Source organism: Neodiprion lecontei, chromosome 4, assembly GCF_021901455.1.
Source record: "Neodiprion lecontei isolate iyNeoLeco1 chromosome 4, iyNeoLeco1.1, whole genome shotgun sequence".
NCBI classification, from domain to species: domain Eukaryota; kingdom Metazoa; phylum Arthropoda; class Insecta; order Hymenoptera; family Diprionidae; genus Neodiprion; species Neodiprion lecontei.
Window position 1 is genome coordinate 23,395,335 of NC_060263.1, and position 119,429 is coordinate 23,514,763.

The 119,429-nt window shown below is 40.6% G+C and overlaps 4 protein-coding genes across 12 annotated transcripts; 1 reads left to right on the forward strand and 3 right to left on the reverse strand.

Moving 5' to 3' along the window:
• Positions 1-349: 349 nt before the first annotated feature.
• LOC107221901 (homeobox protein dve-1) lies at positions 350-79,736 on the reverse strand. Of its 3 annotated transcripts, none has more exons than XM_046737251.1 (8): positions 79,705-79,736; positions 79,210-79,488; positions 42,079-42,337; positions 9,907-10,049; positions 9,237-9,539; positions 3,082-3,615; positions 1,815-2,192; positions 350-706 (listed from the first exon to the last, which is right to left on the reverse strand). In XM_046737251.1, exons 2-8 carry the CDS (start codon positions 79,300-79,302, stop codon positions 530-532), a joined length of 1,887 nt encoding a protein of 628 aa, XP_046593207.1. In that variant the 5' UTR covers positions 79,303-79,488; positions 79,705-79,736; the 3' UTR covers positions 350-529. The 3 variants fall into 3 exon arrangements, with proteins under 3 accessions (XP_046593207.1, XP_046593208.1, XP_015516558.1); XM_046737252.1 differs by lacking the exons at positions 79,210-79,488; positions 79,705-79,736 and adding exons at positions 56,518-56,580; positions 57,050-57,680; XM_015661072.2 differs by lacking the exons at positions 79,210-79,488; positions 79,705-79,736 and adding an exon at positions 56,518-57,680.
• Positions 79,737-82,185: 2,449 nt separating this feature from the next.
• Positions 82,186-87,463, forward strand: LOC107221903 (solute carrier organic anion transporter family member 2A1). Of its 2 annotated transcripts, none has more exons than XM_015661074.2 (9): positions 82,186-82,820; positions 82,911-83,120; positions 83,302-83,560; positions 83,759-83,900; positions 84,015-84,306; positions 84,485-84,674; positions 84,912-85,170; positions 85,254-85,686; positions 86,088-87,463. In XM_015661074.2, exons 1-9 carry the CDS (start codon positions 82,562-82,564, stop codon positions 87,209-87,211), a joined length of 3,168 nt encoding a protein of 1,055 aa, XP_015516560.2. In that variant the 5' UTR covers positions 82,186-82,561; the 3' UTR covers positions 87,212-87,463. The 2 variants fall into 2 exon arrangements, with proteins under 2 accessions (XP_015516560.2, XP_015516562.2); XM_015661076.2 differs by having other exon boundaries at positions 86,100-87,463.
• A 766-nt stretch (positions 87,464-88,229) lies between these two features.
• On the reverse strand, positions 88,230-93,858 carry LOC107221893 (solute carrier organic anion transporter family member 74D). Of its 2 annotated transcripts, none has more exons than XM_015661060.2 (6): positions 93,176-93,856; positions 92,982-93,091; positions 91,085-92,197; positions 90,237-90,624; positions 88,823-88,924; positions 88,230-88,696 (listed from the first exon to the last, which is right to left on the reverse strand). In XM_015661060.2, the coding sequence occupies exons 1-6, from the start codon at positions 93,498-93,500 to the stop codon at positions 88,560-88,562; spliced, it is 2,175 nt and encodes a 724-aa protein (XP_015516546.1). In that variant the 5' UTR covers positions 93,501-93,856; the 3' UTR covers positions 88,230-88,559. The 2 variants fall into 2 exon arrangements, with proteins under 2 accessions (XP_015516546.1, XP_046592751.1); XM_046736795.1 differs by having other exon boundaries at positions 88,557-88,696; positions 88,823-88,920; positions 93,176-93,858.
• Positions 93,859-93,871: 13 nt separating this feature from the next.
• Positions 93,872-109,937, reverse strand: LOC107221883 (solute carrier organic anion transporter family member 74D). Of its 5 annotated transcripts, XR_006903776.1 has the most exons (9): positions 109,782-109,937; positions 106,844-107,055; positions 104,362-104,787; positions 103,088-103,326; positions 102,708-102,987; positions 101,699-101,894; positions 101,011-101,615; positions 100,524-100,937; positions 93,872-93,887 (listed from the first exon to the last, which is right to left on the reverse strand). XR_006903776.1 is itself a non-coding variant. In XM_046736796.1 (8 exons), the coding sequence occupies exons 2-8, from the start codon at positions 107,028-107,030 to the stop codon at positions 100,738-100,740; spliced, it is 2,133 nt and encodes a 710-aa protein (XP_046592752.1). In that variant the 5' UTR covers positions 107,031-107,055; positions 109,782-109,937; the 3' UTR covers positions 100,514-100,737. The 5 variants fall into 5 exon arrangements, 4 of the variants coding, with proteins under 4 accessions (XP_046592752.1, XP_015516532.1, XP_046592753.1 ...); XM_046736796.1 differs by lacking the exon at positions 93,872-93,887 and having other exon boundaries at positions 100,514-100,937; XM_015661046.2 differs by lacking the exon at positions 93,872-93,887 and having other exon boundaries at positions 100,514-100,937; positions 106,844-107,064.
• Between the last annotated feature and the right edge of the window lie 9,492 nt (positions 109,938-119,429).

Consider the following 119,429-nt stretch of genomic DNA (forward strand, 5'->3'; position numbering starts at 1 on the left):
GTGTTGATCAAGAGAACGAGCCGCCACCTTCTTCTTCCATTCAACTACTTACGAATGATCTTCCCGATATTCGTATCACAATGTTCCGAAGATCCTGATATTCCCGTTTAACATCACGGCGAATGTTTACCACTAATTGCATACAACGCATTACAAATATTTCAGGGTGGAATGAGGTAAAGCTTTGGACGAACGCATCCGTGATTGGTATACAGTTTATTTTCTATTATTCTTTTCATCGCATTTGCGTTACGTAATAATAATAATTATAATTATATTAATTCACCGTTTATTTATTTTAATTTTTTTTTCGTTCTCTTTTTAATTACAACGAAGGTACGGTTTTTGGGAAATTTTCAGTTTCTTCTTTCCGTATCGATTAATCAACATTTACGAAATAACAAATGAATCAACAAAGTGTGTTGTTTTTTTTTTCTTTTTTTTTTTTTTGATATTGTTTTTCTTCTTGTTTTTTCATATTATATATAATATCGTAATATACAGTACACGATTAAAATGATCCAATTAACTAATCGGCGTGGTATGGATGCGGTTGCGGGGATTCACCCTCGAACAGAGCCATTTTCAACCGTTTACACTTGGCTCGGCGATTCTTGAACCAAAATTGTACATTCTTCGGCTCCAGACGGGGAAATTTCTGGCGGTACGGCATCCGGTTCAATTCTTCGGTGTATTTTAGTATCAGCTGAAAATTTCAAAAGCCGTTATTGAATCGCGGCGCTGAAAAATTAATAGCTCGAAAATTCTATGAAAGTAGGCAAAACGCGTGATCGACAAAGTTTTTCAGGGGAAAATTTATCGAGAGAAATACAAGTCTAAACAAATTTACCGGGAATGTGTGTTTAAAAAAATTAATCCGTACTTTATTCCGTAATTATATGAAGAATTTGGAAAAATTACAACGATCTTCTGTCTACACCGTGCGTTTTTTGGGTAAAATCTATCGTCAAAAAAAACCAATTGTTTAAGTATATTTTATTGATATTGTTGAGGCCACACTTCTCGCAGTAATGCAACGCGGGTAGTAGGAAGACAAGGGGCCTTCGGATACACGTGTGTTCGTCTAGAAGTTGTCGCAAACGAAATGAGAAAAATAAGAAGTCGACGAAAAAGAGAAATAACCGAAGAAAATTATTACAATAAAGAGGCCGAAAAAAAGGACGAAATTAAATCTATAAAATTATATCCCGACTTCGGAGATTGAAGAAAAATTTTTATCTTTTACTCATTCAATTGGGATTTGTTATTTGTTATAAAGACATTATTTCTATTATTGCATTTTTTATTGCTGATTGTTTTTTCGCACGTATTGAGAAACTCGGAATTTCGAAATGGAGAATAAAGTTGGGTAAACTTTGCCCTGATGCTTCGGGCGGCCATCACAATCCGTAGTAACGTAAATTAATTTATTTCGTGTCTATCGGATAAGATTTAATTTATTCCCCGCTTGATTCTGGACGTTTAAAAAATAACTCAAAGATAAAAATTGTATCTTTCCTTCTTTGGAAATGCATTTCAAAGTTATTTCTAAATGAAATTGTTGAACAAGTAAATAATAGAGACCAGAAAATTGAAAATTATCGATGCACTTGTATACCAACTAGATATTTTCTTTAATACGAAAGTTGTCATCGCCTCCCCTCAATTAAAAACCTAGAGAATATCGGCTGAATTATAAACCCGAAGAAGATGACGACGACGTGAAGTAGACGAGGCAGAGAATCGATCAGATCTTAAAAATTCGAAGCCAATCAATCCGCCATCGACTCTTTTTCATCGAGAAATCTGTTTACCGCGTGGCTGGGGTGAGTGTTGAGGGTGAACCACCCCTCCAGTCTTGGGACCTCGGTGACGGGATCGATGAAAGTCCTGTTTCGTTTCCTCCTCTCGTCGAGGAGGCTTGCGGGGCACCCGGTGGGACCCCGAGGAGGAAGGTAGTGCATGTACATTATGCTGTGCCCGAACATGGGGCTGGGGACAAGGGGGAAGCCGGAGGGGATGGGGCCCGTCGGGTGAGGCTCCTCGTCTTCGGACCCGGAGGAGGCCCTAGCGTCCTCCTGCTTCACCGAGGACGGCGTCGAAGATGGCGGCTGCTGGTCTTCCGGGCGCGTCGTCAAGGACAAAGGGCCGACCGGAGGGCTGGGTGGCGGGCAAGGCGACGGAGAAGTCGACTGGAACAGCCAAAGGCGAAGGACTCTTCGTAGCGGGTTACTAAACGTCGAGGCATTGTCGTACAAAACAGCTAAGCACACTGAGGGAGGGGATTTGGTGAAGCAACTGACCGCCTGCAGGCGGGAGAAAAAATCGACAATTTTTACGCGTGGCAGAAACGAATCGAGAATTAACCAAGAGCCAAACATACCTCCCGTTTCTTTTTGCGATTTTAGATCATACCTGCGCAAGCTCGTCATTTTTTGAATTCTCAATTGCTGGAGTTCGGTTGATGGTGAAGTTATACTTCAGCAGGACTTGCTATTGTTTTCTTTCGCGTGAAATAACGTTTGATATCCAAATGGGTTCGAAAACCAGTGTAGGGGTAAAATAAGGTGACAAGTGCCTGACGAATATCGTGGAAAACAATGTTACGCTAACAACTCGTTAATACGAACCACTTTTTACTTCCCAATTTTTACATATTCTGGTTCAGACGGTTCGGCCAATTCACCCTCAACAGTTTATTACGAGTAAAACAGTGTTACACGTGTCACCGCAATTACCAAATTGCCACTGTTACTTGCCTGCGAAATCTTTCGAATCATAGCTAAAATTCCTTGCTTTTCGAAAAGTTTACCACAATTCCAATTGAAAAGTTTATAACCACACGTGATTTCAGTAGCAAAACGATTCGAAAGCTCAGATTTTTTATGTCCAAGGGTTTCTGCTTGTTAACGAGCAACAGATCGTTACGTTCGAAAACGAAAAATTGAAACGTTTGCTCGGAACTTTTTCCTTCTCGGCAAAGCCATCTATAACTATGAAGTATAGATGAGAAGGAAAGAGGTGAATGAAATTTGTTCGAAGCATCCTTTCCCTCAGTGTGTTCGTCGCCTAGTGAATTACCTGATGTCTGGAGTCGTCCTCCTCGTCGCTGCAGTCCTCGCTGACCATGCTTGCACCCCTAGGACTGAGTCCCGGTGGACTGTAACCGTTGACGCTCCTGGTTTCGGCCCGTTTCTGAGCAGCCCTGGCGTTCTTGAACCAGTAGACGACGTTGTTGACGTCGAGGAGTTTCCGGCCTCTCCTCGACTCGAGAGAATTAAGCTCGGAGACGTAGTGCTGGATCTGCTGGCGAGAGGGGTGCTGATTCTCGCCGAACCAACGCTGAAGCCGAGGCAATTCAAGCTCGGGGTCAAAGCTCGTTCGCATTCGCGTTTTGTGGGAAAACGGCATCATCGCGGGATGCGGCGGACCGATCGGGCCCCCGGGGCCCAGGGGTCCGACTTCCGGTTGCGGACTCTGGGGGTGGTGGTTACCCGACGGCATCATGGGGTTCAAACCGAGGCCAAGCTGCTGCTGTTGAAGCCAAGACTCGAAGCTCCGCCTCGTTTCTTCGGAAAGATCGTTGCCGCCTCCGCAAAGGGATGAGAGCGTCATCTGTAAGCAAGTAATTTAGGGTAGATTTTTGTTTTTTGAAGGGGGACGGGGGGAGTTTGGTATCAGGGTGAGGGTTAAGAATGTGGAAAGAGCAGAGAATAGAACTGGCCAAATTGGCAAATTTTTAAAGACACGTGAATGTAGTTTACAGAATTTTAAAATGCAGGAAGTCGAAGTATACAAGAGTCAAAACGAACAAAAGGTAAGAACCGAAAGCCAGAACATAGAATCGTCAGAATTTTAGTATATTCTTGTTCATTCTAACGATTTTATATCTTTTGACTTTCCATACTTTGATCTTTGTGCATTTTGGCAAAGTCAATATTTTTACCCTTTTATTATGAGAGCATTCTACTTCCCCCAAAAACTCTTTCAGTTATGGCTACTATATCTTCCTTAACTACTTTCATTTTTCACAGCATAACCAAAAAAATACAACTTTGGGTACCAAATGAAAATGAGTTTTGTAGCTATCAATATAAAGTCTGGTATGTGTCAATATTATTTTTAATTATGGTTACTCATACTATATTTTCTTATAACTGTTGCAATAATTTGACGTTTGAGGAACAAAAAATTGATGCTAAGGCCATAATTTACTGAAAAAATGCTGTCAATTGAACAAACAGATGAAATGTTTCATTTGTCAAAACAATTATTATTAAGTAGCTATAATCACACTAAACAGTACAAATAAATTTATTACAAATACTTTCAACGATATTTGACACTATTATACAGATGTCACTGCATCTGTAACCTCCCTTAGTAACTGTAACAAATTAAATTTTTCTCAGTGAAGAGTTTGATTTGAATAAATTTGAAATTCTCATGTAAGTATGAATTTTAAGGGAACGGCTAGTCAATTTTTAATATAAAATTCGGGAGCCCTTTGTCATTGTGTTGCTTTGATGTAAAAATCGTTGAATTTCGTCGTCGTGACCACGTGACGACGTTTATATCTAGTTCAGTCGGTCGTTCGTCGCTGTAAGATTATGAGGAGTCGAATTGTCGAGTACGAGAGAGAAGACGAAGAAAAAAAAAGGAAAAATTAAAAATATGAAAAAAAAAAGAAAAATGTTTCAAGCCCGAAGAAGAATTTACACGCGTTATCTGTTTGATTTATAAGATAAATATAAGAGCATAGGATCACTCAAGACGCACTTAACGAGGTAATCCTCCGCAGGTTGGTAGCATTCTTCGCGCGTGATTTTACAACCCCGTACTTAATCACTCACCACACTGACAGCTACCAGATTTGAGAAATCGTTCCACAAACACGATGCGAAGACGACGACACGCGGTTATTAGACCTACCAACCAGCTTATCTGAGACACTCGTTAAGCCTAGTTTATACCCATTTATTCCGCAGAAATTGTGACGCAAGAATCAGCTGATCCAAAATACAGGACTGTAAATCACTCCCGTTTAAAATCCAGTTTAAACATTTTCAGGGCGTCTGTCAGCCGCTGCCTTCGGGGCATATTAAAAAATTAACAAATTAACGAGCGGAGTTAGCGGAGATATCAACCGTTGAAGGTCGACGAATGAAGGCTGCATGATCCCTTATCTCTTAAGATGACAGAACCGTTAAACACACCCAGCTACCTACAATCTACACGACACGTAACGTATTTGTTAACCCCAGAAGCTCTTGCTAATTACAATGAGAAGTCCTTCGCTGGGAAAAATTTTATTTTTCGTATATACACATTCTAGAAGAATTTCTAATGGAATGGATTGTATCGTTGGATTGACAAGAAAAGTTTCATAGAAATAATTTGTTGGTATGAGTCGTAATTGTCAAACGCTTTTACTACATGTACATTATTTAGATAAAATAAGGCCATAACGTCAATTCAGTGATGCGACAACAGCAAATCAGCGCAATTTATTGGCAAAAAAATAAAAATAAAAAATAACGTAACAAGAGAGACCAATAATCAAAGGGAATAGCAACACATGCTGGATTTCTCTCGACTAAATCATTCAGGCCATCTTCGAAAAAAAAGACCCGTGTTGCGTGCCGAATTTGTCATGCGGCTGTTGTACGCAAATGAATTCACGCTGAAAATACCTCATACTTTGTAAGCAACAACTCGGCGCAAGATTAAATCTTTCCGTTTATCAAACGGTCCTCGCTGCGGTTTTTTAACTCACAGTTTCCGTCCGTCAATCGTACAGACGCAGCCCGCTTTCATGAGGCTCGCCTCTTTATCATCTCACGAAATGTTATTTAATCACTTAACGTCCGGGTCGGTTTGCTACCGAAACGAACTATTATAAGGATCATATCTCATTTTTTCGCCAATTATAATCACTGAAGCCATCCACCATCGTACCTTGCAAAAATCGCCCAAACGTTCTCCTTCTCATTCCTTTAATTCTCATGCATGAATAAATACCATATTATACACAGGACTAGAAATTATTTTCTGTAGATTAACGTTTGATGAAAATTTTTTGTTGCATATGATATCAAACCGAATAAAATTGTTTTGAAAAATAGACTTTTAGATATAAGTACTTAGTTTGTTTTATGATGGGCTTCAGTGACGCTTGTTTAAGTCAATCAGCTTGCAAGCATTTTTAAAGTAAAACGAGAAAAAGGGAATTAATAAATTGTGTTAATATTATATAAAAGCAAAATTCTCTAACTTTGGCACGGTTAAAACAATCAATCATTTTGAAGGGTTATTTACTCAAGAAATTTGTAAAGTTAACGTAAATAAAAATCAACGGAACTTAAACGACTTAAAAATTTGTTAAAATAAGGAGTAATCAGTCTTGTGGGAAATGGTTTCAATTTCTTAAAATTGAATTGATTTCCGTCTTAACGTCTGCTTTCGTTGATTTCCAGTTGACAAAGATATTTACAATGATTTTCAATGATTTCCCAGCATTCTAGGTGATTTTTTATAATTCCATCCAATACGAAAATCACTATAAATCACCAAGAACGTTCAGAAATCGTTGCTAATCCGTGTTGAGACTGAAAACCAAGTAAAATTGAGAATAACGAATCGAAATAATTAATTTAATTTCCAACTTCGAGTGTTACATCGGCTCATTTTTGGACGTGTATAAATTTCATCAGTTGCAGCTCTAACGTATTTCGGATCTCCGCCATCTCCGTAAAGCCGAATCCCCCCCATCGTCGGTGGTCTTCCAGACGACGTCGAGTTTACCGATGAAATTTAAGCAGAGCGAATTTGTGAGGGGAAAATTGGTAATCATAGACTGCGGTAAGCGGCATTAGGGAGCGCAGGGAGTCGGGGGCCTTTCTACTAGACAGTCTTCAAAGAGGTGCACTTAGATAATGCCCGGCGTAACCCTCCTCCCATGTCGAAGGGACGTTTGATGAAGACTGCGAGTTCGGCTAAGCAGAGGGTAATCCTATCACACCGAGGCTCGACGGCGGCCTATAATTCTGGCTATTGGATCTCCCGACGGTTTATAGTTTTCGCCGTTTACCTCATATCCCCCGTAACTCGGACTCTTTGGGAATTTTCCAAGCATGTGCCATTCCACAAACACCCCCAAGGGCCCAAAACCGAGCGTTGAAGAGATATTTTAATTTATCAAATTATGATTAAAGAATGATTATATTCCTAGGCTATTCGAAGATATTTTTTTTACTCCGAAAACAAGAGATTGCACACTGGAATTAAGAACGATAGAAATAAATATCGATGCTTCGTTTCAAAAAGTTTGAAAATCTAGCAGATTGAATATTTAATTTTACGAAATTGCATTGCGATATTGATTGTGATCGGCAAAATAAAAAACTTGGATTTCGTTGAATTTTTAGCAAACAATCTTCCGAACGAAAATGCTTCACTATCGTACAGTGAAATCCAACGAATCTACTGTAGATTCAACAATTGTAAAACAATTTGAAACGAAGCATCGACATCTAAGCTTCTTCTCAAAATTTCAGTACAATGAATAAATAAACCTTTGTGGTTTGAGGAGTATAATAACTTGAAATATACTCAACTTACGATCCTCTCCTATCTCGGGATAAAATTACTGAAAGGCATCGATTCTCGGCAAAGCAACATCATCAACATAAATAAATAACGGGAGCACGGGTTTCGACTCGGGTATTTATTTAAAGAAAGGACTGGCAAACCGCGACTCAACGTCTCGAAAGATTAACTCGGTGGCCTCCATGCAGGGCAGAAAGGCGGTCCGGGATACCAAGGAGGACTTCTTAATGAGATTAGGCACGCCCGGAGAGCTCGCGAGCCGCGACGACGCACTCCGGTATCTAGATTTACATTTTATACATTTTTAAGTGTATTAAGCCGCCCGCCTTACAACCGTGCTAAACTTTAATCTTCTGCGGGCCCGCGGTCCTCCTTCTTCTCGTCCTCTTAACGAGCTGCTACTGTTTCAATTAATTTCACCCGGTTTACAAATCGTCCTTACGCATCCAGTTCGAGAAAAAACAAGCGTTTAATCCGCCCGACTTTGATGGGACAGCTTAGGAGCTTCACCCGGCTCGGATGCGTTCCGAGCTTGCAGCGAAAACGTTGTTGCATAAAACATACATACTAGCTTCAATTTTACTCGGGAAATGTCGAAGCGATCGTAATCCAAAATCGTGTCGATTAAGACCGAAAACATCGATATTCATTAATTCGTTCCGGGCATAATATCGTGGGATAAAAAATTCGTCGCACAAACCTAAAAACAAATGATTAATTTAGTGGAATGGAATCGAATCTACTTGAAGCAATAAACATTTACCGAATCCGAATGAATATCCTTTGATTTTAGCGTATATATACTACGACATAAAATTGACTAAATATTTCATTGACGGCCCATCATGAATTCATTTATTAGATCAATTGGAATTCTCTGTATCGAACGATGGAATTCGCCTTTTGATGGGTACGAGTAAGTATTATTTTCGTTGAATTAAAATTTTGTTAAAAATAAGTCGCTGCATTGAAACAAATGATTGCAAAGCAATTAATTATTTTGTTCTCGGTGTACAGACCTCGAAACACGGAGATCCTATTCACTCAAGAAAGTCACAAAATCAGTAATTAGTGATGAAATTGCAAAATCAAACGAACTTAAATGACTGAAATATTCTTTAAAATAACGAGAAGTCATTTGAGAAAGCTGAAATCCTTGCAAGTCACGTAAAATCACAAGACAGCGTTGATGAAATCTCGTAACAAGCGTTGCAATCATGAAAATCATTGCAAATCTTTATATAGAGACCAAATAGTTTTAACTCGTAAAAATTCTATTGAATTCTATTTTATCACGTGTTTTTGTTGATTCCCAGTGATTTTTTTTATGATATCCCCCGATTCTATCCGATCCGGAAATCGCTTGAATAGCCCAAAACTCTTGGAAATTATTGGAAATCAAAGGTAACATCGAAAGGCAATGGAAATCACTTTGTACACTGAAAATGAAAGAAGATCACGCGAGGAGATAAAAATCACTAATAATCATTAGAAATCAATGCTAACGAACTGCAATGGTTGTTTCGATTTTGGCGTCGATGACCCTCCACGTAAAACTCAGCTTTTCATCTACGTTGCTGTAACGATAAATATAACCGTCCCAATCACGATTCTTCGAAATTTCTCACCTCGTCCAAGGGGCAGCCGGCGGATATGAGAAGCGCGTGACTGTGAAGCAGCAAAAGCCTCAAGAGCTTGCTCCTGACTTCCGCCGCTGGGCTTGGGGGCGGCGGCCTGGAGCGATAGACTTGTATCCTGAGGGTGGCGACGGTCGTCAATTCGGCGAGGATGTCGCCGACAGTCAGCAGCGGTCCGTCGGCCACCTTTTCCAGGGGCAGTGGCTTCCAGTTCCTTATCACGATGCTCCCGCGGGCACTGGGCGTCAGATCAGCAGGATAACCCAATCTCACCAATGCCACGCCAACCAGATCCTGCGCATTAAAATCGAAACCTGCGCATCAGTCTAAACGGTCTTTCGAGTTCCTTCAAAGATTCTTCAAGGGGTTATACCTGGTCAGGATTTTTCAAAAATCGATTTTCTTCATTTCTTTGATTAAAATATTATGGTACAAGAATAAAAGCATCTATCTGAAGTAAGATTTCTTTCTACACACTTGCAAAAATGCAGTCTCACAAAAAGCACGTGAAAATGCTGCAATATTCGAATCAAATTAAAAAACGCAATAACAGGAAATTGATAACCAAGAAACGGTATCATTTTACAGTGTTCTTAACGTCACAGACGTCACATTAACTCGGTACTGAAGAAAAGATGGGCAAAAATGATATTCTTTTTACCTGAAAAGCTGTTGCCGCTGGAATGATTACGTAAGAGTCTGTCTCCACCTGAGGGCGTCGCCAATTTTCTCTTCCACTGCTGACGCGACTCTCGACGATGCTATGAATGGCTTCTACGACGCAGTGTACCGGAAGACTTTTGCCTGAAAACATAAAACGAAAAACGGATCTGTTATTTTGCGAGTGTTTTGTACAGTCCGAAAAATCACTCGCTTTTTCCAACGAACCATCGAGCTCATAGCTAACGATGGCCAAGTCAAAGACAATCGGTAACCAATAAACACGTGAAACGAACTGATTCGATTCCTTGCTTCCAATCAATTTGACTGTCTTCCAAAGTGAAAAATCAGCCGATAAATGACATGACGCCGTTTGAAATTGACGCGAAGTGATTTATTGTAAGAATTGGTAAGAAACGGTGACGGTCGAAAAAGGCGACTGGAGAATTTATTGAGAAGTCAGGGGGCCACTCGAATCACCCTTCGTCGAAGGAGAACATATTTCTGAGCCGAACGACACACCGGGTGACGGGCGAAGGAGGGAGGTGCGGGGAAATCTAACCCCTTGCTAAGCATATGCAGATCTACTCATCTATCCGCATCCGGAGGAAGAGACAATAGGCGCCACCCGGGGAGCACAATGGTGGCGATCCTTGTTTAACTCCAGCTTAAGTCTTGGCTCTCTCTATCCCTCTCCAGTATTTAATCCCAGACCTCTCCCAAACTGAGGGAATACCAACCCTCCGTAAAGAGCATTTCGAGCCACTTACGTCAAAAGCGTCTTAAAGGTACGCCGATGCGCGCACCTCGTACAATATACGTAACCAGACTGCAAATAAATTGCAATTCTCTCATCCCTCTTCGACATGTCACTGCGGTGTCCAAAGCCTCGGAATCTTTCAAGTTAGGCTCAATGGAAAATCCACCGTAGATCGTAAGAACGGAATTTACGGAAGACGATTTACGACATTGGAAGACCAGAACGATCATCGGGATCGTCTGAAAGGAAATGATCCCATCTCTTCGCATTGCACCTACAAACTTCTTCTTCTTCTTCTTCCAATGTTCACATGCGTTAAAATCACCGAAAACACAAAGCCGGACACCTTGAGGCTGGTTGAATAACTTAATATAATTACATTGTTTATCCTGAACCACATGAGTGCAGCAATTGAGGGCAACCTAGAAAACGGATGCTATTGCTTGATTCAAATGAGATGTCGACTCTGAGATATGGGTGGTTTTCTCGATGTGATTGGATCGATATGGTAACCGTTCGTAAAGTTGCGGTGGCGGATCTTTGGGCGCGTGTCAAAGACGGGTCATCGGTTAATCTCCTTAGAGCGTGGCGAGTCCAGCGAGCGTTGAAACTATACTAAGACTTAACTAAGATGGCCAACAAAGGACGATGCAGGGTAGATCAGAGGAGGAGCCATGATATTAGTTATTAATGCCTTAACTCCATCCAATATGCCGGTCTATGTACTGCATGTAAGACTCACATAGACTGACCGGTGGCTAACTTAATCCAGGGATGTATAGTTTTCATTAAGGGGGCTGCCACTCTTGGGGGCGCCTTTGTGCCGGGATCAGCTGGTCAAGTTCGGCGCTACCTGGGGCAGATTTCTGCGTCACTCCCTTAACGTTACTCTATAATCTTGGTCTATGATTTTAACCGCCGTTGTAGTTGGCTGGTACCAAATATCTTGCAATTAGTTCCAGTCACGGTTGGAGATTATATTGCGCTGATTCGAACCTGAACACCGAAAATAATTTCCAATCGTGACTATTTTCATTTCTTACGACAATCGAAAAATTCAGATCTGGGCAATAAATGAAAATATAATTTGTAGCTCTAAACGGACAATCTAGCATATTTTACTATTCTTTTTTTGATTGGGATAAAACTTGATGTTGGCGAAACAATAATTTGATTTTAAACGGCTTTGTTTGACAAAAAAAAAAAAATACAATCAACCAAACAAACAGTTTGAATTTACCAATTAACTAATAATGTAGTATCGAAGATTATAATCACCCGGCAGAGTTATCCTGTCCCATGTTTACTTGTAAAATTTTTGAATCTGTCATCATTCAAAATGATGCTTCCAACATTCGAAGACCGAAACTGCAAAACGCGGTCAGATTCGTCTAATTGTTTGTGCGATCTCTGACTTCGATCGTAATGTTCACCAATTATTTTTCATGGTGCAAAATAATACTTTCCTAAACTGAAAAAAAATCGTTGCTGAGAATTTCTAATGTGTCAAGAAATCCAAGATAATTTTCACAATAATATGTACCACTTGGTGTTATAAATAAGCTGCTAAATTTGCATTCCGATAACCGTTATTTAGGTTAGTCAAGATTACGTTTAATCTGATGATGTGCGTTTCTTGACACTCTGATTTATTACACTCGGGTGTTTTTATGCACAGACATGCCTGTTCAAATCTAATTTCGTCATTAAAACAAAGCGCATGTTCGAAAACATGGTAAAGATGAATTGAAAAAAAAGCATAAAATGAAGTATTCAAGGGGTTAACTTGTCTTTCGTAGTAGTTTCAGGAAATTAGTTACATAATATCAGAATAAAGTATTCTTTGTCAAAACAAACACAGCAGGTGTTAGTTAACTTTGCTATTATAATATTGTTTAATTTTTTTAATTTTCGCATTTTCGACGCCAACAGAGATATTAATCAACTGTCTTGAGCTGTGTTAGCATTCGGACTAATTATTACGGGTATAATTGTAAAAGAAATGGAGACTTCTTTTCTTTTGTTCGGTACTACGCAGCAGCGAATCTTGACATTTCGACGACGACGACGAAGTCAGGCTCTCGAAGGTCCAGAAGTGGTTGGTTGGGATTTCATAATTAATGCTTTTTTTTTTACTTCATGTTGTTCTCTCCTTTTTGCTGTTTTTTTTTCGCTCCTTTTTTTTTGTTTTTTTTTCTTTTTTTTCGTTACAGCGATAAGTCACGCGGAACGCAAGGCGCAGCCTCTGTTTTTCTCAACAGCGAGTCGCTTTATTATCGTGCTGAACCGGATGAAAAAGTTGGCACCGATAGCGAATTTGACTTCTTGGACGGGAATTCACACCCCTGATCGCGCAACGGATACGTCGACGAAGAAGAGAGCAGGAGAGAGAGAGAGAGAGAGAGATAGAGAGGGAAAGAGAGACGACGACAGTTCGCCCACCGGGGCAATTTAATCTTTAACCATAACTGCAAAGACATTTCTCATTTCTGGTCCAGGCGGCCGTATCGCTCTTTCACATCTCGAGGCGTCGTCTTTCTCTCTCTCTCTCTCTCTCTCTCTCTTTCGTATCTCTCGCCGAATTTTCCGTACGACGGAAGCGTCCCGAGCGCTTCTTTGACAGTCGTCGTCCGAAGATAAACTCCCCTGTTGTCAAAAGACAACCCCTGCCAAACAAGATAGCAACGAATTTTTTGACGCGCTTTTCTCCCTCTCTTTTCCCGCTCCTTTCTCTCCTCGGGTTGATTACTTTCCTCCGCGCGTCGATCCTTCTGAAAAATTCTCCGCTTGTGCGATATAGGAATATTTCTTGAAGACTCTGCAGCGTGCGAAAAGCAGCGCTTTCGCTTCCCCCCACCCACCCTCTTTCTCGCGGAGCTAATCGGACGGGTGTGAATTCTTGCACAATTAGCAAACAGCCCGGAAACCTGCGGCCAACTAGATGCATACGGTCTGATAAAAAGTTGGGACATATTTTTCGGGGCGTCAAAAGCCGGCCCTCTTATCTCATCCTCAATTCATTTTTTATTCCTTCTTAAAATTTTTTGCAATCTGTACCTACGCGCAAAACGAGGGACCATTTACTCAAGGTACCAAGTTATAAATCGAACAGTTGGGAATCGGGTTGTAAATCAAAGGAACTTGTGTGACTGAAATATTCTTTGGCGCAACGAGTAATCAATCGAGACAACTGTATAAGATCGTTGGAAATCATTACGGATCGCTTGAAATCACGTGATAGCGGTGAAAAAATCGTTGCAGGCCTTCCGATAGACCGCGAATGTAAATTCTTATCACGTGCTTTCGTTGATTTCTAATTCGCCAAGCGATTTGCATAGATTTCCAGTGATTCTATCCAACCTATAAACCGAAAATCGTCCAAAATTCTCGATAATCATTGAAGATCAAGGGTAAAATTTGGAATCAATGAAAACCACGTGATAAAGAACAAAAAATATCGATAGGAATAACTCGAAATCAATGCCGACGAATAGACACGATTCGTTTGATTTCCAAGCGAATGGCTTTTCGCCTCCAACTCGAAAGTTACCTGCAGCTTTTTACTTTCGCCACGCGTCTCTCAAGATCCAGATTTGGACTCTTGTTGGCCGTCGTGCGTTCGTGTGAGGCATCGATGTAAAACGACCGAAGGACAAGTTGAATATAAGACAAGTAGGCGCGAGGGATTTTAGCCGTAAGGTTTCTTCTTCTTAGTAATCCCGTAATCCAAGCCTACTTTGCCTAGCGTGTCTCTCTTAAGGTTGTGTATCACTCTTCGCGTCGTGAATTATCGTGAATACGTCGTGGCCACTGATACTTCCAAGTTCCCCCGATGTATGTGTGGCTGCCATTTTGCGCCTTCGGGAACTTCCGGGCCACGCGAATTGCTGGCAAAGATCGATTAACGATTGTTTCGTAAATTTCTCAATCGTGGAAATTATTCTTTTGCATCTTCTTCAAAATCATAGCAAGTGGATCAAAAAATTGACCTTCGGACTAGGTCGTGAATAATTTTTACTAAATAACGTCATTTTTGGTTCGAGTTACTGTGAAAATTGTACATTTTTTATTTTTTTATTTTTTTTTTAGCAATTGTTTCCGCGGACAAGTTGATTCAAAGGCAGATGAGATAAAATTCATGGCAATCAAAATTTAACATTTTTTGATTCTCCTACGGGTTTTCGAGAACTGAATTTTCATTTTTATCAATGAATAATTTAAAATCTGAAATGTGGCGTACGAAAACATAACGGATTAAAGAATGAACTCGTAGCAATGTTTCAGGATTTTGCAAGGATTCAAAAAGTAGTTTAACGAAACGTTTGTCACAACAAAACCACCAAAGTTACTCACGTCAAAAGCTATTGTCAAAATCTTCATATACTTGATGGGTAAAATTTTTTCGCACATTTTCCCCACGTTTATCGGAATTCAAATTACTTTACCTGCACGTGCGAAATTACAACAGAACCTATGGTTTCGTAATTTCGTACAATATTATAACATTTTCAAGATTGTAGATCGTAGGAGTCGCAAAACAGATCAAATCCCTTCATATAGAAAGCGCTGCCCTTTACGCATTTAGAAATCCTGAGTACATCGCAGTTCAAGAAGATAAAAAATCCTAAATGCGCCGGCGGCAGAGAAATAAGCCTAGCCTAATTATCGAGGCTCCTCCACAATTTCCGACAATTTTATCGAGTGTGGGGGAAATAAAAACAAAGAGTAAAAAAAATAATATATTTCGGAATCTCGAAACGCAACCGCAACGCGAACGTTCGCCGCCCACTTTGACGGAGCAGATCTCGATTAAGCGAGTAGGAAAGTGTGGGTGTTTAGTATCTGAGGCTGATCCGGCGGATGTAGCTGGCCTTTATGTACCGAAGATAAGGTTTCAACTCTTTCGAACTCTTTATCTCCACCCTCCGCCTTCCTTTCCGTTCCCTTCCGTTCCCCCGTGTCCGTTATACGCGTTATACGCCCGGGTCCAGCGACGTGCTGCTGTTGGCGCTGCTTTCCTCTCATTAGCAAGCCTTAGATATCTCGCCTTCTGGAATTACGATATTTACACTGAACGGACTACAGGCGAGTAACTTTCCGTATAATGGACGAGATTGAAGTCGGCAGCGTTAACCTGACGAAATATTGAAACAAAGATCATCGATTGATTCGAAAATTTAGAAGATACTTTGAAGGACCGAGGTTAGTTTACGAAATGAAACTGAATTAAGGCCGTTCACTTGGAAATCGAATAAGCGATTCCAATTCGTTGACATTGATTTCGAGTGACGACGAGTGATATTCGTTGATTTTCATTCCGCCCCTGATTTCCTATGATTTTCTGGCGTTCTGGACGATCTGCAGTGATTTCCGGATCGTATATAAAACATGTCAGTTTGCAAATAACCTGGGATGCTAAAAAATCATTAGCAATCGGTGGAAATCAACGAAAGATGAACATGATGAGATAGAAATCAACGGAACGTCAACGAAACGAAGGCCTGCACCGATTTTCATCATTTCCAACGTGTTCGTGTGATTTTAATTGATTCACATTAATTTCCAATGATTACCGTTATCTCAGTTATTTATTTCAAAGAATATTTCAGCCATCAAAGTTTCTCAGACGTTAATTTTCCGACTTCCTTGTAACTCTCGAGCGAATATCCTCTCGGATAAAAACAAGATAACAAGACAGGAACAAATATTTGAACAATGAGGATTGATTTCGACCGTATATGCAACGACGATGTTTTCTGGAAATCAGCGACACGTGAGCTTTATTGCAGAGAATTTAGGAAAGCGGAGAAATAAGAAGGAGGAGGGAATCGCTAAGAGACTTATATTAAGTTTTGCTGACAGGATTTTGCACCAGTCTTCGAGTCCCGGTGGCCTTATGCCGCGTGATTCTGAATCGATAGATTGTGACAGCCCCTCCGGTGTGTATCTTGCAGTGTTTTACGTAAATATACCAGACAATCCGAAGGATGGCGTGATCTGGTACGAAGACTCCGCGGCTGCCCGGCTAACGCTGGGATTTGGAAGGTTTCGTCGCGTGGCTGGTGATCTTGTAAGCTAGAAAGGTTATCTCATTATCCTATCTGTGCTTTCGCCTACTTATACGGCCACGCCGGCGGAAAGCTCGGACTGCACGCAAGCCTCATGCGCCCTCCACCCTCCTTACACCACTCCCACCCCCGCAAAAGAACGACGCGCGAGAAATATCAGTTGTACGATTTGCCCAGGTTTTCAAGGAATATGCGACCCAGGATTTCATTCAAATCGATCGAGCTTTGATTTCGTTCTCTTGTAATCACGTTTTGAGAAAAGATGACGTAGAAAATTGCCAGAAACTGTCGAAAATCAGGGCATAAGAATTTTGCTGGATTTTAATGAGCCTCGGTAGGATGAAAAACGTCTTCGAATGACTTCAACAAAAGACTTGAACTTGATTTTATAGGTGTCTTCAAAATTTACCCGTCAAATCAACACTTTGCCCAACTTTGTTAAGAAGGCATACATTTTCGATGATAAAACCTGTAAAAGTTAAACCTATCTTTTGTACATAAGATTTTATTAACGATTAAAAAAATACATCGTTCTGTATTGGAACTGGTTAAACTGCAGTTTCGGTCGTTTTACCGTTTTCGATCGCTCATACATTTGAATCCAGAAAGTTATCTCACCTTTTTATACTTAGGTTAACCAATTTGAACATATTGAATTGAACTAACGAATGCCAAATTTGGAATGAACGTTTTTCAACAGTACAAGTTTCAAATAATTAACGCTTGTAAGAATTTCATTTGTCGTAGTTACCGAAAAAAATGTAATAAAGTGTAATGATACGACAACGGTTCGAATATCGTTGGACTTGAAAGTAGTTTTGGAACAGAATTGATAATCTGATATGATTAAGGTTGAAATCTTTCAAGAATATTACAGTACAGCAAACGAAGCTAAAAAATGTCTCTCTGCGCAGGCTGATTCTCGAACGTGTCGCGCGAGTCGTACGAAAAAAGCGTAGAAAGGCGTGGAAATTTGTACCGTACAAAGCACCCACGTGCGTATTCCAACGTAGAGGAATTTACAAAGGTGAATGCATAGGAAGCATAATGTGCGGTAAGGTTCGTAAGGTATGAGGAAGAGTTAAAACTTAGGCTAAGACGCTTAGGGAGCGAGCCCTTATACAAGTCGGAGAATAAGACAGGGATGCTGGAAGTAAGGAGTGTGGAAACACGCGGCTTTATGAACCGGTAAATGTAGGAACCGGCCTCTCCTCGGTGCGCATCGCTACTTCCCGCGATCCGCGTATAGCCGCCGTTCTCTCTTCCTCCTTCCGGCCCTCCGGCTTTCCATCCCTCATCGTCCACCGCGGCGAACACCCTAGAGGAAGAGCTATGTGTGGAAGATTAAAATTACTTTGCCAAACTATGGGGGAATGTCTCGTAAATTTCTTGGCTAAGGAGCTTATTTTGGATTTTCGGTAACGAGTTGTTCTAAGCGCTAACTCATCGAAAGGCGGTTTAGGCTCTGTCAGTTTTGGCTCGAGTGCACCACCGCCTACCGATTGTATCCAACTACTTTGTACAACCGCGTTACCGCCTTTTTACCTATCATCGCCTTCGGCGAAAGTAGCTTTTTCTCGTTTCAACACTTGGATGAATAAATTTGAAACTTACAGGATTTTACAATCAAATGATGGCCGTGAGAAATTGTCATGTTCGGTTTACTTTGAACTTTCGGTTTTACCGGAAATAAATCGGCTTGTTACGCATCTTGTGGGTGTTGTTTTCAAATTAAATAGAAAAAAAAAGAAACAAGGAAATTCTTCACCATCGTTAGAACTTCATTTTTCATTTCAGAGAAGAATTTTAAACTCGAAGTCACTTTCAAGATGATTTGCAACACGTTCAGGTGACCTGCGAGGATCTTTTGAATTTCTGATGTGATACATGTATCCGGAAAAACGTGTTGCATATGTTCACAAATTCTGGATAAACCACCAATTCGATCGGTCGAATAAAAATTTAATGAAAAACGCAAGGCTGAACGTGAATATTGGTTACGGAAACGTTTCGGACTTTTATCATATTCAACTTGAACACACCGCACATTGATTTTCGAGTTCATTGCAGTGTTTGGTTGAAAAAATACTAATTCAATCACTGATAACATTACTTACTCCATCTCCATGACTCAATTTCACTGATATCATGTTTAATCACGCGTGCGATGGTCTCAAAGAAGCCAAAAATTGGGAACAATTGGAAATCAAATTGTAAATCAAAGGAACTTGAATGACTTGACTATTTTTGAAGTAACGAGGAATCGATCAAGGTAACCGAAATCATTGGAAATCATAAAAATCGATACAAGCCTTGGGATAAATTTCCGATTGGCCAAAGTTAAGACAGACGTCATACCGAATGGTCAAAACTCCGAACGTTATCAACCTTCACATATGCGGTGAGCACTTCATGGCAAATTGAAAGTTGATAACGTTCGGAATTTCGTCATTTGGAATTTCAACCATTCGGTGCTGGCAGATTTCGAGATTTACAGGATGTGCGATAAATCGATTAATCGAAGTTGCCTCGTAACAATTCCGCTTGTCAATGGTTATATGAATCAAGGCCGTCGATTGATCGAAAAAAGATTACCTAATCGAATAATCGCACGGCACCCATAGAACGTATACCATATGAGCAAGAGAGGATAACAGATCGAAAAGAGCACAACAAGTACACCTCGTAAGCCTTTCGATCTTGAAATGTCGCCGTAGAGACGCAAGACGCGAACCATTGGGATATACTCGAATGAGGGATAGAGGGGATAGGTATAATCCTCAGAAGGAAGATGGCTGATCCTTCCGGCGACCAGAGTTCTGTAGGATGACGTAGTAATCCTGAGGAAGGGAGCCGCAGCCTCAGCCTCAGCCTCAGTCTTGCGGCCTAAGCCGTTTGGGTTTGCATATACACCAAATCCCCGGTTTTAGCGGCGCTGACCCCTAGCCGTCTAGGGATACGTTGGGCTTAGATGCTGCACCAGTTCCTCCTTCAGCATCCCGCCTGCTCGCTGCCGGCTCTCGACGACTTTCTCAGCCTTGTCCGCTCGCTCTCTCGGGCATAAACCTCTGCGTCATAGTCGCGGGGAAATCCGAAGACCTTGCTGCATGCGCGAATTTGTACCTCGTCTTCGACGCAAGACGTCGGATACTCGTGAGGAATGAGAGAAACTTTTCTCCCCGATACTCGCAGTCTTTTTCAGGATTTCGTGCCAAATCAAACCTATCGATCATTGCTCGACACATTTTCAGAACCACCTAGAATGCTTCGAAAATCGTACCACGATTTTAATCCTCGTGACGAAGTCGTGCACAGAGAATTCTGAGTCTTTGAAAGCACGTGATCTTTTCTCGCTCCCCGAAGAATCTTCTTCGGTTAATTGAAGCAGTTATTGCGCATTGCTGCAAAGTGAAAACTTTGCAAAATAAAAAAAAAAAAGAAATAGTATAATAAACAATCCGATCAAGTCACATCTCGAACGATAAAGTGGAGACTTAGCAAGGATCCGGAGTTCCTAATCGCGAATGATATCCAGGATATCGTGCAGCCGACGAACCGAAAGGGAGGACACGTAATATCGAGTGGCCAAATGAGGCGAATCGACTTTTCGAGGGTTTGAGACGACCTTGAGATTTAGCCGGCCATCGGCAAGCCGAGTCTCCTTTCGGCTGCCGGGCGAAGCTCTCTATACGTACGACGCTTAGCAGGACTTTCCGTCATTTTTACAACGTCGGCATTTTAGTAACAGCGTTAAAGCACGTAATCTTCAGGGGCCACCGAGGAAAGGGAAAAGGAGTAGGGGGAGGGTTAAAGGGCTCCTTAGCGGAGATCTTAGGCAAATCCAGCGTGAAATCGCATCAGGGGCACAGCATCCCCTTACCAAAACCACCACTTACTCCTACCACCCTTGCCTTTCGCTCTCCTCCCCCACCTCGTCCTTTTCCTCCATCTTATACCCTCGCCGCGACTCGTTTTACCCTCCGTTAATAGAAAAAACTAGCATCATTTTCGCCGCGCGAATAGCGACGGGAGGAATTTGCATCGACGAATTGCCGCCCACTGTATTTATAGGAATGGACAACATATTAAGAAGACCACATTGACTGATACTTCGAATGGTCGAAAGTTGATAGCAACGGGATGGTTCGAAAATTATCAATTTCAAATTCTCTCTCTATTCCGTCACGTCATTTCCAAATTCCGCTGTTTCAGAAATGTATAAATAATTGACAGGATGAAACGAGGTTGAAAAAACTGGATTTGGTCGGTCGTTACGTAAAAACTGTACATTCTTCGACCGATTAACGATACATTTTACCTCTAATCCAGTTTTCAAACATATTCCCTGACTTTTCTCTTACGAAAGTTACACCTCCACGGATTTCCTAGTGATATTTTTACACATCCGTATAAGACAATTAGGCTTGCAGTCTTGTACTTTTTACGTGATCCTCGAGCGTGCAAAAAATCTTTATAGCCACTCGCGTGTTGAGGGAATGAAAAGACTGTCCTAGGGTCAGCCGAAGGCTTACGCCCTAACAAGATTAGCTTAATACTTAAGACGGCATACTCTGGGATTACGTCTTATGTATTCAGCATTAGTCGATATAGACCGCGTATACGTATATATATACCTGTGTTCTAGGAACATCTACCGGTAAACTTACAGTCCCTACACCTTATACCTGGATACAGTAAATTTTCCATGAGCTGCGTGGGAGTATCGTATTCTTTCCGCTACTCTACGATTATTTGTGACTCGACAATAATTTCCGATTCAACAATCGATGAAGGAATGCGTATTACGATGATAAAAAAAATTCAAGATTAGCCGCTTTTACGTTACAGTCCTACGTTTTTACCAACATTTTTATGAATCGTTTGAGCGATTCTCTTTGCAGAGGAAAATTCCGTGTAGAAAAGTAAAAGAATTAGAAGTGTCTTTTCATTGAGAGTGTGTGATTGAAGTGATCAAAAGTCGCAAGAGATACGCGTAAGATTTGTGACCGAAATGAAACAGTGAGTATAAAGTGAGGCGGAGTGAGAGACACGAAGCCGAAACTCGTCTCAGCGCGTGTTAATGTGTAACGTCATAATACAAGAAATACAATAATTACAAGTGCAGAGAGCGAAGGGAGTCTTATCACCCAGAGCTGCTCCGAAGAGTATAAAGATACAACAGCTTTACAGTTTTAATGTCTTTTGTCGCGGTTTGATTAAGAGTCGTTTCTCCCGGTCTCTCTTCCTCCACCCGTTCTCTCGCTCTCTCCTTCTCTCTTTCACCATCTCGCTCTAGCCGCGGAACATCAGAACGACCACGAGATACTGCGCTTTGAGTAATTGTCGGCTTACGCCTGTCAGATTGTCAGAAGCTGGTCGGGCGCGAGTGCCTGACTGCCTGCCTACTCCGGAGCTTCATGGACCAAAAATCGAGATAACGTCTGTTCGATAAGCGAAACAGATAATGGACTATTTAGCCCGAGCTCTTGGAAAACTGACACGCTGACGCGCGAAGGAAACCCTCCTTGCACGCTGTACGCTCTTCTTTCTCTTTATTACAGGTTTTATCTTGATCGCCTTCCGGCCATCTACGGCCTTGGACAAGGGCACTCAAAAATCACTACTCAATTAATTATCGTTACCCTCTAGTTGCCGCGGTGGTAAAGGGGTGAAAAAAATCCATGCATCCTTTCGCCGAATAAGCGAAGAAGACTCTCGTTCTGTAGCGTGTCAGGATACACGCCGTAACTCGAGTACAAAATTCGAGTCCCGTCATTTTTAACGCAAGAATCACAAACGCGACTTCGTTTTTCGGGAAAATTCAATTACCGGGTCAGTGATCACCTTATAATGTCAAGTTCCACGGTGTTTCCATTCAACTATAATAAGATTTCGAGAATTTTTGTGGTTGGAATGTTGGTATCTTTGGAAACCCCGATCTCGTTCTTAATTTATTCGAAGGGAAGATGAGAACAATAAACTTATACTATACACAAGTTTCTGCTCCTCCGGTTTACGTTGCAGCTGCACGTGCGATTGTAGCCGTGAATCTTCGTTGTGTCGAGTTTAAATAATAGGTAGTTGCAGTTAACACAAGGAAGTTATCGCCGTAAGGAAACTCCCGAAGAATCGGAGCGGTAACGAAGAAAATCCTATTCAAAATATCTACCTATCCTTTGTAAAAAGTAAAGTGAGGAGAGTTAGCATGCCAAATTACCAGCCCACGTATACCTTGCATAAAGACGAGCTTACGGCTGTCTTTATATATTCATTTAAGAGCCTTAGAACATTAAGCCACCGACCGAGCATTATGTATGCACAATAGAGGACTCTGACGGGGCTTCCTTCATTACCTCGTTAATAATTAAAAATCAAGACGTATTTAAGTAGGAATCTCTCCCGAGGTCATCATTATACGAAGCCCCAACATTGCAGCGATGCTGAATCACAAGCAATTCTTCATCACTCGCCGCACTCCCATCTCAAAGTAACCTAAGCTTTCTGTGAGAATTACAACCTGTCTGAGGCTGCAGTCGTGAAATTAAAGTCTTAAACTCGGCGAGTACGTATTACTCAGATATTACGCTAAAAAGGATTTTTCTGCCCGTTTCAATATAAATTTTAACCTGCACTTTGAAAATCTCCGAAATGCATCGATCCGTTAATTCATCCGAGCAATTGTATGTTTCATTATTTTGAATGAATCTGATTCGTGAGTCTTAAAATGGGACAAATTAATCGATTTCAAACAGATGATATACGGACCAGGGTTAAGTTCCGAACGATTTCTAGAGTTTTTAGTTACTGATGTAGGGGAATTGCAATAGCGACGAACTAATAATCCATACTTTCAGTTCGCATATTAATGCAATTTGCAAGTACAACCATGAAATAGAGCGTTACACAGTGCCCGGATTGTATTTTCCAGTCACGGTACGAACGAAAGAAAAAAAGTCGACAAAAGATAGCAAATTATGTATGAATTGAGAAAATTAAACCCGCGATACCCAAATTGCAACACTGGACATAGTATGTTCAATTAATCACAATCTGAACACCGTATTGTGGATCATTTATATTGTGTACTACATAGATGGAGTGTTAATTTTGCGAATGTATCACGGTTACAATATTATATTTTCGCAAAATGAGTTCAAACAAAGAAAAATACGGTCCACTTCATCCACTGACTCATTATTTGAAATATCTCTCAAATATTATTTTTAAGGGAATGAAGTTCACCAAGTTATTGAAAAGTCACATTTGTAACGAACATTTTAACTCTCGATTGAAATTCAGAACATTGTACAAGAAAGTAAGATACAAAAATTCCAAATAATTTTGCAATTATTCGTTCGCATTTAGGTTTGTAACTTGAACCTTTTCAATATTCAGGACATGTATTTTCGTTTACCCACCGCTGTAGAGAAATCATAAGCTTAGCCGCAAAAAGTGCCACCACCCGAATTACTAACTGCAAATTATACAAACACGACGTACGAACGCGACGAACAGATGCGAAACGGTAATGAAAAAATGTCACGAACCCGACCAAATAATAAAAAAAAAAAAAAAAAAAAGAAACTCAAACTCGAAGAAAACTGCAAAAAAATCAATTCATAAAAAAAAAAAAAAAGAAAAAAAATCTCTCGAAAATGAAATAACCGGGATATGCAAATCAGGGAATAGATATGGAAAAAATGGTCGTATATAAATTGCTCAACGCGTTGCGGAGCTGCGGAGGGAGAAACACCACGATCGACTATAGATTCGTTCGCCTAGTTTTAGGCGATAGGAACGTGCAGTGCAGCAGCATCAACTATACGCTTATTAACACAGGGAAAACCGGCACACCGATCGAGTTAATACCCACGCACACCGTTCCAACGCCGCGAGGATTATCCCCCGGGATATTTTTGATCGTGCAATAATCCCTAATACGATTTACACAGCTCGTTCAGGCAGGGCCGCCGCTTCGCTGATCGCGTTGAAAGTTCAAATGTTTTCCCCGCGACCGGTCCGTCCGCACTCTGTGTATCCACTAACTCGCAATTCCTGCCGACGACGCAGTCGTTCACCCGCGGATTCTGGTCTGGTATCAACTGTGAATGAAGATTTTTCTCGCTCGATAGGGAAAGGAAAAAAGCTTTATCCTACACCCGTGTGTGTGCGTGTGTGTGTATTTTGTACCTATGCAGGGATGAGTCCTTTAATTCTTCACCTCAGACAAATCCTGAGTCGTAATTTTCATATGACATAAATTATACATACCTACGGATTGAGAATTTTTTTAAATTCCTCAAGTTCAGAATTTTCAGTTTTTTGTTTTTTTTTATAGAATTTTCTACTTTGAGACGAGATTGGACTCTTGTGCATTCGAATATTTATTGCGATCTACTTACGGAAAAATCTGCTTACGAAAAAGTTTTGTGAAAAAGTTTAATCTACGTAGTACCTACGTTAAATCTGTTTTTTTAATAGGGTTTTGAAGATTCACTCGACGAGCATTTTCCCATCTTGGGATTATCTTTGAATTATTTCGATTGAAAGATCGAAACTTTTCGGCAAAGGTTATCCTATCGAAACATCATTGTCAGAAAAATGAAATGAAATACAAATACTCAATCGTATGAACTATTCAAAAATTTCAATTAGAATTGTTCAAAGGCATTACGTAACTCGGCGGAAATCCCACAGTCGTATACCCCATTCTGCAAATAACATTTTTTCAGGAACTTACACGTAGCGAAAGAATCTGTTGACTTTACCAGATATGGCAAAACGAATCTGGTTATAGACCCGAAGAAAAGTCATTTGATTCAACGGAAAACTCCGTTGAAAAGAGAAAGTGCAGATAGTAAAAATCAACCCCAAAACAGATACGATGTTCAAAAAAAAGTCTAGCAATTCTTCACGCGAAAAGTGCATATGGTCGAGGCATTTCTTTCTCCAACCGGTACTCAAATGTTGATAAAAAAAAAAAAAAAAAACTTGTTGAATCGTGAGGTTTGATTCCACGCGCAAAGCGACGCAAGTCACATACGCGTCAAGATTTTCATCTCCATCATCGGGCGGTGGGAATTCGGAGATCGATGTTAAATAAGCACGCTTAGACGTTTCATTGGTTCCGACCCTCTCTGATCGAAGGGGCCATTCGCCTCGGTCGGAATTAAGAGCAACATAGTGTCGAAGACCGGGAGCAAAGTAGGCAATGCGACTTGGACGGGAGAGAGAGTTGGAAGCCAGAGATAAAGATAATCAAAGACCCTTCTTCTGCAGCTCAAGATTAAGACCGTTTCGCTGTGACCCGTAGAGATAACTGCGATCTTCGTCATTCTCTCCTCTTATACGTTACATTATACACACATACATCGAACTTGCCGCCCATCCTCAGCTGCATCGCCTGTAAGCAATGAAATGTAGAGGTACGCGTATGCCTCTACAGGGTGATCCGTTTCGCGTGTTTTATTCAATGAGAACGTGTTGTTGACACGACTCGCGAAGCTAGGGGGATGTTTTCCAGATTCCACTTTGATCCGTGTGGCCGTTTCAAATTCGCCAAACCATTTTATTCCCAGGATTCGTCGCCGCAATCTTTTCACCGGCCTTCGTTTGTCGTATATGTTGGAAAAAGTTTTGGCGGAAATCAGGACGATTCAAGGATCACCGGATCTCGTCATTTTTAACTACAATATTTGGATCGATTTTGGAAATGAACGAAATTTCTGTCGTTGTTTTAATTTGTTTTTTTTTTTCTGCATAGTTCAACCGTTCCGGGTCTTGAATATCAGATTAGAAAAATTACTTCGAATTAGATTATTAAGGTGTAAAAGAGATGTCGTAAACAGAGAACGGACTCTGATGAACGATTAACCTCGAATTGATTAAGAAAACACAAAAGTTGGATTGTTTATTTTCTGCCAAAAGACAGACATAACAAACAAATTTGTTTTCTTGCACGAAATTTAATAGTTATTTAACGTATTAATTTCAAGTTTAACCAGTTTTAAACAAAATGTGGAATACTAAATTTAGATATATGAGCAAAATTACTCAGACACTTGTTCAAGGTATAAGTTATTGGTGAAAAAGGTGTATCCGTTTAAAACTATACCCCTCTAAATTGTCATTCCTTGTCAAAATCGTCTACCTCTGTATTTATTTATGGAAGTTTTCTTAACATTCCGACTTAGCTGTTATCTTTACATTATGCATGTCATCAGCGGACGGTGTTGATAGCACGACGATGTATCCGTTGCAACTTGACGAACTCCGATCGGAGGTTTCGGTGATCCATGGAACGATTTTCATCGTGTGCGTAGATCACCGATTTCCACTATCGATCTACTGCGAGGATCTTCGTTACTAACGATATTTCCCGAGATTTATATTAAATAGTTGGGCACATTGCCCACAGTTTTGCAGCACATTTAATTCAGAAGATATTCGGCACCTCGTGCTCCGTTGACGACTTGTCTGACAATGAGAAAGAGTCGCAAAGAGACCGGCTTTCCAAAACGACAGGTGTAATTGTGTCGAATTATACACAGTTCTTGTTTTGAGTTTCTGTAAGATCAAGGGATTAAATTTTGTGAGGAATAATAACGACGTGACGGAATTCGTACCTCATCTACAGGGAACTCGATCGAAAAATCGTAAAACAAGGATGTTAGAACGCAAGTCTGGCTTCAATCGGACAGCGGCAGATCTGATTGGCGTAACAGATCGGACCTGATAAGTGAATGCAATTGAAGCTTTTCGGGAAGAGAGGTTTAGATTTTTTCGACTATCGTAACATTCGTCGCGACGGCTGCAAGCAAGCAAACAAGCAAAGCAAGGGACGACGACTAGTAGGCATTTAATCCGTGGCATGAAAATCAATAGTCTTCCCCTTGAAATCACCCTTCGCATCTCCTTGGTACGAGTCCTATCTCACCCCAGTTAAATAAATCCAGGATCAAAGGATGAGTACTTTTTTTTATATATAATATATATATATATATATATATATATATATAAATATAAAACATTCCCCCCCCCCCCCTCCTCGCCTTCCTATACTTACACAGAGAAAAGTAAGAAGAGAGAAGAAAAAAAAAAAATATGTATTAAACTTCCCGACCCCAGCTATAGTCGCGGATTACCGTTAAGATCGTAAATTATGAATTTCGAATTCCGGCTGGGAAATTTTTAAGACGCGGCTAAGCAGGAAGATAGAGATTTGAGCCTGCAGCAGCTCGAGCTTAGGGTATTATAAGATCGGCTTTTATTATTATATTATATAGGTACATATATCTATACATACACACAGTTTTTTTTTTTCTCCATCCTACTCTTTCCTTTCTTATCTTATGGCTTTTAATCTCGGATTACTTTCGTTACCGTAGAACCGCTTTGAGGATTAGAGATCAAGTTGAGGTCATGATATTCTTTTGCGCAACACGATATATCCCTCCTCCCCTGCAGATGTATCCTTCGTCTCACTTTGCCGTGATCAATTCGTCCCACAACGCCGGGTCGCAGCGATGCGAACCTGTCGCGGGAATCGTTTGAAAGGCAAGAACATCGATGGACCGTTTCAATCATCCTAAAAAAATTCGGCCAAACGCGGAAGATTTTTCGAATTCGAAACCGAACGACAAGGTTGGAACGATCAAGGAAGGTGGTGATCGGGCGGATTTCCCCCACCATTCTTAGCCTCGATCCTTGGCCGTTCAACCAACTTCTAAGGATAAGCGAATCCTTAAGACAACAGGATAGTATGAAACTCACGCGCAAAATCGGATAGAGGTGCTGCTGTACGGTCTCTTTTCCTCCAGGACGATACTAAGCCGAGATTTGGGCAGGGTTAAAGGGGTTTTTCTTATCAGGATAATATGCCGTCGAGAGCTCGTCGTACAGACCGAGTCCTGCGACGCAGCCTGGACTTCAGGTCACCTTACGTTGGGTTAGGTTAGTTTCATCCAGGACAACAAAGAGGACGTTTTGGATTACCAATAGCTGAGCTCTCCTTACTAGGAGCCCATGAAAGAACATCGTTCCCACATACTTGCACGAATATTATTCTATTCGTCTTGGTCAATTTTCGGTCTGATCGTGAAATATCGATCTTCACGAACTAGAACGTACTTTATACTATCCATAAGTGAATAGATTTTTGTTACTAGCGAATGCCGATCAATACCTTTCTTTTTCACTAAACGTCAATTCGTAAAGATTCACAATTCTGAGGATCCAGTTTATACTTGACACTGGTTTTAAAAAGTTAACGAATCATACCTACTTTTTGCGTTTTCTTCTGAAGTAATTACAAAATAATTTCAATCTCACGATCAACTTGAACACTTAGAAAAATTAATCGGTCACAATAAGGTACATTATTTATAAAAGTGTGAAAATAGTCTACATTGACTATCGTACAATGGATATCATTCGGTTACATTATTATCCCGATAAAGAATTAATTCTCCGACGTAAGCGAGAGGGAATAATCCTTGTACTAAACCGAGGAAGATCCTCACCCTCGTTTTGTTTCCCTGATATGTTGTCTAACCCTTTGGCCGATTGTTAAAATTCCAAGCTGCAGCACCAAACGTAGAAATAAATCGAGTTGCGCATAACACAGAGGCTAGGTTAATTCTCATCGACATTATCAAGAGCAGTAAAAATAGTCCCTATAAAAATCGAATTGCACCCGTCCTACGCGACATTTGCGCCGCTAGGTGGATTTGGATTTAGCCAAGAATCAACAGGGATTTTCGTACCAGGAGCATAGGCGCGTAGGAGATGCCTCCGAGGTGCACTTTCGGTTTGATACCTCGGCCAAGGAGCGAGTCTTCAAGGATACACGGGGTGTACAGTCAGGTTGAAAAGGTGTGGAAACGAATACTCGATGAAACAGAACTTTGAATCGTGTCACTGAAGCTAATCTGGTTACATTCGACCGTAAGAATGTTAAAACACTTCTTTGAAATGAAGAAATCTCATTGTTATACTATTTTTTCATCAAAACATTCCATTCTGCTTGTCTGACTCTAAAGATCGCTATCTGATTTCGTTCGTAAACGAATTCTCTACAAATCTGAAAAATCAGACATCGGATAACGATGAAGTATCTTTTATTAACGGATTAATTGATTTACTATTTATCACTTATGATGATTTTACTCATCATATTTTTTGATCAACCGAGAAACCAAATAAAAGATATCACTTCGACGATTTATAGAAAATTCACTTACGCTCGAAATGAGCCCTAATTTATTAAATTTCTTTAAACAATGCGACTTTTTCATTACAGAAATTATCAATTACCGTGACTTCTTCAATGGTATTGTAGCTGAAATATACAATATTGTAAAAAATCTTCTGTTTCAAGGAAATATCGTTTCAACTAAATTCAACCCGACGAACGTCGGCAGTTTCACTTTCAAACATTTGTCATGCGGTATTTTCGTCTTTACAGCTCTTCGACCGGACTGTACCCTTGTCACATCCTTAAGGAGCGTTCGGCCACGGGGGATATTAAGGAGTCGCGAAGATCCTGGCAGGTCGTTCCTCCTGATATCCTGATGCGGAACCGAGCGCCGAGTCCAAGCTCATCCCCTCTTGGCGACGGCTCGCGTGTCGAATTCGTCGTAGCGTCGTTGACTTCGCGCCCGGAATTCGTCCCGTGGGGTTGTGGGTAAGGCTGCTTCGTGACCTCTTCCTCCTAGGAGAACAGCGCCGTGAAGAGCCGTGTCGGGGCTCCGGGACATTGACACCCCAATCCGTAAGGGTGCGCGGTTAACTGTTTTCGATACTCACCCTGGAGGGTTGCCCAAACTGAACTTGTTTACGGGTCAACTAGGAGAGCATGCCGCTTTGACGCGGACTTGACGACGCGTGCAGGAAATTCGATTTATCGTGGAATTTAGTCTCGCCTAGCGTGTCTACGATTTAGGGTGGCGAGAACAATATCCCAATTTTTTCACATTTTTATCTCAACTCTAACGCGTTTTGAACACATTCTCATCGACAGTATGAGATTGCATGGTATGATGATGTGAATTTTTTCTCAGACAGTAGCACCAATGCTCAATAAAACCTCGCGGTTACAGATTTTTTTCAACATTGTTAATCTTACGATAAAATATATGCTGAGAATGTGTCCGAAACACGTGTATTTTAAATGGGGAAATCAATTCTCTTACAGGCACGGGTTAGAGTTGAGATAAAACCCTGAAGCAATTGGATGAATTGTTTTTGAATTATTTAAAGTTGACGTGCGGGGCGGCCCGACAAAAAATCGTCAGCACCCTAAATGAGGACCTCCGTGTTCTTATTCCCGGTAGAAACGAATTCATACTGTAAGAAATATATTATGCGGTGTGGACTTCTGTCAACTATAATTCGTTGTCAATGTGACACTGATTGATCTCAATATTGGTTGAAACTTGTTATGAGAAAAAACGAGTACTAAAAAACATGCTTTCGATTAAGGTTAGTGAACAGTTGAACGATTATGGATCTTATATTTGATCAAATCTTTTGTTAATTAAGGTTGAAGCCGTAGTGCCAAACGCCATGAAATGCAACCAGACTTGGTTAATCGTGTGATTTTACTCTGGACTTGGCATAATTAAGACTTGTCAATCCTTCGTTTACATTCGAATGCACTGCAACATTTGGTATTCAGGCTTAATATATGCAACGAACAACGTGATTATCGATATCTACAAACGTCATGTATACAATTACACGTACATATTTCGGATAGTTCCGCAAGTCACTCCGACATTTAAATTAACTCGACATATATATCACAATTAAGCATTATTTTTACATATTTTTCCTGAAAACACAAACGCGCTTCGTTGTAGGATATTCGTTTATTTTTCCCCGTCTCCCATTCCTCGAGTTAAATCATTAGCTCGACAGATTGCAGAGCATTGTATTTCACTTCCTGTTGAACATTAATTTGTGGTAAATTCCCGAGCATTCCACCGCTATAACTTATCGTTGGCTTTTCTGCTTTATAAAATTATTATCTACCCATGTAAGATTAGCGAGGAGGCAAAAAATTAGTATGCGATCAAAAAAAAAAAAACGTTTACAATTGTTTAAAGTATTTACAAGCTACTCGAATAACGGTGGGATCAGCTTTGGAGATGCCGAAAAATTTGATTTTGTGTAAAATGACATGCAGTTCCTTTGTATAATCTGACAAATCAATAAAGTAGCTTAATAGAAATTTCTTCTTTCTATGCGTTTTCTATGAATATGCATAAAAACCGTTTCTAGTTTGACAATAATTCGGAAAAAAAGGTGTGAAATTAGCAAGACAATTTCTCATCTCTAAAAATAATCCTAGTGTTTACTAGACACGGTTATAATCCATAAACCCATGCATCGACAAAAATTTCTAGTCGTCGATAGCACAATAATATTTTGATTTTCTATCATAACCGAGAAACGACAGTTCCGAGTAAAAAAAGGAAAATGAGTTTCGTAGCTGTAACTGCAGAAAACTTAGCATCTACAGCTATGATCATAGTATTTAAACAGTTGTACCCGTAAAATTTTCTAGTACAAACAACAACGAATGAAATTCATTCGTCCCATTGCACCCCGGAATAAGAAACGAACCAAAAAAAAGCCAGACAAACAAAAAGAGGTGATTTTTGTCCCCGTACGATTTTCATGCGTAAACAACTAACAGGGCAGCATGCCCGGCAAAACGTCCTGCAGGATCGGGTCGGGCGCCCCCCCGTTTCGCAGGACTCGCGGGACGCGGCGTTGCGTAAGGGCTGCGTGAGCCGGAGGACGACTCGCCGTTCGCCTCCTGTTTTCCTGCTCCCGGGGGTCCTACGGAAGCCCTTATTTGGGTCACCGGGCACCTGCGGTCGGACCGTTTCCCCACTCCGCAACTCCGTTCACTCGCACCGGCTTTCTGCTGCCCTTGCCTCGAAAATAAGCCGACAGCCACGGAACAAAGGATCTCATTTGCATATCTCCTGGCGTTAATCGCTCGCCGCGAGGAGCTCCGACCGATCCGGACGACCGACGCCAGGACCTGTTCTCCTGGTACAACAGACGTCTGGTAGGCCTACAAATTTACGATCGATCAGACACCGCCCCCGCCTCGAAACGCCTGCACACCTCGCACGCAACGTTCGAACCTCACGACCCTGGGGATATATGCGACGGCTGTGTTAAGGGCAAGCGACTGTCCTTCTTTGTCGACCGAAACGGCTCATTCCCATTTTTCGTTGTCGTTGATAAATTTGTGTACTTAATGTGCTCGAATTTCGGTAGGGGAATGCTTTTTCGTCTTGGAATTCGAGAGAATTCTTTAATATTCATTATTCATGATTGCAGGTAGTCCTCTTTTACCGATGAATATGTTGATTCTTATTTTTCATTATCATTAATAAAGTAATGAATACATATTAAACCTTTGTAATATTCATTCATGTATTTCACTAGAATTTTTCGACGAAAAAATCAATGTCATTGGATATTTGAATAAATTTTATCCGTCACTTCTTTAATGATGTAATAAAAGAAAAAAGTATCAGATTCTTTGGTCGATAAAAATGGGCCGTTACATGCTCTTAAGTTTGACAAAAGAAAAATGGGAAGTTTCATCGTCCGAAATTTGCTCGATCACCGTCTTCAGATTATTTTTGGAAAAAAATGTACGATAGATTACAGGCGCAAGAGAACCCTAATAAAATACCCGGAGAGCTGATTCAAATTAGTAACCTAGTTAACCTTTCCGCTGCACACCGAGATGAAAATTGCCCCACGGCATAAAATCGTAAATTTGATATGAAAAACATCCAAAATAATCTGACTTGATCCAAGAGAAATAATGAAATATCGTAAAAATGGTTAATTCATTCTTTTTTCGTCACTCATATAAATGCCTTTCTTTCATCGCGCAGTATCTCAACAAATTTTTTCCTAAATATCCGTGCTTGAAAGTTACTCAGTCAAAAATATTTCAGCTCAAAATATTGAAAATTCAGTGAGTTATGATACGTTCAGTAGAATGAATTCTTTGCAAAAAGACAAAAAATTTCATTTCAGTTCATATAAGCACACAAAAGGCAATGAATTAAAAAAGAACTAGAAGTTTATTTAAGAAAAAAGGAAAAGAGAGAAAAAAGTTTGCAGGAAGATTTATTGCAGATAAGATTCTATTGTTTTCTTTGACTGACGTATTTGACCCTTTGACGTTACTAATGGGATGTATCTTTCCTTAAAGTTCATATGGTCCCATCTCGCAAAGTGAATATATATAAAAGAGTGTTTTTGCACGTTGACTCCATTCTCGTAATAAGTAAAGCTAATCTGAGCCGTTTTGTTTCTGCAACAGCATGGCCAATTTTTTCAAAACTCAACGGTGAACGTAATTTGGCTTTATGTGCGCAATGATCGGTTGCTGTGACAATTATCCATTGCCCTATAATATCTTTCTCTCAATCATAAAACTGCCCGTTCCCTCCTTTTTCTCCTCCCCTTTCCTACCGAATGAACTTACCCTCGGGAATTTCTCGGAGACATGCGCCCCTCTGAAACAGAGCATTGCTAAAGAAGAATGAACGGGTCGAAGACCCTCGGAGATGACAGACTTGATTGAGCTGCAAAGCTTTGCTCGTAAAAACGTCACCGAACCGAGTAAACCTGAATAGGACATAACGTAACGGCCGTAGAAATATTTCGTAAAAATTTTCCAAAGGCAAAAAAGGGTAGAAGTTGACCCTTGCCCACCAGGAGCGCAAGACGGGGTTTCCACTCCTTGCCAAAAGGGGATGATCGAAATCCGACGTATCCCGGGGGACTCTTCCCGCTCCTGAAGGGCTTGCGATCCTGATCGTTCTATCCGCTGCACATCCCGAGTCTTATCCGAAGGATAACTTCTCGAACTAAGCTATCCGAAGTCCCCAGGACTCTTTGCGGGATCGACGATCTCTCGAGCTCCGTTCGGGTCCTGCTTCCCTGGCCCAAACTACTATGGGAAATCCCCCGGAAGGTGCCGGGAGTGAATGATCCCCATCTCCCGAGTGGCTGAAATCAGTCGAATCCCGCAGCCGGAGCTGAACCTTCTGATGCCAAGCTTGATCCGGTTGCCGCAAGGACCTTCACGCCAAATTTTAGAACGGAGAGTAAAACCCTCGAGGATGTCGTCGTCCTTCCGCCGATCCCGCGGCCTGTAGACCCTACGCACAATTAGCGTCTCGAGTTCGCTAATCCTCCCGACTAGTTACGGGAGTCAATTTCTATCCCGTATCGCTTTTGGTTGATGGCGTACGTGAATTCTCACCTAACAGCGGCCAGCCTTGAACGACTTTTTATCGTAAATTCGTTCTCTCACCTCTTTCGATCGCTGCACGAAAATAGAGCCGAACATTTCCCTGTCGCAGACTTTCAGCTAGCCTGATTCTTTCCTCCCGTTATTTACCTGAAATTCCGATCGTTCCATTGTTATCGAAAATGGAAACCCATATTGCTAATATTGTTCCGGTGTTAATTTCTGAGAAAAAGAATTATGAAATTGTGAAATTATATGACCAAGTATCGTAATGATCAATTTTTTAATTATTAAAATTTATTCGATTAATCCTTGCGAAAGAAATTTCACGGAATTTTTTTTTTTTCTCCAGCTCTAAATATCGGTATTATATGTATGTATACACAAGATATTCACGAGTTTTAGTGCAACGATTTTTTAATATACCGCAAATTATACGCGATGTAGACCTAATTCGAGAGCAACATGGATGTGTAAGAACAAGGTGATTGATGGTTGGATTCGAACTGACGGTGACGCTGTGGAAGTTATATGGTGGAATCAAGTCCCAGAAACAGGATGCCCGTTTCCTCACCAAATCGAGGTCACGCCGGTGGACTAATGAAACACTTTTTATCAAATGGGACGTTGATTTCTGAGCAGCTAACGAACGAACGTTTCAAACTGAATAGATACAACGAAGGAAACCCAACTGCTTTCAAGTTCTAAAAAAATTGATAAAGTGGCGGTTGATTTTTGAACGTCAACGAAGCATGGATTACTCTATTTTGATTACAGTTTCAATTAGTCCGAAAAGGATTAATAACCGATATAACGTTTTCTTTATTAAACAACTAAATTTTGACGATTATACACAATTTGAAGTAAATTTCATTATTTTACCGCAAATCTTCTGGCCCGAATTTTACTTCGTCAAACTGCCTGCTGAATAATTCAAGGCGTCCTCCCGAATTTACAGATTTCACCGATCCAAAATTGATTGGTTTTCGCGTCGATTTTACAATGACGGTAAATAATAAATCATCAACTTTCAATTCCAATTCCAATGTCAAGTTTTTCAAATATTTTCACACTACCATGCATAATTGAAAATCCGTAAATGATCCCCACAATGAATATTTATAAAGGTGAGAAGCTTCTTATCATTTACCGGAACAAAAACATGTGCACGCTTCTAAAACATCAGTAATTGTTCAACCCTCAAATTTGCATCAATTCAAAACGTTTATATGTTCAATTCCAAACGTACATTTAAATTAGAAACATCGCTAAATTTTCAACACCGTGTTCAATTCATAATCACATATCCACAACGTAATCGTACGAAATTTCTCCATACCGTATTATCAATATCCCATCAGACGTACTGAAAACCGTCAAATGACGAATCATTGTCAAAAGAATCAAATCTCTTGGGAACAAATGAACCCTAACGCACCCTAAAGTTATAACCATATTAAACGGAAATTGTATCTCTATACTTGACGAATCTTGCAACCAATTACCTATACAACAAGTATGCTCTTCCCGCCTCATCCCGAAACGCCTCAATCATACGGGATGTGAGGGGTGGTCCAGCGATCTCAAAGATCGATGTTTTCCGAACCGTGTGTATCATATGTACATACATACATAATATACACATATATAGGTATACATATATAGCTATCGTATACCGGTGCCCGTCTACCTCGAAAACCGGGGTGAGATCTAGGGCTTACCGGGATGAGCCGCTTAGCCTCTAAACCTTGTGTGCGCTGCCACGCTGGTCCTGGTGCCTCTTTGTGAGTGTGTTTCCTCCCCCCCCCCGCCCCCCTCATTCCCCCCTCATCCCGGCAACCCTCCGTCTACTCTCGCAAACGCCGAGATACACGGCCAGGCTGACCAGCCTCCGCGGATTATCCGATCTCCGTACTCGTGGGATTATCTCGACGAGGCACGAGAGAGGGGGGGAGAGAGAGAGAGAGAGCGAGATATGAGAGGGAGAAAAGAGAGAGAGAGACCGAATTCGTAAACGCGGCGGAGAACCTTCCTCACACTCGCGCCCCGTGTATATGGGATTTTAAGGGTGGTAGGATTTTGGGGGTGGAGGAGGGGATGGATGAATGCACGTGTGTGCGTCGGGTCGGCGTTTTATAGTTGCGGGACACGCCGCGAGGCGGCGCTGTGTACGGCCGACGGATTAATCCGGGATTATTGCCGTCGTGTGCGGGGAGCCTTCGCGTTCAAATCCAACGCACACAACGTAGATAATCCTAACCCCGCCGAGTCTCTCTCGCCCGGCTAACGCTGCGCCACCCACCCCTTCGATATATTAACATGTGTGCGTTTTCAGGCCGAGCAATGTCGGATCTGTGTGCGCACGGTACAACGTAACCTGACATAACCTAACGTAATACGCGGACGGTTCGCGCGGTTTTATAGGTATTATGTATGGGGAATTCGAAATGCGATTTCGAATCATCTGCAACGTTAAGAATTTCTGATTCAATTTTAATTTCGGTATAACGTATTGCCTTTATTGATCGAAGTTTGGAAATATGTATGGAATTATTTACTTCAGTTTGTAAGATTCGATTTATTGTTATAGAATATAGTTTATTCGGGATTCTCCGACGAATAGGAATGATATGGAAGAAAAAAAAAAATTCTAGATAAAATCGTAAAATTTTTGAGAACATGTCGGAATAGGTTCTGTTTATTTCGAAATAGTCTTGAGCAATTTTTTCTGCAACTTTATGTTATGTTGAATTTTCAAAAATTCCAATACTTTCCTGATAAATGTCTTCTTATCTGACAAAAATCTAATTCATAGACTTTCAACCCAATTGAGATAGTTGCCATTTTCTGCAACGTCGATAAATTTTTTGCATTTTTCGTGGAATTTACTGTAATTTTTCACAGACTTTTAAAAGCATATCGAAAATTCGAACTTTAACAAATATATGTGAGCGGATATATCTGAGAGTACTATCAGACACTGATGTTATCATGAAATCGGGAATGGAGATCGTCCGACGTTGTGGAAACCGCATGGAATTCCCCATACAATGTATGCTCCTGTGCCGCTCCGCGATACACTCGATACTCGGAAAGTTCCTCGAATAAATCTTTCTCAATACCCTTTTCAATCAGATTGCCGATACACGTCACAGATGCTTTGTCCATACGAATGATTTTTTTCATCGTTAGAATTTGTGAGCTATGTCGTACGAATCTTCTGCTTGCAATGAACATGCTAAACGAATTCAAGTTTGACAAACAAATTTTACTTTGATTACCTGATTTCTCATGATTTCTTAATATTACAAAAAGATTTCCGTAATCTTAAATGATTTCTCACGACCACCAATGATCATCTTGATGATTAGTAATGCAGAATATTATTTTAATATTACTGATTTCGAAGATTGCGAAATGACTTCGAATGAATCGTCGCTTCGATAAAACACCTCTTGGGTTGTGCAAATGTCTCGTTGTCCACATCGATACGTTGATAAACCTGTTTTTACAATTTTTCTAACGGTATCCGAGGATGTTTGAATTACAGTCGGTTTTTTACCCACAATGGAAATAACTTAAACATAATATTGCAACTTTTGTGTATATTTATGTTGTACCGTAGAAAGAAAAATACAGCCATTATCGTTCTTGTGCGAAAACTTGTTGCAATTACTTTGAAATTTACCGATAATATTTTTTAATCGTTTATCTTTTTCTTTTTAATACACTCTCGAGAAGTTAACGAATCTCAAGCTAGATAGTTCCCAATGATTAAGTCCATCAATTTTTTCAATCCTGAAGCATCTGCAGAAAAATATGATACAACCTACACTCACTCTTATTCCGGTCGACGCTCTGCTATATTCGGTCTTGGTTCGCTATGTTTCGGAATGAAAGTGCAATGTATCGATTCTATCATCCCAGCTTTTGTTCCGGACTGTGCGGTCAGATGGTCGTTGGGGTAGGTTGAGGTTGCAAATCGCGACTAATTCAAGAATGTTATGCTTCTGGGAAAGTAACCAACAGGAAGTTAAAAATGTCAATTTCCGATTAACGACATAACGTGTTCGTTAAAAAAAAAACCGATGTTTACTTTGAATTAGATTTTGTGGGGTTTAAAGAATTTGAATGCCACAAAAGTTTAACGCATACTCAATTGTCAGTTACGATTACTACACACGGTCCTTGAATATATTCGTATTACATCGTAACCGAAAAATACAGCCGAGAACAGATCTTGATTCGAGTGAAGAATGTTTTCCGAAAGATTCGGGTTTCATCTCACAGTTAGCAGGTAAAGTGCAAACAGACGGTACGAGTAGTCACCGCGAATGGTGCTGAGAGCAGGTAAAAGTCAAACAGCTAGACGAATTTTTTCCTGTTTGAAGATCTCTCGTAACGCGCGGCGAGTCGTCCCTAACTCGTAGTTCCTAATAATCCCTCAGGATTCCCTAAATAGCTTAAAACCGCTTTCACACGCCCCTGCAGTCCGCGCCACTAGACAGTCTGTGTACAGATTGAATATCCGTTGCACCGAGTTAATCATCCGTGAAAGTTACAGCCCGTTTCAAACAGACATTTATTATTGACAAATGCGCAGCACGAGGGGTCGTAGAAAATTCAAACCCCTCCCGTTTAATTCCATTACACGGTGTACGCAGCTACGAAAACAGACTAATTCATCGCTGGATCCTTCTTCTCCTTGAAACTCTGACGCAGGAGGTAGAAGAAAAAGTGGGTACCTAGATTTGGACGAAAAGTCTGCGGAGCTCAAAGGATGATCGGACAAATTAACGGCCCTTAGTTTTCGGAGTCACGAAACGGAGGTGAAAATTTCACACGGGGTGATTTCCAATGGCTTAGAAGAAACTTTCCAGCGAGCATCGCGCCGGTCGGCGTTTGTGTGCATTGCCCTTCGTGCCCCGAACGAAGACCTCGACTGACAATGAGGGCGGAATCCTTTTCCAAACCCCCAAAAATCCTAGAGAGCGTCTCTTCTCCCCTGGTCCCTCGGTCTCGCCCCTCCTCCGAAGGACCCGCGAGGACGAGTCGCGATACGTTAAACGTGGATTTGTGAACGGTCCTGGTGATCGACGTGCGTGTGACCCGGACTCCTGGTGTGAGTCTGCATCCGAGCAACCGGGACTCGGGATGTATTCTAACCCTCGGGAACTAATCCGGATTAAATCGAAATCCGTGCCGTACGGCGACCTGCTGCAAACGTGTGTATCGCAGCCGCTTCTGTATTGCTGGTAAGTGACCCCAAGGTGAAAGGACCCGAATCTCAACTCGTTACCCGACGATCACTTTTTGTACCACGTCGCGTTTTTCACGTCCCGCACATCGGCGTGATGGACGAAATGTTTTACCGCGTCACTAAAAGACTATATAAGTAACTTTGGCGTTCATATCAAGGGAACATTCGCTTGAGGATGTCAGGAACTTAATAGTTGAGGAAGTCAGATCGTCAGTTAAGGGAAATTAGATGACAGAATATTGTGTGAGATAACGAAAAGTCGATCGAAACTGTTAAAAATCAATGGAAATTACATGATAGCGATGAAGAGACCCCGCAGCAAACGTTGGAAATCATGGAAATCATAGAAATCGTTGCAAGTCGATTTCCATTGATTTTTATCTTGTCACGTGCTTCGTTGATTTCAAGTTCACCGCGTGATTTCTATTCATTCCCCATCATCTGCCAACGTCTTAGGTGATTTCCGGTGATACGTTTTCAAGTTTCCATTATTCTATCTAATCCAGAAATCATAGGAAATCAAAGGTATCATTGGAAACCAATGAAACTAGCTTGCTCCACTGGAAATCAACGAGAACCGCATGATAAGGTATAAATCGATAGAAATCAATGTTAATCAATTTAAATAATCATTCGCCCCTTGGTTTAGATTGTTTTTCGACACTGCGTAAATCATACATCGGCGAAACTGTTAAAAATCGGTATTTGCTCGGCCTGTGGTTAAGTCAACGCACATTGTGGTTTGGAAGTCACGGAATATGCGTGGAATGTTCTCAGCGTGTGGTCCAAATCCATTCAAGTTTGGAAGTAGCAGCACTTAAGAACAGTTGCGACTAAATACTGCTGCTGGGACCGAACATCAACGGGGAATTAAATTTTCGTTTTCAAGTATTGCATATACAATTATTTGAGAATGCTGAGGTTTACTTTTGATGTATCACCGACGGAACTTGCAGATCATCAGAGTATGTAGTTTTTTTTTTCCTGGTACTGCATGTATGCCGATCTCGGAACGGCGGATACATTTTTAATTCTTTTTTTATTCAACCTTACGAACTTGCGCCATGGATGCAAAGAGAAAAAACCTGCTGTACCAAAGCAAAAGTATAAACTGTAAAGGAATTTCATTATGCAAATGGTAGACGGCACAAGGGGTTGACGAGATAATGGTACTTTGTCGAAAACAAGTTGGAGTCTCCTCCTCTTCCTTCTCTCCTCGATCTGAGAAACCCCCAGAGGTGAAAATTTTTCGCAAATGCAATGCTGCGAAAGATCTGTTAATGTACGCAGCGCAAAATTGCTAGTAATCGATACAATTCAGGATTCATAATACAGGAAGTCTTGTTTTCACTCCAAATGGTTCGATTATGTTCACTTAAAAAACGGTTAACTTAACGATCGAAATACGGACATATGCACGATGACTTTTTTAAATCCAACAATCAAGCAAGTCTTATTGAATAAATTCTTTGTTTCTCGAACAAATAGATGCCTGATATTTTTTACGCTGAAATTATAACGATTTGATAAATAGTATATCACACCAATCCACGGATCAGATTGAGATATTTGAATACCTATTTCTAGAATATCTCAAATTCTCAAATTTGTAGATTCAAGGAACACGATCATTAAAATTAATGGCAATCATCAGAGGCGAACGAAACACGCGTGAATTTCGCTACATTATTAAAAAGCGCCGAAACACCAATTAAAACCTGATGTAAATAAAATCCCTTCGATAATTCCAATTTCATTGATAACAATCATCATCATCCTCGACTTACCGGTAGCGCTTTTGCTGAGATCGAAACCCTCCTGCTTCGGACTGGCATTGACTTCCGGTTTGGAATGCTGGCTGTGGGCCGAGAATGGAGTCTGCGGCGTGCTCAGGGGTGTTTGGGACTGGTGAGCAATCGAGGGCTGAGGTATGTTGTGTGGCTGAGACTGACGGGACTGATGGGACTGCGGGCTCTTCGGCAATGACGAAACGCTGCAGGGTCTCGACGGAGGCGAAGCTTTGTGCGTCAACGCTAACGCCTGGCTCTGGAACAAGAAGAAGCAGAAGAAAAATAATACCTATGTATATGTAAATATATATATATATATACACATATAGATATATACATATATGCATACAGATGCACACAGACGCGCATTAACGCGAAGAAAAGAGAGATCAAAATTGTACACGTGCAAATAATTCCTGAGCGGTGCGATACAATGTATAAAATTATATCCCACAGGTCCGATCACGGCAAGAGAAGATGAAGAAGAAGAAGAAGACGAAAAAAAAAAAACCAAAAAACCCACCGAAATGTGCAAGACGTCGATAATTCCATAGAAATGTAAATGTATTTAATGACGACTGACAGGTTCTCAAGCTGAAATTGGCTCCGCTGATTTCGCTCTCGTGTACAATGCATACAATGTAGGTATAGCATCGTGTGGAAACACTCATGGTTCCTTGGCGGTGAGACCGATCATTTCGAACACGCCATATTCTGCCCGAGTATATACTTGGGAGGGAAAAAAAAGAAATACATACGTGTATATATATATATATATATATACGGTATAAAATAAGGAGAATACGCATGAAAACGATGGTTACGGGTTTAACAAAAACCGGTAAGGCGGGAGGGTCTCTCGTGATACTTTTGTTACCCCTACATGCACTCGGTATTAAACTCGAGGAAACCGCAAGAACGCTCATGAGAAAAGATTTAAGGTCGGTTGTCTAGGTACCTGCTTGTAATATGTACCTACCGATTTCTGCAATCCGAAATACGCGCTTATACATACTCGTTATTACAATGTGACAGTATGTTAATTGGGAGTTGACACCGTTTGAACTCAGTTCGAAACAGTCGAATACATCGGTGTAAGAATAAAACAAACCTGTGATGTTCGGGATTTGTTAATTCATACTTCTGTTTCTTCTTGTATTTTCTTAAAATTCTGTGAAATATTTCTTTAATTTAAATCAGTACATATTAACGACAACAAAGTATTTGATTGGGATGAGAAATCGACTTGGTTCGATGTGTAAAATATTCTTTGAAATAATTCTTGTAGTCCCGAAAAAAGCAGATACTTTGCATTATGTGAAATCAAACAAAACTTCGATTAGTCTAAAACACATTTTGCGCTTCGGATCGAACGAAGGAGTAAAAACAATATTTTGTAGCAATAAATGACAACTTTTTCCTAAGAACAGGTACGATACCAGATTTTTTCAATTCGCAAAATTTCGCGATTCATTTGACGAGTCGAAAGAAATTCCTGAGGAAAATATTCTGCCTGAATAATAAATTTTCAGTCAATGAAGATACCACCTATTTCGATAGAAATCGATTCGAGTTACAGATTTCTGAATTCTTTATCTAACTCAAATCGCCGACACAGAGTCGTATCGAATAACAGATTCATAGCCGAAGGGCGCGAGTCTTAAGTAAGACTGTTTTGTACCGTTCTTACCGTCGAACGAATTCACCTTAATTTCTTAACCCTGGTTAATGAGTCGCTCATTAACAACTGTCACCTGTACAGCGATAATCGCATCGTCACAGTCCACTGTTATTTTGGATTTGGCGCCAATTCAACGGTATCACGTATCTGTATAATTATGATTATACTCAATATCGAATGCTAATTCGATTTCTCAACATAGTGCCTACACAACGAGATTGTCTCATTGTCGAAAATTTTGGTAAGCGGAATTTGCTGCTGTAGAATAAAAACAGAATAAACTGTGTACATCAATTATTATCTATATGCATTATCATCAACAAACGATGACAAAACTGTAAAGAATAATTACAATGGTTTTCGTAACCCGATCTTGTGAAAAATAAGTGCCCTCCAATTTATATTTCAAATTGCAGCAGAGAAATTTTACTGCACTATAATACTGTAAAAAACGAAATATGTAAAAAAGAATTTCACGTGCAAATATTTTTTCAGCTGTATTATTGTATAGCTAGATTATTATATGATGAATTTTAGTCTTATATCCGTGATAGAAAATGGTAATTTTATCAGATTAATTCGAATAACCTGAAATAGTTTCGTAAGTCGAATTCTCAGATTTCTTGAACAAAAATTTTCGGTCACGGACCAATAAAAAAATCTCGCTGCGAATTTTATCGACACATATTTGAATGTTAAACAAAATTTTCATATACTTGGGTTTGAATTTAATAAATTCTTGATATTCTCACGATTTTCACTCTCCGGAAATGACCGAAAATTGATATGCTTTTATATAGTTGAGCGATGAAAGTTTGAAGGAATCGTGATTATCGGGAAAGGCGATCAATTTCTCATAAATTCGAATTTCCAAATTCGTCCAAGCAAAATCGTTTAAGTCAACTTTTGCCGAGAAGATTTGCCCCTTACATTAAATGGATAGTCTTGAAATCATTTAGTCCAATCAGGGAGCAGCGGCCACTCGCGAATTAATATGCTTGTTAGGCGACTCAGGCCAAAATTGAATGGCGGTTCGAATTTTATGACGAAGATCGAATAACTAATCACGACACGAGTAAAGTAATTTTCATATAATGCGTACGATACAAGTATAAAGAAATCTTCCTATCACAGGTATTTTACATTATAAATGTAGCTGTTGAAAAAATATATTTTTTTCATTAATCAGTTTGACGGAATGGTCGCGTTACAGAGGATGTGAATTAAATATGCAGAGATGGCAATGAGAAGAGAGAATATCGCGGCTTTTCTCCGCCTCGTCTCTCGGTGTCCGAATCGCTCGATGATCTAATAGTCACTTGTCAGCATCTACGATGAAATCTGAACACGTGCTCAATTCAGTATTGTAACGGTGTTGCTAAGGCATAGATTTGTGTAGTATGAGTTAACTTTAACACTAACGGCTAAGCCGTCCGCGGTGTTAACAGGGGTCAACTAGCTCCAGAATGCGACAATCTTCCATCCACAGAAGTGCGAATGCATCTTCTGAATGAATTTCGTCTCTGATTGAGATAAAGATAGAGGTGGATGAAAAAATGGTCATCATTCGCAAAAAATCGTAAAAATTTAGAGACAAATTTCTAATTCTGTGAAAAATGTGGCTACAACCGAGAAAAAGGATTAACGTTGAAACAACAATCGCACGGAATTTTCACGAATCGTATCGCATTTTCTTCAAAATCCAAACGTATTTAAAACCATTATTGTAACGATATCCATTTTTACTACAATCTTCTAGTAACTAAACATGGAATGAAATCTGCTTCAGCGTTGTTGAAACTTTGAAAAAACAGACTTCGTTCTCTCTCTCTCTCTCTCTCTCTCTCTCTCTCTCTGTGTGTCCCTCAATATTGGGAAACGCGTATGATAGGAGAATGTGATTTTTGTCCTTCGCCGTTCAATTCGCGGCTGTCACTCTTTATTCTTTGAATAATATATTCCATTGCCGTAATTGTAACGAGAAAGTACAGAAGCACTCGCCAACTTGCGTCAAGCCAGATCCAATTTCAATATCGCACCAGGACTTTTATCCGCCGTGTTATACGTATATGTATATATCTAAGCAACTTTTTTTCCATCTATCGATTTTAGAGACCAGCAGTGCACTTGACACCGACGACCTTTCGCCAATTGGCCAAAATCCGAATGAATACGTACCTACTTAATGTTATACGTCAGGCTAGTCACTGCACGATTACAATTAATAACCATCGACCTCAATGTAACTTTTTTCGACGTTTTTTCCCCATTTACATTTCCTTGGTGATTTTTCTTAGCCCCGAAACGATGTCGATGACGAAAAAAGGATACGATATTTATCGAGAAAATATTTCATTTTTCACATAATATGTCATTCTTATAACATATATTATCAATGTTCGTTTTAGGATGTATTATTCTAATTCCGGTAAGTTCTCCTGTACCCATGATATTTTTTTTTCAGATATTAATTTATATCGCTCATGTAATTTGAATTTTTCCAACCGGACGCTGATCTTTGTCATTGGTAACCGAAATCCCAGTATAATCAACGTTGAGAGACTCGAATCGACTTTCGTTCCGTACTCTCTAATTCATACATACGCTCAACGTGTCACGAGCAAAGGTATTAATTACGGAAACTCGGCATATCTTCGTGCAGTATTTTTCATCCGGTTTGAAAAAGATGTCAGGTTTACACAGGTGTTTTGGAGTATCGACAAAGCGAAATGCATATAACGCTTACGTGCAGCACAAATGGATTTAAATACCCGTTGATTGCTTTGTCACGGCAACATCATCAGTGGCTACGCAAAAACCTTAAGCGAGCTGATTTTCCTTATCACGTTTCCGTGCAAGGGTTCTATCGAATTTAAGAACCGTGAACGATTTGAAAATTATTTGAAAAACACCGATTTACGCAAAACTTTCACCGATGCAGTGAGCGAAAGATTTCGTGATAGTCATTTTCTCACTTTTCCATTTTCTTCGTGACAAAGAGACTGTAAAGCATAAGTTTCGAAAATTGCCCACTTTTTGATGCGTTGTCGAGACGGATATAACGCGTCTGGAATGATTGGGAAATTGAGTATTCGCCAGCCATGTGCCATGACTGCACTTTTTACATATCGCTAGTACCTTCGGTTACAAAATGATTCGTACCTAACAATAATCCTGAAAATAAAATTGATCAATACCGTACGGTTTTTCAATTTTCACGTATATTTCGATGTAAAATTTGCTATGCGTTTTCACATTACTTTGCTTTACAGATATGTGAAAAGTGTTTCGTCATTTCTTTCTACATTTTTCGTGATAAAAACTTGAAAACAGCAAAATAATATCGATGATTTAGGTGAAATTGGGACCACAAACCAAGTCTGAGTAAAGCACGTGGACACACGAAGCATGTTCTCATCGCAACTATTTCAGCTTTATATAATCTCATCTCAGTTGATAGAAATGATTCCCACTTCATCGATATCTTAGCTTCCAAATGCGAGACTTTATCTTTCAACGTGCGTCTTTGACGAGAATATTGAATTCATTCGCGTTGGGATTGTAGAATTTGTCACAAGTGTACAGATCCCGGAACATTTCCAGAACAGAACATGGAATTTAGTGAAATATTTAGAAATCGCAGGCTCTTTATTTACCAGGCACCGAGGTGAATTTCTAGTTGTCGTTACTATGAAATTATTACCGTCACCGAAAATTCTATAGTTCTGGATTAAAAAATTTTGCCGCTGTAACCAATAAATCTATCATGTACAATTGTTCTTTTCGACTATGGTCACTCGTAATAGATATACATATTTCCTTGCAACTATTGCGATGATTTGATGTTGGTGCATCGATAAATCGACTTCGAGCCCTCATTTGTCTGAAAAAATGTAGTCAACTAAGCAGCTTCAACGTTGTAATAACCGGAAAATATAACATCAACAGCTAAAACGACACTCGGTAGTTACTTGTTCGAAATTATCTTGTGATTCAAACAATGTTCAAGTCGTTATTGCAACGATTCCTATTTCACTAGAATTTCCTGTTCCGAGATCCAAAGTGAAGATCATGGAGGCTATATGACGATGCTGATCGGTTTACCTAAAATATACGAACACGAAGAGAGAAGACAGAAGACTTCTTGCAAGTGATTCGACTTCTGTTTAGGTACGTTGAGTTAATACGGCGTTTGTAATTAAATACGACCCGTTAAGTCTACAGTATCGATATTTCGTGTCGCAATAATAAATGTAAGAGAAACGAAATTTTTCCCTACTCCGGGAAATCGGGCATAAACGAATAGAGATTTCACGATTCCCCAAGTTTCGGGGCAAATTATAGATGAAAGATGAAAATTTCGCGGTTGGATTCTACGATTTCGAAAAAATGTCCAAGCTTCCGTCGTAATACGTATATGACCGATCCGCGAATCTTTCGTACCTCGAGGAGCAGCGAAAGGTGGTATTTTTTCGCTTGTCATGACTGTACCAAACGGGAGAGTGCGAGCTACTGTTTCGGGAGCTGCTCGGAGGTATGCACGGGCAAAAAACACGTCCGACCGCTGAAGACCCACTCATTGCACACGGGTGAAGAGAGGCGGTGAGGGAGAAGAGACCGGCGGCAGCCTGGAGAGCAGTCGGGAGATGGTTAATCCAGCGGGAGCGACGAGGAACGAGATTCGAGTAAGACGGGGCAACAGGTGGAGATGGGATGGGGTTACCGGCTTATCCCGTCTCTCGCATCGGAAAATCCCGCGGGTCTCTCATGCGACGGGAGACAAGCCCGCCACCGGGATAGAAAGACACAGGCTGCAAGCCGACCAACCCCGGATTCGGTGGTTGCCGAAACGTCGAATCGATGCCTCCCGATTTGTTGCGGCTGAGAGAGAGAATTGAATTTTTTACTGTCGGGAAGAAAATGAGGAAATAAAAAAACCACCGGGAATGCGGATGTCGCTGGGACAGCGGTTTAAATAATGTTGGAATTGTGGAAAAAGAGACGCGGTATACACTTGATCTGTTTGTTGGTTGAATACATTTTTTCAGTCGAATTTAGACTTTAACGTCGGTTTATTGCTGCGCAACAGCGTCGAATCAGCGCAGTAATTGCAAGATAATATATAGAATAGTGACAGGTACTAAATGTTTTGGTTTAAACTACAAAATTCGTATCACGAAATTCAACGCTGTTGATACAAACGATATCGTACAGTTTTTTATTAGCATAATAACGTAGTTATTATTATTCATGTATGTAATTGTTATCGGTTGCAGGGAAATTTGCGGTTTCCTCCAAGTATTTTAGATCTTTGTAAAAAAATGGATAAGAGAAAAGGTGCTGCAAGATATTACCTGAAGATGTTTCTCCTTATTGGGTTAAACCTTCGTGAAACAATTCCTAACGTTTATCTGTTGTAAATCCGTTATTCTTATTTTCGCCTAGTTATCACGTATTGTTATAAATTTTTCAAACCTCAAACCTCAAATATATTTACACAAATTTGCGGCACAAATTACTTTGCACCAAAATCACACAACTGCCATGCGTATAAATTTATAAATACAAATGACACCCATCAATTTTTGTTCGCACGAATGAATCCGTCGATAAATTTAATTCGTAAAAGAATTAGTTGAAACTATCCTTTTTACCGCGAAATTTCATTTCCGTCCAAAAAATAATTTTCGTTACCATAAATTTGGTAAGAAAGAAAAAAAAAAAAACGATACTAATAATATCATGTTTTCTTTCATATTCAGGATTATTTGCTCGATTCGAATTTGTTTCACATTAATTTTTATTCCTCCTAATTTGCGATGTAATGAACTTTTCCTGCTCAACCGAATGAAAGCCGATCTTGAAGGTAGGAAAAAAAGAATCACTCCGAGTGGTTCAGAAAATATTTCCCTGATTTGTACGGTCAACGACACCTTCGAGATGAATTCGTGATCAATCGATTAATGCGAGAATCATTCCGCTGTATCGGCAGAGAATGCGATTCTGGAGTTGGCAAAAACGTCGAAAGAGAAAGAGATCGAGCAAACCCCCCTCTCTTTTTGCATGATGCAGGTTAAACCGGGAATCCGATACCGGCTGACAATCTTTCCAATAAATGTCTATAACGCGCGTGTGCTTGCAGGATTCGATCGTCACCGCAAAGGCGTCGTTCCAATTGACGAAAACCAATGGTAGCTCCTCACCGATTTCCTGGACCAGCGACTACCTCGACCTCGGCGTAGAATCTCGAGCTGCTGTCGCTGATGGTGATGCTGGCTAGGCGATTGATCAATTGATTTATAAAGATCTATGCCATCTATAAGTCGTTAAGTCTGCTTGGCAAGACGGGACAGCCGCCGTCGGCTTATGTAACTGCATGGCGGGCCGTTTCGACGTTCCTTAGGAGCGCGATGTATATCACATTCGGCAATTTGTTGGAGGTCCTTTTCATTTGCGCGGTTGCAGCGACGATCGGGACGAAGAAACGTTTTGATGACGACGGAAAGAAGCGTCGGAATGAATAAATTTCGTTTTTTTTTTTTTTTTTTTTAATAAACACGAAACCTGTAAATAAACTATAAATTCAACACTAAAAGCCTGAGATCTGAATAATATGCAATAAAACGTCAATTTTCTGTCATTTAATTCATTTACAACAGATTCCGAGGTTGGCCTCCAGGTGTCGCATCAAGCGAAACCCTCTCGCAACAACAGTGATGAGACATTGTAAGGCTGTCTGACGACTTGTAACAGCGCGTCAGTGTAAAATGAATTTAGCACGAGGATCGTCGAGGAGCAAACTTGGCACAATGCGTTTTGAGATGAAATTAGGTTTTTTAACATAGACAGGATCATAAACTGACGTTATAAAGCGACTGTGCGATTTTTAACGTAAATTCAAATTTCTAAATCCAGAAATCTTTCATTGAAACAAAACTTAACGACCACAAATTCAATCAACATACCAACACAACTTTGGCTTTAATCAAGTTGATCTCTAATTTCTATCTTCTACAAACAGCATGAATTATTCACATTTTATACACCGAGTCATAAGGAACGAGAACTACAAAGATGCTGTGAAAAAACCTGTTACAAAGATGCTAACAATATAAATATAACAACGCAATTATCCAGACTCAACAGCAGCTGGAAAACTTGACGACTACATATTAAGTTCGACGAAGCTTTGGAAAACAACATTTATCAACCTCCCGCACTTTTCCGGTTTTGATACGGCGGTCAACTCAAATCTTATAAAATCATTGTCGACGAATCCCCGCATAGAATTTCATTACATCCGATCTATTGGTGTCAATTCATCCCTGGCATCCTGAATTTTTTCAACATTTTCCATCCGCGGATTCAAAACGGACCGAGGGTAAAAAGTGCCTTGTATAATCGTACAAAGAATCGAACGTGTAGCGAATCGTTCGAAATCCTCATTATCTCGGATTGTATAATTTACAATTTTCACAATTTTTGAAAAACAAAGAAAAAAAAATAAAATCAACGTTTTTCTTTCGAACGCAATTGGTCAATACAACTTCGGTGATGCCGGCACGGCGGGCGCCTGTAAAATCTAGCGATATTATCGCTTACGTACCTATAGAGGCGCTAATCTCATCGGTCGTTTCGATAACAAATTCAAATACCCTTGTATACATATAGATATAAATATATATATACATATATATACATATATATATATAAATAATACGTGTAACGTACACACATGTACCGGGTATATCCAACGAGCGTTGATCAGATATATCTCAGTAATTGAGACGTTTGGAGTGGTTTCAGGTACCCGAAAAGATAATCCACGGATTAAAAGATACCGAACGATACATGGTACATAATACCGTTATATAAATCAGATTTCGTCCATAGACGGCCGTTTTATACCCACACGCGCGTACGTACGGAATTACAAACGCTGCTGCTGCCGGCGCCGGCGATGCTACTCGCTTTGTACGCGCGAACCGGCCAACACAACTGGGTCCCAAATACGTTTGATGTATCGGCACTCGGCAAACGGATAGACGGATTACAATCATTCCGCCGTACTAGGGTGGTCAAATACCGTGACCATGCGTGTCTGCCTGCCTGCTTGCTCGCCGAGCGTTCTTCGTCACCGCCTCAGAACTTTGCGGTCGTAACTCGAGCCCCGACCGTGGTCGATTTCACGAAATTAACAAGAAAATACGGAGCTAAGAATCGTCGAATATTAGCGCCAATTTAAGATATCGCAGCTCGTCAGAGCTGTAAATCATAAACGGTTGAGTTGTCCGATTTAACGAAATTTGTGAACGTAACTTACGGAATTACAGCGAGTCTATATCCGCCAGGAAACAAACTGCAGTGAACGATAGATCTGTACCGAAATGAACGAAATTAAATGTCAATTAGCAATGCCGCAATATATTTTCGCGCCTGGAATTTCCGATTGTGAGACAATTGGGAAGAACGTTTCCGAATGCCGAATTTTTCGACCTCCGGTCTCGTGGCAGTTCGATTAGATTTCTATAAAGCGTTTTGAACAGTTTTATAACAAGCCTAAAAACGATCCTGAATGATGAAATAATACATCAGGGGTTGGTTTTCAAAATATGTTTCATTTTGAGGCACGTGTTACAAAATGCACAGTAGCCGAATGACAAGATAACGGGTTAATTATCGGTAAACTTGCGAACATTAAACGAAGCTCTAAATTGAGAGAATTAATCTCTTGCATGATTTAAATTTTATTGCAGCATTTTAGTACTATGATTAACTTCCAGACGAGTTTAAATCACCGAATATTCCGTGTGCATTGTGATTAATATATAAGACCGACAAAATTGCTCTCTAGATTAATCGTGCGCTATGTGATGACTGTCCCAGGATTCGACATGCTGTAGAAGTAACTTCGAAAGCTTCGTGAAAATTACTGAAGAATATATGAATTGTACCAATTATCGTCCGTCCAAAAAAAAAACGTAGCATTTTTTAGAATTTCATTCGAGTCAAATTGTTCTCTCATTATAGGATAAGTCTGGAGGTATATTTGATAAAATTATTTGAATTAAATGCACCATTATAGAACACACGATGGTTAAGGCCTTAGGCCACTATAAAATTTTCGAAAAATCGATTTTTTTTTCTCAAATAGTCCCCTAGGACCTCAAAAATGATGTCCCCAAAAGATAATGGCCGGGAAAAATCTCCAAGTACTCCGTTATCGAAAGGACGCTAATCGACAAACACTCGTTCTTCTCGATACTTCTGTGAACTTTCATTTCTTTTTCCTCTGTGTAATTATTGATTTGTTTTTACAATGAGTGACAAAGTGGTATACAGTGAGAAGAAAGGAGGCAAAACGGCATCTGGCAACAGCAAGAGACGATAATCTGAAATGCCAATTGTATGGTGCAGGCATCGCAGATTAAAGGTATTGCAAAATTATTCATGATTTTCTACTATTCAAAACTTCAAACGCGTTTATCTCAAGACTGCATTTTTCAAGTTGGCCGGAAACATAACTCCGACAATTTTCAACCGATTCACTTGAAACTTCGAATATATCTTAAAAAATACATTGTCTATGGAAGTACGTAGGATTTTTTTTTTATGTTTTATAGTTCATTTGTTATTAACAATTATCTGACGATTTTTTAGGTAAATTTTTCACTTTCCACTTTAGAAGTGCGCCATTTGGCCAAAAATAAATATATCGAAAAAACCCTACGTACTTCTATAGCGGTTATTATATATAATCGAAAAAAATTTATTGGCTTTTCATAATTCAAAAATTACAGGAGCTGTTCCTCCGGCCCTGGACCCGGGAAAACCGAAGACGTCATCGCAAAAACGCTGCGCAGCCACCATTTTGCAATTAATCGCTTCAAAAAAATTATTGTATACAGTCAGTGATATGTATAATAAATACCCACTTCTGTAATCTCAATTTATTTTGTAATATTTCTGAAAAAAAAATCCTCAAAAAGCCTATTTTTTCCGGCCTCTAGAGTGGCCTAAGGCCTTGAACAGAAATCGCGAATTATCAAGATGCAAAAATATTGCGGTGAAGTAGTAACAGAAACGAGAACGGACGTTTCAACAGAACTTTGCGAGTTTTTTCCTTGTAACGAAGGAAATTTTTTAACAAATAAAACAACTTGGGATCTTGTTTCACAAAGAATACAAATATACATGCTACACTTTCAACTCTACGATTTTGAAAACCAGTAAAAACGAGAATTCAGAGAAAAATCATATACTTTAAAAATTATTATCGGATTTCGGTGTTCAAGATTTTTAAACTTCAGACAACATTCAACACGGAATTGACAAAGTTAAAAGTGTAACAGTTAAAACCTCCAACATCGCTGCACAGGAAAAAATTGGTTCTACTTTGCGAAAAGATTTTTTTAAATCCTAGTGATAAAATTTTCGCAGAATCGTATAACTATAATCATTGTACCTACTTATTCGTTTCGAAAAGATGATAAAAATGAAACAGCTACAGGGTGAAGAAAAAGTGTGATAAAGAGAAGAAGGAAAAAAACGAGAGGCCATTGACTCGAAAATCTAACGAACAATTCCAATTCGTTAATATCGATCCCGAGTGATTTCCACTGATTTCGAATGATCTCCGAATATTCTAGGCGATTTACTAGCAAGACGGGAGATTAAAATCTTCAGATATCATCGACTCTGCTTTAGTTGATTTCGTATAGAATAGAATGACAAAAAATTCCGCGAAACGGTGAAAGATCATGGAAAATCGATGTTGGGTATAATAACTTGAGGAGTTGAAAATCGGCGAAAACAAACCGCAAGATACGAATCAGCGGAACGTTAACGCGTCGAAACCATGGATTCGTCGTTGCTTGAAAGAATATTTCGGTAATCGAAGCTCCTTCGAATTGCCCCTCGGATAAAAAACGAAGGACCCGGCGTCGTTGCCCGGTGTGTGTAAAACGCGGCGCGCCGTTGGGATACGGGATGGCTTCGGAGCCCGGGAAGAGAAGACAGGAAGAAGGCTGGGGCAGGCACATCCGTAGCGTGTCCACGGGGCCGTGACACCCTCGCCCGTCGCTGGTACCCGAAAGCCTAAACCCGAGCCGTTGAGCCGAGGATTATCCGCCTCTATCTCGTCGAGCCGCGCATTTGTATCATGGAAGAGTTTTTTAGCCGCTGCTTTTAGCCTCCGTTCACCGCCCTCGGGATAAAATAATCTTCGAGTTTGATTCGGGCCGGCGTTCGAGGCCTCGAATCCCTTTTATCGAAGCGAGAGACTGCAGGGAGTTGCACGAGGATCGTGTACAAGTAATTATTTACCTAGTGTGGTTGCGATTCGAAGTTTAAAAATTTTACTCGAGTCAAAGGCGAGGCACTCGATAGGAGTGAGATTGAAAATGTCTGGAAAATTAACAGAAAAGCTTTAGAGAATTAGGAAGGATCTCGCATTTTATTGATTGGCTAAAATCTCACGCTCAGTTTTCAATCCAAGGAAGTGACATTTCATTTGACAAAACTCACAGAGTGAGCACTACATTTTCTGCTTAGTGCAACGTTGAATCTATTTTGTTTAGTTTACAATATTGTATCGCTGGATTGAGATATGAACATAGATTTTATATAGTTGAGAGTTTTAAAAGAAAATGTATTACGTGCAATTGTGATTGATAAGGATATAGTAACATTTACTAAACTTTCTGATTTCAATCTCATTTTTTTTCATACCCAATATCGCACTATTTTTCTGTTACTTATGGTAAACAACAACTCTGGTTCAATGCCGTATAGTGTAAAACAAATAAAAAAATTTCTGCGTTTAAAAAGTAATCTTTGAGATGAAAATCGTAATTTTTTCAAATATTTCGCAGATCTTGACATCAATTCATATTTGTTTTAACCCATAATGTTGACGACTGAGTGAAAATCAATGAGTCGCAACACGTGGATTTAATTCAACATTCGCAACATTGATCGGAAATGTTTCATTCCTTTTAACGCGTGGGCGAGTCAAATTGCGTGAGAGACACTGTGATTTTTAATAAATAACAATGCAGTTTTTCAGGAATCGCAATACAGCAGAACATACTGACATGTTTCGTAAGCTCAACTACTTCAAAATTGTACTAATTAATATTTTCCCGCTCATTTCAACAGAATTCGAGTAAATATTTCAATTTCGATTAAAAATCCTTCCTGCGTATACATTGATTACTACATATTTCGTACGATTCAAAGTCAATAAAAACACGTCACGCGTGCAAGCAATTTCGGAAGCGTGCAGCGAGATAGTAATTCGAAGTGGAGTGTAAAAATTTCGTCTTCGCGACATCTTGAGTAACAGTTTTTAGCGATATAACGGTCGGAGGTCTGACGAAGGAGTTTGTTAGATGGCCCAGGCGAATCTCCTTACGGCTGACGAAACTGGAGTAGGTAGACCCGATTTCTTATCGCTGTACGAGGATTGAGTCGTCGTTCGTTTAACAAGTGGATCGCAGTGACGGCGAGAAATTTCACTGCCGTTTCAGCGTTCCAATCTCGAGTTGAGTTATTGAAATAGTCTGGTTTAAAAACTTTGTAAAATGAAAAAGAACGATATCGCTGCGTGATCTGTTCGAAAAATTTAGCTGACAGTGATTAAATACGCGTTCTGGATAGGTTGAATCATAAATATCATTACACTCCGCTCGTAATCTGCACAGCGATCGTGCGTTGAGAAAAGATAAGACGGAGGCGTTGCCTTAAAATCTTACCTGAACTTGATCAGGTTTCGTATTAGCGGCCACCCATGCCTCGGCGAAGGTCTCCATAGCGCTCTGAAAATCCATTCCCCTTATTATTTTAGATGTCCCAAAAATCCAGTCCCGACGTCGCAGGCATGTTTGTCGGCGGTTGGAAAAAACGAGAGAAAACAAATGTCACCACACACTTTCACCCCGTTTCGTATCGGCTCTGCAATTCTCTCTGCTTTTAGAACCGGCCCGCGTTTTTTCCCGCTCTCGCCCGATTACAAACGTTTATACGGGGATTTAAACTTGGCGCCAAAACACCGAGGGAGGATGGGTATACGGCTCGGCGGGCGATTCAAAGCCCGCTGCCTTTCCCCCTGGCACAAGTCTACAGCAAAACACAACCGAATTGCGATTACTCTTCGCCGTTATTTCAATTACGATTACAATGCGGCTGGTTCGTCTTGCGGTTAAGTTCACGTAACAAATGTAACAATGAAACAATGTTGCAGTCTCAACGCGTCAACATATTAATACAGTATTTGATAAAGTTTACCGATCGATCCTCCGAGTACAGAAGAAATTTTAAAGGTACCGTCACACGTCATAGAAACACACTTTTTCCATTTTGATCGTTCAATATCCCGAAAATACCTGCACGTACGTATAGCCAGTCACGATTTTTCAAACCTACATAAATCTCGATCCACAGTCTAAATCGGTTGGTTTAACAAAAGTGTTGCAGCTACTAAAGAACTACGATGCGATTCCCTCCAATATTTCATCCCCGATCCTCTTCGGAGTATTTTTCTCTCCCCCCCCCCCCCCCTCTCTCTCTCTCTCTCTCTCTCTCTCTTTCCAACGATTCGAATTACGATCTCGCGTTTGCACCGCGAACCGAATGCAGGCTATCAGATTTTGAACCCGCGTTCTCGGAGTCGTCGGTTCCTTTTCGGAACTGCGTCGTCTATCAAAGCTGCCGCTGGCTTTGAAAGCGTGTTCGAAGCGAGCGTGCGAGCTCCCGAATAGCGTTCGTGTGCGACGGCGCCTCGCGCGCGACTGTGACTGTGCGCTGATCGAAAGCGTCGCGGCGCCCTCGATCCTCCCCGATCCTCCCCGCCGACTAGCCGTTGCTGATCGTCGCGCGCTTCGCATCCCCGCGTCAGTTTCCCGGGAACGGAACGTAGAACCGCGTCCGAGTCAACCCCTGAGGTATCCGGCCTCCGAGGGGTGTGTCTTGGGACAAGGCACGCGTCCTCTGCGACGCCGCCGCCGCGACGCCGAAGAGAGAGAGACGATGACCACTGACAGCGGGGGTGGATTGGCACTGCCTCTTGCTAAACGCACCTCCGTGTCTCATCCGTTTCGGTTGGTTTGGGGGGGGGGGGGGGGGGGAGGGGAGGGCGTCTTGGGTTCACGGTTTGCGGAAAACCGTGCATGGAAATTTAAAATGTTTTTATACATGTATGTAGACCTGACGCGGATGTCAGCATGGATCTCTTGGTCCAATGATCGCTCAAGGATGTACACTTAAATACGTACAGTCCAGGCAAAGAGCTGTGAATAGAGAAATATCGTAGAGCGAAGGTTCGAAAGTACAGCTGAAGATGTTCCTTGGGTTGGATTTTGTTGGAACGATATTCCCTTGAATAAGCAAAATCAATGTTTTAAACCATACGTTTCAGCTACAATAGCATAATTGTTGATGGATGTGAAGAGATTCCAGTGTTAAATCATTTCGGAAATGAAAAAATCACGTAGTATGAACGATTTAAACGAACTAAGGCTCATTTTGATCGTGAAGGAATTGGATCTCTTCAAAGTCATCGATCTTTGCGTAATTTTTTTCTATGTTAACATAATATTGTTTGAAATGAGTTCAAGTCGATCGACTTCGGTAGCACTTTTAAGCCTTTCTTACGTCATAATAAATTGTGACTTATCAGCTCTTCAACTTTACTGTACGTTTCATACATCCTTAATACGTAATAACAAATAAGTGAGTAAATAAAGGTTTCAAATTTGCAACTGTGAAAGTATGAACCAGAATGGTTAATCAAAAATCTATACTTTTGGACTATTTTATTGCCAGACATTACCGTACTATTATCTACAACATTGCACCGATATTGATGGTGATCAACAAGTGTAAACATTGGATCCACTAATGAGAAAAATGGAAATCCGTGTCCGTGAATTTGTACAAAGTCAGGTGATTTCAAGAAATATCAAAATATTTTTTTTTTTTGAAAGATTGCACGAGCTTTGAAAAAATATCAAGTGATTTCAGTAATTTATCGGTATCTTATACTTTCATGCTTTCGATCGATTTCACGTATATGATTCAATTACGTCACGGGATTTTAGAATATTCACGCCTTTTGAAAATATTTTACGGGATTCTTATTGATATCTTAAGATTGCGAAAATTTCAAATAATTTTGATAAATTTTATGGGGTTACGAAATAGATGTACAGTTGATTGAAAAAAATTTTAAGCGATTTTAAAGCGTATAACAAATTCCATCGACTGTTGCGAAAGAGGACGATTACTAAGAGACGGGATAATCTCTGAAAAAGCTATTCCGCAAGATTGAAATTCCAGATAATTTCGAGCAATTACCATTCTCAAATATTTCGAAACATGAAATCCTTCTGACTGATGAGCTTCTATACAATAAATCAACTCGATACGTTCGTAGCTTAAGCAAAAAAGTGTTACCTCTTAATTTAAATTCGCTTGAAATCATTTTCATTGATTTCTGATTACGTATAATACATAAATTAATTATTTTCTCTCCATCGTTATGGAAACCGCGCATTTTTCTTCTTGCAGATAACATATAATAATAATAAAAGAGTTAAATGATCCGACAGAAAATATTTCCTACAGGCAATCTCTGTGCTCGATTACAGTTATCAGTAATACAAATGCAGTACGGATGGATATGTTAATTATACAGAGGAAATTTGTCGCCGGGGATTTTAATCGTCTGCGGAAGAATGATACATAGGTTCGCACATATATATGTAGGCGTGTGTGCGCATATTTTATATACTTCCGGCTTTAATACGATACTAATTTTTGCGAGTTACGTAACTTATTGTTAAACACGTGGGATGAATAAAAGCTAAATATGAAATCAGGAACGAAGCAGAGGATGCGGGAAAAGTTGAGGACGAAAAAAAACAAAAAAAAAAAAATACTAAATTGAAGAATGAAATTAATAAAAATTTGTAAATGATCGTTTCACTCGCTCTGCGATTAATTTATCAAATTCTAAATCATCGTTACGAACAGTTGCCTCGGTATTGTTTAAAGGTAAAAAATACTATTTCCAGATTAGATGAATAATTGACGAAGCATTAAATAATTTGAAAATAAAAACTTACATTATTGCTTATACAAAAATGACTCCTTTTTATTTCCACTCTATCCAATTTGCCGATTTATTTTCCTTCTTCTTCGCATCTGCTGCAGGATTTTGCGTACAGTATAGACTTTGCAAGACTCTGAGAATAATTCCTGTCTATTCAATGGAGATGAGAGTCGATGGATGTCGACAATTTCTGTAAATAGAGTCTCTCCGTTTTTCCCCCTCGTCTCCGTCAGGGAGACTACAACAGTGTTTCACGCTCGGGAAATCCAATATCTCAAGACTTCTTCACCCACCTTCACGCATGGATAGGTACGTAAAATTCTTTCAACGCGTGTCTATGCGAGGCTAGACAATGGATTTCGCACGTGACAGGATTAAAGCTCGACCTCATCTTTATCTCCGAGTTTGTCAGAGGCTGCATTCTGCAAGTTCAACAGGATTTCCCGCCAAAAACTCTCCTCAATGTAAGTGAATCAGTTTTAAAATGAACCAAAAATTTAAAGGAAAAACATGCGACGAAACAGTTAATCCTTGTGAAAATTGAACGACATTTGTTCACACGAATATCAATATTTTCATACCAGCAGAAGGTATAATTTTTCACACCACAAGGAGAAAAATTTCTAGTTAAAGTTACTTTACAATTATTCATTATTGTTACTTTCTACAATAACCGAAAAACATTGTCTTTAGTACGTACGTAATGGAAATGAGTTTGGTAGTTGTAATCAGAAAATTCAGTATGTGACGTTATTCTTTTTGATTATAGTCACTTATATTGCATATATATATTTTTTTTTTATAAGAAAAAAATTATTTATGGTCGTTAATCAGTTTTTCAATAATCTCTAAATTCTAACAATATTTAAATGGTGACTAATTACGGTGAAATTTTCTAGCATTCACTTTAACAAATGAAATTTTTTTTCCTTGTAACCAAATGCACCTCGTCGAACTGGCATGAGAATCCATGATTCTAGCCACTGGCAAAATCATAAAAATGTCAATTGGGACCTGATAATTATATAATTAAATAACTGGGTGCACGTTGATCACACAAGTTTTTGGAACATTTTGGGTTTAGATAATTTAAGTTACGGAAATCACGATGTTTAGTAGCCAAGATAAGACCAATAGCTACGGATATACGTGACAGAGTAAATTATTAGGCACTCAAGTATTAACGAATAGACCATTTTGCAAATTATAATTAATCAAGCCCGCGCATTCGCTATTATATATAAATTGTATATAAAGCGAGGGCTCTGAGTGTATCATGAATCAGGGGCTCAGTGAACGCAGATAAATCGTATCTTGAATTTGAAACACAACCATGAATCGAACCGAATTTATAATTTGGAAATCGACCCCGTTCAGAGATAACAGCTCGCCTACTTTTCGCTTCCTTAAGAAAAAGGATTGATTCATGCATTCCTACAGTTAGACTCAAAAGCTTCCAGGGTTTTTTTAAGATATCATATTATTGTTTCCAAAATTTGGATTTACGATCAATGGATAAAAAAATATTCGAAAAGCTGTCGTTCGATTACTACCATCTGTCAATGATATTTGACGATTTCCAGAACATCCCATTTCAATATAATTCACATGGTTTTAAAAGATTCGAAACGTAAATACCGAAAAGAAATTCTCATGATTTTCGAATGATTTCCCATATTGTTTGCTACTTTTCGAAAGATTTTCAAAAAAAAAAAAAATTTCGTTGACTTTGAACAACATTTGTTAACGTTGAATTGGAGCTACAGTTTTGATTTATTGTATACCTAAATTTAAAAGCAAATTGAACTTTGTTGCAAACTCGCTGCGATGCCCAATTGTGCAATACAATTTGTTTCCACTGCGATAATTTAACAAACCTTACTGTTAAAATAAACGAATAAAAATTTAGCGAAGTCTATTTTAGTTTGCGGGGTTAAATCTCCTTAATTAAAGAGTCACATCACGTGTACTTAGGAAGGAATCTCAGGAAAAGATAGTTCCGAACTTTGCAACGTACTTACTGTATGAAGATTACAGAAACGCTTTCTAACCTTAGCAGTAACGAATAGGTACTAACAGTTTCCCGAATGGGTTCGTTGTATCTCTATGTCATCATATAGCGTTGTTACAACGAAAATGTTATCATGACACCAATTAGGTGATACGTCCGAACATTACCACACAATCATCTATTCAACGCCTACAGTATGTAAAAAAAAAAAAAATTCGATCGATCGTAACATAAAATACAATTTTCTTCTGAAGTATTCACACATTTTTGTTACAAACAAAGAATTTTTCGTGTGTCGGAAATATTTTTGTCGTCTTTGATCGCGCGATTCCTATTTGATTTTTTGAATCATTATGAAACGGGAAGGGGTTTCGGTGAGGGGTGAGGGGCCGGAGAGGGGGAGGGGGGGATGCACCGGAGAGGGCTTAACGATATTCGAGGGGCGTGTCGATGGGGCGTGTCGCAAGCTTGCGGGCGGAGCCTCCTAGCGAACCACCCCCTCGCCGAGCTTTTCCGAATTTCCACCTCTCTCTCTCTCTCTCTCTCTCTCTCTCTCTCTCTCTCTCTCTCCACCTCCTTACCCTTCCCCCTTTTTATCATCTCGAGAATTTCCAGAGGCGTTAGGAGCGTCGCGACACGGGGAAAGCACGCAGACCCATTTCGCCGAGGGAGGGAAGGAAGAGCGCGCCGGGCCGGGCAACGTATGCCCAGAGCTAATTTGCCCAAGCTTACGGTAAAATTACGAGCCCCCGCACGATGCATCGGAACATCCTCATCTCCTCGAGGAAGCGGTTCTCGTCTTCTCCTCTCCCCGATGGAACCGTATCCTCCCCCCTCTCTCGCGCTCTCTCTCTCTCTCTCTGTTTTTACCCCCCCGTCTATCTCTCTGTAGCTATCTCTCTTGGGGGCTGCTGCTGCGGTTGCGAATGTGTTATCCAAACAGAAAGTACTCTGGAAGATGCCTCGATGTGTTCGAGAAAGTTCTAAACCTTCGGTGATAATAATGCCGAAATTCTTATCAAAGAAAGTCCCGCTGATTGGTTTCAGTATGAACAGATAATTGATGTTGAAATTTTGCGAGTTTCGGAAACTTTCGTTTTCACTTGCGAGCTGAATACTATTTGAAACTTATCGTGACGTAATCGAAGAAGCTATTCCTCCGTATACGTTAATGCACATTTTTAGTGGTTTGAAAGTTTCATAACTGCAATATAAGTTCCCTAAATTTTTTGAAATTTTCACACTGAATTTGTGATACTTGGTCTATATACTTGCTTTCGATAATTTTATCACCATTGTTAGCTCAACTACATAAAATGCTATGAAAAAAAAAGAATTTACAAAAATTATCAACGAGAACTCAGTTATCTCGATTTTTCATCTCAAATCGTTTTGAAATGGTGAAAAAAATCTAGTTCATTTGTCTGTTTTTCCTCTGTTGCGTAAATGACTTTGTTCAGGAGACTATTTTCTACAATCTCACTGACAATTCTCATTGTCATGTCAGTATCGCCAAGTATCATTTAATTAGTTTGATCTTGAGCAATAAATAACAACATTCGACCGGCTATTCAGAGAAAATTTTTTAATTTAGCTAGTTTGTAAAAAAAATAGTTTTCTCAAAATAATGAAACACTGTGAAATGAAAGCGAACGAATCCGCCATATTTTTTTACCGTATTCGAGCGATTTCGGATAAATAATCAAGTATCCAAGTTCTTGTTTGAAATTTGATTATTTCTTTCTCTTGCATCTTTAATTTGATAAATGCTGGAGGACAGGTCAGGTTTGATTAGGTTTGACCATGTATCATGGAAGAGAAATAAAAGAAAATTTAAAACATTTCGCTTGGCTGATATTGAACGTTTATTTATTTTTAAAATCCTTATTTTCATCCAGATACCTTTGGTATTTTTCATGTATCAAATATTTCACGTCGGAAATTTGTTGCATCGTGCTACGCAGACTCAAACATTTGCGAAAATGATTTGTCATACGCCTGAATTATCGACACGCTTGAAATTTATCAAGGATAAACGGTCAACCAATTAATTTCATAATCCAACATCCTCCAATCAGTCTGGATTGCATATGAAAATTAACAACAATATCTTCATCGCTACGAGGCAATGCTTAGCTGACTGTGATTTCGACGAACAGAGAAACTCTTAATCTATATCTATTGATAAAATCCATTTGATTTCACCGGCTGCCGTGCTAAGCCTTAATCTAATCTTGACCACTAAAGTGAAAACAATACAGCTTTCGGGGCTATACAATCTCTACTCTGACAGAAATTGAAATATCACCTGCGAAAATATTGTTTGTACGTCAAAACTGCAACCGAGTAAATAATTCGTTTTAATGCTATAAAGCATAAATGGTTTCAAAATTATTATGAAACAATTTCCATCAAATTATTTAACGATCATACCCGTGAAGAACAACGAATAACTGATGTATCCCTAGTAGAAACAGTTTTATTTTAATTTTGTTTTTGTCTTTTTCTATGAACCGGGAAACAGTTTCATTAGTAAAAACGACAGATATCTTGTGAACATCGGTAAATACATTTTAACATTCTCGATTTTTGATCATTATGATTTTCATACATTTGTTTTCAGCTTGAAGTAAAAATTTACCCGTAACTGACTCTTCGAAAGAACATAATATCTGAAACTTATGCGAGAGTGTTTCAGATCCCGTTCAGCGATGTTTAGAAAATGGGAATAGGATCCAAGATGTTCAGAGTGAAACCTGCGTTAATCTCGTTGAAACTCAATGCCCAATATTATATACTTATATGTATAAGTACATTACATAGACATCGCTAAACAATAATTAAATCGCGACGGTGTATAGATCGGATTTGTCCTCGCATAATCGTGTTTTTAGATATATATAATATACCGTATAATCTACATTAATATACACCAAGGGCACTGCTAGAAGTACAAGCCATGATTATAATACAGATATAATCGACTAATAATGATCCAATAAAGATTACCAGCTGAGGCGGCACTACACTGAACTTTATAACGCTTGAAAACGCTAAGAACGACACGTCCGTTTCTTTTGTAATTCATAATAACTGAACTATATGCTCCGCCTCTGAATCGAATTAAATTATAAGCTTCGTTATAATGATTACAGTTTTTTGAATTCAGCCATTACCCAATTATAATCAAAAAGTGCTTATTTTATAATCAATTCCTTCGCGTTAATTTTAATTTGTTAATTTGTTAATTCCTTTTATAGGATCGATGCATGAGAACAGGATTTAAGCTACCTTAACTACAGCAGTCCTTTTATATTCCGTAAATTAACTGACTATATAGTATATGAACTATTCCACCAAATCTTGTACGCAAATCCTGCCTCAATATTTTATATTTTTCTTTCACGAGTTCTTCACATTATTTAGGTATCAACAAAGAGATATCTCGAGTAAGGAAGATCTCTGACTTCAGTTAATAGGGATTTTCGTAATTATTAGAGTATGCGGATTTTCAAATTTGCGCTGCAGGAATTCCAGCACCATGATTGTTATAATACAGACGAGGTATGGGATGTACGTGAAGGTGCTCCCCATTTTCGAAATAAAAATATCGGGATGTGATCCCGAATGCGGAGTGTCTTGGAAGTGGGGCGCGTATGTTCCGAGACAAATTGAAAACCATTTGGCGAATCTCCTCAAGCCCTGTGAGTGTTAATAAATTCAGATTTACGACGGCTGCGGAGGGTCATCGAAGATGCATACATATCTTTACGTCGCGAGGTTATACGTATGCTATATACTTGTACATATATATATATATATATATATATATATATACATATACACGTATACACGCATATTCGATTCTCGGTAAATTCTCATTTATTGTCTATAGGCTATAACACAGAGGCTGCAGTAAAAATACCGAAACGTATGTATGCTTGTGATTTAACAGATACATCTGAGCACGCTTGCAATTTTATTGCACGTGTTTAAAAATTTACTCCAAATAGAAGAACGGAAGTAGCAAATTTTGTTTATTCCAGTCCGCGAAGTAGATAATTATAGGTATGTAGAGTTTAGAATTTGAAAATTTAATTCGACAGTATTGTGAAATTGTAAAAAGCACGTATATATGTTCTTGAATAATTATGTGAAATATGAAATGGGAATTATCCATACTTGTTAAGAATAAAATGTTTGAAACGGTAAATGCGAAATACCATTCGATGTCTTATTTCTCATTTCAGATGTACATGGAGTTCAAGTGAAACCTTTTCAAATAGGTACGTAATACCCACGGTTGGAAATCTACGCACGTATATATTTAACATAGAGACTGCTACCCCTTGTAAATCTATAGATGTTAGTATCACGCGAATCCGAATATCAATATCGAAGGTCTGCCTGAGTTTATTGCAGCAAGCATTGCCGGCTTCCCCTTTTCCTTATTCTAACTCGAAGGACCGAACGATCGTTTCAGTCAATTGTATACGAGTCTATCATACTCCTTCGTATTTTATACACCTGAATAAACGTGTGCTTTCGAACGGGTAAGCAAGAAAATAGGATGCACAACGATGTATTCACAATTCTTCGATCGAAATGCTGGGTTTTCCGATGTAGTCACGAGTATCAAATTCTCGTCACTTAACGTCCGATTTTCCAATCTGCCGGAAAGTAGAGCTAATTTTATTGTTTTATTCATTATTCAGTGGTATCAAAACAATTTTATTAGAATAAACATTTTCTCCGTGTTAAGCAACCGTGAAATTCACTAATTCGACTATATCGGAACTATAAGAAATTGTCTAAAAGCAATGAATGATGACGCGCAAGGAAATTAATTTCACCTTTCAAGATGACGGTTGAAAATTATTATTATCAAGCGAAAAATATTCTACGTTTCTTGTCAAACCATTAAAATCTGTAGATTTCATAAACTTAAAAAATCGTAAATGAATCGCCTTTCGAAAAAATAATCTGTACAAAATGTAAGAACGTTTTAAAGCTGAGACAGTGACGTATAAAAGCACACGAATTAATCGATATGATCAGGCATGCAAAATATTGGTCAATTAGTTGTCATTAAATTTGAATTTCTCACAAAACGAATCAGATGCATTTGATATTACTTTTCTTCTTTGTTGTTTTTTTCGTTGCTTACTTTATTTTTTATTTTTTTTTTCACAATCTAAAACCAGTATTCGTGGATGAAATATCGTCGGAGATATGTAATTTCTAAAATGGTTTAAAAAAGGAGGATAACATTTCCTTCGAGATCATATAAAACGTCACGCGTACAACACGTTCGTCTTTTACGCATAAAGCGTGTATACAGAACAGCGCGACGGAAACCGCTGCAATTGTCTAATTCTCGACAACGTATGCACGTGAGGGGTGGATGAGGGTGGAGCTTTGCATCCGTGAGTCGTGGGCCAAAGTAAATTTTAATACGTTGTTGAAGCTCCGTCAGAACCGGGGTACCTGATATACTCGTACATACGTGTATGTACTCGGGGACAGAGAGACGGTAACACCAGCATGAGCTCCCGGCTTGTTCCAACTCCGTCGAACTGGGAAAGCGCTCCGTATAATCCTCGAGCCTTTGAGGAAGAGATAGACAGATAGATGGATATATAGAGAGAGAGAGGGTGGGCGGGAGGGAGGAAGCTGAAGAGGGAATTATCTGCACATTTGACGACGTGCACGGGGACACGTGTGTTCTCCTTTACAAACTCGGTCTGCAAGTTAGGGGGGGAGGGCTCAAAGGCAAATTTCAGGTTTTGAAATTTGGATTAGAACCCCCGCGTGCTGCAGGTCGGTGCTCGGGACGAGACGGACGCTGCGTCAAGCTGCTTAGATCATCGCTGTGTGAGAGTTGCAGCCTTTGGAGACGACTACGTTACGCATAATCTCTGACCGGCTACACTCGTAATATAATTATGTAATATCGCGTTACGTCCTGTGTCGTCTCCCAGGGAAAGCCCTCGTAATAATTTAATACTGATGAAACGATAAACTGATGTTGAGGATTTATTGAAATAAAAAGAAATATATATATATATATATATATATATATATATAGTAAAGTAAATATATTACAGATTTAATGTCGGGGTGACTAGAAAATTTAGTATTGACACGCAATTCAGAATTCATCGCACTAAATATAAATGTTAACTTGTAGCGCGATTACTTGTAAAATGAAATTCAAAATACGTGGTTAAGTATTTAAACGCCTGTTATTATCTCGAGCTGTGAACAAAAACTGTTAATTTACACACTCTAGTTTTTGTAATCGTAATCTAAATTACGATTTGATTAGGGTTAACAACATCCGGCTTGTGCGAACACGTCATTTCGTAACTGGTAATACGATGATTGTACAGTCGGAAGTTTGAAAAGATTCGATTGAAAATGTGAACTGCTTTATAAGATACAAATCTTGCGCTAATCTAGAGAAGACTATTTGATATAAATTTTTCGCAATTTTTTGCTCTCCTACTCTTAAGCATCAATCTTGAATTACTGATAAATCGAAATTGTCACACTTAGTATGTTTAAAAATGAAAAAAGAAACGAAAATTGTTAATAAGACTGAAATAAATCTGAAAATTGCTTTCGCTCCGTTTATCGATTATAGTCTCTGCAATCAGTATTTCTGTATTAAGTGATTATCAAATCAAAATTTTTCACTCACTGACTTGAACCAGCTACTAATTACTAATGTACGTGTAAAGTCGATGCAAGATAACACTTTCTTCGGAGCATTAATGATTGAGACGTGAATTTCAGCTATAATAACGCATCCGATTTCGCGGGAAAAAATTTTGTTCGCTATCAAGACTTCATGCTAACATATTTAACTTTTTTAAAGTATCCGTCGTATATACGTATGAACATACGATCAAGATATATTTGCCTATCACATAAGTGAAAATAAAATCGCACCGGAAGTTTTCTGTAAAATTCTCTACTGAACGCCACCAGATAGTCGACTGAAGCTACAATTTTATATTCTTATATGTTCGGAATCTAGTTTCGGTTGCCTATTTGCTGACTTGGTGTGATGAGTTTTCCAGAAAACTCCTCGTATGAAGTGTTATGAGAATGGGTTTTTTTTTTTTTTAAATGGTAAAAAAATATCGTATATTCGTTACTACGATCGAGAACTTCAACCGAGACGAATATTTGTTACATTCGTATCATTGCATCATAAAACAATATAAGTACGTCGTTTACCAAATGAAATATACAGTATAAGAGTATAAAAAACATTTCAATGCAGCATGTCACTGATTCACTGCTGTAAAAGAAAATGGGTGCGTGTACTTATGTACGCGCGTGAGAAGTTATACTTCTTTGGCATCATTAAATAATAAATATTCAACATTGATAATTTAATAATATTTAGTATTAATTATATTAAATAATGATATTTTAATTTATATCAATAAATAATACATACGGATAACTAACCTCAATTATATTGGAGCACTTGAAAAAGTATTTTAGCACAATTTTTTCACTAATATTCACAAATTCGCAGTTGTATGAAAATAAAACACGTGTTGTGACTGTAAAAACTAAAACCATGTGGATAAATATTATAAATAAATATGAAAACAGTGATCAGAGGCGACAAGCGTACTAACATTAGCTTTTTTCGAGACTTAATGAATTCGGTTGAGTGGGCAACTTCATCCTGTTAATTTTGTGTTACAGTGATGCGCGCGCATCTTGAAATTTCACTCTCGAATTCGGTTGAGTGGGCAACTTCATCCTGTTAATTTTGTGTTACAGTGATGCGCGCGCATCTTGAAATTTCACTCTCATCAGTTTTTCATAACGCGCCTAAAGAAGTATAACTTCAAAAACCATGTTTGCTCAAAATTGTGAATATAAAAACGGCCACAAACACGTTTTTACCAAATGCCCACAACTCGATTATCAGCCGGTCGATCCCGCGGTATCTCCTCGAAGCCTGACGCACCGCAACCCACACGACGTACTCGCGTAGGACATCGTAAAGTCGGGGGTTAAATTGCTAGAGGCACGCGCCTCGAGAGAAGGGGAAATGCGTGGATTTTACTACATGGGGCGGAAAAGCGCGGACGTCCCGAAGCCGCGCTCCTCGATCATGACGCGGGTTGCTACCAGGGTGAAAAGGGGGGCGTGAAGGGAAGGGGACTAGTCGGGGGATAGGGGGAATGGGAGGGAGAGGATTCGAGAAGCTAAGTGGCGAGGCACGGCAGAGAAGCAAGGGTTAACTCAATAGAGCCGTAAGTCAATTACTTATCGCGAACACCCTGATATACATTGTGGATACCTACGTTCAGCCGTCGAGGCGTATAGACGTCGCGACGCGATTCGACGCCGCGCCTTCAGATACCCGCGACTCGAATGGGAGACCCCCTTGTGGAGAGCGTGAGAGGGAGAGGGAGAGGGAGAGAGAGAGAGATAGATAGAGAGACGCAGTTGCGAGAATATCTTTGATGGACGCTTCTCAAGAAAATTCAGTTAGTTAGCTTTGTGTCCTGCAAAGAGCGACGCCACCTCCCCCCCCCCCCCCCCCCCGCCCTTCCGGGCTGTCTGCGTCCCCGACTCAATTAAGTTTCCGTTATTAATTAACATCTAATATAGCCTACTCAATTTGTCGCCTGTGTATGTTCTACGCGTATGCGTGCAATCATAACTACATCTGTGTCTCGGTGTATCCTCGTACCATGAAAAAAATGTTCCGTACAACTACGCGAAGTAACAAGCGTTGCGGAAGAGTTGCAACAACCTTTAAAAGCTTCGTTCCCCGTCAGTTCTATTAGAATCTAGATACATTATTGAAACCCCCGGGCACGGTGAGGAAGGACTTAAGGGAACGATGATGCTCTAGGTGTACGCCAAAGGGTTTAAGAAAGGTTTACTTACGGCGAAAAGTATTTGAATTCATTGCAAGGCATTATTGTCTAGCCGGCTGCACGTCAAGTTTTATAAACTTATTTAATTCACGTGCATTCATTTGAAGTCATTGAAGATTTCTATGTCCTGTAATATCACGGATAGTTTAATAAAGTCAAGCGGCACAGGTCAATCAACGCGAATGCAAGACAGGGAAACTGGTGTGAACTGACTCGATGTCATTTGAAGTTATTTCAATTCACGTAAAGTAGTAAATTTGGCAGAGGCAGCTGAAATCATTTGAGCATATTTGAGGCCAGTTGAATGAAGTAAAAGTCACATCAGGTTACTTAAGGTCGTACGAGACTCATTTACGTTATTCGAATGCATGTCATCGAAGTCATATTAAGTATCTTCAAATCTGTCGCGTCGTGTGAATTAATGTAAGGTCGTAGAAGTTTTAAAATTATTTAAAGTCGTTTCAAGACATTTCGAGTCATCCAACACCATACAAGGTGACTTAAAATGACTTGATCTAAGGTGATGATGTCATTTGAAATCGGTTACATTTTCAAGTCGCTCGAAGTGTTGCAGTCTCACAGTTATGCGTGCTGCACCTTACACCACCTAACCCTTAAGTGAAGGCAAAACTCTCACCACCTTAACCGAGCTGGGTATTATTATAATTTGAAAGATAATGTCTGCCGTCTTCCGCACCATATATTAGGATGCAGCATTTAATACCGTGTACCAAGCCTTCCGCAACTTCCGCAGGTGGTGTTTTAGCCCGCGCGGGTTCGTAGGTATAAATGGCGTGTATAATACAGTATATCACGCTGAGAAAACTTCGAGCATAGATAACCTACTTGAAGAGTTAGCCCGCGTACATGCAAATTTCTGAATTATTATGCCATCCCCCACACAAATATATACGTGTATATTATCTCCAACGTCGGGGAATTACGCTACTGCAATGTATTTCACAGGTAGTTATACCGTAGTCCGTATGCATCTTATAAATTTTCCTTAGTACCTCCGAGTACGCCTTTCGAGTCGGCGTAAATACCGAATCGCTTATCCGTTTCTAATTCCTGCACTGTTGTCACCACTTTTTCAAACTTGCCTTACCGAATCGCAGCTGAATGCGATTTCTTTGTAAAAGCACATTCACTCGTGATGAACCGGAACTTTGGTGCTCAGGAAAAAAGTAGCGTTCGATTTATTTGATGATTGCAGTCGACTTGATAGTTTTATGACCGTTTGTAGATGGAAAGTTGGAATCATCATCGATCTCTTGCCCGCAAATGGCAACTCCGAGTGAACATCGAATGCCGAAGATGAAAGGATGTATAGGCATAAGTCAGGTCTCCTGTTCTATCTTGTTAGTCCTGCATCGATGGAAGTCTTGGACCCTACCGGCTCTCAAAGTCCAGACAGAACCGTCGAAGCTTGGTTACCCAGAAGCTGGCTTACCGTTAGTTCGCCTCAGAGTGGTCATTACGACGGCCACTGTGCATCCAACGGTCTTTCGAAATTTCATCCGAGTAAGACGGATTCTAGAATCAGCACAGTGTAACCGTGTTGCCGCAACTTTCCCAATTAGAGGGACTCACCTGCTGAGCTGCGACCCTTCGGGTGCCTGATTATTGCCGCCCTTCTGGCTGACCACCGTTTATCGGCTGGGCAGTTAGAGAGCTTCCAATCCACGTGGTGTTGTGGTCGTGGTGCGTTTTTTTCCAGTTTTGAGGCAGTTTGGTTGATTGCAATTGTTCTGGTGACTTCTTTTGCTGATTGTCTGTGCTCACCACGTCTTTCGCATTTCAGCATGCAGTTCAGTGAAGATGAAAAACATTTCTACCCTAAGCCATTGCATTCTATACCAGGTTATTTCGTTAAAATGTCATGTACGCAATTCAACGCCGGATAAATCCGCGTTCGTTTATGCAATTCAGGGTGCATCCGACCGATATCAGCCTGCACACAGGCAACTGAGGATACATTGTACCGAATGTCGATTCGTAAAATGTATCCTGAATTGCATATGTTCAGGCGGCTTTCGGCAAAGTGTACTCCGAATTGCATAAATTTATGCGGAAGTACTTTATAAATTGTGCAGTCGACACTATAAATTAGGCATTGAGAAACAGATCACAGGGTTTCTAGCGTAAGGCGGGTTGGTATCGATTAGGGGCTGTCGAAAAATTTGAACCACGAGGGTCGGGTCGAGGGGATGCGGGTGCGTTCCGAGACACGTTTAAAGAATTAAGTCTTGGTAATACGAAAGAAGATTCTCGGAGCCGAGGTCTGAAAGCGAAGCATTGTCTGCATCGTAAGCCTGGCATTCAGTAGCCTCCTGGCTTCGCGTATAAATTGCGATGGAGAACCGGCGAAGGCCGGGCGAAGGGTTGGGCGCGGCGGGGTAGGTTCTACGGGTCAGGGGTAATGGGGCGCGGAGAGGGACGGAGAAATAAGAAATTAAGAGAGAGTCTTAGAGAGAATAAAGCTAAGAATTAAGACGGGAGCGAAGAGAAGTAGAATGGAATGAGCCGCGGGGCTTAAGGACCCTGGATTGTTACTCGCGGGTCATTTAACAAAACAATTTCGAGTTAACCCCATCTTTTACTTTTCTTCATTTTTTATTTCCCCTTTTGTTTTGTGTACTTTGTTTTTTGCCTCTATGACGTTTACTTGTCATTGCACCAACTCGGGTTACACATCAGCCGTAATCGATTCAGTCATTTCTTCATTTCTGACATTGCGAATAGGTACAAAAATATGTCATCTTCGTCGCAAACCGTCTTATTAAGATATTTATTGAACAAAATCATCCGACGTATTCAATCGGTAGAAAAAAAAAAATTCGAAACAATGCAAGTAACAAAGTATCCGGGTCGAAACGTCAACTAAAAATACGTTTACCTAATTGACCGATCACCAAGATTCTATAATAGATTACATACGAGGTCGAGAATTCTTATTCATCAGATTGTTCATTAATACATTTTAAATTCATTTCAGGGTACGTTTCCAGTATTCGGTAGTCGACGAAATAATTACGTTACTCACTGCGTTGTATTTTCAAACGCACTTTATAACCGATTAGCCATTGCGTGCAAGATAATTGATTTACTTGCACACTTTTTTTTCATCGCAAGCACTGTTTTTTTTTAAATTTGGTTTTGGTTTTTGTTTTGTTCAAGAATGAAAGAAAAATTAAGAAATAACAGGTTTTCTATTGATTACAAAAAATTCCTCGACTCCAGTAATTTTTCCGTAAATTTTACGTTCACGATCATGAAAAACAACGAATAATTATACAATTTTCACAAGGGTCGCTTAAAGTCGGTGTTATTGTACATAGTTATGTAATCTGACCTGATTCGAGATTCGTTTGGTTGGAAAACGGCGTTGGCAATTCGTGATTAACGGGATATTTTAATTGGAATAATATAATGATCGTAACTGGAGTGTTAAGAAAGCGATTGTGTAAGATATAATCCTTTGTTTTAACCGGGTCAGAAAATTGTGCGATGCATTTATAAGGTACATAATAAGTAAGCATATTACGAATGAACCTCCTCATAATTTGCGGCTGGATGATTATTTTTTTTTTTTCACCCTCACATTAGGTGCTTATTTCTCTTCTCACAAACGGCAAGGAAGACGGCTTGAATTGAGCTAAAAAGAGCAAAGAAATTCAATGCCCGTTTTGTGAACAGTCAATGCAAAAGAGATCGCGTCTTCGACGACGCGGGTATCTACAATATCAGGGGTGAGTATTCAGGCTTTTTCAGAGATAAATAAAAGTAAAGCGTAGAGCAAAGATAGGTGGTGCCGTGTACGAGGAAAGGGGCTGTCTTTCTCTCTTTTCGTCTTCCGTTCGATGCCCAAGAGACAAAATAAATATGAAATGTTTTTCATCGCACGGTTGTGCAGGGAACGTGTAATCCTCAAACGAGGTTCGACGGTTCTTCGAGGGATGGGAAAGATTTCTACCAATTATCGATACCGTTCCTTTTGATCTGCGTTCGCGAGCATCGTGTTGATTTTCAAAACTGTTACGGTGTACGTTTGCTTGTATGTGTCTCTAGGTATAATATACACAAATATATTTATAAGCATATGTATGCCGTTTTATTTGCAAGGCGAAATAAAATTATTGGTGTGCAAAAAAGGAATGAAAAAGAGGAAAAGACGATATCAAAGAAAATTCAAATAAATCGTGCTTCCTATTTTTTTTTTTTTTTTTTTGCCGGGAAAAATACGGCGCTTGTAGCTGACGTCTGGCCGATGCTTTCAACCCGTTTTGCTACTTCACTTTTATCCATTTGAGCAGAAAATTGTCGAACGACTGATCGGGGATATAAATAGATATGTCCATATGAATTAGGCTCCACGTGAATTATGCCAATATCATTTATACTATGATTTGATAGTTTTCAGAAACCGATAAACTATACGGTAACTTCTGAGCAGGTTTTATAGTAATCAGTATCCAAGCAACCGAATATGCTATATGTTGTTAAAAATGTTCCAGTCAAATAGGCAACATTCTATCAAATCTATCGAATCATTAATCTTTTAAAGTGGTGTTAGTAAAAAATGAGCACTCAGAAATCCTTTCAATTGAAGCAGGCGATAATTGTTCCGATACAAAGCACGACAAGTTTTGAAAATTAATGGACTTCAGTCATTTTTTCACGAGACATTACTATTTTACTATTCTAGATTTTCTCTTCCATTATTAATATTAGTTAGACAGAGTATGAACTAAGAAACTGATCACATCGTAGTTCATGATGCGATGTATAATTTCTCCGTGTCGAAAAAAAGCGGAGCGTTATTAGGTATAATTTATATGGGGCATTCCATACCAAACCGATCTCCGTATGACCCTCACCATCGGCGAATTTTTTTATTTTTTAGTATGGTGCAGAGTGTAAAACACACATTTTTTACCAGGGCTTAGAATTTTTGGACCACGGGTTTGATTTTTACTGATCCCAAAAACACGAAAACCCAATTTTCAAATGAATACCCCTGATCGATTAATATCAAATTTTTCTTATGAACTCATTGATAAAAAACAAAAATTTTGAGACCAAGATTGAAGTGGTTAAGCTCTTGATTTAGATGCTAGAAACGAAATAAGTAATTAAAACGTGATAAAAATCGAATTGAATACAAATTTATATTTTATTTCTTCTTTCTCACTTCTCTAACTTCCATCTTGATCTCAGAATTTTCGTTTTATAACAAGGAATTCATGAGAAAAATTTGAAGTCAATCGATTGGGGCTATTCATAAGAAAATTGGGCTTTCACCTTTTTGGAAGAGGTAAAAATCAAACCCGTGGTCCAAAAAATCTAAAACTCAACGAAGGATAATTTCTTATTTTTTTTCTTTACTTCACACCACACTTAGAAATAAATAAAATCGGCGATGGTGAGGGTAAGACGTAGGTCAGTTTGGCGTGGAACGCCTCATATACAAAGCGATATAAACAGCGTAGACAATTCATCAAGATCTCCGATTCATAAAAGAGTTGTAATCCGGGGTCGTCGGTGCTTTGCGATGAATTGAAGGGGCAGGTGGCAACGCTGGCATAACCTCGGCTCGCGATGGGGTGGTGAAATAGGGACCTCGGGGTTTCAAGAGGGGAACCATTGTCATGCTAAGTAACCGAACTTTGGAAGAAAAATTCTGTCATTTTTCGAGCTTCGAACTGGCATTTATACGCGCGTCGATTCCGCATTCAAAACTCGTCTTTTATATCACCAACTTTCGATTCACGGAGTTTGCATACTGCGAACGAGTACAAGCGAATACGCATTTAACGATTTACAAAAGGTGTTCTTTACAAATTTTAGCTCAACATTGTAATGCCTGTAATTAAAATACAAACCTAAAAATATTTGGCGATACTGCACATTTCGATAGAAGGAAGGAAAATTGAAATCCTAGTTCGGATTGTGCATGAAAATCCATGAATGGTAACTTAATTCTAAGTTATTCACAACCCGCAAAATTCATCCGAATAGTTTTGCGCTCATTCTGTGTGAGCTGGGTAATCGGACCTTCCACTCCGCGACCAGCCGCGTCCGAAGATAGATTAATTCCATTATGACTGTTAGTCCACCACTCGAGGATCCCCCGTAAATCAAACACCCTTCAAATAATTAACAGTTATTTTAACTGCCCAACCTGCAGCCGAACGTGTATACGATACATGCATCGCAATCGATGCGTCGATCGGAAACAGAGAAATTTACAACTTCTGATAAGCAAAGTCGACCTGACTAATGCAAATTGTATATTTTCAGCATCAAACTATCAGAAATTCGAACAAATAAATGAAAATAGGCACGATCGTAACTCGATGAATGAAATATTTTTATACCACGTAAATTTCGTAGGTGAAATAATTCCATGACGTTAAAATTTAGCGGATAAACATCATACCTCTTAATTTAATTTCTGTACTTTTTTAATTAACAGAGATATTTTTATGACCCTTTCGTTGTTTTCTTTGAGTAAATCGTCAATAAAATCAAGATTGTTCAGATATGACGAGTGAATTCTTATTATTCTGCAATAATCTGCCTCATTACCAGGTGTTCTGATGCGTGCAATATAATATTTTATCACAAAATATTGATTCCAGTGAATTAACTGGAGAATATGATATATTGTTTAGCTTTTGTGGGCGTGAATAAATTACGAGATTTGAATCTCACTATGGACGATTGTATCAAATTTCTGGTCCTCCGTAAACAAGTGCACGCATCTATATTTGTGTAATTAGCTGACTACCATTAAAATGATTTCAGCGTTATTCTCCGTTCTATGATGATAAAACTCAGGGTTATTGGAGAGCTAATGATTTACTCAATTTGAGTCTCGAAGTTTTCCAAATATTGATAACTATTGCATCAATAGAATAATTATTAATTTGAAATCCCTGAATTTTCGAAATCTCGATTGATTTGTATCTAACAGAAATATTCGTTTCAAAACATCAGGCAACCGCGATCTCGTCAGAGCCGTGTTATAATTAATTAATTACGCGTAAGAGAAATCGTATTGCAATTCCACGACTCGCTGTATTCGTTTCAATTTGTTCGCGGCTCCGGTACGATTTTAGTCCATTAATTAAGTTCGAGTCAGAGTTGCCAACGAAAAGGACATTCGGCTTGGAATACTCGCCCCGAGGGCATGAGATTGGCAATTAGGTAGGCGGTAGCAAATGTAGATGGAGGTGGGATGTATTCCTACCTTTTTGGAGATAAAAAAAAGAAAAAAAAAAAGAAACGAACATAATATATAAAAAGTGTTGTATCTACTAATAAAAGCGGTCTTACTTTTAAAAGCAACCGCTGCTACCGTTGCCGGTAAAATAGGGGGGGATTAGTTCGTACCCAGGAGCACGGAGGCTTAAGCATTGATGAGGTTTTTAAATGGGTTCTTCTTTGACGGCGACGAGTCGAGGAGGGGTAGGCAAAAGAAGAAGAAAATGGGAAGGGAAGTGGCAGACTATACTCGCCGTAGTCCGGGGCAGGAGCGGGGGAGAAGAAAGAGGAGGAGGGGGGGGGGGGGGGGGGGGCGGATATTTACCGGGAGATTAAAAAATCGAGGGAAAAATTAAGTGTTACGGGGGCACGAGCGACCCCCGCCCCCCTCCCCCCCGCCCGCCCCTACCTCCCAGACTTAATTCCATGTAATCCTCGCTAAGATTTCCCCCAGCGTCGCGACGCCCTCTGCATGCCTGCTGCATCGCGACCCCGTTACGGTGGAAACTCGAGGGCAGTTGTGATCGAGAATCTGCAATCGATTCCACTTACGCGATGAAATTTTTATCGTTGCAATAACGGTTCGAATTTTGTTAAAATTGAAACAAAAATTTTTGCATTAGTAACTATCGGATGTGATCGTATCATCAATTTATTGCTGCACCAAAATCAAAAAGAATAGTAACATACGATAGGTTTTCTCGTTAGAGTTGAAGAAATTCATTTTATATTGTATCCGTGAGTATATTTCGAACGGTTGGAATAATATAATGAGAAAACTTCGTTCCAGTCTTTCCAGTAATCAGAAAACTGTTATCTTAGTACTCTACCATCGAATTGAATAGAACTCGGAGTTGTTATAGATATTTTGAAATGATTCGAGCGGATAAAGACAAATTAAACGATGCTGGCATATTTTGTTGCAAAAAAATAGTTGAAACTTCTTCCAGCTATTGCACTGCTATGACAGTTCAACTGACCGAGATTTCGCTCGCAGCCTCGACTCCGATACAACAATTTCCACCGATTTACCGTCATCCAAAGGAGAGGGCGATGCTGGCAAATAGTGCGCAGTAAACTGCAAGCGGGCTCCCGGACGGTCGGAGAGCTTAATTGTAAAATAATTAAATAAACTTACGGGTTGATTACTCGAGGTCAAGTCGATGTGTGGGCGATACAAATATTTAGAGGCTGGACTGGCCGCTGATGTTATTAGCAAATTAGCTAACATCAAAGAAAAGCTTCGCGCCGGTCACTCACTCCGCTAATGGAAAGCTCTCCTCTCGTCCAACGCCGACCTGACCGTCCCTCCTTGCGCCCTCCTCACGTCCTATTCCAGTCCTTCCCATCCTCCCACGGTGCATCCAAATACTTTGATATCTCGTACGCGGGGCGAAGCATTTTGCCACCCCACTGCCTGAGAGCCACAATTTTATAGAGTTAATGCGGGGGCAAAATATCAGTATTTATTCAGTCAGTTGGTCCAAGGGAACCGGTCACTTGTGATTTGGAAAGAATGTGCAATAATAAGTCATTCCAATTGACTTGCAACTTTTCTGGATCAATTTAATAAATGCACTCGAGTCAACTTATAATACATTAAGAGTTAATAATTGATTATTTGGGACATTACCAGACATTCGTGGCGCTCTGCCTGCGATCTTGTTTTCGACTGAACTCGACTCTGTACAGATAAACACTCTTGATTCTCACACACTCACTCGGTATTAGGATACATACGTGTAGGTCGGATTCTGTTTACTCAATGTCAGTATACAATACACAGTATAGATATATGTGTGTACAATATAAATGTATAGTACATACATCAGCAAATCTGACCAATCAGACGAAGTCTTTTTCAAAGCTAGCTTACCACTCAATGGAGTAAATTAATATGTTTAATAAGTGCATGGACTCGTTTAATTTTGTTAGATGCCATTCAATTTCATTTCAATGAAACAGACTATAATGAAACAGACTATTTATTGAAATCAAGTAATGCTTTCTCTGTTTTTTCTGTGAAGGTATTTGGTCTTTGTTCTAAGGTAAATTACCAGGGCGTAGAATTGATTGGACACCGACGGATTATGGTCGTCGGTTCTGATTTTTAGATTGTATTCCTCAAACCCGATGCACCTTCCGTCACTAACACTTTCGCACATGATATTCACTTACGTTGGTCCCACTTTCTTCGTCAATGTTCCGAGTGATACTGTAGTGTATACCTGTTTTCTCCCGTGAAATAAATAGGACGAAAGTTTACTTTTTTGGTCCGCATTTCATTCACCGATTTGTAACCATTTCTTGTTGATATTTCGATCGTGAAATCCAAGAAAACGGGTTTCAGACTACTGTAAGTAGTTACAGAGATGGTATTTTTTTGTCAAATCAAAACTATGAAAAAAAACACGATTTTTTACTCTAAGTAATTAGATTAAAATTCTTTTTTATCCAGAAATTTAAATCTTCACACAAGAAATTTCACCTGTATTGCGAGAATTGAGTCAATTGTTACCGAGTCCGGAAGATAATTAGAAACATTTTCCTGCAGATAATCGATCAGTAAAAAAACTAGTTTCCCGATTTCGATTTTTTTCTTATTCTTTCAACGATTAGCATCTAATTGCTTTTTAAATTCATACACCATAAACTGTATTAACACGCTTGGAAAAACGTCAAATCTATAACACTTGAATGTAACTCTAATATCTAAACTAAGTATCGAAATATTTTTTCACAAACTGCCCACATTGGTGTTTTCAAAAACGGAAATATAGTTTTTGATACGTTAACTAGAAGAATCGTATAAATGAGAATAAAAATTGAGTAACTCAACAGGGAAAAAATTAATGATTTTCGGAAAAAGTTTGACTTGAATATCGAAAGAAACGACAAACTTCACGATCATCAAACTTCCGATGTCTTGCGATAAAAGTTCGAGCAATTAGTCGGCGATCGGTACTCAGAGCCGATAAGGTAACGTATTTTCTTTGAACAAGTGCAAATACGAATGCAAATGAGGTAGACATTTCTGGGAAGATGGTGCCCCGCCTACCGGGGCGCATCGAGGGGTATTAAGGGTGATTTTTTCCAGGTTCTGCCGGACTAAATTTCGCGCCTTAAGCCCTGCGTGTAATCCCGCCCTTAATATTCAAAAACGTGATCGCCCTGCCAAGTGCTGCCCCAAGCTGCCCTCTGCCTCTCAGAGGCTTTCATATGCTAATTGGCATCCGTCATTTTCTTAGAACGCCGACTGCGGTGGACTTTTACCGTATCGTCTCGCGAGTTCCAGAACCTTCCGAAATTTCCGAAATCATAACACACTCAGACACTCCATTTTCGTCATTGCTACTTTCTGGCTTTAGCGCTGTAATTGATAGACGGATAAAAATTGAAGGTTAGAGTTCAGAGTTTTTCCTTCCCAAATCGAATCGAAAAATTCTTCCACGTCCTAAAGGTGAATTCTCACAATTATCGGAATCATAGACGAGATCGAACATTTTTTGAGATGGTATAAAGTTTTGTTAGTTTTGAGTGTTTTGAAAGATTCAATTCTCAGCTCAAGACTTATTGTATTACATCTATAGTACAACTATTATAGTTTTCTTATATTATGTTGATATAACTAACCTCAAGTAAATTTCCAAAGCTGTAAAAAAAAAAAAAACTTCAAATCTTTGAACGAGTGACGACAATTTTGTTGAGTCAATCGCAGCATCCGCAATTGCGTATTGCGTAAAATTCGCTTGAAAGTAATTTTTTTATTCTACAGTCAACGAACGATGAGTCATTGATACGAACTACTTGAATCAAGATTAATTTCTACGCACTATGAGCTACGCTCTGGGTGAGCATGTTTTACAACGAGTCAACAAATTGCAACTGTGAGGCGTAAGTTCGGCCCGACTCCTCGAATTCTCAAGGAGTTTGCTTTTCACCTCGTCGAGAATGGGCCCTGAATTGGAAATGAAACAAAGGGCCCTCAGACTGGAGGGCATCCCTGCGCGGGTTTTCGACGTGGCCCATATACGCCAGTAGAAGACAAGGCGTGTGTGTCACGCAACTTTATCAAGCGAGATATCTGTTGCCGTATCTACGCGAAGATAACACGTGGACTCGAATCACCGCGCCTATAGAAGCTCCAGCGACCAGATTGTGCCTCCGCGGTTAATTCTCTCGTCAGACGTTTCATCCGGGGTAAAAAAAAATGCTCGAATTTGAGAAAAACAACGGGTGAATTCGTGCCTGAGATAAAAAAGAACTACGGAGTATCGCTTATCCTTTCACCCTGAAGTATTTCGTCGAACATTAAAGTGTGTCGGGAACCTCGGTGAGTCGATACATGCAGTTGTAACAACCAGCCTCGAGTCACATCGCGAGGTGTGGATGATTCGTCATCGCATCAGATCAATCTGATAACGAATTACGCTCGATCGGTTATGAACTCTCGAACAGTGAAGTGAAGAGTGTTTCTCACAAGGATCGAAATGGCGATCGGACCTCAGAGGGTGGTAAGGTCGGAACTCGAGGGGGGATTGTCAGGACCCGCCAATCCCATTCCAGATGAATCCATCGACTGTGGTTGCGGACAGATGTCCTGCCCCAAACTTGCCAGGTTCGCCACGCGAAGTCTGTTCGTTGGTCTCGTTAGCACCATCGGAACAGTCCAGGCTGCGGCTCAAGCCTACTTCTTGATCACGAGTCACACTATTGCCAGGAAGTTTCAGTTCGATCCGACCATCATCGGTAAGTCAAAGAAACATCATTCTCTTGCCTCCTTCGACAGTGGAAGAAGACCCTTGTTTGTGACCCACGGCTCTCTTTTATCCCTTTCAGAATGGGTTGTTGTTCTCTCATGCCTGACCCCTGCGTTCGTTGGCCTCCTCGTCGCGTATTGGGGCGACAGAATCCACAGAGCCGCATGGACCGGGGGCTGGGTAATGGTGCAAGGTGTCGCCTATATTTCGCTGATCATTCCACGCCTGGCGAGCAGTGACGAAGTGGAAGCTGAGTCGACAAACGTCACCCACATGTCACTCTATTCCGGTAGGCTTGAGAGAAATGAAAGGGTGCAGGTAGAATCGATATTCACGCCAGTGAAAGTGAAGCTCATCGAAAGTATCGACAGGAGTTGTAGTCACGTTGATCGAGTCACACTACGAATGCTTGAAACTTGTTAAGGATCGTGAAATTCCTCTGTCTTTAAAATGAATATATCTGTCGACAGATGACAGTCCAGAGCTCTGCTCCCCCGAGACGGCGTCGTTGACCATGGACAGCACCGACACGGGTTACGTGATTCTTGGTCTGCTGATCGTCGTGCAAATCATCTCTGGAATTGCGAGCGTAGCGTATTACGCGCTTGCACTATCTTACATTGACGACAACACCAAGAAGAAGAACGTCGCTATCTACATCGGAGTTGTTCTCTCTGTCACGTGCTTCGGAGTCTTGCTGGGCTGCTTGTTGGCCTGGTTATGCCTGATGTGAGCAATTTGACTTGAGGCTATAAAATAGTTAAAAGTAAATCCAAACACTTTTGGTACACTGTTGGTAGTGTTCGGTATATTTAATGACGTAGGATGTTGAATTTAAAGAAGTTGGTGATGATTATCTTCAACAAGCGAACGCATCTCTGGCAGATGGTGTAAATTATAAACTGAAATGACAATAAATGTGTTTAGGATAGACTCCGAGAGCTTAAGCAGAGTGGATACTTACCAGGAACAAATTGGAGCATGGTGGCTAGGCTGGCCGATCCTAGGAGTTCTTTTAATAATTCCTGCTTTCTTCGTTGCTATATTTCCGAGAAGATTACCTTCAGAGGTGAACGCATGTACCTGATATCATTTAATACAGCTGGGTGTATGAAAAACATTAAATATAACATAAAATCGATGAAATTCTAACGATGCCAATGTACAAAACGAGTTTTTTTAGGTTGTAGAGCAGGCTGCAGCCTCCATCTTGGACAGTGCAAATGGGTCCAGACGCAGCAGCTTTAAATCCTACAACCAAGCACTTGCCAGTACTGGATTTTTTCGATCAGTGCTCAGGATGTTTGAGAATAAAATAATAATATTCAATGCACTGGCTGCCTCGTTTGCCATAACCGCATTGGTCAACTTCATGGCGAATGAAAGCATTTTTCTCGAGTCAAGGTACTATATCCCAAGGCCGACGGGGATGTACCTTGGATTCGGTGACCCATGGACGTCCAGATTAGTCGCACGTGAGCTCGCTTTGATCTCTAGTCATTTCGAAGAGACAATTCGGTCAAATAAGCAAACAAATTTGATAATAATAATTAAGGCACAGCTACTTTTATGACTGCCAAAGGATATGCCGTTTGATTGGTGACATTCAGCATTCCCCTGCAATAAGATATCATCTCCAATTATTCTCCTCAGATATCACAAGACCCATCATCGCGGGCTCGCTAGTCATTATCGCTGGTCTAATCATCGCAAAGTTCAGGCCCGCAGCGTCGTATGTGGCAGGATACACCGTCATAGCCATGGCTTTAACGGCAACAATTTTTCTAGCTCTAGCGTTTGCCACATGCGACAAGCCGTCGATTGTTGGAACCCACAGGGATACGTAAGAGAAACAATTATCCACTTTCGATTTTATTGCTTCGTTGACGAGTCGTCGAATACGAAATCACCAATTAAAAATCTATTGCCTGGTTAGAACAAGGTTTTTAAATACGAAATATTTAGATTCTGCTCTGTAAAAATACTGCCGGTGAATATGATTTTTTTTTTCTTACGCAATTAACATATACTGTTATTAAATTTATCACTGAAACACTTCAGCAGACTCCTCAATTTACAGATTGATACTCCTCAAATACTGCAACAAAAATTGCCGCTGTTCCCGTGACGCGGACTTTCGCCCAGTGTGCGACGAACAAGGAAGATTCACGTTCTACAGCCCGTGTCACGCGGGCTGCACGACTGTTGAGTTCGTCAACAACACCAAGTACTACAGCGACTGTAGCTGCGTTGAGGAGATGCTGGGCTTGGGCAACATCGATGCTGTGGACGGACCCTGCGGCTCAACGAGTTGTCACATCGGTTGGATAATTTATCAGGTGAGTACAGACCAGTTATCAAGAATCCATCCGCCATCTCCTCCGAATCTATGATCAACGACTGTTCGAACCTCTGATACTAGGTGAGCTCGGTTCTGATTACGGCGTTGCTCGCTACGGCGGCGGTGGGAAACGTGATCATAGTCTTCAGGGCCATATACCCGCAAGACAAAGCGTTGACCGTAGGTTTCCACATGGCCCACATAGCCATGCTGGCTTACATGCCTGGAAAGATGCTGTACGAACGAATCGTGGCGAGAACTTGCAAGCTTTGGGGTACCGACGAAATCGTTTGCCGCTTGTATGACACTGACAAGCTTGCCGACTACATCTGCTACCTCTCAGCGGCCATCGCTGCGATAGGTGCCATATTCCAGTTCCTCGTCTGGTACTTCAGCAGGAATCTTAAGCTGTACGGATACCCCGAAATTGATCTACCCGAGGACACCGAGCTCCAGGGCGTGCAAACGTCTCCGTTACTGGGAGGCGTTGTGGAACCTCTGCCAGCAAAATCTGGTAAGTAACGATGTGTGCAAGAGTGTAACCAATCCTGAAGGCAGGTGTACGTCGTGAATAAAAATCCTGTGAGATCACTTGAAATCAGTTGAAGTCATCAAGCCACTTCAAGTAACGTATAGTGACGTAAAGTTATTAAGTCGCTTAAAGTTCCTTAAAGTTAATTAGAGCAATTTGAAGTTATTTCAAATCACGTAAAGCCTCGTGAATTTACGTAGAATCACTTGATACCTCTTGAAAGTTCGTAGTCGTAAACCCATGAAAGCACTTAAGCCACTTGAAGTCATGCAGTGATGAATTTTTTTGAACTCTTCAAGTTCTGAGGTCAAGTACACGCAAAACTTTAGAAGCGGTTACCCCTTGGAGATTGATTCATCACAATCATTTATCACAATCACCAGTTGATACCGTAGATGAAAACCCTGACGACAATCCTGGGAATGTTGATACTGCCGTGACGCCGACTGTGCATTCAGTCACGGCAGTTCCTCAGGAACGAGTCAACCAGCCTTCGGTGACGGAAGAAGCCAAGCAAACGAGCACTCCACTGAAATTCGGACCTTTGGGTCCAGGCAACATAAGAACGAAGAGTACCGAGCCTGCCGTAACCGAGGCCCGAACGGCAGCGGAAACGGAAGACGAGCTGGACTCATCAACGGATGACGAGACACACACGGTAGGGCGAAAACGCAGCACCGAAATCGCTTACAGACCATTGGAATTGGACTCGGACGTCGAGATTGATCTAAGCAGTGCGGGCCCGAGGACCAGGAGGAACGTGATCAGCAGAGACTTCGACCCTGTACTGAACAACATCGGGATAGCATCCTTTCCGACACAGGATTCGCCCAAACCGGTAATCGAGTCCGACGAGGAGGACAGTGTCTACAGGGAACGACGGAAGTCGAGGCCGAGTAGGTCCATGCAGAACGTGAGCTCGTTGAGCCCTGTCCAAGAAAGAGTCAGGGAGTTCGAGTCGAGGAGCGACAACGACGACGGGTTTTCGAAGACTGACAGCTTTGAGTACTCGGCCAAGGCTCCGCAGCGACCAAAGAAGATCACTCCAGAGCTTGCGGCGAGACGCGAGCCCTACAGGCTCACCGGGGACTTCAACGAGGTCGGAATACCGATTTTGGACCTTGACAAGGAGCCGACGACCCCCCTCAGTCCGGGCTTCCAGATCCAGAGCATTCAGGCCAGTCAGGACAACTTTCAAGGTCATCTCAGCCGCGAAAATCTCGACAAGATTCCCGTCTACGATCCGAGCAAGGAGCTTGGAAGCCCTGAGAGTCCGATAAAGTCGGAGCAGTATAAGCTTGAGGACGTTGTCGCGGAACCGGAAGTTCCTCCGCTGCCAACCAGTCCACCACCACAGAGCAGCGGGTCTTCCGGTTTCGGCAGTCTGCCTCTCTCGGACGTTGAAGAAAACAAGGCCTCGGCTAGGTCCCGGGAAAATCTCGGCAGTGACAGTCCATCCACTTCACCTGGCGGAACCAAGCTGCCAACATTGATTACAGATTTTTAAGCTGGGTTCGAGCTCGATCGCTCATCGCGCGTCACTCTGAATAGTACAAGGAAACATGTTATTTTATATATTTATTCAATAAAACAGTTATATGCTGATTTGTGCTGTGATTCTGCAACTTGCCTAATTTTTCACCGTACAGCTTTTACACATTGGCATCGTGAAGAGCACCTAACGACTGTAACGTAGTCGAATTGAGTAACTGAGTCTTGTTAAAACGTTATAGACATGCAGGGCATTGAGATTATGCTTCGAGTTTTTAAAAAATTACAAACTGAATCACGAAAGTATTCTATGATCTGGTAAACAAGTTTCTAAATTTTCTGTTACAATTCGTTATCTATTACGATTATTCAATTTAGACTGTCGTTGGCTTGCTCTCGACAAAATCATGTCGTCAAAATCGAAATTTATCTCTTACACTTTCACTCGTCACTTAACCATCCTAAATTTCCATTTCATTCTGACTCTTTAATTTCACGTCAAGTACAGACATCAATTCCTAGAAAATTCAAACTTATCTGAAATGTAATTAGGTAAAAGAATTTTCGAAGCATTAATGTTGGTAACTTCGTACTAATAATATAATTGACCGTGAAATTGTTCGATGCCACGAAAATGCATTTTCGGCCAATGACGCCCAATAATAAATTGATTTTCAAGCTTTGGATAAAACTCGATTAGTCAAACATTGAATGTTGAAATTACCTGATTAATAAGTTGTTGAAAAACTCATGAACGCTGCGTGCGTCATCCAACGATTGATCACGTATCTTCTTTGTCTCGTAATTTCTCATTTTTATAATTCATCAGCAGTAATGACGGCTAGCATAGTGGGTGACCTAAAGACAGCGAGAATATTATAAAGCGGATGACCTAGAGTCTAGACATGGAGACATTCGAAACGGATAAACTTAATTATAATAATACAATGTATCATTATTGTGCGATGACGGTACTGGGTTTATTTTATACAATTAAAGCGATTGAACTTTTTTCGAAGTTTTCCTTTAAAGTGTTTAGATTTTTGTTTAGATTTTTATTGCCATCTCCAGGTCTTACATTCCCGTCTTGCAAGAATTATTCACCTTGGAATATCTGGGATTGACACGATTTCTGTTATTCGCGCAAGTGCTATAAATTACATATAACTTGTTATAGAATAGTATAATGACGTCGATAGGTATACACGTAGAAAAATATGCTTCCGGTACTTGTACCGCTGAAATGGTCGTACCTATACTGTATAATTTAATTATAAATATCTAAGGAGATGCTTAAGGTACTTTGGGAAGTCTTGTTTCTGACGATGAATTCGTTTTTATCATTCTCGAGGGTGTTCACTCCACTATTTCCCTCTTGGTTCACAAGTGTCAGCGGTGTCTTCAGCGATGTCCTCCAGCTCGATCTCCTCGTCGAAGATCTTCACGTCCTTGACAAAGTACCAAACGCCCACGTCGAATATTGTACCAATTGTGACAAAGCCTGCAGTTATAGGAATACTGGGTGAAAATTTATGCGCATGAATTATGAGTGTACAGCTTGAGCTTCGATCATCCTTCGAAACTAGTTTTCATGCTCACGTGTATTACGTAAACATCTTATACTCACTTGCGGCGGTAAAGTTCAACAAATATCTCAGGGCCTCTCCGTTGTAGAGCCAACAATTTCCTGTTCCGGTACAAGTTTTACCCCAAACCAAACAAGTACTGTCTGAAAAAAAATCAAAAATTGTTCAATTCTTCACATCGCTTATATCCGTGATCATTTTCTTTCTTTCGACACTCCGAATCATTTCCATATACCGTGAGTTTTTTGTGAAACTCACCGCCTAAGGCCAGTAGGTCAACAATCGAAACTCCGATTGGTATCGTTAGATGTATTTAACATATAACCACGGTATTTTTTTTACCGTTGACCGGTAAGTTTCACAGAAAACCCGCGGTATAGTCTAGAATTGAGTCCCTTCAATCTTCACTTCAGTAATAATGTTTCACAGTTCTGTCAATTAGTTTATCGCCTCTATTTCTCAAACAATGTTTAAAATGATGTACTTCTATTATCTTGCATAACTTCACAAAACAAATCAAAATCGTTCAATACGGACAATTACCAGAAAGGTCGCACTCCGTCTTTTTGTCTCTAACGAATTTTGGTTATTTAACGTTTTGATTATGCCCAATTGTGTATTCGATCGTTCCTCAAGTAATCTTGCGATAAATTGACGATTACTGATATAAAGAAATTCTGCTGGAGATTTGGCGCTTAGCAGAACTATTGACTATAAAACAAAACTTGAGGTTGAAACATTCGAAGTTTGGAACGTTGTACCGTAAGAACCAATTATCCAATTCGAATGGGGTTTGTTTTATTCAAAATTGTATCGATCGACCTTTGTTTACGTAATTGTATATTTCTTTTGTTAGAATCAAATGATAGAAAGTCGTCGACAGTAACGGCAACCTTTTTACTAGGTGTCATATTTTCCGTGCTCAAAATGTTTCAAAAACCGCTGAACAAACTTACATCAAATTTTATAGCGTTCTTGGATAATTCATCTTTTTACCCATGATCTAAAATTTCCTATAATTTTTCAAACAATAGGCGTATGTTGACCGTTTGAGATTGGGGTTTAATTTTTCGTTCGAAATTTACAACTTTGTTATTTAACTCATTAAAAAAATATGATGATAAGAAAATTAGAATTGTGGTAAAACGGATTAATCATTCAAAAATACCGTCTCCAAATTTAAACATAATTAATCAAGCCGCTTTTGAGACATCACAGGTACCACAAAACGTATCACCGAGTGAAATGATTAATTATATTTTTAGTAAAAATGCTTCTTAACTATTTATTCTAATATGAAAAATTATGTAAGCGAAACTCTATCTACATAGTTACAAATTAAATAAACCCCGATCGAATTTAATATTCGGTTATCGAGGTATGAATTCTCTAAATTCATCCACTATTTCAGCCATCTTATCGTTATTATATCTTACAAAAGACCCTAAAACATACCCATAATGAATCCAAACAGAATAGGTGATGGTATGAATGCGAAAAGACTCATTATTGTCAAACCAAATCCCATAGCGACGGTCTTGTCCTTTTCATCGACGCACCTCACGGAAACAAGAAAGTTCGAGGCTCTTCCGGTGGCACCGCTGAACTTCAGAAGACAAACAACAGCGAGAAAGACGTAAAACTTGTCCATACAGTCGACTGGACAGGCGCCGGGAAGGGCGGTGCCCAAAATCGGCATGTCCGCAATTTTTGTCGTTGTTTCCAAAAGTTCAATGTCCGTGAAGACCGTCACGTTGGAGGGAAGGGTGAGTGAAAAAGCCTGCGACGCCTTTGGTTTGACGCAGCTGCACTGGGTAAATATTTTACTTCCATTTTCAGCGACCTGGATCGAGAATTACTCAATTAATCTTGACTCAAGAAATGTGATTCAGAGTTATCATCTTATTTCTCGTGAAGACGGTAAGATTCGATAAAAAAAAATATTCATGCATGCATTGATATTTGCCTGCCAGTGAAACGTGATGGGACTTATCGCATTTATCAATCAACCGGAATCAGTGGAGAATTCTTTATTTTTCTGCTTCAGTTGCTCATGTCTAGAGTAGATCGGTGAAGTAGTCATGATTGAAAAAACGTGGATCAAAATTATATAAATCATTCTGGCGGTTCTAATTTACAAAAGTTTCGACGTTCTTGGAAATACAAACCACTTCTATTTGTCGTCATTTCCACTAATTAGCATTCATTCGCTTCTGGGGGATCTGAATTTTGAAACGTTAAACCCGAATTTCATTCACCCAGAATTTTAACCGATGCTCAATCGATGCTGCATAATAACTGACCTGGAGGTTTTTGCATCCAGCATGGCAGGCGGAAATGAAGGTGTGGCCATCCTCCGAGCAAACTGGATTATAGGTGACATAATCACAGGCGCAGTGTTCGTTGCACGGTAATTCGGTACGGAGTTCGCCATTGGGAAGAACGAAGACCTGACTGTCGTTGGCGGAGCAGCCGAGGAAGGCGTAGGATACCATGCCCATGACGGAAACGGCGCCGACGATGACGTTCCAGGCGGCGAGGTAGCGTGCTGTGGGCTTGTACTTGGAGATGACGAGCCCTGAGAGGAGAATGCCAAAGGCACTGAATACGAGGCCAACGGTGCCGGTGATGAGGGAGGCGATGGAGGCGGACTGCTTGTACTGCATCTCTATGTACTTGGGCATAAAGATCCAGTATGGTAGGTAACCAAAGAAGTAGAATACCGCGGCGAGGTTGTTGCACATGAGAGTGGTGTTGGTCAGAAGACGTTTGAAGGTCTTCATCATGTCGGAAATCGAGGTGGGCAGCTCGGTTTCCTGCTCGTTCGGAAAACTTGCCGCCGATTTGCTCTTCTCCAGGGCCAAAGCCTTCCGAGCCGCGGCCCGCGGCAGCGTCTTCGGAAAGAGGGCGATTATGCTCGCGAATATGAAGAGCAGGATGGCCAGGATTATCCAGCCCAACCACCAGGCACCCAGCCACCTTGGGTCCTGGGTCGTGATGGTCGGGGTCAGGGTTGGGCTGATGTAGAACTTGAGGGCGAAGGAGGCGAGGCCGTAGCCGATGGCGGGGCCCAGCATCCGGAGGAAGTAGGAGAAGCTGATCAGCGCCGGGGTCTTCGACTTCTTTATGTTGTCGTCCATGTAGGAGACGCCCAGAGTATAGTGGAGGGATCCGCCCACCCCGGATATCAGCTGGGCTATGAACAGCAGCACCTGGGGCGCGAAGTTCCCCTCCGCCTCATCGCACTCGGCACCCCGTCCCTCTTTGCCGAGGCAGAGGTTCTTCCGCTGCTTGTCCATGAAGACCGTAGAGTTCCTGGACTCCAGCGGTCCGTGTTCCTTAGTCAAGGCCAGTGCGTCCTCACCCGGACCGTACATGAAGTGGGGCAGCATCGTTAGGCAGCAGAAAACAACGACCTGATGATGATACGTGGATGTACAGTTTATACAGCGGATACCTAAGGTTACGCACAGCGATCGACTCATATTTCAGTTATTGCTGGCTGATCAAACGCGTGTATTTTGAACCGATAGGTGACTACTCGTCAACCAGACGTTCACGGTTCTCCGCTACGTTGTCAATTTACAGCTAACAGTCAACAGTTATCGACTTGTCGTCATCAGAGCAATGGTCAAGCGAAATTCCGAAGCTTTGTCGATCGACAAGATTTTCTTAATCCTATTACATTTGCTATACAGAGAATTCTACGTGATATCAAATTTTTGTTTCGACTTTGTCTTGATGTCTGTGTCTTTGAGAATATTCTGAAACACAGCTTCCACTTTAGGCTTATCGACAGTCATTTGTACCACATCTTAGGTGAACATTCACACCGTATTTCTGTCAATTGAGAGAAGTAATTTTCACGTATTCATTCGACAGTAATCCCGAAAAGTGTGCTACCTGGGATGTAGACCCAGGGGGACGCGTATGATGTCGCAGTGTAATGGAAACGACGAGTGTGCAAATATGATCGAGTTATCAGACAGTCTCCGCGCTGTAAGCACCGCGACGTCAATTGACAATTAGTTACCTCTGTTAAACGCGCGGTAGGTAGACCAGCTCTCGCGTGGAAAATAATGAATCGAGCTGTACAATGGCGAGGGAAGTACGAAGCGGGGACTGGGATTGTTTTTCAGGAAGCAGAGACGGTGCACGGTGCTACTGAAAATTGACTCAGACGCCGGAGAAGAGACTTACCGTGTAAATGCCCAAGGCGATCCATCTGGGCCTGTGACCTCGACCGGCGTAATAAGACAGTACGACGGATACAAATAGTTGGGAAATGTCATTGCCCACGCTAATCAATCCTGTTGAGAATAAAAGCAAATTGAATTCTCTTTGACGCGTTAATCCCGCTCTTCAAACACGATTCGGACCGAGGATGTTCTTACCGGTAGTTTTCGAGGGTATCTTGAACCTCTTCTCGATTGTGGTGATGGTCCCGTTGAAGTAAGCAAAGCTTGCGGAGAATATGCAGCCGAGGACACCGTAGAGGAAAACGTAGGCCTTCTTGTTCGCGAATCTCTGTAAATTCGGACCGCGGAAACACCAAATTCCACACGCGGTGTCCTCGGTGATCGGCATTTCTCTGAAGACATCTTCGAGCCCTCGGTTCAGAGCCGTCGGCGTCTGAGGCGACGAGGAAGGAACTCTCAGCAGGTTGACATGCTCCGGACCGTTTCTATCGTGGTTTGAATTATTGTCAGGCTTCTTCATGCTGGCAAGACTTCTGCTCGACGGTGAGCAGCTATTGCGACGATTTTATCTCGGATCGGTTACCCAGAAGACTGTTGACGCGTTGTAAACATCGTTGAAAAATTTTCAATCTTCCACCCCGGCCAGGTGTGCCATATTTACGTGTATTCTCTCTACCGCGTAGCAGCCGTGTTTCTATTCTTCTATTCTATCTTATCTTTTACTCACTTCTGGATGGACTAACGTCTAATTCACATATTGCGTAATTCTAAACACCTACGAATCACCGCATGATAAACGACGATAGAGACCGGATGAAAAAGGGAGAGTTCGGATTGTAGGATTGACTAAGATGGGAAAAAAAAAAAACCCGTGACGCCGAACTCGAGAACGAAAGACGCTCTGCCGCTATACCGTTTCTCTAACAACTGTCAAGAGAGATTATAAATAATAAAGTCTTCTTTATCGTTTATTTACGCTGCTTCATGCTCGCTATAGCCGCACAGTCCCGGTCTGCTCGCGGGTATGCGCATGATGTTCCAAGGAACACGATCACTGCCACCCACCGTTAGAGGCTCTAAACTAAATGTAGCAAATTAACCGAGTGACTAACGCGAACTTGCAACGTCGTCCGGAGAGACGCGCAGCCCTAATTAGACCTAAACGCCGATCGAGCCGCGCTTAATGAATCCGCATCCGAAAAGTGCTGATATTCTATCCCGACTGAGGGCGAGATCCTTCGGCTGTTGAGACGTATTGAGGATCTAGGAACTCCGCCACCCCCACCTCGCGAATCAAACACATCCAGCGGCTGGATCTCCGTGTGCGTATCTCGCAAGACGTTTGTCCGTCCGTCCGTCCTGCTCTTATCAAACGTATCTAGTCAGTCACCACCTTGCCGTGCCGGCCGTAGCCCCCCCCACCACCACCGTAATATTCCCTTGCAAGATTCAAACCGACAAGAGCAAACGGCCGGTCCTTTTGCCACGAAGTCTGCACGGAATTCTGTGACGCTTCCTCTATTTTTCATTTTTTCATCACCGGCTCATGCCGTCATAAAAATCAGCAGCAATTGGTGCAACGTCTCGCCGGGGTTTGAGCAGAAGTTTCCACTTGTCGAGTCCATTCGCTGCAATGGAAAAATGGGGAAAATCCCCGCGATGGGATTTCCCGAGAGATGCTCGAAGGTTCTCACTCTCCGAGACTTCAGAGATCGGACCACAAGCGTATATCGGCATGAGGATGCCCGCGTCTTGTCAGATAGCTTACTCCAGAGCGAACTTGCTGCTCACATTGTGCGTCCATTATGGCTTAATAGAGCAGACTTACGTACTCTCGTGTATGTACGCTTGAAACTCTTCCTCCTATATTGCTGTCTTACTTAATCGGCGTATTGCCCACCGTGCATGCTCGCCGAGCGGTCCTCGTTAATAGCGATTTACTAATTGCTGAAATTTCATTTTTCATTAGGCCGAGCATCAACTTCGTAGTAACTGAAAGTAACGCCAAAAATGTGTGATTCTAGACGTCCTTGACATTTGGCTGTTTTTTATACTTTATTATACCAAAATGTCGTATATCCGACTGTATTCCTTGCCGTCAAAATGTCACTTTTGAATAATTATCCTGACCTCGACCATCGTCTCAGTGTCGCCATAATATTTTTTGCGTCTCGAGATAATATGTTCGAATACCTGGATTAACCTCGATCAGCTTCTGACTCTCGCCGTCTCAGATTTGATCCAGTTTTTTTTTATACATATTGCCCTCAGTCTGAAACAATCACTCGCTTTTGTTTCTTTTTTTCAAACCTCGTCGTTTACAGAGACTATTGCACAAAATTCTGAGTAGGATAATCGTAGTTTTGATACCAATTTTCAAACTATAAACTCTTGTATTTAATTTATGTAGTTCTGAAAAGAACTTTTTAATAAACATAATTTTAATGACTCTAATACTTGTTTTAATTTGGTAAGGTTATTAAAAAATACTGGTTTTTAAGAAAAGTGGTTATAAAAATTCGAAAACCAATTTAATTTGTGGTGAAAAAAGTGATGTGACTAAACAGTGAATTTGATCTTCCATTTTTATTTTCAAACATTGTGACACTGATATTTTTAGATTGGAAATACAGTTTCATGTGTACAATCACATGGATTTAAAACACCATCGAAAACTTGAATGTTCAAGTGCAGGGAAAATGTTGTTGCTGCGAAATATAACTGGACAAGTCGCGAGAGTCAAAAGTTACGCACATCAAAAGTGTTGGACGCAATTATGAGCCTTAATTTTAATCGGTTTTGGAATTTTCGTTTACAACTAACTTCTGCAACCAAGTTAACTATATCGGTGAGAGCATGGAAGCCATAAATGTTACTTCTGTAAACAAATTAAATTTGTGGAATTTTATTAAATAAATAGGAGAGAAATGAATCCCACTCTGAATATTAATACGACTATCATTAACTGGTGCAGAATTTGAAAAATTACAAAACCTGCATTTTACGAGAAGCTCGACAATGTCACAAATAAATAACGAATAAGAAAAAAATTCGTTGATAAGATTAAGACAACGTTTTGGAGGCAAGAGAAGGGTGTGAAAAAAGGAAGCATTGGATGGGAAATGATACATCACATTTCATCACGTTCGGGTGAGCTATGATTGTACCTTCGAAAATTCATAACGTCGAATATGTTTCAAAGATTTTCATAGAAAATGGATTAGAAAAATGCCACTGCTGAAAAGAGAGTAAGCTTGACCGACCCGAGAAAGTAACGCGTTATACGAATAACTCTTAATCCACCCAAGCCGCTGTCAGTAAAGTGCGATGTGCTTACCTTGGTTCAAAAATAAATAGGATGGTGCAATTGAGCGCGCTAAACGCAGCTTGTGATTTAATGCGTTAGGAAGGTCGCTGAAAACTAGATGCTAGGGCTAATCAAGGTGTGTGGAAACACTCAAACCGAGATAAGTAAAATTCCGGTCTACTCAATGTTCATGAATCATGTTCAAAATTTTCCCCACTACGCGAACGCGTCGTACACTCGCAATAAAATTCATGATATCCAGTCACCTACAATTGATCGCATCATTGAATCCTTTACCTGTCACAGCTTCATCCTCTCAGCAGTGACTTAATCGACTTCAGTGGAATATCTTTCTCCAAATTCAAAGAGTCCTGAACCTTTGACCAAGCGATAGCTGCTTTGCCCCTCTTCCACCCTCAACGTCAAATACGAAACACCTAACTGAATGATACGTTTGGAGATCACCCTGATAATTCCTTGATTCCCACGTTAGTGACCATCATCTGTCATGACAAACTGTAAAGCGTGACGAGAAGTTATGTGCGAAGGGTCCCGTTAAAATATCCTGATTAGGGAACGGGAACATTTTCAACTGTCGATATATCCATGAAAATTTTACAGTAACCACTATCGATGCGTCTGAAAATCTTCGATAGGAGTGTGCTCAAATTGGATTTTTAGCTTCAAACGACTTTTTCAACCCTCTATTTTACTCCGTAGAAGAACGATTGAGGAGAAGCGAGTATAGGATATTCGATCGCGTCGATATCTGTATAATTGTTTGAAGTAATAACACGGGCGTTAATACTGTAATCGTTAGAGACAACATTGGAGTTACACGTGGTAAACCCGTTTTGTTGTTGCATCAAATCAATGAGACTAAGCCTCGGTACTATTTATCAACAAAAGTGGTGTCAGCTGCTGTTCATGGATTTCTTACCTCTAAGCGCTTTCTACACAAGTAGATGCAAGCACAATTATTATGCGCATATGGAAATCATTACGGCAAACCTGTAGTACCTGTAGTAGTTGTACCTGATACTGAAATATCTGCAGCTATCCAAATAATTACAGGAGAAATAAAGAAATCGATACGTGCGTTGACAAAATGGAAGAAACTTGTGATAACTCGCGATCTGATAAGACGAGTAGCGAGTGAAAAATTTTCTTCTTCTTGCCAATCATCCTGACTATTTTCTCTTATCATCTTCATTTGTTCAGTCGCTGCTGCCAATGATCGTTATCAATTGTTGAAATTTAGTGCTTATCGAAGGTATACTTTAGTGTGATTGCACCCGGAGCAAACAATAAATTGCGATAACAGCTGCATTTTTATTGTTACAGTTATTTTGATCGATTGTACTTCGGCTACTTAGTTCATGATTCGATACATTCTAGAAATGCCGACGACAATATCCCTTGGAAATACTTCTTGCAAATACTTTGGGTGTCATTTTCACAATTGTTCAGTAAAATTATAAGACAATTAAATTCGAAGGTTAAGATTGTTCTTTTTTTTATGCATCTGAAATGTCTCTATTGTTAATGCTTAACAGAAAAGGAATCTCAATGCATCGATAATGTCGTTGCCCGGTGATCAGAAACATTTCTTAATATAATTAATGGGAATATTCTGTAGTTTGCATGGTTCACCCTTTTTCACGTGAGCGTGAGACAATCTTACCGAACGAAGCCCGAGAGATTGCAACTCAACAGAAGAAATCACAGATAAAATTCATCCTTGTTAAGTTTGATGCCCCTGTCGCTAATCTTATCGAAAAGTGATACTATAGTATTGCGAATAGATCGCAATTTGTGCAGCAAATGTACAGCGTAAATCACTGTTTGCAGCCGATTACACATAGTCGAGAAAAACGATTTTTTATCTCCCAGTAAAACGCCATTGAACATGTGTATATGACATAAAACTTTCCTTATTGTAAATAACAAACGATAAGACTATCGCGGTGAGGAAATTTGTGGAGGACTCGATCACGCAACAGCTCAAAATTTATATTCAATTCCCGAGAATTCATGACGACTTTTCATAAATTATCCCAAATACTAAATCAGGGCATCAATAATCATTGCTTAATCCGTGTTCCGGTGTATCATTGTCTGTGACTGTGACTATGTGACTTCTTAACTAAATTGTTTACTTGGTGTACACGCGATTCGTCACGGACATCAGTTTATGGATTAATGAACATACCGAGGCAACTTTATCGTCAGCCTATTTTCATGATCCGCCGAATGCAGTTTAAGCCAATCGAGTGTGGCTGCCACAGGTGCTCCGCAAGGGCAGAAAATGCATGCATTCCACAGGATACATTACAGGCGCCGCCGCAAGGTTTGTCGTCGAATATTTTACAAGCACCGGAAATTTTCGTCTCACTTATTCCGAATATTGTTCCAGTACACTGGGCTATCGGTATAAGGTATACAAAAAAAAAAAAATGAACTGGATACCAAAAATACGTATCAATTGTCAAGCCGACTTTCAAGCTTCGTCTGGATTTTTTTTTTTCTTCTTCTTTATTAAACAACATTTCCTCCTCTTTGATGATGATTTCAAGATTTTACGATGCGGATTGATAAAGAATAACACTGTGTCAAATCCGATAAATCCTTCCATTAGGTAAAAAAGTTTTAGCTTTGTTCGACCAAAGTAACTTTATCCAATTCGAAGGGGCTTTCTTGTTTTCTTGAAAGTAATATAAGATTTCTAATTTTTCTAAAACAGTTTGAATTTCCCACGGATACCAATGGACAAGGGTACCTACTTCTATTGCGTAAATGTTTGCAGAAATTCCTTGTCTGCCATTTCTTTCCCATTACTTGACAATTTTCGGTAAATCCCAGTCCGCCGTTTCGCAGGAACTCGTTTTCGAAAGATTGAGAGGTCCGCGCGTAAAATGATAGCCAAAAATGTAAATTGAATGTTGCAACCCAATTGCCGAGTGAATCAAGTAAATTACAGCATTCAGAGTCGAGGCCAGGCCGGACGAGTTAGATTAGACTCATGATTACTGGGCTGGACCATTTAGCGTCTTGACGCCTTCGCGCGCGGTTTGCGAGTGGGGGGATAGGGGGAGGGGGAGGTATGGGGGGCGGGAAAGGCGAGGGGGGGGGAGACGAATTTTAATCATTCCACGTGAAATGCCATAAATAATTCAACGCGATCTCAAACGACGGTGATTACACGGCTAGCCGTGAAACGCCTTTTTCCTAGAGCACGATGACAATGTCCTGGAGTTCGTTCGCCGTCATGCGACTCGTTGAGTAGCCGATACCTCTGAGATGTTGCCTGCATCGCGCGAGATGACACAGCAACGTTGCTTAGGCACGTTGTCGGGGATAAAATGGCCGTTGTTAAGATTTAGTGCCGACTGTACTTGGGCTTAGAAGAGGCTGATGAGTTCTGTATGAAAGATGGGTCAGGGTCATCCGCAATGCGTCGTCGTACAACCACCGTCAAGACGGTGAAAATTCGCGACTCCGAACGGGGAGTCTTTCCTCAGATGTTCGTCATCGGAGGCGGGGGTGCGATGAACCCTCCGCTCGAGTGACAGTTAATCCATTAATACCGGACCGGAGCGCATCTCCATATCGCTGACGGACCTTGCCGATCGATACGCAGGCGCCGCGACGCAAGTTGGGGGCGCTGAATTCATTAGAGACGAAATCTAGGAGGCTTAAAAATTAAAAGGCTCTCAAACAAAAACTCCGTACGGCGTGTATAACCTCCACCCCTTTTTTCCCCGTTACGACTGACGCGATCTTCACGGACAGACGGACGAATCGCCTAAGACCGTGAAGCGACGGTTCTTCTTCTCAGCCCGCATCCCCTTTCTCGCCGAACCTACCCTGCCTAACCGAGAAGGGATGCTAAAACAATTTATATATGTATATACTTTTATTCAGACGACCGCTTTGTGGGAATTACTCTTCGTTTGCGAAGGATCATTGAGCATTTTTTCATGTAAAAAAGCGGTTTATATATTAAGTCGGTTTTTCTCTTCTTCTTCTCCTTTTTCTTCTTCTTCTACTTCTTGTTTCACTTCCGCATCAAGCACAGTGGTATAAACTGCCGAATTTAAAATTAAAGAAAGGGTTCCCGACGTTTTTCTCGATGAAAAACTACCCTCGTAATGAGAGCTCGGACTAAGAGCCGAGAGAATAAAAAATAAATTACGATTGGTAAATTATGAAAAATATTCAATGACCTTTATTTACAAAAGATTGTGTGTCTCCTTCACATATTATACAGTACCTATAATATTCGTGTAAGCTTCGTTACCTATAATGAGAGTGCACCGCGACGTACGTCACCTGCAGTCGGCCTGCAACGAGTGACCTCGAAACCTCAGCGATCATTTTTGTTAGTAGTGCAGTGTAATTTATTTACCGTAATTTGCTCAGTCACTGCTCGAATCGAGAAATGCAGTGTTTACGTCACGTTTTGTCCCGAGTTCTGATTTGAACTAACCGTTTGGTTCCTATCGGCGTCGCTCTTACCGACCGGTAGCGCAGGACTTTCACCCTTGACGAACTCCCGCCGCTGGTCCACCTCATCCGACCCGTACAAATCTAGATTTTTGGCCAGATACCAAACGGCGCTGTCGAAGGCGATGCCTATCACGATGAAGCCTGGAATAGTGGTTGGATTAAAAATGACTACTGCCGTATCGTCGAAACCGCGTCGACTCGTAAAGTCACTCACCAATCGCGGAGACGTTCAACAGGTAACGGAAGTCGTCCTTGTGATAGAACCAGCAGTTCCCCCTTTCCCCGCAGGAATCATTCCAAATAAGACACGTCGAGTCGATAACCGTGCCGTATATAATGGGCCCGGGTATAAGAGCGAAGAGGGATATAAGCATGAGGGAGAATCCCTGGGCGATGCTCTTGTCCTCCTTCTCCACAGCCCTGTAATTCACCAGGACATTCCCTATCTTGCCCGAGCAGCCGATTACCTGCATCAGGCAAGTTATCACAACGAACCACGTGTATGGCCCGTCACAATTTCTCGGACAAGGTCCAGCCTTGACCACTTTGTCGGTATCAATCGTCGAGGACGACTGATTCGACTGTGCTTGGCTTTCCGGCAGAACTGGCGTGGGAGCTGAAGGAGTTTGGCCCTCGTATTCCAAACTGCCTAATCCAATTGCGCATGAACAATCACCGAACTCATTTTTGTTCAGCATCGTCTTGCACCCGGCGTGACACGCGGAGAAGAAGGTTGTTCCGCTAGGTACATGACAGACCGGGGAGTACTTGATACCTTCGCAGGTGCAGTCCTGGTTGCATGGTGCAGTCAGGTTCAACCTGCGAAGAGAATTGAACACTCAGGTTCGGCGACCGGCCAAAGTTCGAATCTTGAGAGACGCCCTAATCTATTCATGGCTTACGTCGAGGTTTCCATGTCTACGCCTTGTACGCCAGAGTCGGGACACCCCAGGAAGGAGTATGTGACCATTCCGGCCAGGTAGCAACAACCCACTATCACGTTCCAGCCGAGAAGGAGCCTGGGACCTGGCTTGTACTTACTGATCACTATTCCCGAGCCCACGAAACCTATCACCATTCCGCACAAAGATAATGGTCCTGAAACAGAAGAGAAGAGACGTCCTCATCAATTTTATAATTGGATAGGAATTCGTAGGCTGAAGTTACGCGTATTTTCTCTATCGTGATCATTCGTGTCCTCGAAGATTGTCTGTCAAACACATGCCATATAGAAAAGAAAGTTCGTATTTATGTGGTTCCCATTCATTTTGTTCCTATTGTTGTTACATACGATGCTGAAAACGATTTCAGTGTCACTTGTGAGACAAGAATATGATCAAAGTCACAAACAGTCAGAATGTATATCTACACAACGAATAAGCATGGTTATTAACGCGTATTGGTTATAGACATGGTCTCTATGATGTGGAGAATGAAATCTGGAAAACCTTATGAAGCTTTACGAAATTCCATGGAGTCATTCGAGTGTCACAAAATCCACACAAAACCATCATTTTCCATGAAAGTCTGTGAAAGCATGTGAAGTCCTTGCCAAGCCTCATAAAACGCTTCGGAACTGTTAAAAGTTCCGGAAATCCTATTAAGTCTCACGCAAAATATTGTGAAACCCGATAGAATTTTTTCGCATCCCTGCGAGATCTTTGATGAACAAACGTGACACGTAAAATTACAATTTTGAGTCGCAATGTCGTAATTTTTTTCAAAGTTATGATAAACAGCTTTCCGATGACTTTCCTGCACGTACAGAGGAAACGACAATTTGCTGTCTTTTCACGTTATTGTCACACAAGTGTAACAAAGTTAAGGATTTTTCAGGCATAGAACTCATTGCTTTCGAGTGATTGCCTTAAGTATGTACATGATTATACGATAATTGAAGTACTAGGTCACCTGCAAGAACTGTGCCACCGCCAGCGGATGTTCCATACTGAATCTCCATGTATTTAGAGTAAAAGGTGATGTAACCCGATGCTCCAAGAATGTAAAAGACCGCGCTGATATTGTTGAAAAATACAAGTTTGTTCGTAAGCAGTCTCTTCAAGGCCTTGGGAAAATTTTTCATCGCGACAACTCGATCCGGCTTGCACTCTTCGGGTTTATTCGCATCTTGCGGCTGTGGCGGAGCTTTGATATCGCTTGACAAATCCAGTTTCAGCGGAATTTCGCCATCCTGTTATCATACGAAAGTTAAAGATCAGTGTGAAATATCTTAAATATTTTCCACACAAAAATCACGACATGATATTAACGACATCAACTCTTCCACGCACCTTGGTGGAAACTTTTTCTTCCCGCTTTGGCAGTTCCTTGGGGAAGAGCGCTACCAGAATGGCGAAAGTTCCCATCGTGACGCCGAGGATGATCCAACCCAGCCACCAAGCTCCTAACCATCTTGGATCGCTTGGTGTTATAACAGGGTGCAGGGATGGGTCAATGTACAGTCTCAGGCAAAGATAGCTAAGCAAGAACCCGGCTACCGGCCCCAGCGTTCTCAAACCAAACGCTAATCCTGGTGAATAAAAATGATTCCTGTTACGACTGAAATCAAACATCTATTGAACATTCTAATTAACGAAATTATAAAATGTACGTAGTTCCCCGAGGGGATGTCAAATTATAGTGTGTTTGACGACGGTAAGTCGATCGTATAATTGACTTCAGAATATTTACAGAAATGCTGCTGTAAAATATAGTAACTTCAGCCATAGAGAAATGATAGTCTGAACTTCATAAGACGATCTTTATAACTTACGTTACCACGTAAAGGAAAAAAACTTCAATCGTAACTACGCGAAACTCTTAATTATCGAAATACAAGCCAAAGGTTAACGATTATTCGGATATTAGCGAAAGGTTATCCACGTGATAAGCGTTTGACTTTCACCAGAGAAGTGACCCGGCAAATTTGAATGATTTTCGCGGCTCAGATCCATAAGATTTAATACTTTTGTGTAATCAGGCTGAACCTCGGCAGACGACCCACTTGAAATCAGCCAACCACCTGATACCAATCTCGTCAAGTATGAGCGTCCATGTACTTATTATATACCTAATGATCTACTTGCCAAGGTCAAACCTATCTCACACGCCCTCGCCACGTGTTGGAACGATCACCGGCTTTCATTTAATATGCAGGAGTATCGAAGATAGGATATCGTGTGTATAATTCATTCAAGAAAAATAATTACCGCTATTCAAGAAGATACATATTACACATATAACGTATATCAGTAATAAAATCGATAAGGATTTGAAAAAACAGCAAGTCAAGATACGGACAAGACAAAACAGAAAGTCTTGAAACAGATGATAAGATTTCTTTTCACCCATTCTTTGACCTCGAACAGACATCTTTATGTCGAAGAGATGTCTTTAGCGACGTCAGACTTCAAAATACGGCTTATAATCCATCGTTCAGACATCATGTTGACAACTTTTAATCTTGTGCTCTCTCGGGTGCTTCTTTCGAGAACACATCCAACCTTCGCCCGCAAGGTCTGTGAGCTGTAACTGCTCCTCTAATTGGCGACGGCACGATCCTTACCCAGTAGCATCGGAGTGTTCTTCTTCTTCGTATTGTCGTCCATGTAGGTCTGACCCAGGCCGTAATAGAGCGTGGTGCCGATGCCAAGGATGAACTGAGACAGGAAGATCAGGACCCTGGGCAGCAGGCTGACGTCCAAGAGAGAGTCCTCATCGCAGATTTCCGTCCCCGTCGTCCTCGAGCAAACGAACACCTCCGTGGGATTTGAGGAGGTGTTCAGCACCTTGTGGTCCAGGTACTCCTTGGTCAGAGCCAGCGCGTCCTTTCCCGGCCCATATATGAAGTGCGGTAGAGCCAGGACCAAGCAGGACAACGCGCTGAGGGCGACACCGACTGCTATCCACCTTGGACGATGGCCGGACCCTCCGTAGTAGATCAGGACGATGGAGAGGACCTGGGATACCTCGTTTCCGGAGAGCATGATACCTGAAATTCATTATGATGTTGAAAACGTGTCGAGGTCGAACTAGTCGCGACTGGCGTAGAGATTTCGCAAAGATATTGTAAGGTTACTGGGTATGGAGGAGATTTTCCGTCAGCAGACAGATAAAAGAAAAAACGAAACACGACAAGCATCGAGTATTTTATAGACATCGTATTTTCAATTACGCAGTAAACAACGATTCAAATTTACTCAGAAGTCATTTTCTTGGAAGCCGATAGTTGACTCTGATAAGATATCTTCGGACTAGCGTACATACTGCTACCACCTGCTGATTTAATTAGTGTTGGTAACGAGCGTCTGTGCTGTAGATGTTTGTACACTGCACACGCAATGATTCCCAAACACTTTTCAGACCAAGTATTTATCCCCAGGTACGATGCTTATCCGACCGCGTATTGGTATCTGATATATATATATTTACACTTGCGGTGGAGAAAAATGAACCGCATAGTGCGCGGCTGCGGTTTTAACTTGTTTTCATTGGTTAAGTGACTTCGCTAGGTTTCGCATTGACGGATCTCTGAAAAATCTCGAATACTTCCAGACCAGATGATATTTCATTATCGGTTTCGATTACTGCGCAATGTCGGGCAACAGTCAACATTTCAAAGTGGACCACGGCACGTATCGTTTCTTTTCTTTGTTGTTCCCTTCCTGCTGCTATACGCGTGATCGATCCATTTTTCGCAGGTGAATATATATAAAGTGCAATGCCAGGTGATCGGAACTAAACCGACACATATGCCATTCGGTGAATAATAGCAACATCCACTTGTGACGATTACTTATCCGCGACAATGTTTCTTACGTTACGAGAATAACTTTCGTACTGGTTTCGAAAACGGATAAATCGCTGACGATATGAAGGAGCGATGAATAGAGGCTCTGACTTATCGGCTACATGCACGAACTGGGCTTGTTCTACATCGCGAATTGTTGTTTGCGATATTTTTCACGTTTACAATGCGCTTTTTGCGTTCACTGATTGTGATTTCCTATTACCATGATCATTGTTGAATTACGTAACGGGATTGGGCTTAGTTGAATAAACAAGTCGACTTGTTTGAACGAGAGGTGAAAAACAATGGCTATTACGCGCCTCTTCGGATGTACTTTTGTGTAATGCTTGCTATCCGTGACTTGCATTTAGACGAAAAAATCCATACCCAAACAAGTGCTCTGTTTACACATTATCAGTTCCTGTCCGAATATCATATACATGTACGATATACGGATTGAGACTGATCAATACAGAATCTAATCGTTGTTTTGTGAGTAACTTTTGATACTATTATTATAAAACCAAAGTTTTTACTTCGAAGGGAAGCTTCGCTATTTTTTTGGTTAAATATTAATAAATGTAGATTTTTAACTCACCAACGCATTATTTTAGTCTTGAACTTTCTTTCTCATTTGATCATCAAATTATGTCATATCTCTCCGCAATTATGTGTGGAAATGGCGCATATACACAGACACTCTATGGCGTCGCATTCATACAATGACTATCTAATCTATGAGCAATACTCGCGAATGATAAAGTTCCTGTATATTTTCATGTACTGTATTTTCAGCAGCTAGATTCTAGATTGGCTCGTGTCTATTGATCAATCTCGAGTGTGGAATTTTTCGAGTACCAGAAATACATTTGTTTTATTAAGATCGTATCAATCGAATTTTGCTGCACTAGTTTACGCTGTTTGCAAAGCGAAACAGAGCTGAAACTTCTACACCTCGTGATAACCGGTATAACCACTTCGTTTTAATTGTATATTTCCACGCAATGCAAAAAAGACTTTTGGAAGATTTCAGTCTTTTTACTACTACTTTAATTTATCACGAAATGTGACGATCATCTATGAAGATAAACAAGATGGAAATTTAAATTTCAAACCAAATTAATCCAATCGAAAACGGTGGCTTACACAATCATTTATGAAACTAGTTTTACTGCGACTGAATCAATGAATCACTCGGAACGCTCCAGTTATTAAAAAACACCCCCAAAGTAGTGGACAGAAATTAGGAATATCTCACCTGTAGTGCGACTGGGAATTTTGAACCTTTTCTCAAGGGTGGTTAGAGTGACTGTGATGTAGATGAAGGACATCGCTTGCACGGTGCCAAGAAGCGAATAGACGGCCATGAAGGACTTGAAGTTCGCTTTCCCCCTGAGCCATCGGGGGTAGAATCCGAAGACTCCGCAGTCACGTTCCCCGGCCATAATTGATCACTGCGACCACACCGATCTGTGCAGACTGAAATAAAATTACTCAAAGTTACCGCACTCAAAACGAAATGGCAAGATTCTGAACATTACGTAACAGCTTTACGTCTCCGACCGAATGTGTCGGGTTATCGACCCTGCAGTTGCCGGAAACTATTTAGACTCCAGCGCATTCTGATCTATACTGGATACAAAACGCTGTCACAATACAGTTATGGTCAAAAGGTTTGTGTAGCGCCAATCAGAATGCCTGTAAAATCCGAAGATAACTACGTTCAGGCCTGACTAAATCGGTTATCCGACCTTTTTGACGACTCACCATCGCCTAAGTCCACCTTGTAATACGTTCTTCAAATATTTTGTTATATTTAATATTTTGTTTCACTCACAATCAGCATTTTCGATCGTGCTCGAAGATGAGTCATGAACAGTGTGATTCGTGGTTTGTTGGCAATCCTCGCAAAGATTCGTTGATTCGGCACGATGCTGTTTATAATTGACGCAATATTTTGGTCATAGTGGGTGATAATTTTTACCAGACTACCCTTCATTAGTAGTCTTGTCGCGTTAATGATCATTTATATATCGAGACGATTACAGGGAGCTTTTAAAGGTCAAGATTAATTGCACCTTTCAATAGGTGAACGATGGATGGGAAATTGAGTTTGTTAAAAATAAAAGATGAACAAAACTACAAGCTCATTGTTTAGATTAGCAAATAGCTAAGTTAAAAAGGTACCAAGTAAATATACTATATCAAACTGCGGGTGATTGTTCATACAAGTCTTAGACGTCAGATTAAATACGGTTTCAAGCAAAACTACAAGCTCATTGTTTAGATTAGCAAATAGCTAAGTGAAAAGATACCAAGTAAATATATTCTATCAAACTGCGGATGATTGTTCATCCAAGTCTTAGACGTCAGATTAAATACGGTTTCAAGCAGATTTGGAGCGGACATTCTGTGGAATAAAAGCAGGCAGCATGAACATTTTATTATAACAACAAGTAGCTCTACATTCTAGTGAATAATTGACGTCTCAACATGTTGTAATTTCGTTGTTAATTTCGATTTTTTACGCGAATTGGTTGCTTCACCTACTTGCAAGCTCTGGCTAGGATTATGTCCGGCAATGCCGGCGGCATATTCAGTGACGTTAATTTTGTCACAATTCTGTGAGGATCGATTAGCTCCAATGTTTTTTCTCAAACGTCATTAATGCATTGACCATACGTAAAGAACATTTGTGGCCTGTTTCAAGGCACTGGGATCAAATTCAAAGTTAACTTACACTCGGTGCATTGGCACGTTTAACTCAGGGATTAAAAATGTTCAGATGTAACAACTGGAAAAATAATGTAGCAGTTGAATGGAGAATTCTCATACATCACATGGCCGCATGACAATGTTCTTCGTCGTTTTAATTATTACTTTATTTGTGCATATGTATGCAATTGGACCAATCCCACGAATTCAATCGACAAAAACACTCGTTTAACGGCAACGTGACCGGTGAAACTAAAATTTGCTAGATTGGAATAAATATTTTTTTCGAAGTGTACAATTGTTGACCTGTTCTTCAAGCTTAAGAGGGGGGAGGATCATTACAATAACAAAAAAAAACAAAACTATCGCGTAAAGAAAACAAATATAGCATGTCACAGTGATACTACACATTATATTTTTTATCGAATGTTTGTTCTTCGTAATCATAGCAGTGACCTGGATCGTTATAACTTCAATGGTATAAATCAGAACAGTGCATTTTTTCCTCATCATCGGCAGTCCAGATTTTCACGTATTCAACGTTGCAACCAAACCTCGTTATTTCATACTGGATGATTCAACTTCGCCTCGCGCCAAATCATAATCATCGATAACTTATCCGCACGGATGGTCAGAAAATCGGCAAAAGGTAAGCCGACGCGAAATGACATGGAAGAAAATGAAGCTGTCGTCTAAAGCAGACACAATAATAGGTACCTACATCGACTCCATCCTGACGAATGCCGTGTAGTATAAAGGCTGTTATGCGGCCTAAACGGTCCTCGCACAGACTCGGGCCTTGACTAGTTTAAAGCGTTTCACCGAGGCATTCGAGTCTATAACGTGGGTACAACAGCGTCAATTTTCCCGCTTACAAATCCCCTCTTCAACGGACTTACGGCACCCGGGATTATCAGCATTACACACACGCTGCTTTTCAATCTTATCGTTGAAACCGGTTATCGGATCCGCGATTGCGATCGTAATCGTTCGGCTCTTCGGCTCTTCGGCTCTTGGTCGTTCCGACCTTCGCAATGCAGAGCTCCGAATTTACCTTTCTTTCTGTGTGGGAGAATCGACGAGTCACGGATTTTAGACCTGCCGGCGTTGGTTCGTTACGCAATCGCGCAATCGGAAGCCCGAGTGTCATGCTCCTGTTCGGGACCGAACGGCAATTCACAGGCTTGGCACGCTGCCCGACCCTTTTACCGGTTTCAACAGGTTCGAAATTCGAACTCTGAAATATGTACCTGCGTCGGATCATTCGATTGGGTCGTGTGTCCGTTTCCCAGTTTCGAGTCTCAGACGTCGACGTAGACGATCCAAATCGCGTCGAGGTCAATGTACTCGAAACACGGAAATCGGTAAAGCATCTTTGATTATCTTTTCTGCACCGCGATGCCAAGGCTCGATATTAATCTCTTAGATTTCATGCTGTAATAAACTGAAATCGGTTCGAATTTTCGGCCCACAGGACTTACCTCGTTTTTCTTAACTCGTCAAGGGGATGTCACTCTTTGTTCCATAGATTCAGGACCGCAGAATCCCGCGTCCTTCCTTTTGGCTAACAAGGTGCGTTCGGCAGCAGAGGCTGGATCGGTCGATCCAAATGTCACTTGCAGTTGGCACGGTTTGATTGCACGAATAAACGCGGTATAACTGGGGGGGGGGGGGGGGGGGGGTCATACCTCTATCTATACTCCCCCTCCAATAAATTAAACTGTTTAACTTTCCCACCAAATCGTCCGATTCGTTCACCGGTGGCTCTATCTCGCGAAAGCCCAGCGAATTACGCCTCGCTTCTAGGATCATTGTGCCTATTGGTTCGCATCCAATCTGGAAACTCTGTCGGCAATGTAGGAGACGATTCGGACCGCTTTCTGGGTGGGGTGGACAAGGAGTCAAGGGGTGGTTGACCCCGTTTCTCATCTGAGATGCGATGCGTCGCGTTAAATTATGTGATTTGAGCTTTGCATTGAAATACTTGATTCGGACGATTTTTTTTTTTATTATTCTCCTTTCGATAATTTAGAGTTGATCACAATCATTTATTTTATATATTTCCTACATAATAATTATTATGCAATTTAATTTCTTTTATTTTTGGACGTCATTTTAATGAAAAAGTATTCATTTATTCAAATCCGAGAAAAACATCTACAACTGAGGTTTGACGTTTCGCGTAGATTAATTATACTCGTAAAATTGTCTGATCGTGAATAAAAAATTGGGAAGAGAGAGAAAGACGTTCAAAAATTTCCAACCATAATAGTTTTGTCAATTATATAGTAATTGCGATTGGAACAACATTATTGCTATGTAGTAGAAATGAATCAAAGGAAAGTCAAATGACATAAGCTAATATTTCGACAGATGGAGAAAGTTTTACAATCAGAAATTTCAAAATGATTATAGACTCTAGTGATTTTGATCCGATGCTAATATTTCTGAACTCGTTTACCTCTTGACCAGAACCCCAGAAATTGTCTAAAAAGACATTCACAAAATGTTACGTCACAGTATAGTATATTTATAACGCGCGATATAATTGTTGACGAATATCTGTCCTACCAGACTTACGCAAATCTGTATTTTTAATCAACTTTGTGGCTATTTATAAGAAAAAATGTCCACATGATCGCTGGAGATTTTTATAGGAGTCAAAATTAGTCGAAAAACGTTAGAATCCGTTTCAAAATACCAGAGTTCAATCATTATGGACATGCCAGTTATAAAATCGTTTCTCAAACTCTTGACACATCAACTTGTGTTATACGAATTTGCTCCAATTCATTTCTTTTATACAGCAGCGAGTTGAAATGAAACAAGAGCTGGTTATTCTCTGGATTTTTCTCGAAGTAAAGTTTCGGCAGATGATGAAACTGGCTTTTTAATACCTATTAGTAACGCGTTCCATACCGAGGATCCCTCCAATTTTTTGACCATTGACTAACACCAAATACATATCGCATGGCAAAATCGTATTTCATTGCCAGATTTGAATTGATATTGTAAAGAAAAAGAGGAAAAATTGTATCGCATTAGTGCGATGAAATGGTCAATCTCAATTTTGTTGTTATTACACACTTTCGTTTATGCATCTTGAAAGTCGCATCTAATTTTGTAATCAATCTACTCAATTCAATTACAAATAATTACACCGATTGTTTCGTCAGTGTATAAGTACGTCGTGTAAAATTATATTTCCCTTTTCCCGAGAATACATTCCGCCTAAGTCTTAGCTCTGAAATTCTCGATCTTTTGTCGTACGCGTCATCTTAATAAGACTTGACGAAAGATCCTCGTTCCCGCCTGTTTATACCAACACACATACACCTTATATCCTTGGTGAAATTTTTCACTAAGGAAATTGCTATTTTTGGCCTGACGTTCCGTTCGCTGTTCTCTCGCTATACGGAGGGAAAAGTAAGATTTAGTCTGAGCGTCGCGACGCCGAGCTGTTGCGTTGATATATAAGCACACGATTATCTTTAGATCGAGAAAACGTTGAACTGAGAGTTCGTCGGACCAGACAGACCGACGGGAGAAAAATAATGAATCAGGCTTTTTGAAGTCCGTGCGCCATATGGCGTGAAATTTCACGCGATGACAAACTCCTCCGCAATGCAGCAATATATCAGGGATCAGATGTTGGAGATAATCGTATCCTTATCGGATCGCAAATATTTCCGGACAATTGTATTTACGCTATCACCGAATTGCCGATGCAGGAGAAGTCACAAGTATTGTGTGCGAAAAATTGAACGGAAATATTGCAAATTCCACGATCAGTGAATAACAAGAATCCGCGAACATGCTTGAGCATTTTTTTTTTTTGTCACAAGACATTGATGACTCGTTGAAATTTTCAGAAATTTTTCAAAGTAGAACAGATAAATTTATGTTGTAATGATTGTTTTAATATAAAATCAAGGTTGAAGGAATCATTATCGGATGAAATTTTTTTTGTCATCATAAGAAAGAAATCTCACGATCACAGCTTAAAAACGAATAGAATATTGTTCCTTGTATTGAAAAATAAATTACAGGTACGTATGTATAACCTGTGGGATTTCTCGAGGGGGGGGGGGGTTTCGCGTTCCATCTTCCTGCTCTCATCAATATCTTATCATATAATTACATGTCGCCGAAAGTCACGAGGATTAGTTCACGTACAAAGAAATAAATTTTTCTTCTCTTTTGACAAAGACCTTTCTCTTTTTAATAACAAGAATATCTTTCGCTGTTCCGTTCGTTATCCCTCTTCGTATCGCACATACCGCAAACTAGAGACTACGTGTTCTGTCTAATTTCTGTGAGAATAATTCTCAACCCGATTACTTGATTGGTAGTATCTGTGTATCTCTTTCCGCTATAATTCAAATAATGATTTGACTGAGCTTGTCCTTCAAGTTCTTATAATTCGTATAGTTCTCACACGTATTGTATTTCGGATAATTGCGGTAATTCGATAACTGTTACAATCTCTATACCTCGTATAATTCTTATAATTCTTGTAATTCTTGGAATTCTTATAATTCTCGCCGCACTCATTATTTCAACTAACTTTTGTGCTTCTCATTTTGCTATCTCGCTTTAACCATTATATTTAACTATGATTTTCTATTGCTCCGCTATATCATTTTGTTTTTGCTTGCATTATTAATACGTAATTTAAGTATCTTAGATTGTGAATTGCATGCTAGCTTATTCCGATTGATTACCCTGAAACCTTACCGATTGTTATCTCGAACCATAGTATCGCAAACATCCACCTACCTCTCGCTTATCTCACCAACATATTATTCATTTGTTAATTCCTTCTCGCAACTTTCCTCCGGCTGTTATTAATTCATTTGATTTGTTAATATACTTGATAATATCACTGCTTTACCTGTTTCTTGTGTTTTATCTACTGGATACGACCCCTCCCCTCTACCATTACCTTGTCTATACCGGGCAAGCTGTGCAAAACCGTCTTAGAACCGGGGAGATGAAAATCCTCCCGACGGCCGAGGGCGCCGCTCCTCAAGGAGGAACCAGCCGCCCCCTTTATCGGATGCCGTAAGAACGGCGTGAAGGGCAGACCGTAGCTTGCCATCTTCCGACTTACCGGCCTGGTGCCGGACCGACCCCAAACCACTACGTCCGGATTGACAAAGCCATCGTTCCGAGGATCGACGCAGCCTTCCTGTCGGCAAGGACTGATCGTGTGGGTCATGGTCCACGGTTTAGCCAACCGTCTGACCGCATGACCTCGGGTATAACTGCCTGTAGAAAAGCCGGTGGAAATGAAGAACGAGGCGTCACTCTCCACTCGGTAATTCTGACCGAGAGGCACCCTGTGTACGCCTCTGTCAAAGAAGTCCCCGATGACAGGCAACCTGGACAGTGAACCAAAGCAGCTAATAAATCGTACGAGTTGGTGTCAACAACGAAATCACGAGCAGCACATTACGCCGCATCTAGCGGTAACCGATATTCGCCACAGAGGGATGGCGTATTTGCGGCGGGGGTCAACCAACCAATCAAAGGGACGAAGAATCACCTGACGGCAACGACGAGATCGGCGAGCCGAACTCCGACCTCCGTCTATTCTACGCTTGACCCGCTGATCGACGACTCGGAGTGATCCGTGTATTCTCCCGTTTTAAGCTACCGATCCTTTTCCTCTCGTTCTATCGTTACTTATCTACCGTTTCTCCACACCCTCTATCGCTGCACTACCGTTAGCTTCATCCTTGTTTCCGTAAATTTCCTGCCGTATTTCTAGTTTTCTCCCCTTTTTCTTTAAGTTTCATTTAAATTAAATTCAGTGTCGTGTGCCTGAGAACATCCAGTAAGGTGAGGCTTCTGCCTTTGTATCGTATCGTTACGAAGTTGCTCATGATTTCTATTCTTTTTCTTATTGTATTTATCGACTTTGGTTGCATCGTGCGATGCCAGTTTTGTGTGAATCGTGGTCCACGGATTAGAGTTGCAGTAAGCCGCCGTGTGACTGCACGATTTCGGTAATTAATTATTTTCGTGTCTGAGCGACCTCGTAACTGCCGAATAATTAATTTTCTTGTATTTATGAATTTTCTGATTTTTTGTGAATTTCTATCAGTCCGCTTCTGTAGTTTCTATCGTATTTTGAGCCCTAGTGGCTTTACTTTTCGTTTCATAATTATTTGTAATAGCAGTGTGCCTTGTATTTTATTTCTGTTATTGCGTATTATATTTTTATTTATTTCCTGCCTATCGTATCGCATATCGAGTTCCTTGGAGTATAACCGAGCGTAGGAATCAGCCTCTAGGAATCGGCGCCCAAAGTAGTTGATTTTGTTATAGTTTAAGTAGTTTAGGAGAAAAATGAAAAAAACCATAATTTTTTTTGCAAAAATCAACTTTACAATTTTTTACTGGCGAGATACTTTATACATCCTAAATCAGCTGTAGGAACTTTTAAAGAGGAAGATTCCCTCTAAAACTTCCGGCCATGGTCAATTAAATAGTATGAAAACTCGCGATGCTATAGATAATTGACAAAAAAAAATTATTTCTACGTGTTAATTAAATGGGAAAATTTCAAATTCATTTAGCGAGTACTTAAAATTAAAATTAAGAGCTCAAAGCTTTGGTGGGAATTTTTTTTTCATATGTCTAGAGTGATATTTCGTCTATGGAGTGAAAAAAGAAAAATAGTAATCTCAAACGAAGCACCCTAATATCAAAAGAATAAGATATTTATCTTTTCACAATAGCCAAGTCAATGTATATCGTACACGGTATAGCTTTATTATCGCCTTTTCTACGAACACCAAAAAATAGAACTCGTGACTAATTCATTAAACTATTGAAGTATACACAGTTATTACATAACGTTATTTGAATAGTTAAATCAACGTCCCAGATTACAGATATTATTATGACGACGGAATAATCCCTCGCGAGTATCACTTCTAGTCGACGCATTGTTCGCGGAGAACAGCGCGCGGCCTAAAACAATTTTTTCTCTCGCCCGCTATCGTTGTTGATAACTCACGAGTGAGACCGTATTTGTTGCTCGTGACCGCTTATCGACACCCAGGATTAGCCGTGTGTATGTCGCTCGCTCAACTGTGTTCTTCGCTACAAGCAGTATTGTAAATCGCAAACAATAATACATGCCATAGGAAAGTGTGTTTTCCCGTTCCGTATTGTTTTTTTTTTTTCATGTTTTTCTTGGATGTACGTTTATATATGTATATGAGTATCTTACATGTATGATGTCTGCTCCTCCCAACTTCGCGCAAATAACGTTCGCCAAGCCGTCTGTATTATATTATAATTAATCATATAATATTATACGATAAGGACTATATTACATTATAATTAATCGGAGAAATGACTGATCCCGCTACTCCCGATAAAACGACGTTTGATGCCGAAGACGGCACATCTTCGTTACGAATACCGACGGACGAAAGACAAAGCCCGCAATCGACGCATGAAATCGGAATAAGCGCGAAAAATAATATGTCGTTAAATAATACTTCTCCCGATAATACGCATGATCTATCGTTAAACCAAAACAACGCTCCGGCTATCGACATCAGAGGTCCTCTGGAAAACCGGATGCAAAATGTAAAAGCTGCGCACAGACACCTCCTGATACCGCTTAGCTTTACCCGGCGTCGCGAAGCCCCCTCGTTCCATCATAACACGCCGCGACAACCTTTTTCATTCTACGCGGATGCCGTACGGATTAACTGGAGCACCGGCACATACCACGACACCGCCGTATCATCCACAAGCCAACCCGGTCGAAAGGGTTAACCGTGTTCTAAAGACCATGATAGTTACTTTCTTGAACAACGATCACCGAGAATGGGACCGACACCTCTCAGACTTCCGATTCGCGTGTAACACCGCGCACCATACATCACTCAATACGAGTCCCGCTTTCCTAAATCTAGGCCGCGTACCCGAATCGATCAATTCCTACCGACGATCAGCTACCGATAAAATCGAAATAGAACCCACACCTCCGAAATTGTGGGCAGAACAAATAACACATATCCAACTACTTCGGGACTGGGTCACGGAAAACCTCGACGACGCCTTCGCTAAACAAGCGCGATATTATGACCCCCGACGACGAGACCAAGCTTTCACTGTGAACGACCTAGTGTTAAAACGACAACACACACTGCCATCTGCTACTCAACATGCTGCTGCCAAATTGGCACCAAATTTTAGTGGACCCTACCGAATCTTCCGTTTTCTCTCCCCGGTCGTGTTGGAACTGCAACAGGTAGATGGGAACAACTAGTGGGAAAGGTGCATGTAAAAGACCTAAAGATCTATCAAACTTAGTCGTTGTGATTTAACATGCTAGATTTTATGGAGCACCACCACGTCCGACCCCGCAAGGCGGATAGTAGAACACCATTTTCTAAATTCTGTTACGGCCTACCTAATTCAAAATTCTATTTCGACCTTCCATTTCTCTTAAATCAATTTAAATTCACTACCGATTTTCAGCTACCGTTTGCCTACCGTTTGTTTAAATTCACCACCGTTTTCAGCTACCGTCAATCTACAATAAAGATCTAAAGCTATCGGAAAACTTAATTCTACCTTTACCGTTTGAGCCATTGTCTAAATTCTACCTTGTTTCTACCGTCTGATTTATCCTTAAAAACGTAACTTCATTTCTACCGTTTCAAACTATCGTCAAAACTTTACTTCAGTTCTACCGTTCCATGCTGTCGTGGAAATTTAACGTCCTTCCTGTCGATTTAAGCTACCGTGAAAAAACGACCGACTTATTCCGTCAACGTTTACTCTCGTCCGTACTGTCTCGTAATCACTCCAAACCACCCTCTATATGAACTGATTTTTCGCAAAAACCGTCACTGACTGAGGTAAGGGCAAAAACTGCTGAACCAAAAACAAAAACTAACAATCAGCGCTCGGATATACAAGACTAAATTACCTGACTCGCTTTTTGTGTGATCTTTTACCGTACTTTTCTTATATTTTATTAACTAGTGCACACTATCATACGTCGAAAACTACCGAAGCTTACGCGTTTTCCGTTTCTACCATCTCTTACGTAATTTCCGTTAATTCTTTTGGCTAGTGTTGTCAATGGACAACAAAACCACTTATTCGGCAGTCTACGGGTCAGCCTCCATAATTTCAAACAAGAGCCTTCGTGACATTACCTAGGTAGAAGACCTGGCCGGTCTCCCCCTGGGGGGAGACAGTTGTAACGTGGCGTTTCAGAGTCCACCGTCACAAGGGCACACAACCATTATTATTTCTAGTTTACGCGTCCTCAGCGGGGTACTCCAAGCGAACTCGATACAAAATAGGCAATAACTACTTTTGACTAATTCTTTCTTTGTAAATTCTGTATTTCGCGCTTCGGCGCACGCTAATAAGGTTCTTGGACGACAACGATCCCGACCACCGAGGGACCGATAGCTACCGTTTCCAGCTCTCGACGACTTCAGACTATACTGACTACCTTGGTGCACTTCTCTTGCTACCGGGGTAGCATCCAACCGAACCTTCCGTATCGCCTCGACTGCCGGTGAACTGGGAGATAAAAATCCTCCCGACGGCCGAGGGCACCGCTTCTCAAGGAGGAACCAGCCGTCCCCTCTATCGGATGCCGTAAGGACGGCGTGAAGGGCAGACCGTAGCTTGCCATCTTCCGACTTACCGGCCTGGTGACGGAGGACCCCAAACCACTACGTCCGGATTGACAAAGCCATCGTTCCGAGGATCGACGCAGCCTTCCTGTCGGCGAGGACTGATCGTGTGGGTCATGGTTCACGGTTTAGCCAACCGTCTGACCGCATGACCTCGGGTATAACTGCCTGTAGAAACGCCGGTGGAAGTGAAGAACGAGGCGTCACTCTCCACTCGGTAATTCTGACCGAGAGGCACCCTGTGTATGCCTCTGTCAAAGAAGTCCCCGATGACAGGCAACCTGGACAGTAAACCGAAGCAGCTAATAAATCGTACGAGTTGGTGTGAATGACGAAATCACGAGCAGCACATTACGCCGCAATTAGCTGTAATCTTCGAAAACGCGTGACCACGCCGTAACCGATATTCGCCACAGGGGGATGGCCTATTTGCGGCGGGGGTCAACCAACCAATCAAAGGGACGAAGAATCACCTGACGGCAACGACGAGATCGGCGAGCCGAACTCCGACCTCCGTCTATTCTACGCCTGACCCGCTGACGGACGACTCGGAGTGATCCGTGTATTCTCCCGTTTTAAGCTACCGATCCTTTTCCTCTCGTTCTATCGTTACTTATCTACCGTTTCTCCACACCCTCTATCGCTGCACTACCGTTAGCTTCATCCTTGTTTCCGTAAATTTCCTGCCGTATTTCTAGTTTTCTCCCCTTTTTCTTTAAGTTTCATTTAAATTAAATTCAGTGTCGTGTGCCTGAGAACATCCAGTAAGGTGAGGCTTCTGCCTTTGTATCGTATCGTTACGAAGTTTCTCATGATTTCTACTCTTTTCTTATTGTATTTATCGACTTTGGTTGCATCGTGCGATGCCAGTTTTGCGTGAATCCTGTTCCACGGATTAGAGTTACAGTAAACCGCCGTGTGACTGCACGATTTCGGTAATTAATTATTTTTGTGTCTGAGCGACCTCGTAACTGCCGAATAACTAATTTTCTTGTATTTATGAATTTTCTGATTTTTTGTGAATTTCTATCAGTCCGCTTCTGTAGTTTCTATCGTATTTTGAGCCCTAGTGGCTTTACCTTTCGTTTCATAATTATTTGTAATAGCAGTGTGCCTTGTATTTTATTTCTGTTATTGCGTATTATATTTTTATTTATTTCTTGCCTATCGTATCGCATATCGAGTTCCTTGGAGTATAACCGAGCGTAGGAATCAGCCTCTAGGAATCGGCGCCCAAAGTAGTTGATTTTGTTATAGTTTAAGTAGTTTAGGAGAAAAATGAAAAAAACCATAATTTTTTTAGCAAAAATCAACTTTACAATTTTTTACTGGCGAGATACTTTATACATCCTAAATCAGCTGTAGGAACTTTTAAAGAGGAAGATTCCCTCTAAAACTTCCGGCCATGGTCAATTAAATAGTATGAAAACTCGCGATGCTATA

What these genes read in the sequence shown, in the direction of transcription:
- LOC107221901 (XM_046737251.1), bottom strand. Translation starts at nt 79,302, where the DNA reads ATGTTAGCTAATTTGCTAATAACATCAGCGGCCAGTCCAGCCTCTAAA. An exon ending in TCTCAGCAAAAGCGCTACCG is followed by an intron (nt 10,050 to 42,078) that starts GTAAGTCGAGGA and finishes TTATGTTTTCAG; the next exon opens with GCAAAAGTCTTCCGGTACAC. An exon ending in AGGACGACTCCAGACATCAG is followed by an intron (nt 2,193 to 3,081) that starts GTAATTCACTAG and finishes TGGCTGTTCCAG; the next exon opens with TCGACTTCTCCGTCGCCTTG.
- LOC107221903 (XM_015661074.2), top strand. Translation starts at nt 82,562, where the DNA reads ATGGCGATCGGACCTCAGAGGGTGGTAAGGTCGGAACTCGAGGGGGGA. An exon ending in GTTGGAACCCACAGGGATAC is followed by an intron (nt 84,675 to 84,911) that starts GTAAGAGAAACA and finishes CTCAATTTACAG; the next exon opens with ATTGATACTCCTCAAATACT. An exon ending in ACCTCTGCCAGCAAAATCTG is followed by an intron (nt 85,687 to 86,087) that starts GTAAGTAACGAT and finishes CACAATCACCAG; the next exon opens with TTGATACCGTAGATGAAAAC.
- LOC107221893 (XM_015661060.2), bottom strand. Translation starts at nt 93,500, where the DNA reads ATGAAGAAGCCTGACAATAATTCAAACCACGATAGAAACGGTCCGGAG. An exon ending in GATACCCTCGAAAACTACCG is followed by an intron (nt 93,092 to 93,175) that starts GTAAGAACATCC and finishes TATTCTCAACAG; the next exon opens with GATTGATTAGCGTGGGCAAT. An exon ending in TCGCCTTGGGCATTTACACG is followed by an intron (nt 92,198 to 92,981) that starts GTAAGTCTCTTC and finishes TATCATCATCAG; the next exon opens with GTCGTTGTTTTCTGCTGCCT.
- LOC107221883 (XM_046736796.1), bottom strand. Translation starts at nt 107,030, where the DNA reads ATGGCCGGGGAACGTGACTGCGGAGTCTTCGGATTCTACCCCCGATGG. An exon ending in GTAGACATGGAAACCTCGAC is followed by an intron (nt 101,616 to 101,698) that starts GTAAGCCATGAA and finishes TTCTCTTCGCAG; the next exon opens with GTTGAACCTGACTGCACCAT. An exon ending in GTTGAACGTCTCCGCGATTG is followed by an intron (nt 100,938 to 101,010) that starts GTGAGTGACTTT and finishes CCACTATTCCAG; the next exon opens with GCTTCATCGTGATAGGCATC.